The 144,179-nt window shown below is 42.0% G+C and overlaps 2 protein-coding genes across 3 annotated transcripts in view; one reads left to right on the top strand and one right to left on the bottom strand.

Annotated features, from left to right (window-relative positions):
• Positions 1-73,242: 73,242 nt before the first annotated feature.
• On the bottom strand, positions 73,243-123,777 carry dhrs3b (dehydrogenase/reductase (SDR family) member 3b). 2 transcript variants are annotated; one of them, XM_060910833.1, is made up of 6 exons: positions 122,676-123,777; positions 82,875-83,018; positions 82,043-82,162; positions 79,830-80,068; positions 78,292-78,417; positions 73,243-75,251 (listed from the first exon to the last, which is right to left on the bottom strand). In XM_060910833.1, the coding sequence occupies exons 1-6, from the start codon at positions 122,868-122,870 to the stop codon at positions 75,167-75,169; spliced, it is 909 nt and encodes a 302-aa protein (XP_060766816.1). In that variant the 5' UTR covers positions 122,871-123,777; the 3' UTR covers positions 73,243-75,166. The 2 variants fall into 2 exon arrangements, with proteins under 2 accessions (XP_060766816.1, XP_060766817.1); XM_060910834.1 differs by having other exon boundaries at positions 123,447-123,773.
• Positions 123,778-138,634: 14,857 nt separating this feature from the next.
• Positions 138,635-144,179, top strand: part of aadacl4 (arylacetamide deacetylase-like 4) — a 10,818-nt gene continuing 5,273 nt past the window's right edge. Inside the window, exon 1 of the mRNA XM_060910335.1 lies at positions 138,635-138,814. Coding sequence (XP_060766318.1) covers positions 138,638-138,814 — 177 coding nt within the window. The 5' untranslated portion in view covers positions 138,635-138,637. The remainder of the gene's footprint in view (positions 138,815-144,179) is intronic.

Below are 144,179 nucleotides of genomic sequence, written 5' to 3'. Positions count from 1 at the left end.
GATATCACTGTACCGTCTGCTGTGCTACTTCCAGGGTGGAAGAGAACGCAAGGGTAGCAAAAAAAGAGCATTGACTACATCCCAGCCAGCTAGTTAAGTTTTCCGGTGGTACCAGTTCTTGTTAAAACCTCTTGAGTAGGTCTTCTCCCCCTTCGTAGACACTTGCTTGATGTTTAAATTCGGTCTAGGAGGTCCTAGCTGTTTGATTGCCGTTTTCTCCTCATTGGTACGACGACTAAAGGGAACTTCTTTCAGAGACGCTATCATATTGTTGCACTCAACACTCGCCGCCATCTTCATAGAATGTTCACAGATTTCCCGCGCAACAGGCGTATGACGTAAGCACGCTGCTTGTGCGAGCACATAAAACCTAATAGAGAATGCATTGGGAGCATGATTTTCGAAAAAAAACGTACGTACCATTAGTGTCAATGGGAGATTTTGGGGCAAATCTGAACCTGACAGAAATCGCCCCAAAAGGGCGTGGCTACACCAGGCGCGACCTTAGCCTGATTGGACAATGACATTACTGTTTCCGTGGTAGTAGGAGTAGATAAAAAAAAAAAAATCTCCCTCCCTGTTTGGGAGTGCGTCACCCAAATCGCCCCTATTAACAAGCCGCCAGTGCTTTCTCTCTTAAGTCCATTCTAATACTTTCTAACCATCTTCATTTTGGTCTTCCTCTTTTTCTTTTTCCTTCCACCTCCATGTCCATCACTCTTCTACCAACATACTCCTCCTCTTTTCTCATCACATGACCACACCACTGCAAGCTCCTTTCCTGTACATTCTCGGATAGCTTCCCCACTTTCATTGTCTCTCTAATTCTTCCGTTTCTAATCCTGTCAAGTCAAGTCAAGTTTATTTTTATCGCGCTTTTAACAACAGACATTGTCGCAAAGCAGCTTTACAGAAAATTAAAGACTTTAAACGTGAGCTAATTTTATCCTTAATTTATCCCTGATGAGCAAGCCTGTGGCGTCGGTGGTGAGGAAAAACTCCCTCAGACGACATGAGGAAGAAACCTTGAGAGGACCCAGACTCAAAAGGGAACCCACCCTCATCTGGGTGATAACATATTATAAATAACTTGCTTCTATAACAGTGTCCTACTGTATAGAGTCACAAAGTATAACTATGAAAACCAGAAATCCATTATAGTTTTAACAGGAAGTCTGTTTTGTTGAAGTTATAAACTGTTCATTGATGGAGACTTGAGTGCAAAACTGTTCATAACAACTGTAGTCCTAAAGTTAGCAAGTCAACTGTAGTCCTCAGCCATAAAAGCATTACTGTAAGTGTCCAGAGCGTCTTCCAAGTGCGACTTTTGACTGTCCATATGGGGCCGTCCTCCACAGGAGCGATGCGATGAGACTCCAGCTAGAAGTAGGGCATCAGGATGGATCAGGCAGGTCTGAGGAGCAGAAGAGGTCAGGATCTCGATCTCAGGATTGACATGTAACTCAACAGAGGGACAGACAGAGTTGGGGGGAGAGAAAGCACAGGTTGTTAGGTATGCCCAATGTCACCTAATGAGTAAGAACAGTATACATTTTGCGTTGAGTGCAAGCAGGGACTTCTGTCCCTCCTCGTCAGTCTTCCCTTCTTCCTCATCATGAAAGTGAAAGTAGCTTCATGGATCTGCTCTGTGACTCAGATCCGCTCCGGAATTTAATGTTTTTTTTTTCCGTGGCCCATGTTACACCCTTCCACCAAGTTCCATGGAAATCGGGTTGATAGTTTTTGCACAAGTCTTATAGGCAGACAAACAAATGGACAAAAAAATTTAAATTCATGCAGAGCACGATACTTGCGAAAATCACAAAGAAACAAAGCAAAACCAAACAAAATCAAGAAAGAAAGCAAAAACAGAAGAAAACAGTGGTAGTAAAAAGAAGCGTAACTGACCCGAGAACTTCAAAGACAAAATACTCTACAAATAAAATCTGTATGAGGGGTGTAGGGGTGTCCCCTGATCACAATTTATGGCAAATAAAAAATAAAACAATTTCACAATTCACGAGAAATAAGCACACATTTCCTAATCGCATGAAATTTGACCTCACTTTTCGACCTCGGGATGATGTCACAGGTAAAACGTCTATGGTGTACTCGAAACGGATTCAAAAATGCTTTCCAACGCCACCAGTCCCATCTCAATACGAACACTGGTTCGGAAGTTATGGCCGATTAGGTGTTTTTACAAGATTTGGCCTGGGTGACCTTGACCCACCAAAAACTAATTATGCCTTTGTGTGACCCTAGTGAGTTGTCCTGTGCATTTTGGTGAAGATTGGTCAAGAAATGACGATGCTAGAGCACCAACAAACAAACAAACTGACAAATGGACAGATCAACATACTTGCGAAAATCTCCAACTTTCACAAGTAACAAAACAAACAAACAAACAAACAAACAAACAAACAAACAAAATCCGACCCACACCAAAACCGTAACCTCTTAGCAGAGGTAATAACTAGTCAGCTTTTATCTATTAAGTAGAAAAGGATATCATGAATCATATATATATATATATATATATATATATATATATATATATATATATATATATATATAAAACTGGATAATAATTTTGAGTAAAAAGCCTTTTATTAGGGGGGCGGCACGGTGGTGTAGTGGTTAGCGCTGTCGCCTCACAGCAAGAAGGTCCGGGTTCGAGCCCCGTGGCCGGCGAGGGCCTTTCTGTGCGGAGTTTGCATGTTCTCCCTGTGTCCGCGTGGGTTTCCTCCGGGTGCTCCGGTTTCCCCCACAGTCCAAAGACATGCAGGTTAGGTTAACTGGTGACTCTAAATTGACCGTAGGTGTGAATGTGAGTGTGAATGGTTGTCTGTGTCTATGTGTCAGCCCTGTGATGACCTGGCGACTTGTCCAGGGTGTACCCCGCCTTTCGCCCGTAGTCAGCTGGGATAGGCTCCAGCTTGCCTGCGACCCTGTAGAAGGATAAAGCGGCTAGAGATAATGAGATGAGATGAGATGATGTGCGTGGTATGTTTTTGACCACTTTCTGATTTCTTTTCAAATATTTTAACAGTATTTCAGTCAAGAATATCAGTTGTTTTGCTTTCCCTTGACTGAAATTTTTGGCTTTTAGGCATGTAGGCATGTCAAGCCTAATTCATAGAAAGCATACAATGATAACACACACACACACACACACACACACACACACACACACACACACACACACAGTTTACATATATTTATTCCCTTTTCATATACTACCTTAATGTTCACACTCAACTCTGCACTTTATGTTGTGTGTAGTTTGTCTGCAATGTTTGCACTCACTGCACTCTTACACTATATTGTTATATATAGATTTGTAGTCCTGCGATGTTTCATGGTCGCATCATGGCCCTAGAGAAATGTTGTTTTGTTTTTCACTGTGTACTGTACCAACTGTATATGGTTAAAATGACAAATAAAAAAGCCTTGGCCAAATGCATGATGATGTACACTGTGGGCGGCATGGTGGTGTAAGTGGTTACCATGGTTGCCTCACAGAAAGAAGGTTCTGGGTTCGAGCCCAGCAGCCAGCGAGGGCCTTTCTGTGTGGAGTTTGCATGTTCTCCCCGTGTCTGTGTGGGTTTCCTCTGGGTGCTCCGGTTTCCCCCACAGTCCAAAGACATGCGGTTAGGTTAATATGGGACGGCCTTGGGCTGAGGTGCCCTTGAGCGAGGCACCTAACTCCCAACTGCTCCCTGTGTGCTGTTAGCATGGCTGCCCACTGCTCTGGGTATGTGTGTGTGCTCATTGCTCACGTGTGTGTGTGTGTTCACTGCTTCAGATGGGTTAAATGCAGAGAGGAATTTCACAAGCGTGTGATGAATAAAGTTGTTGTTGTTGTTCTTCTTCTTCTTCAGAAATACAGTACGGTCCACTGTTGATTTACTTTAACCAGCTTAGATGGATTGCATCCGTAAAGAAATACGAAGACAGAAGATTTGCATGAGCCTGATTGTATTTTGAACATTATAATTCAATAACAGATTTGTTTTCTGAATGCCAGCTGTCTAGTTAAGCGACCCGTGATTATGGCTGTGCAGCAATGAAAGACTGTGATTCACCAAGAAAACAGAAGAGGGCAGGAGAGAAATAAGAAAGATTGAGTTCTTTATTGATTTGAAAGCTTGTCCACGCATACCACAAGTCACTTGAGAAGTGATTATTTTAATAATCTGTTCCTTTTAAAAGTCTTAGGCACATGTAAAGAAATGCCGGAGACCAAAAAATGGCTTAAAAATAATGAAATTAAATGTTTCAGCAGATATATTTTAAACAATAAGCAGTAAGCCATAATAAATGAAACAAAGTCGATATTTGGTGTGAGACGACTCTTTGCTTTAAAATGAGCTGTGGGTTTTACTGAGCATCTTACAGAACCAGCCACAGTTCTTCTGGACACTTTGACTGTCACACTTGCTTCTTAATTTTGCCCCAAAACCCAGCCGCCTTCATTATGTTTTCTTTTTTAATCTGAAAAGTGCTCTCTTGTGTAATATGCTGCTCAAATACAAACATTTTTTTTCTGCAACATTTAATTTTGTTCTGAACACCCCCCCCCCCAAACATCTGGAACTCATTGTGATGTTTTGACTTGATAACGTAGAAGTCATCAAATAGAAATCGATAACGAAGTTTGAATGAAAAAAAACCCCAAACACCTAGGGTGCCAAAACTTTTGCACAACACATATTTGTAATTAGCTGAAGATTTGTACTACTTATTTCATGCATTCATTGCTTTAAACAATTCAGCTTATCAATATTCATGAACTCTAAATGGTTCGGGCCTTCTTGAGTTAATGTGTGACGCGCTGATCCAGTTTTATCAACAGCCTCATTTGAAATATGGCTTTGAAAGATTAAATCTAGCAGTGCACCCCAAGACAGCACTTAATATGACTTATTTTATTATAAAGAACACTCATTCTAAATCCGTTGTATGTGCAGAAACTCACACATGGGTTGAATTAACCACAGCCGCAAGTAGAATTTTGTGAAAATGAACTAATTTGCAAACAGTACTAGCGCCAAGCTTCTAAAAGCTGAAGGGGGAAAAAAAAAAAGAGGAATTGTCTGCCAAGATGTTGTTAAAATTCCTTGTTGTGGTACTTAATGGAAATCGAATTTAAACAGAAAGTGCACTTGATGAATTAACGCACTTCATTCCTCAGGAGTGTGATTAAGAAGAGAGTTTGTGGTGCAGGTATTTAACACCTTCGTCACTCTCTTTCTCTCAGTCCTTAGCACTGGAGTGAGTTCTTAAGCTCTGTTCTTTGTTTACTACTTTCTGGACTGAACATTTCACTTCTTTATGTGGTGTTTGACCTATTCTGGTCTAATGCTCCAGGCTTTAAAATCCTAGTTCAAGCTGCTTAAGAAAATGAAAAAAAAAAAAAAAGCAAAACGTAAGAACAAAAAGCTCAGCCTTTTTTCTGAAGTGGATTCCCATTTTGGCATTTGGCAGCATGCGAGTAATAGAACTGAATTAAAAGCCCATGTGTTGTTATTAAGCCTGATGATAATGATGATGATGATGATGATGATGATGATGTTATATTGCATTTAAAACTGGAGATCCTCATGGGTCGGGTCTTGGTCCGCTTGAGCAAACAATAAATACTACAAATATTACATGAAAGATCCTGAATCACCTGAACATGTCTGATCCAGAGGCGGCACGGTGGTGTAGCGGTTAGCACTGTTGCCTCACAGCAAGAAGGTTCTAGGTTCAAGCCCAGTGGCCGACAGGGGCCTTTCTATGTGGAGTTTGCATGTTCTCCCCGTATCTGCATGGGTTTCTTCCGGGTGCTCCGGTTTCCCCCACAGTCCAAAGATATGCAGGTTAGGCTAATTGGTGGCTCTAAATTAACCGTAGATGTGAATGTGAAGGAGTGTGAATGGTTGTTTGTCTGTGTGTCAGCCCTGCGATGACCTGGCGACTTGTCCAAGGTGTACCCTACCTCTCGCCCATAGTCAGCTGGGATAGGCTCCAGCTTGCCCTGCACAGGATTAGTGGTTATGGATAATGGATGGATGGATGGATGGATGTCTGATCCAATGCTAATATGCTTCTGCAGCATAGCTGCCTCAAGGTTTGGCGTGTTGTGCACTGAGATGCTTTTCTTCTCACCATGGTTGTAAAGAGTGGTTATTTGAATTACTGTGGCCTTGCTGTGAGCTCGAAACCAGTCTGGTTTCTAATCTCTGACTTCTATTCACACTGCAAAACAATTGAAAACTGAATTTGAGGAGAAAATTATTTAATACTCGTGAAATTATCTTGCTGCATGGACAGATATTTTTACTTGATAAGACATCTTAGAATAAGTTGGTTGCAATCTAGAACTAGGTTTAATAATCTCAGAATTGGTGTCTTGTATTCTTCTCATAGGAAATGCTAGATCGTTTCAACTATTTTCAAGATAGTTTCACTTGCGAAGATATAATTTTTTGCAGTGCTAACATACGCTTTCCTGACGACAGAACTGCCCCTCGATATCTATCTATCTATCTATCTATCTATCTATCTATCTATCTATCTATCTATCTATCTATCTATCTATCTATCTATCACCATTCTGTTTGAACTCACGAGACTGTTATGCATGAAAATCCCAGGAGACCAGCAGTTTCTGAACGTCTTAAACTAACCAGCCTGGTACCAACGTCCATGCCACGTACTGTCAGAATCACTGAGATCACATTTTTCCTCGTTCCAATGGTTCATGTGAGCATTAACTCAAGCTTTTGACTGGTCACATTTAATTGGCTTTTAATTGGATAATTGCATGAATGCAAGTTTGCAGGTGTTCCTTTTAAAGTGGCCAGTAAGTGTATGTGTCTTGGAAACCAGTCTAAAAGGAGAAAAATCAGGTTTTAGGGAAAAAAAAATCATATTTTGTTTATGGTTTTGTGTAGAACATATGTATTTTTACATCTTAATTTAAAAAATCCATAAATAATAAAATTGTCTAGGCTGTCTGCGAAGATGACATTTGTATGGCATCCCGGAAGGGACAGGGAGGGAGGAAAAAAAGATGTACAGTGGTGCTTGAAAGTTTGTGAACCCTTTAGAATTTTCTATATTTCTGCATAAATATGACCTAAAACATCAGATTTTCACACAAGTCCTAAAAGTAGATGAAGAGAACCCAGTTAAACAAATGAGACAAAAATATTATACTTGGTCATTTATTTATTGAGGAAAATGATCCAATATTACATATCTGTGAGTGGCAAAAGTATGTGAACCTTTGCTTTCAGTATCTGGTGTGACCCCCTTGTGCAGCAATAACTGCAACTAAATGTTTCCGGTAACTGTTGATCAGTCCTGCACACCGGCTTGGAGGAATTTTAGCCCATTCCTCCGTACAGAACAGCTTTGACTCTGGGATGTTGGTGGGTTTCCTCACATGAACTGCTCGCTTCAGGTCCGTTCACAACATTTCGATTGGATTAAGGTCAGGAGTTACCCTGGGGTCCTCCGCCTACCCAGACACAGACACTCCAAAACAGCCATGACCTGGGTTCCTCCAGACGGCAGAAGAAAGAGAGGAAGGCCAAAAAACACCTGGCGAAGGACATTCCTGGAAGATCTAAAAAGGGCAAACATCGCCTGGGAGGAAGCGGAGAGACAGTAGCAGCCGATAAACAGACATGGAAGCTTGCTGCCCGATGTGCCTCTAAAGGCACAGGAGGAACTAAGGTCTAAGGTAAGGTAAGGTCAGGACTTGACTTGGCCATTCCAAAGCATTAACTTAATTCTTCTTTAACCATTCTTTGGTAGAAGGACTTGTGTGCTTAGGGTCGTTGTCTTGCTGCATGACCCACCTTCTCCTTAGATTCAGTTCATGGACAGATGTCCTGACATTTTCCTTTAGAATTTGCTGGTATAATTCAGAATTCATTGTTCCATCAATGATGGCAAGCTGTCCTGGCCCAGATGCAGCAAAACAGGCCCAAACCATGATACTACCACCACCATGTTTCACAGATGGGATAAGGTTCTTATGCTGGAATGCAGGGTTTTCCTTTCTCCAAACAGAACGCTTCTCATTTAAACCAAAAAGTTCTATTTTGGTTTCATCCATCCACAAAACATTTTTCCAATAGCATTCTGGCTTGTCCATGTGATCTTTAGCAAGCTGTAGACGAGCAGCAATGTTCTTTTTGGGGAGCAGCGGCTTTCTCCTTGCAACTCTGCCATGCACACCATTGTTGTTCAGTGTTCTCCTGATGGTGGACTCATGAACATTAACATTAGCCAATGTGAGAGAGGCCTTCAGTTGCTTAGAAGTTACCCTGAGTTCCTTTGTGACCTTGCCGACTATTACACGCCTTGCTCTTGGAGTGATCTTTGTAGGTCGACCACTCCTGGGGAGGGTAACAATGGTCTTGAATTTCCTCCATTTGTACACAATCTGTCTGACTGTGGATTGGTGGAGTCCAAACTCTTTAGAGATGGTTTTGTAACCTTTTCCAGCCTGATGAGCTTCAACAACGCTTTTTCTGAGGTCCTCAGAAATCTCCTTTGTTTGTACCATGATACACTTCCACAAACATGTGTTGTGAAGATCAGACTCTGATAGATCCCTGTTCTTTAAATAAAACAGGGTGCCCACTCACACCAGATTGTCATCCCATTGATTGAAAACACCTGACTCTAATTTCACCTTCAAATTAACTGCTAATCCTAGAAGTTCACGTACTTTTGCCACTCACAGATATGTAATGTTGGATCATTTTGTCTCATTTGTTTAACTGGGTTCTCTTTATCTACTTTTAGCACTTGTGTGAAAATCTGATGATGTTTTAGGTCATGTTTATGCAGAAATAGAGAAAATTCTAAAGGGTTCACAAACGTTCAAGCACCACTGTACTGTAGCAAGATCGCCTTAAAATAAATAAGTAAATAAAAAGTTGTTGTTTTTTTTTTTCCCCAACCATGCCTTTCTGGTGGGTCTGTACATTTGTTAGATGAAGCAGCTAGTTTAAGAAAGGTGGTGAAAAGTCCGTCTGGCTAAGGCCTGTTGAAAACCTCGAGAGCTAAATGTGATTTCATCGCACAGTAAATGAATGTCAGGCTTTGATCAAATTATGTGACAGCAAAACAGATATAAGCCTCATCAAATCAAGTTTTAACCAGATACGGCCTATATATACACTCACTGGCCACTTTAATTATTTGTTCTTGATTCTAAGATTCCTGTTCTTGGCTGCAGGTGTGGAACTTAATATGATCTTCTGCTGTTGCATGCTGAGATGCTTTTCTGTTCTTCACGGTTGTAAAGAGTTGCTATGGGTTACTATATCCTTCCTGGTATAAAAGCTCAAACCAAATCTGTCCATTTTCCTCTGACCCTCTCTTACCAACAAGGCGTTTGTTTCCACCCACAGCCATCAAGTGTCAGTCACTCACTTGAATGTTTTTTGTTTTTTGCACCATTCTGTATAAACTCTAGAGACTGTTGTGTGTGAAAACCCCAGGAGATCAGCAGTTTCTGAAATACTCAAACCAGTCCATCTGGCTCAAACCAACACCCATGCTACAGTGAAAGAAAGTCACACTTTGAGATCACAATTTTTTCCATTCTGATGCATACATGTCAACCTATACGGAATGTCCGTATTTTATACGGATTTGATTCAATAAACGTCGTATACGGGCGTATAAATAAAGTTATACGGATTCTTTAAAAAAAACTTCAATATTTATTTAGAGCTATAATCAATTCCCACGATGATAAAAGAACGCATAACATTTACAAACGTACTGTACACCACAGACAGCCAGTAAAGAGTCTTATGAAATCGCGCGTTATCTTGTGGTAGCGAGACTTCGTTCCACTTTTGATCATGCGCACACCGCACTGCGAGAATCCCGCCAACTGTGAAGTCAGAGACGCCGGCTTCTGCGTAGAATCATACGTCATCCTCGCCCGAGAATAAAGATGCCTCATTCATGTGCTGCGTTTAACTGTACCAACAGGTTTACCGTCCAAACGAGATCACATGGGATTACCTTTCACAGGTGAGACTGGAAAAATACTTTTCATTGTATTTGGTCATTATGACGTAATTTTACGAACAGATTTTCCTGACTTTGTGGCTAATATGAAGTCTCGCGCATAATAGCCGCTCGGTGAAACCTGACTCCAAACAACGAAGTATTTCCTTCGTAACTACGCTGATAATACTTTGTGTTTTTGTCAAACATTGGAGCTTTGTATTCATTCTGAAGGTTTATTGTTATTAATATTGAATAAAAAGTAACTGGGATATATCATTGTTGATTATCATTCAAATTTTAGGTAAATTATTTTAATTTGCATCTTATACGGATTTTATAAGGGAAATACGGATTTTGGAGGTTGGTTATACAGGTTTGATTGACCAAAGGTTGACATGTATGCTGATGTTTGAAGTGATGTGAACATGAACTGAAGCTCTTGATTTGAATCTGCTTGATTGTGCTGCTGTCAAGGGATCGGATGATTAACCTTCATCCTACCAAGTGGGGTCCATCTGGACCCCGCACCTATATGTTTGTTTGCCATTTTAAAATATGTGACATACTGCCTCACCGTTTTATGAATTTGTCGGAATTTATGTCTTAATTAAAACACTAAAGCACCGGAAGATCAGCTTTTTGCATTGTGAAGGTATAATTAATTTGTTACTGGGGTCCAACCGGACCCCAGAGTAAAGTTTATCTGTCTTTCATTTTATCATTGAATAGCACACTGAAAGTTAACTTCTTTTATTTCTTTTATGTTCCATAATGAAACTACCAAGGCATTCCTTCTTGGGGTCCGTGTGGACCCCACTGCTGCAATAAGCACAGGCTGCAAAACAAAAGCCCTAAATTATTTTACAATTACTTTTTTGTTTTAAATTCTGTAAGAAAAGACCTAAGTTGTAATCCAGAATGTTTTACAGCTGCATGAGCTGCAAAAATCATGTATATAATGCTAATTTTTTTTGTGGCGCTATAATTTGCTACATGTATGCTAGTTATTGCAATATTATTGCATTTATAATACATCATTGATATTCAGCCATAGTGGATTTTGTTCTTCAATAAAGTTATGTCTGTTTGCTGCATTGAATTGGTTCTTACTGCATTGATTTCAAGGTATTCCCTCCTGGGGTCCATACGGACCCCGCCTGGTAGTTTGTGTATGTAAAATTGGCTGGTAGGATGAAGGTTAAGTGTGTTCTTTATGCCTTGGGCCCTTTAGTGTATTGCTGTTATTAATACAAGATGTTCTGAACAAAACTTATCTGGTGATTTTGTCTTTATAAGCTTTAATTTTAAAGAAAAGTACTGGGGTCCAAACGGGCCCCACATGGTAAGATTAAGGTGTAAAATAGCATGGTAGGATGAGGGTTAAAGAACTGCATCAAACAGCAGGTGGATGGATGGGTGTTTCTAATAAAGTGGCCAGTGAGTGTATATCGATGTTTTGGGACAGTTTGAACTAGTTTGTTTCCCCCAAACACTTTATTATTTAGATATACTTAACATAAGCCTGCTAGCTTGCTAATCTTGGCCATACATGAAGCTGTATGCTCGGAGTCGCAAGCTAGCAGGCTAATGTTGGCTTGCTACCTAAAACACAAAATGGAGAGCCAAACTAACAAGTCTGGTCATATTTTACAAGTGATGTTCTTCCTGTTATAAAACATTTAACATCATATAAAACGGTCATGAAAAAAATAGAAATGTTGAATGTTTTATAACAGGAAGAACATCACTGTAAAATATGACCAGACTTGTTAGTTTGTGTTTTAGGTTGCGAATGCTAGCCTGCTAGTCTACTAAGCCACATGAAGCAATGTGCTAAGCAGCGGGCTCACTTTTGAGAACAGTGATTTGCCATTTCACACTTTTTTTTAATGATTATTATTCAACTAATCCCCACGAGGCTTCGCTTCAGCTCAGCTCAGGAAGCCAGTAATTCAAACCTTATGTTGAGTTAAAAGTGGAATAATTTCCTTTCACCACTTCACAGCTTCTGCTTTTCGCACTCTCTTTAATGAGTCTTAAGCCTCTTATCCTCAGTCACCCCCCCTCCTTCTTTTTAATACATTCACCACATCTCTTCTTCCTTTCATTTCATCCCTCTCTCCTCATACAGACCAGGAAACACATGCTGCTGCTAGACATCCTTCATAGCCGGGAACCCTGGGGGCTGGAAGGTGTGTGTTTGTGGGCCATAAACTTAAAAGACCTCTCATCTCCCTGTCAGACGTCGGAAGTGCTAATAGGATGATGAAGCTCGGATGAGAGGAAAGTCGACCCTGTAAGGAACATGGACCTGTTAAGGAAAACAGAAACCTGACCCAGGCTACCTCATACGTTTTAGTTTTAAAACGCATTGCTTTTGCCTTGTTTATGCCTGGCGTCCACACGACCCTGGAATTTTTGAGTCCTGAAAACTGAGACTTGTTTTAGTTTGAAAACTCTGCAGTAGAGTTTTAAGGTGATGATACATGGGGCAACTTTTTGGGCAGTGTTGCCGGCAACGGGCAACCAGGGAAGACACAGGGCAACTAATTACGGCAACAGACAATTGTCAACAACCAATCAGATAAGAGCAAATCTACTGCCAGGGAGACAGACACTGCAAAGATGGACACTGAAATATTTCCAGCGGTCATGTTTGTCTTGGCTTCAGCCTTTATTTCACTCAAGTAAGTAAAGCTGCTGAGAGAGCTCCTGAGAGGCTTTCTTTCTTTTTTAGATCCCGAAGTTTGGACTGTTTCGCTCTCGGATTCTATCGTACAAATAGTCATGCTCTGTATGTGAATTAGATCAGATGATAAGTTAGACAATTTCTAATACAACTCACAAAAAAAAAAAAAACCTCACGGGTTGCCCATCACTTTTAACTTGATGTACTGTAAAAGACCTAACGTTATCCCTACATAGCTAGCAATAACTTTCAGCTAATTATGTTAGCAAAAACCAGGGGCGGCACGGTGGTGTAGTGGTTAGCGCTGTCGCCTCACAGCAAGAAGGTCCAGGTTTGAGCCCCGTGGCTGATGAAGGCCTTTATGTGTGGAGTTTGCATGTTCTCCCCGTGTCCGCGTGGGTTTCCTCCGGGTGCTCCGGTTTCCCCCACAGTCCAAAGACATGCAGGTTAGGTTAACTGGTGACTCTAAATTGACCGTAGGTGTGAATGGTTGTCTGTGTCTGTGTGTCAGCCCTGTGATGACCTGGCGACTTGTCCAGGGTGTACCCCACCTTTCGCCCGTAGTCAGCTGGGATAGGCTCCAGCTTGCCTGCGACCCTGTAGAACAGGATAAAGCGGCTAGAGATAATGAGATGAGATGTTAGCAAAAACCACTGCTAGTTAGCTAAATCCCATTCAGTTTCTATGGAGCGGTTGTTAGCTAACGGCAGTTTACACTTAACCGAAAAAAATTAATGTCTTCATTACAACTTGAGCACATAAAAATAGATGTCTGTTGGTTAAGCATTCGATGAGGTAAATGCACCACTTTGGGTTTATACATGCCAACTTACAGGGGCTTCAAAGTTTGGGAGAATAGCAGGGTACACATACAGTGAGGCAAAAAAGTATTTAGTCAGTCACCAATTGTGCAAGTTCTCCCACTTAAAAACATGAGAGAAGCCTGTAATTTTCATCATAGGTACACTTCAACTATGAGAGACAAAATGAGAAAAAAAAATCCAGAAAATCACATTGTCTGATTTTTAAATAATTTATTTGCAAATTATGGTGGAAAATAAGTATTTGGTCAATAACAAAAGTTCATCTCAATACTTTGTTATATACCCTTTGTTGGCAATGACAGAGGTCAAACGTTTTCTGTAAGTCTTCACAAGGTTTTCACACACTGTTGCTGGTATTTTGGCCCATTCCTCCATGCAGATCTCCTCTAGAGCAGTGATGTTTTGGGGCTGTCGCTGGGCAACACGGACTTTCAACTCCCTCCAAAGATTTTCTATGGGGTTGAGATCTGGAGACTGGCTAGGCCATTCCAGGACCTTGAAATGCTTCTTACGAAGCCACTCCTTCGTTGCCCGGGCGGTGTGTTTGGGATCATTGTCATGCTGAAAGACCCAGCCACGTTTCATCTTCAATGCCCTTGCTGATGGAAGGAGGTTTTCACTCAAAATCTCACGATACATTGCCCCATTCATTCTTTCCTTTACACGGATCAGTCATCCTGGTCCCTTTGCAGAAAAACAGCCCCAAAGCATGATGTTTCCACCCCCATGCTTCACAGTAGGTATGGTGTTTTTTGGATGCAACTCAGCAGTCTTTCTCCTCCAAACATGACAAGTTGAGTTTTTACCCAAAAGTTCTATTTTGGTTTCATCTGACCATATAACATTCTCCCAATCCTCTTCTGGATCATCCAAATGCTCTCTAGCAAACTTCAGACGGGCCTGGACATGTACTGGCTTTAGCAGGGGGACACGTCTGGCACTGCAGGATTTGAGTCCCTGGTGGCGTAGTGTGTTACTGATGGTAGCCTTTGTTACTTTGGTCCCAGCTCTCTGCAGGTCATTCACTAGGTCCCCCCGTGTGGTTCTGGGATTTTTGCTCACCGTTCTTGTGATCATTTTGACCCCACGGGGTGAGATCTTGCGTGGAGCCCCAGATCGAGGGAGATTATCAGTGGTCTTGTATGTCTTCCATTTTCTAATAATTGCTCCCACAGTTGATTTCTTCACACCAAGCTGCTTATCTATTGCAGATTCAGTCTTCCCAGCCTGGTGCAGGTCTACAATTTTGTTTCTGGTATCCTTTGACAGCTCTTTGGTCTTGGCCATAGTGGAGTTTGGAGTGTGACTGTTTGAGGTTGTGGACAGGTGTCTTTTATACTGATAACGAGTTCAAACAGGTGCCATTAATACAGGTAACGAGTGGAGGACAGAGGAGCCTCTTAAAGAAGAAGTTACAGGTCTGTGAGAGCCAGAAATCTTGCTTGTTTGTAGGTGACCAAATACTTATTTTACCGAGGAATTTACCAATTAATTCATTAAAAATCCTACAATGTGATTTCCTGGATTCTTTCCCCCCATTCTGTCTCTCATAGTTGAAGTGTACCTATGACGAAAATTACAGGCCTCTCTCATCTTTTTAAGTGGGAGAACTTGCACAATTGGTGGCTGACTAAATACTTTTTTGCCCCACTGTAATTTACAGCAGGGTGGAAAAAAAAAAAAAAAAAAAATATATATATATATATATATATATAGAGAGAGAGAGAGAGAGAGAGAGAGAGAGAGAGATGCAAGTACGAATTTTTCATGGGGCAGGATGGTTTGGAACAGGTCATCTAAAATTGGGATAACATTTACCCGGGACGGGTATTTGAGGCGGGTCGTCTAGCTTAAGCTTGATTAGCGTTGTTACGCACGCAGTTTGTTTTTTCGAGCAGCTGTCAAACGCAGAGTCAACTTTACGATCTGCGATTATAATGTCTTAAGCAAGGCTGAGAAATGGTGGACTAAGACATATTTATTTTTCTATATCAACACAATGACAGAATAAATTTGCGTTCAAAATGTACTTACCTTTCCCTCTAGAGCAGGGGTCGGCAACCTTTGAGACATCGAGTGCCAATTTCAAATTTTCTAGTCAATGAGTGTGCCACTATCAACAATAATGGTAAACTGACACAAACTACAGGAACATTTCCAACAAATTTGGAATTTTATTATACATAGGCATGCATATGAGTATTCCTTACAGATAAATAGATTGTTGTGCTCAGACACAATTTCACATTTTGCTTGTAGGCCTATAATCTGCTCCAAAATCAAGGTAAAAAACAAAACAAAAAAACAGTTAACAGCAAAAAATACATCTACCAAAGACTATGATAACCAGATGATTGTATAACCCAAAATAGAACTGATAGTTGGATTTGTATTTTGTATTTTTTTTTCTCTGAATGTTTCAGCTTTGTCTCTGTTTTCTCCTCTGTGATGCTGAGGAGGACCCTCATGCACCCATGTGTGTGTGTCATTATACATAGAATCTTACTGTATTAATCTTCTTATAAAATTATTCTTCTTATAAACACATAAACATCGTATGAATCAACAATTAAAGAAACCTCTCATAAATCATGTGTGTGTGTCATTATACATAGAATCTTACTGTATTAATCTTCTTATAAAATTATTCTTCTTATAAACACATCTTATAAACATCGTATGAATCAACAATTAAAGAAACCTCTCATAAATCATTTTAACAAAGGCCAGTGACGCATAAAAATGCATCACGAACGAAACGGCCACAACATTTTATATAAGCAAACAGCAACGTATTTAACTAATCAGTGTGGGCTGAGGCTAAAATGAATCATAGGCTATGCCTCAATTAATATATCTTGCCTACCAGTCAGTGTGATCCCTGTCCTTGCTTTTCTTGGCTGAGCTTTTTTATCTGGGGTTTATCTGGCCCTAGTTTTAGTTTTTTTAGCCGGAGGCTCTGTCATCTCTGCACTTGTAACGCTATCAGATAACTTTGATTTTGATGCACGCTAGGCTAATTGTACACACTAGGGTTGCAAAGGGGCGGAAAATTCCCGGAAACTTTCCGGAAATTTTCCATGGAAACTTTGGTACAGGAATTTTGGGAATTTTCAAAAAAAAAAATGCACTGGAATTACGGTAATTTAGGGGAATTATTTAATTATTTTATTTTAAAAAAAAAAATATATATATATATATATATATATATATAAACATTTATTATTTATTTGTTAATTATTTATTTATTATTAAGTCATAAACAAACAAAAATATAAACATTTTATTTTGTCATCAGCAGACATTATTGCAAAATGGAGACAATTAAAACACGATTACAACATTTTAGCACATCTGATGTCCCATTAAACTAGCACTAACACATTTTGCTGTAGCTAGCTAGCATGAGAATTTATTCAATGAAATGTTCTAATTATCTTACATTTACATTTATTTTTACCAGTAAGCTAGCATTAAATTTAGTTTTCTTACATGAAATGTTCATAGGAATCTTTCATTTAGCTTATCTGGTTTCCCATTAAACTAGCACAATTTGCTGTAACTAGCATCACAAGCTAACTACTTCAATGAAATGGCACAATTCGAATTTACAAGTAAATTAGCACTAGATTTATTCTACTATACCTTTTCATTTTTACTTAAATACCATAATGGATAAAAAATCATCCTCAAACATCCTCAAAACTTACTTGATGGCATGTAGTCCTTTGTCTGTAATGTGTGATCTTGGCAGTTTGTATTTAAAACAGTTCTAGCTCTTCAGAATTCTAGAAGTTATTGCGCATGTGATAGAGGGATGCAAAATGCATGTAAGGGGTGTGGCTTCAATGGCTCCTGAGAAAATAACGTTTTGTCCATGTGAGTGAGTAACAGCGTGCTATGCACAACTTTATTCCCATAAACCTGCCTCTTTTAACCAAGATTATGCTACAATATTTTTTTCTACTTACTTAATTGATGTCCACTTTCAAAATTCCCAGTCTTTTCCCGAAAATTCCCGTTAATTCCCGAAAATTCCCATGGAAAGTTTCCACCTTTGAAAATTCCCGGAATTTTGCAACTCTAGTACACACTCTGGGAAAGTGGGCGGGAGCTGGGTGGAGCGCGCTGTGGAGCGAATGCGGTTGGAAGATCGTGCTGTCACTCAGAGATTTTTTTTTTTTTTTTGCTGATACTGGTCCAGTGTTGTGCGTGCCAGTGATTATGCCGCCGTGTGCCAGCAGTGGCACGTGTGCCATAGGTTGCCGACCCCTGCTCTAGACCTTTTTAGCCACGCATCCAGCATGGAGCTGCTTGCAACTCTCTTCGTTGCCATTTGTGAGTCACATGATGGTATGAACCATTCACAGTCCATGGAACACTCTAAGCCAATCAGAGTACAGCTTACATATGGCACAAGGGGCAGTAATGGCTGCACTCATGTCGAGGATGTAAACAAAGTTGATGCGGCAACGGACATACATGACATAGTGGATGTAATTTACGTTCACAACTTTTTTTGCCGTCAGAAATATTTAATATTAAATTTTGTGACTCGACTGACAATAGCCGGCGGCATAACAAGCCACAGACGGCGATTTGCCGCCGGTGACCGACTACTTTTGAGACCGCTGAACTTACCGGCATAAAAAGATACAAGTTGTCTCTCTTTTTCTTCGCTCCACTGCCGGAGACGCCGCCGTCTTTGTTGAAAATTTCAGAAGCTCTCAGGTGGTCATGTGATTCGCTGCTAGCATGCTGATTGGATGACCTTAAAAAGTTGCCCAAAATGATCAGAATTGTTCAGATAGAAATTACGTTGCCCAATCTCAATGGGAAAGTGTCGAAAGACAATTTCCCGGCAACATTGCCCAAAAAGTTGCCCCGTGTATCATCACCTTAAGTGTATACATGAAAAAATGGAGACATTTGAAAACAATGACGCAGAAACCCACATTTGCTTCCTGATTGGGTACGAGTCATGATGTTTCCTTCTCTGATCCATCACACCCCATCACATGACTCTTTTCTGGATGTAAACAAGCAGCATCAGCTGTTTATACAGTACTGGCACGCACATGCCCAATATCCACATCATGTGATGTGTTATATGTGTGTTAGTATGGACGGAGAGTATTTCTTTTACTGAGCTAAAATGTTCGTCTGGATGGAGATCGTTTTTGTTTTAAAACGCTCTTTTAAAACCAACACATATTAATGTGGATGTAGCCATAGTTGTACCATTTTTAAACAGTATTTTCCAGGTGCTACTTGCTGCAAAATGTGCATCATTGATTAATTTTAGAGACAAATGAATTTTAGCCCATTCCTCCGTACAGAACAGCTTCAACTCTGGGATGTTGGTGGGTTTCCTCACATGAACTGCTCGCTTCAGGTCCTTCCACAACATTTCGATTGGAATAAGGTCAGGACTTTGACTTGGCCATTCCAAAACATTCACTTTATTCTTCTTTAATCATTCTTTGGTAGAACGACTTGTGTGCTTAGGGTCGTTGTCTTGCTGCATGACCCACCTTCTCTTGACATGCAGTTCATGGACAGATGTCCTGACATTTTCCTTCAGAATTCGCTGGTATAATTCAGAATTCATTGTTCCATCAATGATGGCAAGCCGTCCTGGCCCAGATGGGATAAGGTTCTTATGCTGCAGTATTGCTTTAAGAAATTAAAGAATATACTACTAAAGGAATATACTGTAGTAAAAGTACCTTCAGTAAGAAAAACATTTTGAAAATATTTTAAAAACAACCTACTGTATTTTGTTCAAATGAAGTTGATGATTTCACTTTGCAACTGTGATTTTTAGCTCATCCATTTTTAGCAGGCCAAGCTGGATGAGTTTATGCGATCACATGTCGTCCATCGTCCGTTGGTGTCATCCATCCACAATTTACAAAAACAGGTGCTCTATGGGTTCATGTGGCTCCTGCTTATAAATAAAATAGTTTTCTGATCCCATGTCCATACAGTACATATAGCATATATACATGTTATCAGTGATACTCGCCTCATCTCTTGCAAGCATCACCGAGCTGTGAGCAGCATCAGGGCTTGTAGTATTTTGGTTAGCAATTTTGTTTACTGTGTTTTGTTCAAAATGCAGTGCTGTGAACTCTATTTTCAAAATAGTAACAAAGCACTTGTTCATGAATTGTCTTAGAAGCATTATTTCATACTAAAGAGCACATTTTGTTTCACAAGTGTAGTGTAAAGACTCTAAAATAAAAAAATAAAATTAAAAAATTAAAGCGAATAGCAGAAGTTTGATATCGGCTTCTCAATACAGTGGTGGTTGAAAGTTTGTGAACCCTTTAGAATTTTCTATATTTCTGCATAAATATGACCTAAAACATAATCAGATTTTCACACAAGTCCTAAAAGTAGATAAAGAGAACCCAGTTAAACAAATGAGACAAAAATATTATACTTGCTCATTTATTTATTGAGGAAAATTATCCAATATTACATATCTGTGAGTGGCAAAAGTATGTAAACCTCTAGGATTAGCAGTTAATTTGAAGGTGAAATTAGAGTCTTTAACCATTCTTTGGTAGAATGACTTGTATGCTTAGGGTTATTGTCTTGCTGCATGACCCACGTTCTCTTGAGATTCAGTTCATGGACAGATGTCCTGACATTTTCCTTTAGAATTCACTGGTATAATTCAGAATTCATTGTTCCATCAATGATGGCAAGCCGTCCTGGCCCAGATGCAGCAAAACAGGCCCAAACCATGATACTACCACCACCATGTTTCACAGATGGGATAAAGTTCTTATGCTGGAATGCAGTGTTTTCCTTTCTCCAAACATAACACTTCTCATTTAAAGCAAAAATTTCTATTTTGGTCTCATCCATCCACAAAACATTTTTCCAATAGCCTTCTGGCTTGTCCACGTGATCTCTAGCAAACTGCAGATGAGCAGCAATGTTCATTTTGGAGAGCAGTAGCTTTCTCCTTGCAACCCTGCCATGCACACCATTGTTGTTCAGTGTTCTCCTGATGGTGGACTCATGAACATTAACATTAGCCAATGTGAGAGAGGCCTTCAGTTGCTTAGAAGTTACCCTGAGGTCCTTTGTGACCTTGCCGACTATTACACGCCTTGCTCTTGGAGTGACCTTTGTTGGTCGACCACTCCTGGGGAGGGTAACAATGGTCTTGAATTTCCTCCATTTGTACACAATCTGTCTGACTGTGGATTGGTGGAGTCCAAACTCTTTAGAGATGGTTTTGTAACCTTTTCCAGCCTGATGAACATCAACAACGCTTTTTCTGAGGTCCTCAGAAATCTCCTTTGTTCATGCCATGATACACTTCCACAAACATGTGTTGTGAATATCAGACTTTGATAGATCCCTGTTCTTTAAATAAAACAGGGTGCCCACTCACATCTGATTGTCATCCCATTGATTGAAAACACCTGACTCTAATTTCACCTTCAAATAAACTGCTAATCCTAGAGGTTCACATACTTTTACCACTCACAGATAGGTAATAGGGGCGGCATGGTGGTGTAGTGGTTAGCGCTGTCGCCTCACAGCAAGAAGGTCCGAGTTCGAGCCCCGTGGCTGGCGAGGGCCTTTCTGTGTGGAGTTTGCATGTTCTCCCCATGTCCGCGTGGGTTTCCTCCGGGTGCTCCGGTTTTCCCCACAGTCCAAAGACATGCAGGTTAGGTTAACTGGCGACTCTCAATTGACCGTAGGTGTGAATGTGAGTGTGACTGGTTGTCTGTGTCTATGTGTCAGCCCTGTGATGACCTGGCAACTTGTCCAGGGTGTACCCCGCCTCTCACCCATAGTCAGCTGGGATAGGCTCCAGCTTGCCTGCGACCCTGTAGAACAGGATAAGTGGCTACAGATAATGGATGGATGGATATCTTCTGATACTACGACATTATAACGAGGTTTCTCTTATTTCATTTCTGGTTCTGATTGGTTCCAAAGTTTATCAAGAGGTAGAATGGGTAATCAAACTTGATCAGGATAAGTACTGATTAATTACAAAGTTTTGCTATTGTTACACTCATTCTTACAACAAGATGACATAGTGGCTACTGTGTCACTTCACTTCTGTGAGGCAGTAGCCACAAAAATTGCTACTCCTTCTACAGGATTGATTGGATTTCGATCAAACTCACATACAATGTTCTCCAGGTGGGTGTGCATAAAAGTTGTCCAAGGTGGTGGTGCCATCTGTTATATTTACGATTTTACTGTATAGGCATCTTGGCCGTATGAGCTCCAGTTTCATTGAGGCTATTTTATTTTTGAGGGGGGAGGGGACATGACTTCCCAAAAATCATCATTTTAAGCTTGACTTTTTTCTTACATTGAGATTTTCCACTGCACCCATTCAAATCAAACTGCAGAAGTAAAAGGACAGGAAATAGGAAGACATTTTCAAGGGCTTTCAGGGAGGTTTGAGGGGTTTGGAGTGGTGATGGTGGGGGTTTGGTGACCCCAGCATGAACCCATCAGGGACTTGGCTCATCGGGGTCATCCCAAGTTCAGGTCTTTCCCTTGCTGAGTGGGTGACTGTGGTGGAGTGGAGCGTGGCAAAGGGGGGACTTTACTTTTGAAGGCCTTTGGCCCCTAAACAAAGCCCCTGGAGCCCTGTAACACAAACCTATTCACCTACTGAGAGGGGTTTAGGGGATGGAAAAGGACCAGGTCATGGTGAGAAGATCTTTCTAACCTTTGGGCTGGTTTAGGGCATTCTTGCATGAATAAAGTTTTCATGACTTAAAACTTCAGTTTTGGTCAACATCACTGATTTGAAACACTCCTCTTTTCTGTGCTATTGATGCTTAAACACTTTCTAGTTACACATTAGTTACACATTGCATTTTTTATATCATGTTATAATGTGTTCGTATAGCATTATACACATTGCGAAAATAACTGAGGAAAATGCATTCACTAGATGGCGGCGCGCACACACGCAGCGGCTCCTCTCTGTCCCGACAGAACGGTGTTTTTGTGTTTTTTGTGTTTTAAAACAGTGTGTATCTGTTCGTCTTTGTCGCGTCCATCAGTCTTAAGGCGCACATACTCCTGTGAGTTTCTGCTCAACATCCGTAGAACTATATTCACGGATATAAATCCAGTGGATGCGGAAGTGCTATGCGACTACGGTTTTCTCTGGAGGTCTGCTCAATCACCGACCCCCACTCCTGCATCCAGCCCACAGTGGAAGCGCCACAGGCAGAACATGCGGAAGCAGAAGAGGGGCAAGCGCAGAGGTATCCGGGCTAGGCTAGCAGCTAGCCCTCACCGGCCGGCTATCCCTACCATCACTCTGGCCAACGTACGCTCGCTGGACAACAAGCTGGATTATGTCCACCTACTCCGCTCATCTTTTTAAGTGAGTGTTGTGTCCTCGTGTTTGTGGAAACATGGCTTAACGACAGCATCCCGGACTGTGCAATTCAGCTAGCCCGGCTAACATGCTACCGGTCAGACAGCGCGCTAGTCGAGGGGGGGGAAGACTCGCGGCGGAGGACTCTGTGTTTACATCAGTGATGCCTGGTGCCGCGATGCTGTTGTGGTCTGCAAACACTGCTCACCACTGGTGGAGTTTATAATTATTAAGTGCCAGCCATTCCACCTGCCGATGGAATTTACAGCCATATTGCTGGTAGCATTATACATCCCTCCCGGCTCCAATAACAACAGGAGTGAAGCACTGAATGAACTCTATCAGCACATCAGTGAGCAGCAGACAGCCCACCCAGATGCTTTCCTCATCCTGGCTGCGGATTTCAATCATGCAAGCCCCAAGAGCGTGTTTCCAAAACTCTATGGACATATCAACTTTCCCACACGTGGAAACAATACTCTGGACAATGTTTACACCATGCATAAAGATGCCTACAAAGCCCTCCCCCTCCCTCACCTTGGGGCCTCAGATCACTCCACTGTTATGCTAATGCCAGCATACAGCCTGCTGGTTAAAGTCACCAAACCAGCTACAAAGCAGATAGGTGTGTGGCCAGAGAGGTCCTCAGAGGCACTCCGGGACTGTTTTCCACCACTGACTGGAGAATGTTCAGACAGGCAGCCACCTACAACAACATCACAGATCTACAGGAGTACACGGAGACCATCACTGCCTACATGAGGAAGTGCATGGACGATGTTATGGTCACCAGAACCATCTCCATTTGGGCCAATCAGAAGCCATAGCTGACAGGGGAAGTCCACAGGCTCCTGTGGGCTTGGAACGCCACCTTCAGAGCTGGGGATGAGGTGGGCCTGAGGTCAGCTAGGGTCAACCTGTCACGAGGCATCAGGGTGGCCAAGAGACAGTATTCCAGGTACATTGCTGACTATTTCAACGACAGCAGAGACACCAGGAACCTGTGGCGGGGGATTCAGACCATCACAGACTACAAGCCCTCGCCGCAGACCTGTGACAACTCCACGTCTCTACTGAATCAGTTGAACGACTTCTTCACTCGCTTTGAGGCACACAACAGCACCACGGCACAGAAGACCCCACCACCTCCTGGTGACCAGGTGTTGACGCTGTCCCCAGACAGCGTGAGGAGAGCTCTCAGGACGACAAATGCACGAAAAGCCCTGGGTCCTAATAACATTCCTGGTTGTGTCCTGAGAGACTGTGCCGAGGAGCTCACAGATGTCTTTACAGACATCTTCAACATCTCGTTGAGCCAGGCTGTTGTCCCCACGTGCCTCAAAGCCACCACCATCATCCCAGTCCCGAAGAAGCCGTCTCCCTCCTGCTTCAATGACTACCGCCCTGTTGCACTCACTCCCATCCTCATGAAGTGCTTCGAGCGGCTAGTCATGCGGCATATCAAGTCTGCCCTCCCCCCCGCCCTGGACCCTTTTCAGTTTGCATATCAGTCCAACCGTTTGACCGATGACGCCATCTCCATTGCCCTCCACTCAGCCCTCACCCACCTGGAGACAAAAGACTCATATGTCAGAATGCTGTTCATAGACTTTAGCTCAGCATTCAACACAATCATTCCTCAGCAGCTCATTCACAAACTGGACCAACTGGGACTCAACACCTCCCTGTGCAACTGGCTGCTGGACTTCCTGATGGGGAGACCACAGGCTGTACGGGTCGGCAGCAACTCCTCCAGCACCATCACATTGAACACAGGGGCCTCCCAAGGATGTGTGCTAAGCCCCCTCCTCTTCACTCTGCTGACCCATGACTGCACACCAACATCCAGCTCCAATCTCTTCATTAAGTTTGCAGATGACACGACTGTGGTGGGTCTCGTCAACAATGGCAATGAGACAATCTACAGGAGTGAGGTGAGCCGCTTGGCCATGTGGTGCAAGGACAACAATCTCCGCCTGAACGTGGAGAAGACGAAGGAGATTGTTGTGGACTTCAGGAGAGCGCACACCCAGCATTAGAGCCCTGCACTCCCGCGGGAGTCCCGCGGGACTCGCGGGACCCGCCGCAAAGCAGTGCGGTGCGGGACAAATTTTGAAAGCTCATTGCGGGCGCGGGCGGGACCGGAAGTGCACATATGCGCGCGCAGGTGGGAGCGGGAGTGCACATATGCAGTGCGGGCAGGCGCGGTGATAAGCTGCAGTCCCGCTAACTAAAAATGTATTTGAAATAAAATTTATAAATTATTAATTTATGTCTATCATATATAATTTGTGCTGGATATTTTATTTGGCATTAATAAAAACATTTTAAGATGCCTAAATTTGCAGAGAGAGTCAGATTGCCAGATTGAGTGAGGAATGGCACCCTTTGATCACTCTAATGACTTGCAGTTCACACCCAGCTAGCAAGAAAACCATGAGTGAAGTGATTTATTGCTTGCGTTAGTCTACAACTTTAATCAGAGAGACAGATTACACAGTGACGGTAGGCTTGACTCAATGCTATCCCAGAAATACTTCCTGTAATATGCAAATTTGGCTGTCCAATCAGAGGCGGCCAAATTTGCATATTACAGGAAGGATTTCTGGGATAGCATTGAGTCAAGCCTACCGTCACTGTGTAACCTGTCTCTCTGATTAAAGTTGTAGACTAACTCAAGCAGTAAATCAATTTACTTCTCTTACTAGCTCTGCTTTGCAAAAGAAAAAAACACCATTGGTACAAAGCAAGCCCACTCACTTTTTTATGCTGATCAGAGAATTACAATGGTTTCCTCATGTGATAAAAATGTGCGATTCGCAATTAAATATTTTAATTGCATGACAGCACTAATTATTATTATTAGAGACACTACATGCTGAATTCAGAAACAAGGTAAACAATAACAAACGTGAGCTGTAGATATTTATGCTCAAATCCACTCAAAGTAGGGGGCGGGGCACCATCATGCTGTGTCAAGACAAGAACTTTCCTGAGAAATAACGCAAACGTCTGCATCATGCGGGATTTGCGGGCGGGAGCTGGACAAAATATGGCGGGAGCGGGACTGAAAATCATAATTTTTTTGTGGGCGCGGGCGGGAGCGGGACTGAAAATCATAATTCTTTGCGGGCGCGGGCGGGAGTGGGACTGCACAATGAGGGCGCGGGCAGGAGCAGGACTGAAAAATCCGACCCGCGCAGACCTCTACCCAGCATGCTCCACGATCTGTCGACGGTGCTGCAGTGGAGAGGGTGAGCAGCACCAAGTTTCTGGGTGTGCACATCTCTGAAGACCTGTCCTGGAGCAACAACACTGCATCACTGGCCAAAAAAGCCCAACAGCGTCTGTACTTCCTTCGCAAACTGAGGAGAGCAAGAGTCCCGGCCCCCATCATGCACACATTCTACAGAGGCACCATCGAGAACATCCTGACCAGCTGCATCACCGTGTGGTACGGCGCCTGCACTGTGTCCTGCTGCAAGACTCTGCAGCGCATCGTGAGAGCAGCTGAGAGGATCATTGGTGTCTCTCTCCCTTCTCTAATGGATATTTATAACTCCTGCCTCACCCGCAAAGCCATCAGGATTGCAGGTGACCCCACCCACCCATCTCACAGCCTCTTCAGTCTGCTGCCATTGGGGAGGAGACTGCGGAGTCTCCGGGCCAAAACCAGCAGGCTCAAGGACAGTTTCTTTCACCAGGCGGTCAGGAGGCTCAACTCCCTCCCTGTTCTGCCCCTCCTCCCCCCTCTGCCCCCTGCCACAGATTCTGCTCGCACACCCCCCTGCCCCCCCTTCAGCATCTGGCATGTCACCCTCACAGTTCCCCCCCCAACACACACACACATACTCTCAATGTTCATTAACACACTGAACTCAGGGACTGCACATTTCACTTTACCTCGCCCATTTGCACTATTCCGCACTACCTCACCTTAACAGCCATTAGTTTATTGTTTATACTGCTTATTTCATGTTTACCTGCTATACCTCAAGTGCCTTTGACTGTTTATTTGCACCAATTTGTGTGTGTGTGTGTGTGTGTGTGTGTGTTTAGTCTATGACTAGTTATTATCTAGAGTGTTTAGACTGTTTATATCGTTTGTTTATGAGTGTTTAGTCTATGTCTAGTTATCTAGAGTGTTTATACTGTTTATATTGTTTGTTTTTTCAATTATTCTATTTTTATTTATTGCTTTGCTTGTTTGCACCGTGGGTCAGAGAGGACTGAAATTTCATCTGTGCTGTATGTCGAGCATGTATAGCATATTTGACAATAAAGTTGACTTGACTTGATTACACTATCTATCTATCTATCTATCTATCTATCTATCTATCTATCTATCTATCTATCTAGTGTCTTGAAATTGGACTTGAAAAAATTATGAGAAATAAAATAAAATGGAAATTGGAAAATATGCTATTTTATAAATGCTTTATAAACCTGGCTATAAACTATAATGCCGTTTCATACATAATTATAATTATAGTGATAATCATTATCAAGATTTATAATGATGGCGTATAATTCCTTATGAATGCATCATAACGTGTTATGAATGTATTATGAAGGTCATTATACATACAAGCATCACTCAAAGTGTTACCGTGATTTCTTCTCATGAAATTTGTTATCAATATCTATCATAATTGTGGAAGAAATATTTTAGAAAATGTTCCCAAGATGATGTTCAGGGTCATTCTCATCTAAGAATAACAAGATAACATAATTCTTAAGCGTTTAGGCAAGGCAAGGCAAGTTTATTTATATAGCGCATTTCATACACAGTGGCAGTTCAATGTGCTTTACAGAGGTAAAAGCAAAACAGTAAACAATAGAAAATAATATTACATAAAATAAAGGGGGAAGAAGAGAGAAAAAAATAAGAAGAATTAAACAATAGTAGAAATAAAATAATAAAATGAAGTAAAAGTTCAGTAAAAAAACAGCAGAATAAAATAGAATAAAAGTTAAGTAAAGTTTAAAACATGCAGAGACTGTAAAAGTTAAGTAAAGTTTAAAACATGTAAAGATGATGATATTTATCAGTTAGCAGAAAGCATCTGAGAACAGCTTGGTCTTTAGTCTAGATTTGAAGCTGCCAACAGCAGGAGCATTTTTGATGTCTTCTGGCAGTTGGTTCCATAGCTGTACTGCATAGTAGCTAAAAGCTGCTTCACCACACTTTGTTTTAACAACAGGTTTTACCAGTAAATTTTGCTGCTGCGATCTGGTAGATCTGATTGGGTTAGGCCGCTGCAACATATCAGAGAGGTAATTGGGCCCTGTACCATTTAGAGATTTGTACACCAGCAGCAATGCTTTAAAGTCAATTCTGTAGCTTACTGGAAGCCAGTTTAAGGGTGAATTAATTTCGTTTCCATATTATTTTAGACCTCCTTCTTTATTATTTGTCTACGATGTCTCTCTACTATGTCTGCATGAATGTATTATGAAGGTATACAAGCATCACCGAAAGTGTTACCGCTATTTCTTCTAATGAAATTCTTCTCAATATCTATAATAATTGTGGAAGAAATATTTTAGAAATATGTTACCAAGATGATGTTCAGGGTCATTCGCTTATTAGTCCTGGATATGACTTTAAACTGCAACTGATGGTGAGTCTCAGGTCCAGGAGGACTTGAGTATTGGGGAAAGTGGAGTTACCCCTTAATCACCATTGCTCCCAGGTCCGCTCTGAAGCGGAGTGGTGGCACCTGCCTGGGTTCCAGCTATGGGTTAAATAGTACATCACCAATAAGGCGCTGGCAGCAGGGCACTTTTTGGTACAGTGTAGCAGATGAACCCAACAGGGTCAATGGTACACCACCAGATGGCATGCGGAAGAGCTACTCAAATGGCCAATGAATGGCATCACTTGGCAAGTCAGTTGTCACTGCAGGACAACTTCCATACCCATCAGGTCTGTGGCACTGCTGTGCACCACTTGGCACCAGGTTTGGAGGTCCAGAGAGACAACACGACGGGGGTACAATGTTGTTTGTCTTACCTTACTGTGCAAGGCGCTTCATTAGGAAAGGAGAATAGTGTGCAAGAGCTTACAAGGCCAGACATTCCATGGCAGCTCGGTTGGGCCGTTCGTGCCCAAAAAAGTCAATACATTTATAACCCTATCACTGGAATGAGGTTTGGAGACAAGTCAAGAAAGCTGCTGGAGGACAAGACAGACATCAACTCTGATTGAGACAAATGGGAGACAGTCAGTCAGTGGACACACTCGGAGTCAGAACAGGCCCTCACTAATCTGGCAGTTTCAACAGAGAGCCCCAGCAGGGGTCCTTTGATTGGATAAGTGGTCTCTCCCATTATGTCAGGAGCAGGACAGTAATAGTGGGTGCCGGCAGTGGAGTTAATGAGACAAATGCTGAGCTAATTAGTGATGCGAGATCACTGTTATGACATGACTGAAATAGGGAGATATGGTTCAGAAAAATGGCCACATAAAAAAGGGAAAGTGGAGCATTTTATTAGTCTGTATGTCTCTTTAGTAATACAGACCTCATTGCGTGACTTATGAATCTTTTAACATCCACTTCGGAAACGTTTTGCTGACTTGTCTTACAAGAAAAGATTTAAAAAAATTATATTTTCTTATAATGTATATATAATACACACAATATACACAGATACAGTAATACATATAGTATATAAAAATACAGCACTGTATTACAAACTGCTGAAAAAGTTAATGCTGGCTAAAACAGAAAGGTGTCAGCATTAACTTTTTCGGCAGTTTGTGCTACAGGAGCTCTTCTGTGGAATTGGACCATATGAGTTAGCCTTCATGCCCCATGTGAATCAGTGAGCCTTCGACACCCATGGCCCTGTCGCTGGTTCACTGGTTGTCTCTCCTTGGACCATTTTTGGTAGGAACTAACCCCTGCATACCAGGAACACCCCACAAGATGTGCCATTTTGGAGATGTTCAGACCCAGTCATCTCACCATCACAATTTGGCTCTTGTCAAAGCCACTCAGATCCTTACACTTGCCCATTTTTCCTGCTTCCAACACATCAACTTCAAGAACTGACTGTTTTCTTGGCTTGCTGCTTAATATATCCCACCCCTTGACACTTGCCACTGTAATGAGATAATCAATGTTATTCTATCCACGTTCACTGGATATGAGCAATCGCATGCTCTGATTGGCTACTCTACTACTAGGCTATCAGCTCATATACTGTGAGTAGAGAAAAACAAAATGGCAGAACACATCAAGTCAGATATATCACTAAAGAAACAGAAATAGCTAAAAGAATATGTGTCCCCCCCCCCCCCCCCCATATCGCCTGTTCCACTCTCCAGCCCAGTTGGTGGCAGTAATGCACCTTTAAGTTAGTTTGCCAACCACCAAAAAACCCTAAATAATAATAATAATAATAATAAAATGGCAGAGCATGTTGCTAAAATGTTTTATTTATTGAATTTGTAAAAATAAAAATGCTCTGTTTCTCAAAATCCAGTTAATGTGGATAGAATAAAACAGTTATTCCACTCAATCTTATTGTACATGGCTTATAGCCGACCCAGTGCTACGCAACTCGTTGGCTACCAGCTCATGTACGACTCGATTTCATGGAATAACTGTTAAATATTCACTTCACCTGTCAGTTATTATAATGTTTTCGCTGATTGGTGTGTACACTGCATATTTAAAAGCTAAACAATTTTCCATATTTTCACATGACTTTCAGTTAAATATGGCTGCTGATTGGCTGTGCAGTGCTTCAGCAAGTGATAATATTTTCAACAGAATAAACTGTGCCTAAAATGCCTCATGAGTATAAAAAAGTCCCTCTCGTGCCAAGACCTGGTCTTCCCAAGCAGTCTCCTGTCCCAGTACTAACCAGGCCCTTAAGGTGGCACTGTCTCTGTTTCTCTAGCTCTCAGCCTCTCGCCTATTCCATAGCTAGGGTTATAGTGGAGGGCTGGTCCTCTGGTAACCACAAGAGTTTGACTCCCGACTCACATCTGTATTGTGGTGTGCCTCACCAGATGGCAGTAGGTCCCATTTTTACATTAGGACCTGACCACGAGTCGAACTCGTGGTCTCCTGGCTGAGAGCTGGAAACACTAACCACCCGGCCAACTCGTGGTCATGAATATAAGATTAGCCTACTTTTTTAGGCATATTTACTAATGTCAACATTGAAATTGTTTTGTTCTACCAGAAAATAATTAACAACCAGGTTCTGTGATAGAAACCAATACAAAGCACATCCCAAAGTGTTTTATTCCTTTTACGCCACAGAAGTTTGACAATCGTACATCTTTCACTGTATTAATGAATGGCATGTCTTACTTTTAGCCATTTATAGCTATGTTTAATTTTATGGAACATCTGCGAAACACATTAGTTTCAGTTATCACTTACATTATAGCAGCTACAAATGCTCATTCTCTTGCTAGAGTTACTTTTTAACATTGATGTTTTGATGTCTGACAAAAGAAATAAACACAGTTAGTTTGTTACGGTATAATGAAAGCAGAAACAACAAATTCCTCCGACTTTCATCCTGGCTGTTGCAAAGAAGTGATGCTGCATCTGAAGAGTTTGGTTCCAAAACGTGATAAACGCCAAATTTGAAAAATTGAAACTCCCGCCACCAAACCATCAGCCATTATCATACCTTACTCATACCATATTCAGTTTTCCCCAAAACCCAATATCTGCTATTGATGTACACACTGCATTATGGTCTTTCATTCCAAAACGCAACAAGCGCCATCACCGATTTTTCTCAAAACCAGACATATCCATTTGGCCAATCAGAGGCCACCATTGGCATGACGTCTTCTAAGATGGCTGCGCCCATGAAGTAGGAAATCGCTTTGTCACTTCTTGCATTTATTGGACAATTTCATGCTGAATTATGAATAATTTTGATAAAATAAAATAATCTGTCATGAAAGAACACGGTTAAATGCACTTTAAATAGAAAGGGATATGTAGCATTTTGGGGGAAAATGCTGTGGCGTGGATACTGTATGTAGTCTCATCTCATCTCATTATCTCTAGCCGCTTTATCCTTCTACAGGGTTGCAGGCAAGCTGGAGCCTATCCCAGCTGACTATGGGCGAAAGGCGGGGTACACCCTGGACAAGTCGCCAGGTCATCACAGGGCTGACACATAGACACAGACAACCATTCACACTCACATTCACACCTACGCTCAATTTAGAGTCACCAGTTAACCTAACCTGCATGTCTTTGGACTGTGGGGGAAACCGGAGCACCCGGAGGAAACCCACGTGGACACGGGGAGAACATGCAAACTCCACACAGAAAGGCCCTCGCCGGCCCCGGGGCTCGAACCCAGGACCTTCTTGCTGTGAGGCGACAGCGCTAAACACTACACCACCGTGCCGCCCTCTGTATGTAGTGACTTGACAAAAAATAATTACTTGGTTCAGTTTAAAGCTGTTAATTAGTTCTGGATTTCATTTTTGAAGTTTATTGTCATCAAGGAGTTAGTCAATACATTATTTTAAAACAGGATACAGTGGATTTCCTTTTATCTCTTCCCATAATCAGAAAAAGTGATTTTTCTCGAAACAATGGGATTGGATATACAGCATTTTAGAACCAAACTCTTCATATTTCTTTTGGAAATGTCCATAAACAGCTTTTTATGGAAAGATTCAACATGTCTTTGTGAAAAAATAACATTTACACAAAGAAAAAAACCTGTTTATTAATTATTCAGTTTAGATTTGGCTGGACAGGATGTGCAGCATTTCCATAAAGTCCCTGTCCATGGAAGAAACTGCTTACTGTGTAACAAAGTGTCCAAAAACATGGCATCCTTGGCATCTTGGTACACTTTCGGGACACTTTCTTTCTGTCAAAACTAGATGCGGCTTGGAAACTACTTGACATTCCTGCAGCTCTGAAACGCAACTAAATCAGGACACAAATGCAAATGGTGCACTCGGGATGACATCGACTTTCTGTTGAACTTGCTGAGATGTTTCTCATCGCCTCAGCTTGAGTTTGTGTTAGCGCAGTGGGTCTGGTATGCGAAACGATTTGTTATGCATTCGTGCGCCTGAACTTAAACGGAATCGACAAAGACGGATTTCGACTTCCCTGACTACAGTCCAACAGGCCGAGGAAGGCGGAGGGGGAATGTTTGAAGGAGGGAGAGGAAGGGAAGGGAAGGGAAGGGGGGTCTGGAAGAGGTGTGTGTGTGTGTGGTTGAATGAGGGACCTCCTGGTGAACTGCTCAGTCGCGAGCCGGGTCATCAAGAGGGAGGCTCTCAGAGCGTGCCTGAAACAGGATTCAGTGAGTTCAGCCAGAGTTCATGCGCAAAACTCGCACGATCTGAGACATTTCTCGCTTTCGGATGGAAATGTTCACACATTACAGGAACTCCCATGTTAACAATGGATAACATTAGAAAATCCTGACTTAGTAAAAATAATTTTACAAAAGTTTGTCAGACAGAAAAAGTACTCTTATTGCCTTTAAAAAGCATGAAAAAAATACATCACCACCATGCAATATACTGTATTTATGAAAAAATTCATTTTAAAATATTGAAGCAACAAACCAGATATAATGCTTCAACTGTATTTTTCATACTTTTACACACAGTTTTGATGTGAAACTATTCAGTGGCAAGGAAGTAACGCTGTTAGGATTCTATACAAAAGTCTCAATAGCCCCGTTCCCATTAACCTGCTTGAAATTGCAAACTAAAAAAAAAAGAATTAATGGAAACACGTGAATTGTGGGCGGCACGGTGGTGTAATGGTTAGCACTGTCGCCTCACAGCAAGAAGGTCCGGGTTCAAGCCCTGTGGCCGGCGAGGGCCTTTCTGTGTGGAGTTTGCATGTTCTCCCCGTGTCCGCGTGGGTTTCCTCCGGGTGCTCCGGTTTCCCCCACAGTCCAAAGACATGCAGGTTAGGTTAACTGGTGACTCTAAATTGAGCGTAGGTGTGAATGTGAGTGTGAATGGTTGTCTGTGTCTATGTGTCAGCCCTGTGATGACCTGGCGACTTGTCCAGGGTGTACCCCGCCTTTCGCCCGTAGTCAGCCGGGATAGGCTCCAGCTTGCCTGCAACCTTGTACAGGATAAGCGGCTACAGATAATGGATGGATGGATGTGAATTGGGGAGAAAAAAGCTCCAAATATCACACACACACACACACACACAAGTTCTTACTCTCACATGAGGTGGTTTTTCGGACAATTCGATTCAGCAATATTTTGCAAAATTGAAACGGAAACGCATTTTTCGCATTTAAGTCACATGACATGACATGGAGAGCAAATGGAAATGCAAACTTTCTGAAAAAAGAGTGCTCTGTAAAAGCTATCGCAGGAGCAGAAAACCCAGCTTTAATCACATAACCTCACTCAGTGGAAACACAAACTATTCGCAACTGTGGTTTGTCGAAATTTTTAAAATATCGCTTCTATTTTGTGCAAAACCTCAATGGAAACCTGGCTTCGAGGAAATTATATTTACTACACTGAGAAGTTTAATGAGTCTCTCATCCTTCGATGGACAGAATATGAACATTTAAACACTTCGAGGTTAAAAGTTTTTGATAATAATAATAATAATAATTAACAGTTATTTCACGAAATTGAGTCATACATGAGCTGATAGCGGCTATAATCCATGTATGATGAGATTGAGTGGAATGACTGTTTTATTCCATCCACATTCACTGGATTTTGAGAAACAGATAATTTTATATTTGTTTTTAGCAAATTTAAGAAATAAAAACTTTATACAAAACGTCCGACAAAATAATTTCCGCTGAGGATGTCAACAAACTGGCAAAATGACTGGAGCAATTTGTGAAAAATGCAATAATAATAATAATAATAATAATAATAATAATCTCATCTCATTATCTCTAGCCGCTTTATCCTGTTCTACAGGGTCGCAGGCAAGCTGGAGCCTATCCCAGCTGACTACGGGCGAAAGGCGGGGTACACCCTGGACAAGTCGCCAGGTCATCACAGGGCTGACACATAGACACAGACAACCATTCACACTCACATTCACACCTACGCTCAATTTAGAGTCACCAGTTAACCTAACCTGCATGTCTTTGGACTGTGGGGGAAACCGGAGCACCCGGAGGAAACCCACGCGGACACGGGGAGAACATGCAAACTCCACACAGAAAGGCCCTCGCCGGCCACGGGGCTCGAACCCAGGACCTTCTTGCTGTGAGGCGACAGCGCTAACCACTACACCACCGTACCGCCCTTAATAATAATAATAATAATAATAATAAGACAATATTAAGAAAATATGTTGTTGGATCCTGTGATGACCTGGCAACTTGTCCAGGGTGTACCCCGCCTTTCGCCCGTAGTCAGCTGGGATAGGGTCCAGCTTGCCTGCGACCCTGTAGACCAGGATAAAGCGGCTAGAGATAATTAGATGAGATGAGATGAGATGAGATGAGATGTTGTTGGATTTAGTGAATTCAGTGCCTTTTCTTTCCAAATGAAAAACCTAAATGTTTCATGAAGAATTATAAAGTAATTTGCTGTAAATTTAAACACAAAGCTGCTGGATGGATTGAGCACACAGATTTCTATTCGCAAGCTTGAATCAAGGAAAGGCCACTAAGTGAAACTTCTCTCTCTCTCTCTCTCTCTCTCTCTCTCTGTGTGTGTGTGTCGGAAGGCTGTCTATCCCAATCCCACTGAAGGCTGGTTGGCCTATTGTCAAGCCAAACGCTTGACCTGAAGTTGAACCCGATAATCAGGCTCAAAAGTGCTGCTCAGGCCTTGTGTGTGTGTGTGTGTGTGTGTGTGTGTGTGTGTGTGTGTGTGTGTGTGTGTGTGTGTGTGTTCACTAATATTTTATTATGCAAAATTCTGGGTTGCCCCCAGACTTCCATGTCAAATTTGGTGAAGATCTGTCAAGAAATGGTGATGTTAACCCAAGACAAACAAAAATCCAAACATCCACCACCCAGGGGCCTACCGGGAATATGGAATTTCTGAGTTCTGCCAAATTTTGGCTATCACCTGTACCTACATGCCAACTTTAGTGAAGATCTGTCAAGAGTTTATGTTGATAAATGTAACATGAAAGGCATTGAGGGAGGGGTGGGTGGATGTTGTACCCCCCAGGGACCTCCCTAGGGCCCATACATGAATTTTGTTTATATCTGCAAAATTCCGGATCATCCCTGGACCTACTTGCCAAATTTGGTGAAAATCCATCGAGAAATGGCAACTTTAGCTCAAGACAAGCAAACAAACTTTGCCGTTTATTATATAGATGTATATATGTATTTATTTAATGATATTTTAACACGATGCTTCTTCACCAAAGCAATTTTCTAGAAGGTCCTGCAAAAACTAATTACATTTTATAAGACTGAGAACGTTTAAAAACAAAATATTTAAACTAATTGAAACAAACTGATAAAGATTAACATTATAATAATGTACGAATGTAAACATTGAATTGTATGCTTTGAAAGACTTGAAGATAATTTAGATTTAAACCGGGAAATCTTCGAGCACTGTCTAATATCGTCACTTAGCTTGCTCCGTTCTTCATTTTCCCCAGTTCGTTTTTGCAGTTGGTCGACGAAACTCTCTTCAGTGTCTTGTGTCATGTTCATTCAGCTTAGTCAACTTTAGTTGACTCGCTTTTATGAAAAAAGTATATGTAAGGTGTCAACCTTAAAGAAAAGTGAAAACTTTGAATTAATCATTACCCTGAATAAAAGTAAGAATGTGTCCATATTTAAAGGTATGTAAAAATTAATTATTTTAAAACTCTATTTTGTAAATTATAATAACTGAAATTGGAACTCAGGACTTTTTTTGTTTGTTTTTCAAAAGAGTCTCACATGAAAATTTGTACCAATTTCTCTGACTCAGTTGGTGTGAAAAGTTCAAAGGTTACATTTAGGGATGGAGTTTATGTATTTATTTAAATCTGTACATATTTTTATTTTTGATGATTAAAAAAACCCAGGAACTTCAATGTCTGTTGAGACAGTTATAGTCTTATTGTCTGAGCAAAAAAATCTGGCTCGAATTTCCCAAAAGCATCTCAGCACAAAGATCAGCGTTAAATGACAAACTGAATTAAATATGGCGCTGGATCTCTAAGACCTGATAAGTGTTGGGACGGTGAATTTGATTGCATCCAACGTAATAGGTGTGGTAGTTTTTAATCACACAGTGACGGAAAAGCAAATCCCGTCTATCTGGTCTGGTAGTGGCCACGTATAAATCATATCCATCTCAAGCTCCTTATACAGTAAATTACATCACAATTATTTTTATCCAGAGCAATGTACAACATACCCATGTTCACCCTTACGAAAATCTACCATGGTTTACTATGGTTTTACCATGGTTTTTATGTAGTAACCATGATTCTACCATGGTATCTCATGGTTATTCTAAGTACTATGAACCAACCATAGTATTACTATGGTTTATCCATGGTAGTAACCATGATCTACTATGGTATTTCATGGTGATTCTAAGTACTATGAACCAACCATAGCATTACTGTGGTTTATCCATAGTACTGCAGTAGCTGTGGTAGCATCATAGTTGTATGTGTAATAGGTCATAGTAACTACGAAATTAGTTTAAAAAGGGATAGTATGGTTTTTAAAAGGATGCACTAACTGTAGTATTACCATGCTTTCGTCCAACAGTCAATGCTGTAGAGAAGGATCTCGATTAACAGCCCAGATACATTAACATTTACTTAGAACCTAAAAATTTAAGTGAACATTGAGGTAAAATGCACCATGGTTTTCATGGTTAGCCAAAAAACCATGAAAACCATGAATAACTATAAACCATGGTAAAACCATGGTTAGTTTTCATAGTAAAACCATGGTTAATTTTCGTAAGGGCAGGGGAGCAGTTGGGGTTAGGTGCTTTGCTCAAGGTCATTTCAGACATTCCTGCTGGTCCAGGGAATCGAACTGGCAACCTTTTGGTCCTTAATAGGCCATGGCTTCCATAATAGTCCTGACAAATATTAGCATTTCTTTGTTGCTTGCTATGTAAAATGGTTGTGATGTCTTTACCTCGAGCCAACTTTAAAAAAGTTCAGTCTCTTCATCCGCCCATGGGAAATCCACCATGCTTTTGAATGTCATGTGACTTTTCGTGTCATATCCTGCAAATTAATTAAATGCGAAAAATTTATTCCTGTTACAATTTTGTGAAATATTGTTTTGTTGAATTGTCTGGAAAATCCACCTCACGTGAAAGAATAAATGTTTTTGCGATATTTGAGTTTTTTTTTGTTGTTGTTGAGAAATTTACATTTCAACATTTCCATGACTTGTTTTTTAGTTCGCAATTTCAAATTGTGCATTAAGCAGGTGAATAGAAAGATACTTTTGGGAAACTGAACGCCTGAATATGGTATCCAAACAAACTGGTATTCTTTGGAATTTGATAGCTTGGCTTGATTACTTTTCGAAACCCAAAGCTCCAATGATTTTTCTGGCTACAAGGTTGAATCTGTTTTGATGCATGCGAACATTCCAGCAGTCCTGTTATTCAGAGTGGCAAAAGTAACTTTACATTGGACTGAATCACATCACTGAACGTTGATTATTAGCTCATCTGGCCAACAGGTGATGAACTTGTGCCGTCATGTGTTGTCTATCGTCCGTCCGGCGTCGTCTACATTTCACGAAAATCACTTCTTCTCTCTCAATTCTTCACTGATTTTTATTCTTTTTGGCAGGAAGGTAGGTCTGCCTGGGGTGCATATAGCTTCTACCCACATTTGCATAATTTCAATTAATAATGTAGATATGGAGTAATTAATCAATCCCTAATGAGCAGTTTCCACACAAATTGCTTCTTTTCCTTCAATTCCCCACTGATTTTGATTCTTTCTGGCACGAAGGTAGGGGTACCTAGGGTGCATGTAACTTCTACCCAGATTTATTTAATTATAATTATTAATGAAATTATGGACCAATTAATCCTTAATGAGCAGTTCAACAAAAATCACTTCTTCTTGGTCAATTCCTTGCCATTTTGGATTCTTTCTGGCAAATAGGTCAGTATTCCTACAGCTTCTATATATAGCTTGTATATAGTGCATATAGCTTGCAACATTTATTGCACAAGGTGGCCCACTTTAGATCGTTAATTCTGGACTAGACGGGCCCAGAGTGAGCTACGTCATCATTGACGGTCTTATTTTCCTCTAACAGCATGACACAGTGTTTTATTCCTTACTAAATAACTGCATTAAAATGAAATCGTAGCCCTGGAAAAATATAACAAAATATCTTACAAACCTTAGAACGAACCTTACAAGTTCTCATCTCATCTCATTATCTCTAGCCGCTTTATCCTGTTCTACAGGGTCGCAGGCAAGCTGGAGCCTATCCCAGCTGACTACGGGCGAAAGGCGGGGTACACCCTGGACAAGTCGCCAGGTCATCACAGGGCTGACACATAGACACAGACAACCATTCACACTCACACCTACGGTCAATTTAGAGTCACCAGTTAACCTAACCTGCATGTCTTTGGACTGTGGGGGAAACCGGAGCAAACCCATGTGGACAACATGCAAACTCCGCACAGAAAGGCCCTCACCGGCCACGGGACTCGAACCTGGACCTTCTTGCTGTGAGGCGACAGCACTAACCACTACACCACCATGCCACCTGTTTCAACTTAAAAAAATAATAATAAATTAATTAATTAATTAAAAAAACAGTGATCAGTAAGCCATAAGAAATGAAACAAAGTCAAAGTCAATGTTTGGTGTGAGACGACCCTTTGCTTTAAAAAAAAAAAAATAGTTTCAGGTCCAGTGAGTGCAGTTTTATGTGGAAATGAGCTGTAGGTTTTATTGAGCATCTTACAGAACCAGCCACAGTTCATCCGGACACTTTGTCACACTCGCTTCTTAATTTTGCCCCAAAACCCCAAAACATTATGTTTTCTTTTTTAAAGATTTTTTTTGTTTGTTTGTTTGTTTGTTTGTTTGTTTTCACTCACCTTTATTGGATAGGACAGTGTAGAGACAGGAAATGAGTGGGACTGAAAAGTGCTCTCTTCTGTAATATGCTGCTCAGATACAAACATTTTTTCTGTAACATTTAATTTTGTGCTGGAAAACGATCGAACGTTTGGAACTCAAAAATGTTTTTGTACCGACTCGATAACGTAGAAGTCATAAAATAGAAATCTATAACAGAGTTTGTATGAAAAAAAATAAGGTGCCTAAGACTTTTGCACAGTACTGTAATTGAAAAAGAGCACAAGTATTTAGGTAAAGTAAGAAATCGAAAATCCTCTAAAATGACACCGAGGCATGGTGAAAGCACAATTACTGAATTACTTTCCACAATTGTCAGAAAAGAACTTCATAAAGCCTCTTCTTGGAAAGAGTGAAGAAAAAATGATCATACAAGCATAAGAGTAATAATATACAGCGTTTATTACCCAGCCTAAATGCTTGCATGTGGGTTTTTTTGTGTGTACATGACACAATTATAAAAAATAACGACTAAAGTTGCGCCTTGACTCATTTGCTCTGACTTGTAAATTGTTTTCCAGTCATTTTATGAAAAATTACAGAATCCACATCGTTCTTGCGCAGATCTAGAATGTCTGAAACAAACAAACAAACAAACAAACAAACAAACAAACAAACAAACAAACAAACAAGAGTAATCTATATCCCCCGCCCTATATACCAACTATATACCAAGTTTCAAGATATTATTTGTCAAATTTTTTCAAGTTCTGCTGCAGGAAACCAACCCGACCTCTTTACACTGACCTCAGCAGCCCATGGCATAAACCCACTGGACCTTTGGTCCAGGTGAGCTAAAAATTAAAATTTCTCACATTTATTAGTATTAAAAGGCACATATACATTACTTAATCAACACATATACCAACTTTCAAGACCGTACCACTCATAGTTTTTAAGTTCTGCTCCAGAAACAAAACCTACCGCTAAGACTAACCTGAGAGACGAAGTCTGAAATTGTTTCCATGGCAATATGAAAAATTAAAATTGCTCAAATTTCTTAATATAAAAAGGCACATCTACATCACCTTGTTAAAGTGTATACCAAGTTTCAAATCCATGTCATGAATAATTTTGGATATATGTTCCGAAAACGAACATTGTTCTTAGAAACTAAGTCAAAACCTATTTATGTAAAAATTTGAAAAATACTTTTTTTTTTCAAAAATCCAAATTAGCAAAAGGCACCAGTTCATATGTTGCGTGATATGTATACAAAGTTTCATGAAGATATCTTCAGTAGTTTTAAAGATATGGCCCGGAAATGAAAACGTGACCGGACAGATAGACAGCTAGACGGACGGATGGAACCCGTTTCTATATCCCCCGCCCAAACGAAGTTTGGCAAGATATAAAGAGTACAGAAATCCTGGTGTCAAAGTAATAGTGACCCAATAAACCAGCCTTCTCACTGACCGTTAAACACGGCACGAGCACTTGTATAGTCTCACTCACAAAGTTAGAACAAGTTACACTTTCCTTAACTTTATTACTAAAAAAGTGAACAAAACCAAACCAGACAATTCTTCTTTCATAGAGCTTGTGCACAAAATACCCTGAAGATCAAAACCATCTCATCTTTAAACGTTCCATTATTTCTGCATGAACATGTCTGTTGTAACACAAATTGCATTTTCTCGCTTAACAATCTAAAAAAATCCCCAAAAACCTGAACATGAAACCTGCTGGAAAATGTCTTGCAAAAGTCTGGCATTTTTTTCCCCCGAAATAAAACGACAAGAACTCGCTTCGTTTTTGGATTCACATTATTTGTTTAAATTTGTGCAAATTTCTCATGAGATCAGATTGAGCACACTGTACATAGAAGGTCTGGAAAGTTTAAAAAACCTGGAAAGGCTGGATGAAACCTGATCCAAAAACGTTTGTGATGATTACAGAGCTTCCATTACGTATCTGAATTGAACGTAAGTGGATTAAAAAGGTTTTGGTCTGAAAGACAAGATAATATCATATGAATAGCTCTGTATGAAAAGGCTAAAGTTTAGAACGTCTGTCTCCTGCAAGCCGAGGCTGTGAAAAGCAGCGCCAGCTGTGGCCACTGGCGCCAGTGCGGCCCGGAGACGAACAAGCCGACGACTTCTAAACAATCCAGCCTTTGTGAAACTACTGGAAGCCATCAGCCAAAAAATCGAATGACCGTAAGGCGAAGATATAAGCCAGATGTGGGGATTCCAGGGCTTCTCTCCAGAGCGGCCCAGCCCAACTAAGCTCATCTCGGTCCAAGCTCACGCTGGCGGCCAGGGTTAGGGTCATACAGCGGGTACTGAAACCCTTGAGCAAACGAGACACACTTCATGAAATTGAACTCATGTGAAATGACCTCAGAAGACAACTCGATAAAGATGGAAATACCAGCTGCCAAGAAAGCAAACCTCGTAAGCGCATGCACATCGTTCAACCACAGGAGTTCAATTTCTGCTTCTCGTCTGTGCTTAGACCTTGACAAACCTCTCTGAATATGCAGCACTAGCCTTTCCTGAAGTAATTTCCTGTCATTAAAAGGTGCTGTAAATTCAGGCATATTGCATCGGGTTAATGCATTAGGAATTCCCGATACCATTGGGTCTGGACTACGCCTTCCTGCACATTTTACCCTAAAACACTTTTTTTTTCGAATCTGGAATTAAAGAAGGGGCTGATAATGATGGATTATGAGCAGGGAAAATGAAAAACAAAACAAAAGCTACAAATCTCCAGCTTTCGTTTTCGCCCCCACAATAACGAAGTGACGCATCAGAGACAAATTCCAAATAACATCATAGTACGTTAGAGCTGTCATAATAATAATAATAATAATAATAATAATAATAATTGCAAGAATACTATCAGTGTTTTAACCTCCTAAGGCCCAAGCTGTTTTTTTACATGCATTTTTTTATTTCTCTTTGCTATTTGGGCTTATTAGAACCTGATTAGAATAAAAACTAAGCATCATCTTTTGATAAGATGTACTTTTAGAGAAAAAGTATGTCCACATATGTGGATTCTTGTTCTGAATTTCTAAAAAGTGCTGTCCATGCATGTGACCGCTAAGCCCTAGGAGGTTAAATTAGGGCGTCTCATCTCATTATCTCTAGCCGCTTTATCCTGTTCTACAGGGTCGCAGGCAAGCTGGAGCCTATCCCAGCTGACCACGGGTGAAAGGCGGGGTACACCCTGGACAAGTCGCCAGGTCATCACAGGGCTGACACATAGACACAGACAACCATTCACACTCACATTCACACCTACGGTCAATTTAGAGTCACCAGTTAACCTAACCTGCATGTCTTTGGACTGTGGGGGAAACCGGAGCACCCGGAAGAAACCCACGCGGACACGCGGAGAACATGCAAACTCCACACAGAAAGGCCCTCGCCGGCCACAGGGCTCGAACCCGGACCTTCTTGCTGTGAGGCGATAGCACTAACCACTACACCACCGTGCCGCTGAATTTGGGCGTTTCTAAAGCAATGTGTTTTTAGGACAGAACCGAACATTATTTATGCCAGACATTGATAGTCATCCATTCTATCACAGCACACTTGAATCCGATTGGTCAGAACGTATTTATTGAATTTTCTATAACAGCATAGCTTTGGCTGCAATGTTTATATTAAAGTGACACAGCTGTGTCGATGTGCTGGTTCAGGAATCATTGAATCCACTCCCCTTTCTGAATTGTTTGAGCTGATACCCATCCCTATAGCTGGTGCGCATCATCTTGTTTTAATACACTTCATCTCCTAATGCGGGGCGTCCTAACCACGTGTTAGTCTGTTTACAAACCGCTCACTCAGAAGCCAGTTCGGAAAAGTCACGTGAGGTCATGCGTGGGTCAGAGGTCATGACTGTGGAGCCACGGCAAACATGGCGGATCATCCAGATCGAATGAAGACTCCTAAATCGAGACAAAAAACAATGATTTTAAGGAAGTATCTGACATTGTCAGAGGCAAAACTTGCCAGAAAAGAGAGGGGAAAAAACACAGCAGACAAGCCGAGTAAATATTGCTGGCTCTCGAGTGCTCACTTCTGTGTCAGAGTCCGCCGATTCCGCCATGTTTGTAGTGACCTCACTCATTATAATATTATAATGAGTATAAACTTCGGCCGTTTCTGTACCCAAATGTAAACGTTAGTGCGTGGTGTTTTTCCAGCTCATTCACCTTCACAATCATGAAGCAGCGGGCAATACAATGTGTGATTCATGTCCTTAGTCGGGATGTTAACCGATGACCGTTTGACCGGTGGTTGACCGAATCAACGTCAACCGGTTAATTTTTTTTGGTTGTCGGTTAAAAAAAAAAAAATCAATCGTTTTGAAGCTGCCGATTTTGGAGCGGAGGACTTGGAATTCCATGTTGAAAACGCTTGGGGCATGCCATGCGGTGTAAGGACGACAGCTGACAAATCAGAAACACCCATTCAGTCATGTCCCGCCCTCCCGCTGCCACTCTGCGAAAGTGTAGACACAGGCTTTTTAGCTTACAAATTACTATTCTGTTTTTTTTAAATTATTATTAGAAGGCACATGGAGTTTAGTCCTGCCTTGGCCAGTGCATTCTGAAAGTATGTTTCGGTCTGTAGCCAACAATGCATGTTATTGCAGATCATATCTCTCCACACAAACTAAAGGCGCAGATGCCGACTTTTTTTTTTTTTTTGAATCGCGCAGATCCGTTTTTTGTTTTTTTTGGGGGGGGGGGGGGGCGTTGGAGTGTCTGAATGTAATTTCAAGGTGGATTCTGTATTAAAAGTACTAAATAGGCAGGTGCCGTTGCAGTCCATGAGGCGTGGGGGGTGTGGGAGGAAGGCAGTGGATCGGGGGGCTGCGCGCGTTTGCGTGGAAGCTGCGCACATTAAATTTTGCGCGGCTTCGGCGCGGGCGTGCGTGGCTTTCTGATTTGCTGTTTTCTTCTCGTGCTTGTACTTCCTGTGTTTCGTGGACTGTGGCGGCATTTGCTTATATGCAGAATTTGCTTTGATGAAGTTGTGGTCGGACGCTCCAACGCCCCCCCCTTAGGAAAGGAAGGTCGGATCTGCGCGATTCAGCCGTGGAGAGGGCGGCATCCGCCAAAGGGCGCGCCGTTTGCATCCCTGTAATAATTCCAATTCTAGAATTTTAAACTCATAGGTTAACCGACTTTAACCAGCTAATGAGGCTCGGTGGTCGGTCAAGATTTTTTTTAGTTTTCACCATCCCTAGTCCCTAGGGGTTACTCTAGCTCCACAGGGTACTATCCATCTTTTTAATACATCGACCTGTGTCACTTTAATGTGCTCATTCCAATACAGTACCATTTCTATATTTTGCGTTTTGAATTTTGCATAATTGTTGATATCACGCATCGCTGACAAACAGCTACAAGATCCTTGGAGCTCAGGTTACTGTCTGTATGGAGTTTCTGTGCATGGGTTCATTATCCCTTTTCCAGCAAGGCAGTTCAAGGGCTGGTTCGGAGCCAGTGCCTAATCCCGAACCAGTTCTTTGCATTTCGACAACCAAAGAACTGACTCTCGGCCTGGAAAACTGGTCCCAGAGCGGCACCAACACTATGCTGGTCTAGAACCAAGAACTGCTTATGTCAGGGGCTGGGGGTGGGATTATCATGACCAACAAGCCCGGCTAAAGCTTTGTGACCGTCATTTAAAAAATAACAGAGCTAGTGTAGAATCTAATCTGACTAATCCAGTAGTCCACCATTGTTGTTCAGTGTTTCTCACAAGTCTGAAATATACTTGTGGAGGTATTGGGTAGAAAGGGCCGGCACAATGGTCCACTACATGTGATTTCGGATCGCGTGGGAATCTGCTCTGCTCACATGGATTGGAATCTTCTCAGGGCTCGGCATTAACTTTTTAATTCACTTGTCCAGTCGGACAACAAAGTTTATCAAAAAGCAGGTATAGTTACGATAATCATTATGCTTTAATGATTTATAATTTTTCAATAAAACTCAGACTTTATCTGTAACAGTAAACAAAAACTATCCAATGCTCTCATTATGGTGCATGTGTTGTTATAACACATTATTGGATATACAATTTTAAGAACTGGCATTGTTGTCTTTTTCACATTCTTTTGACAAAATGAAACTGAAGGAAAACAAGTTGGACATGATAAGGGTGACAGAATCACGTTGTGAATGAAAACAAACCATGAGTGAGTTCAGCACGGTCATAAAATTCCCACGAAATATTTTACCACATTTGTGATGGTTAATGAGAACCATGCAAAAGAAAACCACAATGAATGTCCGAATGAAATGAAGATTCATCACAGATATTTATTTTATTGAGGCATTTGATCATTTCTCCAATTTCAATGAATTCAAAGTCTAATAATCTATAATTAGATATTACGACGTGGTTATTTTTACACACACACACACACACACACACACACACACACACACACACACACACACACACCTGCTGTACTCAGCTTCCCTGGAATTTCGGAACCAATAACACGGTTGGATCACTGAGGGGATTGAACTAATTTTGCTGGCATTTTATTGATGTAACTCTTGAATAGTTACTATAAAAATGGTAATATTTCAACAAATATTCAACTTGTCTCATCGGACAGGCAGATGAGGATTTGACTTGTCCGGACTGAACATTTGGTTGTCCCGGACAGTCGGACTACCGTTAATGTCGAGCCCTGCTGCTCCACTCGCACTGCTCATTGAATCACACATGTTACCAATCAGCGACAACCACAGGTTGACTTAGAAAGACTTATTTTTTGACTTATAGAGAAGGAAAAGAAGCACGATTTTCTTTTACATTTTGTATCCATGACTTCTCATAAAAAAGGCCTATTAATTTCTGTTACTGACATGAAAGTAGACTTATAATAATCAGTGAAATAGTCTAGAAAAAGTTATATTACAAAGCTGAATACACTGACTGGACTCAAGCTCCATGTTGTCATGGTAACGTTGACAGTAACATGTACACCAATTAAGACTACAGCATGAATGATCTATGGTCATGTGGTCAGCTATTTGGCCAATCATTCCAGCATAACACACTTCCTTTTAGCAATAGAGTACAATATGTTCATTATTATTTATCTACCGGTACTAATCACTGGAACGTTCTTGTTCTTCATACTTATTTACTAACACACTAAATATACTTTGGTGGCCATTAATATACCTGGGCGGCCTGGCCAAGTAAAGTCTATTATGGTGGAAAACAGTTGTACTTGGCGCTAGTGTTGGTGAAAAAGCGGAGACATTGTTGTTCGTCCGTCGATACGACGAAGACCATCACTCATCCAAGAAATCCCGGGGACAGAGTGCGCACAGTGCGCGGAGAGCGTCTGTGTGTGTGCAGATGGCTAGTGAGGCCAATCTGCACATGAAAGAATCTGCCGCAGCTGGGGCACGGAATGGACGTTGGGGCCGGATTCGCAGATCGAGCTTTTCTGGCAGCTCTGCGTGCCTCAGCCGAGGCTGTTCTTTTGGCTTCGCACACTGAGGCGCCATTTCGGACAGCAGCGCGCCATCCCGCAGGCCCAGGCCAATTTTTTTTCTTGAAACAAGATGAACCGCATTTAACAAATATCCAAAATGTACTTCTCATCTCATCATCTCATTATGCCTCGTTTTTTCCACACATTCTTACGAAGCCTGCCGAAAGCAGTGCTCACTTTAGCCAGTCTATTTGTTACTTCATCATCAAGGGTGACGTTCCTGGAGAGTGTGCTTCCAAGGTAGGTGAACTTTTCCACAACGTTCAGTCTGTGCCCATTGATGGTGATGTTGGGAGCACTGTATGGCTTTCCTGGCACTGGCTGATGCATGACCTCTGTCTTTTTGGTGCTGATGGTTAGGCCAAAGTTACTACAGGCATTCGAGAATATGTTGACCGTGCGTTGCATATCAGGTTCTGACGCAGCATTCAGGGCGCAATCATCGGCAAAGAGAAGGTCGTTGATGGTATCAGTTGAGACCTTAGTTTTAGCCTGCAGCCTTCTTAGATTGAACAGGGAGCCATCAGTACGGTAGTTGATACCAATGCCCACCTCAGCATCTCCAAAGGCATCGCTCAACATGGCCGAAAACATTAGACTGAACAAGGTGGGGGCGAGGACGCATCCTTACTTCACTCCATTGGAGACAAGGAATGGATCAGAGGTCTCGCCATTTTCCTGGACTCTTGCTAGCATGCCGTCGTGAAGTTGATGCACGATGTTTACGAACTTGCTGGGGCAACCGTACTTTGCCATAATTCTCCAAAGACCATCTCTACTCACGGTGTCAAATGCCTTTGTCAAATCAATGTAAGTGGAATAAAGGTCAACATTTTGTTCCTGACACTTCTCCTGGAGTTGTCTGGCAGCAAACACCATGTCCATAGTCCCGCGCTCTTTCCGAAAGCCACACTGACTCTCCGGTAGTAGACCTTGCTCAAGATGTGCAATGAGGTGGTTGAGTAAAACTCTGGCCAAGATCTTTCCTGCGACAGCCAGCAGGGAGATTCTGTGGTGATTGTCACAGATATGACGGTTACCTTTGCGCTTGTAGAGGTGCATGATGGATGCATCCTTAAAGTCCTGTGGCACAGCTTCATGAAGCCAGATGAGCTGAAAAAGCTGGTGGAGTTTCTCAGTCAGGGCTACTCCCCCCTCTTTATAGACTTCAGCTGGAATGGAGTCTAAACCTGGAGCTTTGCCACTTGAGAAGATGGATAGCTTTCTCAATTTCCTCAAATGTTGGTATGGTGTCCATGGTCTCGTCAATAGGAACCTGAAGTAGCCTGTTAATGGCTTCGTCATTTTTTGATGAGGGCCTATTCAGGATACTCTGAAAGTGTTCTGCCCATCTCTCAAGGACTTTATCCTTGTCAGAGATCAGTGTTGATCCATCAGCACTGAGAAGTGGAGACAGTGAGCCCGTGGTGGTAGGACCATAGATTTCTTTCAAGCTGTTGTAGAAGTTCTTCATGTCATTTCTGTCAGCAAAGCCCTGGATCTCATCTGCTTTCTTATTTAGCCAGGAGTCCTGCATCTGGCTCAGCTTCGTCTGTACGGTGCTCTGCACATTTCGTAGTATGTCATGCTTTGATGTTGACGTTGGATCATCGAGATGGGCTTTATATATGCACGGCGCTTTTCCTCTAGTAGCTGCTCAATCTCCATGCAGTTCTCATCAAACCAGTCTTTGTGCTTTCTGGTAGTTGGTCCAAGGCATTCCAAGGCCATGTTGTAAACCATCTCGCAGAGTGCAGTCCATGCTATCTCAATATCATGGCCATCCAGTACAGTGGAGTCTAAGCATTGTTCAAGGGTGTCGGTAAAGGACTGCTTGATATTTCTGACCTTTAACTTGCTGGTAGTCAGTCGTTTAGGCACTTTTGCACCCTGGGGCCATCTTTTGGGCTGGACACGGATATTTAGTTTGGAAACAACCAGGCGGTGATCTGTCCAGCACTCAGCGCCACACATGGTCTTTGTAACCCGAACATCTTGTCTGTCCCTCTTTCACACGATGGAATAGCCGATTAGATGCCAGTGCTTTGAGCAGGGATGCATCCAAGATGTTTTGTTACGCGTAAGGAGACTGAAGATGGTGTTAGTAATCAAAAGGCCGTGCGCCACACAGGTCTACAGAAGGAGGAGACCGTTGCTGTTACATTTTCCTACTCCATGCTTCCCAATCACTCCTTCCCAGGAGGCGCTGTCACAGCCAACTCTCGCATTGAAAATCGCTTAGGATAATACGTTTATCTGCTTCTGGGATCAAGTTGATAACAGTGTTTAGATCTTCATAGAACTTGTCTTTAGCTTCATCTGGGTTAGTCATGGTGGGGGCATAGACACTGATAATGGTAGCAAACTTTTGGCCATGGGAAAGGGGGAGTCGCAACGTCATTAGGCGATCGCTTACACCCTTCGGGCGACCAGCTAGCTTTCCAACAAGTGATGACTTAACAGCGAACCCAGCCCCGGCTTCTCTTCTCTCTTCAGGGCCGTGTCCACACCAGAAGAAGGTGTAGCCTGCACCTCTCTTGCACAGATCACCCTCTCCTGCCAGCCTGGTTTCACTAAGAGCAGCGATGTCAATGCCGTATCTGCCAAGTTCTTTAGCGACAAGTGCTGTGCATCTCTGGGGTCTTTTGGAGGAATCTCTATCAAGAAGCGTGTGAACATTCCAAGCTGCAAGGGTTACTGGTATTGTTCTATTTTTCAGTTTACTTCTTTTGTTTCAACCGCATTAGTAGGGCCCCCTCCAGTTGTGGTAAACTGGCTAGGGTAGGAGGAGTAGGCAATGTTTGGGACACCTTTTCTAGTCCCTTCCTCATGCCATGGAGGTGAGCAGTGCATTTCCTAAATAGGGCTGCTCAGTCGCTCAGACTACTGCCGAAATCCACTGCTACTCCAGTCAGTGAATAGCGACCCAATGGCCTGAGCTGCCTATGTGCAGGGTTGCGGCTACGACTACCAGTGTACCCACACCTGTCGCTTCATCGCGTGCCTGTCACCACAGGACTTTCGATTGAAGGGGATGGGATAGAGGATGATAGATGACTTGCGCTGTGAATTTTAATTAAAGTGAAGAAGAGTTGCGCATTGTCGACCTCACTCTCTCGTCTGGGACTGTCTAAAAATCCAGTGGCAGGACAAAGTCGAGATGACTGGAGACAAAACCAGATGCAGTGGATGGCCAAGGTGACTTAAAACTACCACGTCTTGCCCTATGCACTCCACAGGTGCATTTCTGTAACCGCCTTCTTCTCTATAGCTTCCGCAGAATCTGCCGGTTCCCAGACTTTGTGAGCCTTTCCCGGACTGGGTATAGCCGCAAGACAACGGAGGTTTAGAATCAGGGTTTTCCTTCCCCTAGGTGGACTGCCAACCAAGGCTAATGAGCTCCACCTACCCAAAGGGAATATACCATCCCTCACTCGGTCCCTGGTATAACATTTTGTTAAATACAGGTGCACCACGTGTAGGTAGTTATACAGGAGTTAGGTGACCAGAGCCGTGAAGATAATGCTACTTTTCCACTACAAACGCGGCTGAGCCGTGCTGAGCCGTGCCGTGCTGAGTCGAGCTGAGCAGGGCTGTTGGAGTTGCATTTCGACTACAACCGCGCTGAATCGTGCTGGCTGGAAGTGGGTGGACACATTGGGTGGAGTTAGCGAAAGTGGGTGGACGTCACGTGATGTCGTTAAGCAGCGCAAACAGTGACATCAGTGAGCTTTTAAGCGGTAGTCTCACGACCCGGATAGTAAACAATAAACATGGAGGACATGGAGTCGTTAGTGTTGCTGGTCTTGGTGCTGTGGCTTGTTGTCACCGACAACACCAACAGATACTGGCAAGAGCGTATAGATGAGGCGAGGCGCATAAGGCTTCAGAAATTCTCGTAATTCGTAATTATTCCGGGTTTACGGTGTTTACAGATCCCGGCGTGCTCACGGGGCGTGTGTGGGCATGTGAGGACACTCCTCCTCACCAATCAGTGCACAGGGAGTGTCTGCTCACGCCCCCAGCCTCACTCGGCACGGTTTGGCTCGCTTCAGCCCCACTCCAAAACGGTGCGAGTTTTAGGGGCTAAGCAGGGCTGAAGCGAGCTGAGTCGTGCTGTTTTTTGGTAGTCGAAACGCGAGCCGTGTCGGGCTGAAGTAAGCTGAAGTGAGCTGAAGTGAGCTGAAAAAGGGTAGTGGAAAAGGGCCATTAGTCACCCTATGCACCCAGGGTGACTAATCTTCACCCTGCGGAGACGTATGCAGTGATGTAATGACATGGCTCTAAGGTGGTGCTTTAGCCTGTGGAAAAGCTAACTGGTTCTTATAAGGTTCACAAGTTGAACTAACTCCATACTGGCACTAGCACCAGGCCAAAATGAGCATCTAGTTGGCATTTTGGGGTAAAAGTGTATCTGTAGGTTTCCTCCTGGTTCCCATGTTTCTTCCCACTTCTTGAAAACATGGAAGTGGGTTGATTAAATACAGTAAATTGTCTCTAGGTGTGAATATGTGTGTGTGGTGACCTGTGATAAACTGGCATCCCATTTGGAGTGTATTCCTGCTTCACTTCCAGTATTCCCGTGATAGGCCTCAGATCCATCACAACCCTGACCAGGATAAAGTGCTTACTTGAGGTGAGTGAGTCGGTTGATACGGTGAAGATTTCTGTGAGGGGGAGATGTTTGTTTAGCATTTTTTAGAGGGACCACAGCATTTTGTAACAGTCTGAAGTACTGTAATATGTTATTAGCTGTAGCATGACAAGCTAATGAAGAAATCTAGCTACTATAGCACAAGTGATAGCATAAAATAACTTGTTTTGTTGATGTACCACAAGATTACCTCTAACTATATAATAGATGGTCATTCTTTAATAAACAAGAACTTGCAAAATTTGCAAACTGACGTGGTATAAGAGGAATAAAACACTCAGGGACACGCTTTTATTAATTTGACTGATAATAATTAGGATTTTTAGATCATTTTCCCTACCTAAAAATGTATTTCAAACTGTATATCAACAGTTAAATGGAGCACATTACCTTCCTCTTAGGTGACATGGCTAACAGAAACTAATACTTGCTATTTAGCTAGCATGTACATAATTAGTTTATGCTTAAAAAAGAAAGAAAGAAAGAAAGAAAGAAAGAAAGAAATTTTCACTGAAAAAAAATTAAACAATTTTTTTTCCTTTGAACAAATCATGTTTATGTACTTTTTTCCCCCCGAAGTTAAACCTACGTGGAACCTCGAAACCTTTTGATGCAGAGTTTGTGTATTGAGTTAGCTAGCTAATTTAGGTAGTGTTAGCAATGAAGAACAAAATAGTGCGGTAAATAAATGAAAGAGACCTCAAGAAATAAAACAGTGAGAAAATGATAATATACAATAATCTGAGAATCTGAAAAATTGCAAATCAATTCATGCTAGTTTGCTAGCAGTTAGCGAGCTGTTAAGTTAGCTAATGTTAGGGATATAATACTGTTAAAGATGGAAAGGGGGATGGGGAAGAAATATTTCTGGTCTATTTTTAGTCATTTATTGACCATTTTAACAAGTAGTTTAATCATTTTATTTATTTATTTATTTTAACCTCAGGAAACAGTGTGTATGTGATTGAGTTTAAGACATCCCCAAATCTAGACACATTTCCGTGCTTAGTGAATTGTTGTTGTTGAAAGTACGTCTCCAGAATATAGTTCACTTCATTTTACTGAGGGGTTTTAATGTGTTCTCGGTATTTTGATACACTTGTGAATGTCACATTATGAAAATGCTTAAATTAGCTAGCTAATTTACACACAGGGCAGCACGGTGGTGTAGTGGTTAGCGCTGTCGCCTCACAGCAAGAAGGTCCTGGGTTCGAGCCCCGGGGCCGGCGAGGGCCTTTCTGTGTGGAGTTTGCATGTTCTCCCCGTGTCCGCGTGGGTTTCCTCCGGGTGCTCCGGTTTCCCCCACAGTCCAAAGACATGCAGGTTAGGTTAACTGGTGACTCTAAATTGAGCGTAGGTGTGAATGTGAGTGTGAATGGTTGTCTGTGTCTATGTGTCGGCCCTGTGATGACCTGGCGACTTGTCCAGGGTGTACCCCGCCTTTCGCCCGTAGTCAGCTGGGATAGGCTCCAGCTTGCCTGCGACCCTGTAGAAGGATAAAGCGGCTAGAGATAATGAATGAATGAATGATTTACACATAATCAGCACAGGTGCTCCAATACATTCCTGAATTTGAAGGTAAAGTGATTATAAGCAAGTCCCAGTCTCGATGATAAGATGATATGATGTAAGCAGCGGTGTGGCCTGGTGTTTGATGTTCCGGATGCAGCAGTGAGACACGATCATTTGTCGCCTCTCCGGCTAATTACTCCACTGAGTGTGAACTCCTGCCGTTACGCCTGACCTCTCACTCCCAGGTGCTGAACCACCAATTACTCTTTTCAGCTTCTGTGCAGCTCTTCAGTACTTTACAGCTCTGTGTGTGTGTGTGTGTGTGTGTGTGTGTGTGTGTGTGTGTGTGTGTGTGTGTGTGTGTGTGTTGAGCCACAAATGATTCAATCCCTCATACAAACACACAAACAATGTTTAACTACTTTAGGGAATATAAATTTATGATCACAGCACTCAAGTCCCATTTTACAGTTAAAACAAGCGTTCTCTAATGAAGGCTTGGCAGCTTTGAACAAATCATGTTCTTTTTTTAAGAATTTACTAGAAGTTCCATATGATCATGTACGTGGAACCTAGAAACCTTTAGGATGCAAAATTTCTGTACTAAGCAAGCTAGCTAATTTAGGTAGTTAGCAATGGGGGAAAATACGGTGTGGTAAATAAATCAGTGAGATATCAATGATAACATTGCCTTTTTTATTTCAAAGCTACATTGTTTTATCGTTTCAAAGCTACATTGTTTTATTGTTTCAAAGCTACATTGTTTTAGTTTATCATTTCAAAGCTACATTGTTTTGGTTTTTCATTTCAAATTTACATTGTTTTGGTTTATCATTTCAAAGCTACATTGTTTTATCATTTCAAAGCTACATTGTTTTATCGTTTCAAAGCTACATTGTTTTATTGTTTCAAAGCTACATTGTTTTGGTTTAGCGTTTCAAAGCTACATTGTTTTACCATTTCAAAGCTACATTGTTTTATTGTTTCAAAGCTACATTGTTTTATTGTTTCAAAGCTACATTGTTTTAGTTTATTATTTCCAAGCTACATTGTTTTGGTTTTTCATTTCAAATTTACATTGTTTTGGTTTATCATTTCAAAGCTACATTGGTTTATCATTTCAAAGCTACATTGTTTTGGTTTTTCATTTCAAAGCTACATTGTTTTATTGTTTCAAAGCTACATTGTTTTGGTTTATCATTTCAAAGCTACATTGTTTTATCATTTCAAAGTTACATTGTTTTGGTTTATCATTTCAAAGCTACATTGTTTTATCAGTTCAAAGCTACATTGTTTTATTATTTCAAAGCTACATTGTATTGGTTTATCATTTCAAAGTTACATTTTTTTATTGGTTCAACTAGTACATTGTATTAGTTTATTGTTTCAAAACTACATTGTTTTGGTTTATCATTTCAAAGCTACATTGTTTCAAAGCTACTAGTACATTTAATTAGTTTATGGTTTCAAAGCTACATTGTTTTGTCAAGAGATACTTTGTTTAAAAATATAACAAATACACTGTCAACTGAGTTAACAAACGAAATAATGTAACATTTCTAATCATCCTCTGCTATGAATAAATAGCTACATTTTTATGACCAATATGACTGAAAAAAGTTTTACAAGTAATTTGATTTAAAAAGGAACCATGTTATCACGTTGGTTTGAGAAATGTATCTAAAGTTTTATGACGTGTAGCAAATGATCTGAGATGCAGAGGTAAAGCTAACGTCAGTCTCTGCCCTTTTTTTACGCATCGCTTCTGGAGAATACTGTTGATACACAAGTGGGCAGCCTGTTTGCATGTTTCAGTGGGTAACTTGCTTTCCAAAGCTCCTTCCTTCTGAAGGAAGTCAAACAGAACCAAGATACTGGTCACATCTGCATGTGAAGTGTGTGTGTGTGTGTGTGTGGTTGTGAAAATGTGGGTGTTGTCAAATGTGCAATGTGTCACTTTGGCTCTAAAGTGTCATTTTTGCCCAACCGCTTTTGTAAGTTTTGGTCCACACTCAATTCCATGTCTGTTTGAGACACTCCCGGGCACTTGTGGGTTTATTTTGAGCCTGATTCAAGTGTAGGCAAGCAATGAGTAATATTTAGCCACAGAGTGAGACAGTAACACAGCACTACTCTGAGTACATGCACGTGGTCCTCAACATGTTATGAGAATCAAATGGTCCGTCATTTGTTCTACATTATGGTCTTTAATCCTCATTCTTCACTGTTGACGGCGTCTGTATTAGATCGTAATGTAATGACGTGCTCCATGTTGGGGTTTTCATGGTAAACAGAGTTCAGCCAAAGGCCTCAGAGCTTCTATAAAAGAGCCATATTCCTGTGGTTTGTCTCAGCATGAGCTGCGTGTTTAACGCGAGCTGACGCATTGACGGAGGCGTTTATATATCTGCTGTTTCCCACACAGATCGAAATGATGAAGTGACGTCGCCTCAATTTAACGACGAGAGAACAACACTGGTGAGGTGTTTATAGAGTGAATCATGTAAACATCCCTGCTTTTTACGACCTGCATTTGTTTAGTGTGAACAATGTACTTGGTTGATTTACAAATTTTGTTCAAATGCTTGAACGGGATTCATTGTTTGAACAAAGCTTTCAACATTGCTAACAAGAAAATCCTATCAGGGTGAGAGACAAAACACGTGCATCTAATATTGAACAGCAATCTGCAGAAACGCTTGAAGTGGATAAGCTTACGACATACAATTGTTACAAAATTATTATGAGTGCATATCCAATGTGCTTGTTCATACAATGCAAAGAATTAATATTGTCTTATTCTGTAGAGCTTACGACGATCATTCTAGAACAATACTGAAGACATCAAAACTATGAAATAATATGTGTCAGTCCACCAGATTTTCATACCAGATGCTCAGGTTATGGATTTTGAATTATACCTGCTATATTACACTACCGAACCTCCATATGCAGGAAATACAAACCAAAGTGAAATTAGACCAAAGGAAGTTACTGTAAATCTGACATGAAATCATGTCCAGGGACTGACTACAGATGATACGGAACATTATGAATCCACCAGGAGGCAATCCCGGCTGTAGATTATTGGCGAATTTCCCAGATTTGTTGTAGCCTGGGAAATCCCATGCTGCTTTGCACAATCATTCCGATCTGAAAAGACAGCATGGAAACTATGGTCTAAAGGCTCGCCTGAGTTAGGGAGCCAATCAGAGAGTGGGGAGGCGTGGAAAGACGGTGACGCGTACTACTCGACAAACGGAAGCTTGTAGTTTATTTGGGACTGTTTACGGATCACATTTAACATGGCGGCGAGCGATACGAACCAAACTTTCGATCAAGCTTTAGACACTGTTCTGAATAGTTTAGAGCGAAAGTTTGTTTAAAAAAAAAAGAACAGCGTTTGGCGTTACAGTCTTTCGTTGACACGAAGACAGATGCCTTTGCCTTGCTCCCGACAGGGTTTGGTAAAAGTCTCATTTACCAACAACTAGCCCCCTTAGTGGCTAAGCAGATGGGGTTTAGCCAAACCCCGGTCGTTGCGGTAGTCTCGCCACTGACTGCCTTGGTGGAAGACCAGGTAAAGGAGGCAGGCGATCTCGGGATTTCTGCGGCACAGCTTGGTCCAGAGCAGGAAAATGCTATCAAGAGTTGCCTCTTCGTCTTCTTCGTCGCTCTAACTACATCACCGGGTACAACTGCCATGATTGGCCATGGGCTACGTATACGCCAAATGATAGACATTCGCAACGTCCAATAAACGGCCGTTGACAATCGTAAACCACACCTCCCCTACGAGAAATTCAATAGGCGGATTCCAGACCATATTTCACTTGTGATATGGTCTGGTGTTAACCAGACTAGATTTGTTGAGCAATAGACCACAAAATGCTGCTGGGAAGGTAAAAAAAAATCATGTGGTAAACTATTAGCGCTACCAAACAAATGCTGTGTGAAAACTGTGCTCGCATGATCAACACATTTTCACTACAAATTAAAATGTCATTCGCTGATTTGTGGATGATGTTAAAAGTGGTAAATGTATCCCGCAGGGGCGCTGTTGAGGTGATTATTTGCTGATAGTTACTGGATCATCCAACAAAAACGGTGCAAAATATCACGCACTTTTCAACGCCGTTTCTACGTGTTCTGTAAACAGCGCACCTGGTACAAAAGTCCCATGGCGTGACACATATATATGGAATTATGTAGTAAACAAAAAAAGTGTTAAAAATCAAGACGTTTCATATTTTAGATTCTTCAAAAGTAGCCACGGTATACCTTGATGACGCTTTGTGCACTACTGAACTTAAATGTTGAAAACTACACTAACGTTTAACATTCTGATCATCTTCATGGTTTAAAAGTACTGGATATAACATTTGTGCCCTGAAGAAAAAAAAAAAAGCACTTTTTTGCTGTGAAGTGATGGATGATCTCGTGCAGAAATTTATTCACGCTTTCTGGCACACCGATCATCTCTGAAAGATCCACGATGACTGATCTGACGGATTTATTGATAAACTGACGCTGGTTGTCAGACAGAACCCTGTGATGTTCCAGATTTAGATCCCCGCGGGTCCTCATCAAACAACCTCATAAATCCGACGGGAACAAACACAGCGGCAACGGGTCAGCCAAAGGTGACTCACTTTGTTTCCTACGAAGGACCTCTGTCTCGACTAATTAATGACTGAACGCTTTGAAACACATCTGGTGGTTCGCTCAGTCATGACTGGACCTGTAGGTTTCGAGTGAGTGTGAACACTTTAAGCTGTCTACTCCAGCGAATTCAGTCTGGCTTATAGGCATACGGTACACACAGTTCATATCCTTTTCATGACCGACTAAATTATTTTACCTTGATTAACACTGGGGCTGCACTAACCAGGGACACTTCCTCTGGGAGAAAGTTGGAGACTTGGTTGTAAGGACATGACCAGATTGTTAAAAAATTTGGTTGTTGAAAAGAACTTTGCTTATGACTTGGTTGCTTAACCAGAATGCGACCAATGGATCTGTACGGATGCCTGGTGTCCGCATGGAGTCCGAGGTTCTGCACCGATTCTCCATGCCTGCATGAATTCCCAGTGCTTGTTTCCCTGTGTCTATACACACTCACTGGCCACTTTAATAAGAACTTGTTCTTGAGTCTAAGATTCCTGTTCTTGGCTGCAGGACTGGAACCCAATGTGATCTTCTGCTGTTGCGTGCTGAGATGCTTTTCTGTTCATCACGGTTGGAAAGAGTTGCTATGAGTTACTATGTCCTTCCTGCCAAAAAAGCTCGAACCAGTCTGGCAATTTTCCTCTGACCTCTCTTATCAACAAAGTGTTTGTTTCCATCCACAGAACTCTAGAGACTGTTGTGTGTGAAAACCCCAGGAGATCAGCCGTTTCTGAAATACTCAAACCAGTCCATCTGGCTCAAACCAACACCCATGCTACAGTGAAAGAAAGTCACACTTTGAGATCACAGTTTTCCCATTCTGTTTGAAGTGACCATTAACTGAAGCTCTTGATTTGTATCTGCATGATTTGATGCATTGTGCTGCGGTCAAGTGATTGACTACTTAGATAACTCCACAAAACAGCAGGTGGTGTGTGGGTGTACCTAGTAAAATGGCTGGTGGTAAGTGTATGCCTCAGTTCTAATCCCAAATCTCAAGTAAATCAAGACTAATCTGTTTAGGTGAGCTCTTTAACCAGTAGCAATAGCATGCAACAGCAGAAGACCACATTGGGTTCCACTCCTGCAAGCCAAGAACAGGAATCTTGGAATCGAGAACAAGTTCCTGTTAAAGTGGCCAGAACATATCTGTTAGTTGTGTAATGTCGAGCTTTTATTTCAAGGCTCTTTTTTGCTTCTAATTATTAGTTTCACGCCTGTGACCTGCCTTTTTTCCCCCTTGTGTAATAACATACGAAAGAAATTCTCCATGTTATTCAGGTTCTACAGATTCAGAGAAGTCAACATTTGTAAAGGACTTTATTTTCCCCCTCTTTTACCCCCCCAAAATCTTAATACAATCAAATCTATGTTCAGTATTCTTTGAGCACGATCAGAGCTAAAAGCTTCCTTGGCAGAAACTGCCCATGGTGTAAAGCAAGGCCATGCAGAGGAAGGTGATTTGACCTGACCTGGTTCCACCCCATTATGTAATTCCTCTCTGAATGTGTCTGAACCTGGCTGTGATCTCCACTGCTCTGTTGTAGTCCGTGGCTTTGATCTGTCGCTATGATAACAGCGTTCCAGAAACCAGCACTAATGAAAAACAAGATCGAGTGGGAAAGGAAGTTCACTCTGGCACTCTAAAAATGGCTCTCAACAGAGATGGCCATGGAGATAAGTTTCTCTCTGTATAGCCTGTGCAGAAAGGAAGTGTTTGTGTTAAAGCATACATGCCAAGTCAGCTGAGCTCAAACAGAATCCTGCTGGATAGTTTTCTATCAAAATGGGATGAGATTTTACTTCTCAAATGCTATCTGGACATGAAATGGTGTCACCTTTAGTTCTGGGTCGGTTTCACCCAGAATATTAATACAGTCTCAGAGGAGCTATAAATCATGATAAATGTTAAGTAAGGAACAAGCGTGACATGGAAAACCACAGTGACCCACCCTTTAACTTCAAGTTAAAGGATAACTGAAGGCAAATTTTTTATTATCAAAATTCTACTTCTCATTTGATTAAATATCGAAATGCATTTTTGATCGCTATTTTGTCGCTGCTATAGCAAGTTATGAGTGTTTGAAATACGCGATGTAATATATCAGTCCATATGTCAAAGCGATGACCGTAAACAAGATTCATTGAGACCTGTGCGAGACATTGTAGGACGGAAGTAAAACGTACAACGGAAATCAAAGCGACCGACATCTGCCAACGTTGTCAAAAGACGTGCGCGCCCTCTTTCGAATGCTGATGGAATCAAGCCGGAAGTTTTGTTTGTTTTGATAGCGATCAGGAAAGTTTGAAAAAAGTAGGCAGTAATCGTTATTTAAACTCATTTTTGTGCAATATTTCGTTTGGAAAACAGTTTTCAAAATGGCGGACGGACACCTGGCTGACACTTGATGTTTCGAAGTCTCGCACAAGTCTCGTGAAGATCGCACGGATAAGCGACGCCTGCCGTGGACCAAACGAACTAAATTCAACATGGCTAAAAACCGAACAGGCCGATAAGTATAATATTTAATTGCAATTAGTTGCCAATACGAGTCACGATATAAGGTTACTAAAACCCAAAATGTAATTGAATAACGTTAATTAAGAAATAAAGCAAGTTTAAAACTGACTTCAGTTCTCCTTTAAAGCTTTATGCAACTTTACAAAGCACTGACACTGGAGACTCCTTTCAAAAATATTAAATAAACATCTCCTTTGAGAAAACTTCACCCGATTGACGATTGCACAATTTTTAACCTGTTTATTCAGATTGTTCTCAATGTACGTTGTTACTCTAGAAATGATAATATATAAGGATGTGTTTAATATAAACATGTGATTTGCTTTACAGCTGGAACTTAGCACTTTCTGTTTAAGTTTCCACTTAGAACCGTTCAGAGAAACTTACAATATTGATTAAATGTAATCAATTATAATACTGGCATGGACCATTTGTGTAATTTTCTGAGAACCTGCACTGCTTGCTGGCAGACTTGGGGGGAAAAACAGAGTTGACCAGTGTGTGGTGTACGAAGATGAAGGCTAACGTTTCCTCTGAGACACATAAAACAGCTACATTTGTAATCTATTGTTTGGAAAATATTGAAGATTGTCCTAATGCCGTGATAAGACTAAAATATTGCAAAATATTAGACTATATTATTTCAAGTTTGAGTAAAACAGTATAAATACCGTGTATCTCTCAGTCTAGTTCAGTACACACAACTACAATCACGGGGAAGACTGGTGACACTTGACAGTTGTTCAGAAGATGATCATCGACACCCTCCACAAGGAGGGTAAGCCACAGAAGGTCATTGCTGAAAAGCCTGTCTGGAAAAGGTGCACAAGCAACAGGGATGATCGCAGCCTTGAGAGGATTGTCAAGAAAAGTCAATTCAAGAACTTGGAAGAGCTTCACAAGGAGTGGACTGAGGCTGGTGTCAGTGCATCAAGAGTCACCACGCACAGATGTCTTCAGGAAAGGGGCTACAACTGACGCATTCCTAATAACAAACCACTCCTGAATCAGAGACAACGTCAGAAGCGTCTTACCTGGTCTAAGGAGAGAAAGAACTGGACTGTTGCTCAGTGGTCCAAAGTCCTCTTTTCAGTTGAAAGTAAATTTTGCATTTCATTTGGAAATCAAGGTCCTAGAGTCTGGAGGAAGAGTGGAGAGGCACAGAATCCAAGGTGTTTGTAGACCAGTGTGAAGTTTCCGCAGTCTGTGATGATTTGGTGTGCCATGTCATCTGCTGGTGTTGGTCCACTGTGTTTTATCAAGTCCAAAGTCAACACAGCCATCTACCAGGAGATTTTAGAGCACTTGATGCTTCTATCTGCTGACAAGCTTTATGGAGACGCTGATTTCCTTTTCCAGCAGGACTTAGCACCTGCCCACAGTGCCAAAACTACTACCAAATGGTTTGCTGACCATGATATTACTGTGCTTGTTTGGCCAGCCATCTTGCCTGTCCTGAACCCCAGAGAGAATCTCTGGGGTATTGTCAAGAGGAAGATAAAAAACACCAGACCCAAAAATACAGACAAGCTGAAGGCCGCTATCAAAGCAACCCAGGCTTCAGTAACACCTCAGCAGTGCCACAGGCTGATCACCTCCATGCCCCGCCACACTGATGCAGGAATTCATGGTAAAGGAGCCCCAACCAAGTACTGAGTGTATAAATGAACATACTTTTCAGAAGTTGGACATTTCTGTATTGTAAATCCTTTTTAAAATTGATTTTAGGAAATATTCTAAAATTTTGAGATACCAGATTTCTGATTGTCATCAGCTATAAGCCATAATCATCAAAATTAAAACAAAAAAGGCTTGAAATATTTCACTTTATGTGCAATTAATATAGAATATATGAAAATTTACCTTTTTGAATCAACTTAAAAAAACCTTCTTCACAATATTCTAATTGGTTGAGATGGTTGATGATAACGGAGTTAACATTTTCCACCATTTTGTGTCTTAACTCCACATACTAACCTCAAACTAGCTACCCCACTGCATGTATAAAAACAGAATTTTATGGATTTTAATCATATTATTGTTTTTAAAAAATGAGTGAGAGATTCACTCCACTATCACAATAACAGATTTGATGAGTAACTAATATACTGTTGGTGTATCCTCAACATTTTGTTCAAATGAATGAGAGAAGAAACATAATATACGGTGGTGCTTGAAAGTTTGTGAACCCTTTAGAATTTTCTGTATTTCTGCATAAATATGACGTAAAACATCATCAGATTTTCACACAAGTCCTAAAAGTAGATAAAGAGAACCCAGTTAAACAAATGAGACAAAAATATTATACTTGATCATTTATTTATTGAGGAAAATGAGCCAATGTTACATATCTGTGAGTGGCAAAAGTATGTGAACCTTTGCTTTCAGTATCTGGTGTGACCCCCTTGTGCAGCAATAACTGCAACTAAACGTTTGCGGTAACGGTTGATCAGTCCTGCACACCGGCTTGGAGGAATTTTAGCCCATTCCTCCGTACAGAACAGCTTCAACTCTGGGATGTTGGTGGGTTTCCTCACACGAACTGCTCGCTTCAGGTCCTTCTACAACATTTCGATTGGATTAAGGTCAGGACTTTGACTTGACCATTCCAAAACATTAACTTTATTCTTCTTTAATCATTCCTTGGTAGAACGATTTGTGTGCTTAGGGTCGTTGTCTTGCTGCATGACCCACCTTCTCTTGAGATTCAGTTCATGGACAGATGTCCTGACATTTTCCTTTAGAATTCACTGGTATAATTCAGAATTCATTGTTCCATCACTGATGGCAATCCATCCTGGCCCAGATGCAGCGAAACAGGCCCAAACCATGATACTACCACCACCATGTTTCACAGATGGGATAAGGTTCTTATGCTGGAATGCAGTCTTTTCCTTTCTCCAAACATAACACTTCTCATTTAAACCAAAAAGTTCTATTTTGGTCTCATCCATTCACAAAACATTTTTCCAATAGCCTTCTGGCTTGTCCACGTGATCTTTAGCAAACTGCAGATGAGCAGCAATGTTCTTTTTGGAGAGCAGTGGCTTTCTCCTTGCAACCCTGCCATGCACACCATTGTTGTTCAGTGTTCTCCTGATGGTGGACTCATGAACATTAACATTAGCCAATGTGAGAGAGGCCTTCAGTTGCTTAGAAGTTACCCTGGGGTCCTTTGTGACCTTGCCAACTATTACACGCCTTGCTCTTGGAGTGACCTTTGTTGGTTGACCACTCCTGGGGAGGGTAACAATGGTCTTGAATTTCCTCCATTTGTACACAATCTGTCTGACTGTGGATTGGTGGAGTCCAAACTCTTTAGAGATGGTTTTGTAACCTTTTCCAGCCTGATGAGCATCAACAATGCTTTTTCTGGGGGTGCCCACTCACACCTGATTGTCATCCCATTGATTGAAAACACCTGACTCGAATTTCACCTTCAAATTAACTGCTAATCCTAGAGGTTCACATACTTTTCCCACTCTCAGATATGTAATATTGGATCATTTTCCTCAATAAATAAATGAGCAAGTATAATATTTTTGTCTCATTTGTTTAACTGGGTTCTCTTTATCTACTTTTAGGACTTGTGTGAAAATCTGATGATATTTTAGGTCATATTTATGCAGAAATAGAGAAAATTCTAAAGGGTTAACAAACTTTCAAGCACCACTGTACCTCACTGCCTTTCTGAAGTTTCCCGCCAGAGGAAGTGACGTCTCTCAGTGCAGATGTCATGCGTATTATTAAAAATCTTTGTGGATTTTATGTGTTTTATGACAGTGTTAACAGAGTTGACAAGAACATTGGGATGGATAAAAAAAAATTATCACTGAAATTTCACATAATACAGAAAATAGACTTTTTATGCAATTGAGTTTATAACAGTTAATAGAATAAGCTCCAAAAACCAGATTGTTAGACTGAATCACTTCATGTTTATTCAATTTGAGTGTATAAATCAGGAGTTAAAGATGGCCAATAACGTGGGGGGAGGGGTGGGAGTCATTGAGTTAATGTTTTATGGATAAATTGGGTCTAAAATGTATATCAAGCATTGCTATTGGTGAAAGTTTGTCATAATTTGAATTATTGTTCAAAACTGATTCAATAAAGATTTATTTTGTGGAAAATAACAAAAGGTTTATCTTGGAGACGTGAAATGTACCCTGAATTCTAGAATGACCCTTATAATATAAAGTTAGGACTATAAAAAATATTTTACATGTATCAGTCAATTAGCAGCTACTTTTTTCTTAATATTTTTATGTGAATGTGGCCCCAGATCATGGATATTTTCTAGTCCACAAAATCTTCTGATATCCAGGCTTGCTGTGAGCACACTCAACCCTTGACCTTGAGCCTCAGCTGCCCATAAGTCTTACCTGACATGGCAACGGAGGCAGGGAGCTCAGCTCCTCACTGAGGGTCAGCACCGTCCCATTTTGTCAGATTTCTACATGATGAACGAAGGTTGTGCCAAACTGGGACCAGTGACAAGAACTTTTTGACACCATAGGATACTCTAAATTCACGATTTTGAAGGTAACCCTGACTTTTCCATGTCACTAATTTCCATCCATCCATCATCTGTAACTGCTTATCCTGTGCAGGGTCGCGGGCAAGCTGGAGCCTATCCCAGCTGACTATGGATGAGAGGTGGGGTACACCCTGGACAAGTCGCCAGATCATCATAGGGCTGACACATAGAGACAAACAACAATTCACACTCACATTCACACCTCCAGTCAATTTAGAGCCATCAATTAACCTAACCTGCATGTCTTTGGACTGTGGGGGAAACCGGAGCACCCGGAGGAAACCCACGGAGACACGGGGAGAACATGCAAACTCCACACAGAAAGGCCCCCGTCAGCCACTGGGCTCAAACCCAGAACCTTCTTGCTGTGAGGCAGCAGTGCTAACCGCTACACCACTGTGCCGCTGTCAGTAACTTGAATGATTCATTATAAGTCCTGGATTGTTGACTTGAATGAAACAAACCATAAGGGATGTCCACAAATATTCATTATTAGCATTTTGGATGTGACTAACTCATAAGAAAGCCTCTTGATAGGGTAATGACCTTGGGTACTTTTAAACATTACGGTTAAACAAAAAAAATCCCCTAACATTTTCCCAGGTTAATCATTTCCCCATTGACTCCTCCAGCCATGATGTCATCTTTCTGAGAGTTTCAAAAGTAAAGGAATTCTTCAGTTGTCTCATCAGCCCTTGCAGTTCTCCATTTAATCCCACAGACCAGTATTTGATCTGTGGGATTAAATAAAGTGGTGTGGATTACAGTTTAGATGCATAACCACAAGGATTTCTGCATTAAGACTCTACAAAGCCCCTCTTCTAAGAAACCAGTCAGAGGAAATAAAAACCCTCAAGCCATCTCAGACTTTCATCATTCCAAATGTGGTTGAGGTATTGTGGGCTTTTTTAGCATCCCAGGAATCTGTACCTTTAAAATCGAAATGGGTTTCCACTCTAATGGATAATTTAGAGCATAACAGATTATCCAACGTTATTCAAGCTGAATTTTATGAGCAAACCAGTATGCGTTTTATGACTCACTCTTTCCTCAGCACCTGTGGTTGGCCTGTACGCCCCAGCATACAGACCCTACGTGAGTCGCCTAACTCGCTTTCTCCTCCTGTAAATGTCGTGATTTATCTTATATTTGGCTAACCCTTCAATGAACCTTCCTTTTGGGACTCCGACACTTCTCCTTGAACATATGCATGGTGCTCGGTAACTCTGTGACCCACGCACTTCTCTCAGCTTTGGAAAGAGCCGATCTGGGGCAATGAAAACCAGTCCCCGCAAGAGGCTCCTATTTCCCTGAGCTGAGCACATTCCACTCACAGCTTTTTTCCCCCCCATGTCTGCTGAGCAGGTCAAATACGGATCACAGTGCATGCATGGTGGTGTAATCTTTTCAGGAAGGTGTTTACAGCACTTGGTGATTCAAACGATCATTTATGAGGCTTGTTTGGCAGCCAGACGTTGGGCATTTCCCCATTTTTCTCTTTCGCGTTTGCATTGTTCAGACTTGCACTTCAGGCCATGCTTGAGGTGAGCTCATAGACTGTTGAGTGATCCTTAATCTGCGCACAAGACAAACTCCTATTGATTGAGTGTCAAGCATGTTCTCTTCAGACAATATACACTGAGGTAAGAGTTGATTAGCTATTACTTTTGAATAAAGTATCCATACAAGATCTGTGAAAAACTTTGTGTTGAAAATGTTGAAGAAGCAACGAACCCTTAACTCTACCCCAAGAACAACTTGGAACCATTGAGGAACCCTTTTTTAAAAGACTGTATACCTAACAAACTAGCAAATTTTTTGAACAACCTCAAGCTACTGCTATTTGCCATTTTTAAAAGCATTAACTATGCCAAGAACTTCTTATAAAACCATTAAAGAGCATTTTTGCTCAGAGTGTGCACCTACCACACTGGGAAATTGGTGTTACACTCCAGGCTGCTGCTATATGAGATCTTTAAAAGCACTTACTATGCCAAAGAACCCCTTTTCCGAGAGATTATACTCAACAAAATGGCAATGTGGTGTAAAACGCCAGACTATTGCTATATTACATCTTTAAATGCACTAACTACAACAAGATGACCTTAGAGAACCATTGAAGAACCCTTTTTCCTAACAGTATATCCCTAATAAACTGCCAAATTGGTGTATATCCCCAGGCTACTTCTATTTATTCTATGAACAATCACGCACACTGATTTGGCTACTCTACTACTAGGATATCAGCTCATATACCGTGAGTGGAGAAAAACAAAATGGCGGAGCGTGTTGCTGAACCAACCGAGGACAAAATAAAAACTCTACTCAAAAACAAAACCTCAAAAAATCCAAAAAAAAAGCAACAAAATATGGAATGAAAGTATTTGAGTCTAAGAACGCATTAAAAAAAATTCAAGAATTAATTTTTCATAAATTGCTACTGTCATTTCGCTGGTTTGTTTACACTCTAAGCGGAAATTATTTTATTGGACGTTTTGGATAAAGTTTTTATTAATCGAATTTGCAAAAAATAAAACAAAAATGCTTTGTTTCTCAAAATCCAGTGAATGTGGATAGAATAAAACAGCTATTCCACTCAATCTCGTCGTACATGAAAACGTGCTACGTGCCTCGTCGGCTATCAGCTCATGTACGACTCGATTTCGTGGAATAACTCATCCCCCCTCATTCTCATTATCTCTAGCCGCTTTATCCTGTTCTACAGGGTCGCAGGCAAGCTGGAGCCTATCCCAGCTGACTACGGGCGAAAGGCGGGGTACACCCTGGACAAGTCGCCAGGTCATCACAGGGCTGACACATAGACACAGACAACCATTCACACCTACGGTCAATTTAGAGTCACCAGTTAACCTAACCTGCATGTCTTTGGACTGTGGGGGAAACCGGAGCACCCGGAGGAAACCCACGCGGACACGGGGAGAACATGCAAACTCCACACAGAAAGGCCCTCGCCGGCCACGGGGCTCGAACGGACCTTCTTGCTGTGAGGCGACAGCGCTAACCACTACACCACCGTGCCGCCCTCGTGGAATAACTGTTAAATGGAATCATTAAAAGCATAAGCTATGCAAAGAACCCCTTTAAAAAAGCTTAAAAAGCCTTTTTTCTAAAAATGTACAGGTAAAATCTGGCAAATTGGAGAAGAACCTTAAACTACTGCTAAATTGGAGAGATTTTGAAAATTAGTATTTTATGTAAAAAAAAAAAAGTTTGTGAGTTATACCTTTGGTGGCTGAAAGAAGCAGAAGCACAACACGCCAACATTATCACCATTATCTAGTTTGCTAGTTATGTTAGCAAACATTTTCAAATTTGGCTGACGTTAGCATGCATTTCCTTCTTGGTCTTTGAATTGTAATAAAAACACACCTTGGTTTAACTGAAAGCATTAGTTAAAAAAATTATTTATATATATATATATATATATATATATATATATATATATATATATCAGTGAGCTTATTATCAGCAAACTATTGGCTAGCTAAATAGTAGGACTATACGATGAAAGCTAGACGGCCTTTCGATTTCATAAAATCAGTGAAATTTAGTTCTCTCTGAAATGTGGTCATTGTGATATATGTTTATTTCTGTAATATCTCACAAAATATCAGGCCATTCTGTGGCTGGGAAGTTGTTTAATTTGAGGGGATTAAAGCAAATAATGTGCATGAAATTGCTCGCTTCACGCAATCAAGCAGACAGAGGAAGTCCATGTGCGCACGCACAGGTTTACCTTCTTCTTTTGGGTTTTACGGCAGCTGGCATCCACAGTGTCACATTACTGCCATCTACAGGTTTACCTTTGAGCGTGCACTGACAGTTCCATCATTCTGTCGCTAAACGAACAGCTAATCACACCGAGGTGCTCGCTGACCGCCGATATTTATTAGTTTGGTCCTGCGTTTCCTTTCCTTCATATAACATAACATCTTTTCTTCTCACTTTCTGTTACTGGAATCGGTCTTTCACGTTTCATTCGCACACTCACGTCCTCCATTTATCTCTCCTGTTTCAAATTTGTATCCCACAATGCCTTGCACAAATAGGGAAAGCCCACCATGTGATGCATGACGTAGTATCTTGAATTGGGTCATGGTGAAGCAGGAAAAAATAGCGGAGAATTTAGGGTCACGTGGCCCTAAATTCATTAATTGTTCTATTTGAAAAAAACTAATAAAATTGGAAGTCTGTGATTCAAATTCAGTAGCTTTCGGACCATTAAACAAAAATAATTGGGTGTCGAGGAAAATTCTTTTATGACCTACACTTGAAAAATCTGAAAGGCAGTCTACATTGAATCATACTTTTATTGTTATTGTGACAAATACGTTGTTAAGAGCCATGATAAAAGAATGAAAGTTGGAGAAACCACAATGCTCAAGAACGTGGGATGGGATTACTATGGGATGAGATGGGGTCATAACTGGAAAGAATGAGTTGTACTTTATACTCATACTGTTTAGACTTGACATTAATGTAATTGTAACTCTGCTCCCATAATACACAATACCACAGTACCATCCCAACGGACTATACTCATTCCAAAAACACACCAATTTATGCCCAAATAATGAAGTATACAGCTGTGCAGTGCCCACAAGCCTTCATGGGATGGTTACGCTGCTCTTGCTGATGCTACATTATTATTAGCTACTAAAAAAAAATAAATAAAAAAAGTGCTGCAGGATCAAATTCTGGAAAATCAACAAGCAGCGAGAATGAAAGTAAGGAGGAATCGGTGCAGATCAATCGGAGGTACAAAAGTCGCTGGAATAGAGAGAATAGAGTGAGCAGGAAAATATTTCTATTTTTTTTTTCACTCACTCCTCAATATAATATGAATAACTGGAGTTTAGTCAGATTTGAAGTTTGGCATTACGCCACAGCCAGTGTACAACTGAAACCGTTCCATTTCTACACTGAGCATTTTAATTTTCATCATGTTCAGTTAAAAAATAATCTTTTCAATCCTGTTTTGTTGAAGGCAAGGTCTGATCTCTGTATAACTCTGTGAACTATGTGTCTGCACCTAATATGTAGATGACCTTAACGGTTCGATTGATTCGTGGTTAAATATTTGCAGGATGTCATAAAACAAACTCGGTCACCTGTTATGTTGTGCAACTTTGCTCTTCAGCCGGCGAGCACGAGTTCCTAAATGCAGCTGCCTGTCTTGTTTTTCACAACGTTGCTGCATTTCCTCCACTGGCTCCCTGTCGTTGGCCACATTGGATTTACACTTACAAAGCCACAAACAGACCACTATCTACACTATCTGAAGGTACTTACAGTATTGAACCCTGCTGTGCACCACATTCAAGTCTCAACCCACACTCCTTCAAGATAGAAGGAAGTCATGCATGAATACTCTTCTCTGTCCTGGTACCCAGATGGTGGAATGAACTTCACACGATATCCAAATATCTGACACATCAAATAAGACCTAAAAGCCCTTCAGTTAGTCTGTCAGTATGAAGGCGTCTACAGAACACTGTAGATATAAAAACATAGTGTGTGTACACAATCGTGTGCCAAATTAATACACCTGATGAGCATGTACGGTACTACATTTGCAAAAGTTAGTTTCAATCGGATCAAGACAAACATTCTGGCAGAAACTGGTTTTAATGAATCTCAAAATGATTCAAATACAACCCCAATTCCAAAAAGGTTGGGACGCTGCGTAAACTGTAAATAAAAACAGAATGCGGTAATTTAAAAAATCATGGAAACCCTATATTTAATTGAAAATAGGAGAAAGACAACATATCAACTGTTGAAACTGAGAAATTTTGTTGTTTTTTGAAAAATATATGCTCATTTTGAATTTGATATCAGCAACACATTTCAAAAAAGTTGGGACAGGGGCATGTTTACCACTGTGTGTTGCATCACCTCTACATTTAAACTTCAACTCTGTAAACGTTTCGGAACTGAGGAGACCAATTGCTGTTGTTATGAAAGAGGAACGTTCTTCCATTCTTGCCTGATATATAGTACACTTTCAGTTGCTCAACAGTTCAGGGTCTCCTTTGCTGTATTTTGCGCTTCATAATGTGCCAAATGTTAGCCAAACTTTGGCTCGGCGGGGGTATAAAGTTGGTTTAGCACCAATCATAGCAAGTCTCTCAGCATCCATGGTAATACAGTTTTACTGTAACTTTGAGCAAATTTGATATAGATGAGGTCTGAACTCAACGGCAGCTCGATTCCAAATGAGCTCCTGGTCCATTTCTCTCCGTATTTATAGCCAAATTCTGGTCCCGCTCCGACACCTCTATACCAACGCCAAACCAAAGTTCATCGCCGCCATGGATAGCTGCTTCAACGCCCGACACCGTTCCAGCAACCCCGTGTCCGCTCGTAAAACGCTTACAACCGCTTCACCGAAGTTTGTGCAACGTTTAATCGCCGCCCGGGCAACGCTGGCGAAGCAGCGGTGGTCCAGTGTTCAAGATTTCTGCGTTGGCCTAGCGGACCCAAGCGTCCACGAACTTGCGTCTAGCGGTGCCAAACTTTGACTGGGCGTTGGTGGAGCGGGGGTGAACTTTGCCGGGGCGGAAAATTGCCCCCTCCTCACTGCTCGCAATATTTTGTGCAGCTCAAAACTTTCGGAGCGGTAGGAGGGCCCCTCGAGAAACATCAGCGGTGGCCGAGCGTATACGGCGTTGCTTTAACGGGGGCCAACTTTTGTTAAACGGTGGTGAACGGTTACGAGCGGTGATGAATTTTTTTCACCGCTCCAGGAACGCTCCAGCAAAGTTCGGGCGGTGTGACCGGGGCCTTACATACTTCAATTTTAAAAAAAAGTTAGGCTACGATGCATGGCTGAATGTAACATGAGAAGAGAAAATGGAGAATGAATTACGTCATTCTTATTTACTAGTTTATGAGTTCAGTTTCTGCACTACATTACACACATTCATATTAGTCTTACAGTTACATCGACATTTTTTTAAAATAATACTTAATGAGATTAATGTTTATTGTTAATGATTAATTTAGGCCAATGCTCGATTTTGGTTGTTTAAAATACCTAAGGGGTGCTGGGTAAACTAGGTCTATGACTTGCCTCAGTTGACCAAAGAGAGCTGTTTTTCCTGATTTCCTTCGCATATTCAAGAACATCATTCGGCTTAGGTGTTTACATTCTCTCCCATCTCTGCTTTCTAGTGGTAGTGAAACAAAAACCCGCCGAACTAACGTCAAACCCGCCCAATTTTTGTCAACCAGCCCAAGACATTTTTTGCCCGCAAAGTAGAATTCAAAACTGCCCAATTGGGCGGGAAACCGCCCAATCTGGCAACACTGACCGAAACTAGAAAATCTTCCTGCAAGTTCCTTTCAGCACCTAGATGTCGCCCGGGATTGGTCGGCGAGTGCATGACGTTATTGCTTTTTTTACCCTTAGGCAGCCTCTCACACTACTGCCTGAGGGACAGGGAGAAAACCACCGGAAAATGTTTTAAACAAACGCAACAAACACGAAACAAATGCAAGTCGGCAGATGACCATAAAATACTCGATAGTTACGATATAATAATATTATGTATCTCACACAGAATTTTCAGAGATATATCGAGTATATTCGATATATCGCACAGCCCTAGTCTGAATCTTCGCTTCATATATATTTTTTTATTTTCAACTAGCCAGCTGGGCTGCCTAGTGACAGGAATTACCCGCCAAATGGCAAATTAAGTCGCCTCGGGCGACCGGACCACCGCGAATTTCGAGCCCTGGTTTTACACAGCGTCCCAACTTTTTTGAAATTGGGGTTCTATGCCAATTTGGGTTTTGTATTAGATATTCACCATATAGTCAAACCTCACAGTGAAAAGATAAAGAAGAAGAAGCCTTTATTTGTCACACATACACTCAAACACAGCAAAATTCCTCTGCCGGGAATCAAACCAGCGACCCTTTAGGCCCGATGCTGCTTCTGTAAGCTTCAGGCCATGGCTGCGCCCAAAAACTTTTCATTCATACACATGAACAGAGCATATTGTATTTTGTAGAGTTTTTGATGCATCTTTTGGCCTGTCATCAGTGATATGTAAAGAGTGGATGTGCAATTATGTCTTGCAATGACTAGTAAGAACAAATAGCACACGCCAAAACCTAATTAGGGCCCAAGCACCGGAGGTGCAAGGCCCTATTGTTTTCCTAAGGATTCTTCTTCTTCAAGACTTAGGCCATTTTTGAGGTGGTTCCCATGGGTGAAAACTCATGAAATTTGGTACACAAATCAGTCCTGCCCGCCGCTACTCAGCGATAGAGGCTTGGCCCTGGGTGTGTCTGGGGGACCCCATAACACCCCCACATGTAATTGAGATTTTTGCCTGGTATGTACCGTAGTTTCACCTATCCATGCCAAATCTGGTAGCTGTATGGAGTGCCCCAAGACGAACAAAACTGTAATGTACATTGTATTATCCATTCTCAACAGGAAGTGTGTTATTTTTGATTTTGTGCATTTCGACACATTACATTTTGACGTTCTCCTCCTAGGCGGCTTGTTGGATTCATGCCATATTTGGTATACGTAATGTCAAGATGTTTCTGATTTTGAATTGCGAAGGGATTTGCGATATCTTGGAAGACGTTGAAAAGACAAAACGATAAATGTATATGTTAAGCCATGCAAACAGGAAATGTGTCATAAATTCGCGATGCATTGCCTGATATGGCTCAAACTTCACAGGTTATAGGATATGACGGTTCTGATGATATCCACATACCCAAAGTGACCCTCTGGTATAGCGCCACCATTCGGCGACAGAAAGGGTGGCTTTTTCATCAATATCTGCTCTACTGCTCCTAGACAGTTCATCAGGTTTATTCCAGATTTGGATGACAACGTGTGATGGGTCACGGAACCGGAGGTGCTCAGGCCTTTCATCGCCACTTGCAGTTATATTTTAGATTTAGTTTTTGAGATGGACTTTGCATGTAATGTAGTTCATTCGAGTAATCTTTATAAATCACCGAGCATGTTATTTGGTTTCTTAAGAAATGACTGAATGAGGCCACATGTGGCTGATAAACATGGCATCGGGTTTGTGTGCGATAGTACGTTTCTCTCTGCTCACTGTATGTGGAGAGCTTTAACATTCACCTCTTGACAGGGTTACTCTCTCTCTCTTACACACACACACACACACACACACACACACACACACACACACACACACACACACACACACTCTGAGCTCATTTCCTGAACTGGAAAAAAAGCTGCCATGGTCTTCCATTCGTTAAGGAGATGTCCACCCAAAACTGGCAACGATGTAAAGCTCAAATCCCTTCAGGAATATCTGACATTTTTCCTAAAACACCCCCTAAAATATGTTTCATCTCCGAACTGTATTTTATTCAAAAGTTGTATTTTGTGTGACATTAGTTTGTTAAAAAATAGACCATTTTTAGAAGAGAAGGTTAACAAATCGGAAGGCTCTTTTCATGAGTCTGTTTGCTTTTCTTTGCTGGTTCCTTCAGCAGTTCACAGTCCAGCCTTTAAGCCAACAGAATATGACCACAGGTCAGTCGTGCAGTCTGAACAACACTGACCACAAGCAACGTGCCATCCTGTCTCTTTAGGTCTCCTCCGTTAAAAGTCTCTACAAAACTCTGCAAGCACAGCTGACTCCTCGATTCTCCATCCATGACTCTTTTCCATTGTTTCTGATCAGCTGCGTCCGGCGCTCAGACGTGCTACACACTCCATCTTTAATTAACAGCACAGACAAACTTTCTCTCCTGGTTCTTATGTCCGTCCTTTGAAAGTGTTCATGCACGTGTAGGTTCCAGAGAACCTGTGGATTTCCTCTAGAGCACTTTGGGGTAAGATGCTGTTTCAGGAGATGAAAACAGAAAGAACACATGTTAGAAAATAAAAAAAAAAAAACAAGACATTCTGGAGTTTCTCCTGCATGTATTATGGCAGAGAGAGAGAGAGAGCAGAGGTTAAAATGGGTGGGGAAAGCAGGGGCAGAGCTTTGTTATAATAATAAGCTTTATTTATACAGGGGACACACTTCAGCACAGCTGTGCTCTCAGGTGCCCCGATACAAAATAAAATACAAAATTATTAGGGCTGTAACAATATGCGTATCGAAATCGAAATCGCGATACGCAGAGCCACGATCCGTGTCGCGATACAAGAAGGCAGAATCGCGGTACGCCCTTTCAAACTTCTCCTCAGCCCAAAAACAGAGGCGCTTCCAAACTTCAATTTATGAATACTTTACTTTTTATTTAAATTACATTTTAAACTTACTTAAATTACTTTTATTTTTTATATCTATTAGTAAGGCGTTTTTTCACCAACCTGCGACAATCTTCTGCGAGTCACGCAACGTCCACACTCGCCACTGGCAACCATATGGCGTCCTTGGCCACCAGAGCATTCGTTTCTTTTAAGCGGTCGCCATTCTGGTTGCGACACGGGGAGCGAATCTGTAAACAAGCAGCTCATTGGCTGGCTAGGTGTGCCACAAGCCAATCACAATCACTTGACCGGAAAGGCATGCAGTGTTGCCAGATTGGGCGGTTTTAGGTGCTTTTTGGCTGGTTTTGAACATATTTTGGGGTGGAAAATGTTAGCAATATCTGGCAACACTGAAGGCATGTCTGCTTGGGCGGAAGCCTTCTGCGGCAGTTACACTTTGACACGCGAGCAATGTTTCACTATAAAAATTCCGTAATTTCCATCTGTTTTCTGCGATCACAGAAAATCATTGGCCCTATGAGAGTGAGACAGTGAGAGAGCCACCCCTATACCCCCCCCCCCCCCAAAAAAAATCTTAACGGATTTACACGATTTGGAAAAATGACTTTTTCAGAACCGAAAAAAACAGAGCTTCCGGCTCAACAGTATTATTTTGAGAAATAAAACAGTCTTTGGATATACATTTGTTCATTTTTGCATACATATTACTCATTCTCTGCAGTGGTCTGAATTATCTGTTATTAAATAGTTAATGTAAGTAAGTAAATGTTAATAAGTCAAATTTACTACTTTAAAAAAACATTTAAAAAAAATCGTGGGTGTATCGAATCGTGGGTCAAAAATCGCGATACGAATCGAATCGTGAGTTGGGTGTATCGTTACAGCCCTAAAAATTATAATGAACAGGATAATTACAATTATTCTATTCACATTCACTAGATATGAGCAATCGTGCTCTCTGATTGGCTACTCTACTACTAGGCTATCAGCTTATATACAGTGAGTGTAAAGCGGGTTGCTGAACCAACCGAGGACGAAATAAAAACTACTCGAAAACAAAACCCCCAAAAATACAAAAAAAAAAAAGCAACTAAGGCCCACTTTACACGGGGACGGTCTGAAACAAAAACGCAAAAGTCCGTTTTCGTTCTCACTTTTTTCCGCGTCTACACGACCGTTTTCAAGGAGGAAATCTGCGTCTATACGGTGACGCATAAATGTGTGGAATTCAATTGGATGTGCATGCCAGGCGGCTAGGTGGTGCTGTGAAAGACCTCCGCTATGTCTGCACGCATGCGCAACGTCTTCCGTCTTGTCTGATCTGCACATCTGCGCCGCGAAAACTTTGATTACTCTGGCTATGGTAAGTAAGAAAGTAAGTAAAAAAGTAAGAGCATACTGTACCCGCCTCTGTTCATTAACGGTAGATATATGTGCAGATTCGGTATAGATGTTCGAAGGACTCCTGGACGTTTATTAAAGCTGCCAGAGCAGCTTGAAGGTCCGTTGGATCGATGTAATCAGACATGCTCTTACTTTTTTACTTACTTTCTTACTTCCCGGGCTGGCATGTACAGTATATGACATATGTATGACGTAAACGCGTACCCGACGTGAGCAGATCCGAGCAGAGATTCGTGTATTGGGTAGTTTAGACGGATATGCAACGGGGGCTGTTTTTAACTTATCCACTCTGGAAGGCATTTTCAATTTTTTCCATTTTTCAGCCTCGGAAACGCCGTCCTCGTGTAGACGAAAGGCACTTCCGATAAAATATTTAGTCGTTTTTACCCGACAGCGTCCTCGTGTAAACGGGCGCTAAATACTGAATGAAAGTATTTGATGGTAAGAACGCATATTTTTATTTATTTTTCAAGAATTGTTATTAGTATTATTGCATTTTTCACAAATTGCTCCTGTCATTTCACTGGTTTGTTTACATTCTAAGCGGAAATGATTTTGTCGGACGTTTTGTATAAAGTTTTTATTTATCGAATTTGCAAAAAAATTATCATAAAAATGCTCTGTTTCTCAAACTCCAGTGATGTGGATAGAATAAAACAGTTATTCCACTCAATCTCGTCGTACATGGATTATAGCTAACTCGGAGCTATGTGCCTTGTCGGATATCAGCTCGATTTCGTGGAATAACGACTTGATTTTGTGGAATAACTGCTAATTATTTAAAATATGTAATATGATATTGAAATTTAGATGTCTCTTGAATGTTTTAATTGAGTCCGAGTTCTGTGTGTTATTATACTTTACTATAATTTGATGGAAACCGAATGACTATTCAACGTGAAATATGGACAGACAGTTAAACGGCATGCTAACACCCAGAACTGACCCCGCCCCTTCGTGATCTCTCTCATCAGGCTGATTTTTCATATTCAGTACGCAAGTGTATGGCGTAATGCTGATACTGAGGATCTAATAACCCTTCGAAAAACTTTTTTTTTTTTCACGTTTAACAGTTATAGCTTCAAACAAAACCCCGTTTGCGACATGGAACAATTAACATTTCCACCGCAAAGACTCTTCTTTCACTCCTATGCTGATGATCCATAATGTTCTCAATGTTGAAAAAGACAAACACACCAAACTGTACCGTTCTATCACCTCGTAAATCGCAGTTTATCCTCTCATCCAGAACATACCTTTTGAGGATAACCAGTACGTTCATGGTCCATGGAAGATAAACGAAGGCTGTGTTGGTTCTGACAGCATCCACTGTTCTCTGTGCAACTACCTCTGGTTTCAGCGGTGGGAAGAGTTTCGGGAACCTGTCGAAACCAAGCGAAATATGGGTTAAAACATCTCATCTCATTATCTGTAGCCACTTTATCCTGTTCTACAGGGTCGCAGGCAAGCTGGAGCCTATCCCAGCTGACTACGGGCGAAAGGCGGGGTACACCCTGGACAAGTCGCCAGGTCATCACAGGGCTGACACATAGACACAGACAACCATTCACACTCACATTCACACCTACGGTCAATTTAGAGTCACCAGTTAACCTAACCTGCATGTCTTTGGACTGTGGGCGAAACCGGAGCACCTGGAGGAAACCCACGTGGAGAACACGCAAACTCCACACATAAAGGCCCTCGCCGGCCACGGGGCTCGAACCCAGACCTTCTTGCTGTGAGGCGACAGTGCTAACCACTACACCACCGTGCCACCCGGGTTAAAACATATTTATAAAAATATACACACACACACATCGCTGGGGATCCTAATATATCACGTTATTAAGTGAAACTAAATAATACATCTTTCAAAAGTGAAAGATTTCAATTAGTTTCAATTATAATTTTATTTTTTTTTTTCTTCTAAAAATAAATTATTGGAGGCGTCGTGGCTCAGATGGATAAGGCGCCATACCATAAATCCGGGGACCCGGGTTCGTTTCCGGCCCGTCTCTCCCTCCCGCTCATTTCCTGTCTCTACATTGTCCTATCCAATAATAAAGGTGAAAAAAGCCCCCAAAAATATCTTAAAAAAATAAATTATTAAAAAAAAAAAGTAAGGGAAATCTACTTTAGCGTCACATTATCCCAATTAAGATGTGAGGACAGAAATGGAAAAACTAAAAGCAGCAGAGTTTTTTACATGAGAAACGTGGATACTGGGAAGATTGATTACAATATTGTTCAAATATTCAAATTTTGCCAGAGAGATTTCACCAAATGTGAGCTGAATTGAATATTGTAGTAATAATAATAATAATAATAATTTATATAGCGCCTTTCTCACACCCAAGGTCGCTTTACAATAAAAAAATGGGGGTATGATGGAGATTAAATATTTTTTAGATTTATCATACATGTAAAATAAATAAATAAATAAATAAATAAATAAAGCTTTTTCATCTTCACAGACCAAAATTACCTGAAATAATAAAAATTATTATTAAAATTAGAAAATGTTAAGATTGTATTTGGTAATAAAAAAAAAATCAAATATAATCTTAAAATTTTCTTTGTATTTTTTGCATTGTTTTTTTTAAAGCTGTTTTTAATATTCATTACAGAAAGTCTCACAAAAATGGTTAAATTTTTCATATTTTTTCATATTATTTGATTTTAAGAACAAATTACTACGGTTGAGTTTAACTCAAACATGACCAGGATTCAATGGATATTATATATTTTTTTAAAAATGTAAAATTCTGCAGAGCCAGATCTGACGTCTCACCTCACTCTCATGCCCTGGAACATCTCAGTGTTGGTGTGGAAAGGGAGCACGGTGGTACATCCAACGCCTGGGCAGTCCAAAAGGCCGAGGGTCAGGCTCTCCATGAAGGCCAGAGACGAGGCCTTGGATGTGCAGTAGTCTATCGTGCCAGGTATGGGTGAGAGAGACAGGATGGAGTTGATGCAGACGACGTGGCCCGTCTGCAGCTCCAGCATGCGAGGCAGGAACGCTTTTGTAGTCTGGGAGATGAAAAGAACAACAAACATCCCATGAGAAAGGTGATTGTATTGAATCTCCTGCAGGTGTTTGGAACTCAGACAGGGAGAGAATCATGTGAAGAATGTCGTAACCACAAGTGAGGTTTTCCATTTCTTAAGCATACACGTACGTGCAATTCGCTCCTCCGGAGATAAACCGGTTTGATCTCGTATCAAGCCAGGAAAAGTCCAGATGCGAGTTTGGAGAGGTCTCGACGCTCACTGGGATGTGCCAAGTGTTTTGACAGGAAGTCTGTAATTTGGAATTTCCCTCGTTCTTACACCAAATGATGCCACTGGGAGAACCGAGCGCTTCTATTAACATTCTCTCACCTTCTATCTTTCTGTGCAAGTACAGTGTCTTGCAAAAGTATTCATCCCCCTTGGTGTTTGTCCTGTTTTATCGCACTACATGCTGGAATTAAAATGGATTTTTTGGAGGGTTAGCACCATTTCATTTACACAACACTTTAAAGGTGCAATTTTTTTTTAATTGTAACAAACAATAATTAAGATGAAAAAACACATCTGGAGTGTGCATAGGTATTCACCCCTCCAAAGTCAATACTTTGTAGAGCCACCTTTTGCTGTGTCAAGTCTCTTGGGGTATGTCTCTATTAGCTTAGCACATCTAGCCACTGGGATTTTTACCCATTCCTCAAGTAAAAACTGTTCCAACTCCTTCAAGTTAGATGGGTTGCGTTGGTGTCCAGCAATCTTCAAGTTATGCCACAGATTCTCAATTGGATTGAGGTCTGGGCTTTGACTAGGCCATTCCAAGACATTTAAATGTTTCCTCTTAAACCACTCCAGTGTTAGTCTGGTTAACACCAGACCATATCACAAGTGAAATATGGTCTGGAATCCGCCTATTGAATTTCTCGTAGGGGAGGTGTGGTTTACGATTGTCAACGGCCGTTTATTGGACGTTGCGAATGTCTATCATTTGGCGTATACGTAGCCCATGGCCAATCATGGCAGTTGTACCCGGTGACGTAGTTAGAGCGACGAAGAAAGACTGAAACGCCAAACGCTGTTCTTTTTTTAAAACAAACTTTCGCTCTAAACTATTCAGAAGTGTCTAAAGCTTGATCGAAAGTTTGGTTCGTATCGCTCGCCGCCATGTTAAATGTGATCCGTAAACAGTCCCAAATAAACTACAAGCTTCCGTTTGTCGAGTAGTACGCGTCACCGTCTTTCCACCCCTCCCCACTCTCTGATTGGCTCCCTAACTCAGGCGAGCCTTTAGATCATAGTTTCCATGCTGTCTTTTCAGATCGGAACGATTGTGCAAAGCAGCATGGGATTTCCCAGGCTACTCCAGTGTAGCTTTAGCAGTATGTTTAGGGTCACTGTCCTGTTGGAACATGAACCTTTGTCCCAGTCTCAAACCTCTGGCCGACTCAAACAGGTTTTCCTCCAGAACTGCCCTGTATTTAGTGCCATCCATCTTTCCTTCAGTCCTGACCTGCTTTCCTGTCCCTGCAGATGAAAAACATCCCCACAGCATGATGCTGCCACCACCATGCTTCACTGTAGGGAAGGTGTTCTCAGGGTGTTGGGTTTGCACCACACAGGGTGGCCAAAAAGATCAATTTTAGTCTCATCTGACCAGAGAATCTTCTTCCATGTGTTTGGAGAGTCTGCCACAATATGACAAAACATCTCATTGTACGTGGCTTATAACCAATTCAGTGCTATGGCCTCATCGGTTAACAGCTCATGTATGACTTGATTTTATGGAATAACTGTTAATTAGATGGTGTGATTAGTTCATCTTTTTTTTTTCCTTTTATATTAAAACAAAACAAAAACGGCATCACAGCTGAAACTGTCGTCTGATTCGATTTGATTTGAACGCAATCAAATGTTCACCGATTACTACTTCCTGTTTACCTCCTTGTTTGGTGAACAGGCTACAAATAGCTCAGAACGTTCCAGATTGTTTGGACTTACCCAGAACTGCCCCATCGTGTTGATGTGCTGTGACTTCAGAAGGGTGTCATCATCGCTGTCCATCAGACTCTTCCCGTGCACCACTGCAGCATTGTTCACCAGGATGGTGACGTCTCCGACCTGTCGCGATGAAGAAAACAAGACACGGACCACCTGTAAGATCCCACATGAGGGTGATCCACTTACTCATCTGGCTGTGTTCCCACAGTGACATGAGCCGAAAGCCAGCCATACAGCGCATTCTTATCGTCTGGAGACGTTTTCAGTGAGGCGTTATCTATGTCCCTGTCCAGGCGTGGGGAGTCGAGTTAGCAGATGAGTTGAGTCTGTTCCGTTGTTGGAGGTCAAATGGAAATAAAACTTCCTCTTAAACTCATGAACTCATGTTCTGTGCTCTACTTAATCATGGATTTCCCGTTAATCTACACAGCACTGAACAATTTTCTTTAAAAAGTACCTAATATATTCTCTTTATCTTATTTATTAGCGATTTAAATAATATATCGGATAACACACTCAACACCTTTTTTTTCTCCTGCTTCTGGAAATACTGACAGCAGAGTCAGTGTGAAGAGTGATTATGAATGAAACCAACTTTTTATCTCACATTTAGTTTTTCACACTTTTCATTTTTGGAATGGAATCCATCACTAATAAATCTGTTTTAACACGATTTTGCGTATTATTTCCATTTAACGGATTAAACCAACAAACCAATATTTAGTTTTGGTATTTTTTAATAAACATCTAAAGTGGATAATTTGAAGATAAGGGTTAAGCACTTGGTTGTAAAAATGGCATGGGATTTTAAACAACAGCTATCCATAATTACCTTTTCTCGTACTACTTTGGCTTGCTTATACACCTCCTCCCTGTTGGCCACATCGCAGATAAAGTAATGGCACTCTGTCCCCATGAGCGTTATCTCCTCACACGTGTCCTTGAGGCACTTCTCTGTGCGACCCCACAGAATCAGCTGGGAGGAGACAGGGATTATAGGTCAAGGGTCAAAACATGCAGAATAGTGCAAATCCAAAACAAACAGCTGTTTCTGTTGAAAATAGGATATGTTTAGTTGAATTGTAGCATTTCCGCCATAGCCACACCCTTCCTCTCCTTTAGAATCTCTAACCACGCCCTTCCACTCCTATAGAACCTTTAACCCCGCCCACAGTCCTGCAAGATCCTTAACCATGCCTTTCTCCTCCTACTGACCCTCTGACCCCACCCACACTCCTGCACGACCTTTAACCCCACTCTTCATCTCCTGCAGAATCTCTAACCCCACCCACACTCCAGCATGATCTCGAACCATGCCCTTCATCTCCTGCAGAATCCCTGACCCCGCCCACACTCCTGCACGACCTCTAACCACGCCCTTCCACTCATGCACAATCTCAAACCCTGCCCACACTCCTGAACAACCTCAAACCCCACTCTTCATCTCCTGCATAATCTCTAACCCCACCCCACCCACACTCCTGCATGATCTCAAACCACGCCCTTACACTCCTGCACAACCTCTAACATCGCCCTTCATCTCCTGCTGAATCTCTAACCCTACCCACACTTCTGCATGACCTCTAACCACACCCTTCATCTCCTGCAGAATCTCTAATCACGCCCTTCCACTCCTGCACAACCTCTAACATCGCCCTTCATCTCCTGCTGAATCTCTAACCCTACCCACACTTCTGCATGACCTCTAACCACACCCTTCATCTCCTGCAGAATCTCTAATCACGCCCTTCCACTCCTGCACAACCTCTAACATCGCCCTTCATCTCCTGCTGAATCTCTAACCCTACCCACACTTCTGCATGACCTCTAACCACACCCTTCATCTCCTGCAGAATCTCTAATCACGCCCTTCCACTCCTGCAGAACCTCTAATCACGCCCTTCCACTCCTGCAGAATCTCTAATCACACCCTTCCACTCCTGCAGAATCTCTAACCACGCCCTTCCACTCCTGCAGAACCTCTAACCACGCCCTTCCACTCCTGCAGAACCTCTAACCACGCCCTTCCACTCCTGCAGAACCTCTAACCACGCCCTTCCACTCCTGCAGAACCTCTAACCACACCCTTTCACTCCTGCAGAATCTCTAACCACGCACTTCCACTCCTGCAGAACCTCTAACTACGCCCTTCCACTCCTGCAGAACCTCAAACCACGCCCTTCCACTCCTGCAGAATCTCTAACCACGCCCTTCCACTCCTGCAGAATCTCTAACCACGCCCTTCCACTCCTGCAGAATCTCTAACCACGCCCTTCCACTCCTGCAGAACCTCTAACCACGCCCTTCACTCCTGCAAAACCTCTAACCACGCCCTTCCACTCCTGCATAACCTCTAACCACGCCCTTCCACTCCTGCAGAACCTCTAACCACGCCCTTCCACTCCTGCAGAATCTCTAACCACACCCTTCCACTCCTGCAGAATCTCTAACCACACCCTTCCACTCCTGCAGAATCTCTAACCACGCCCTTCCACTCCTGCAGAACCTCTAACCACGCCCTTCCACTCCTGCAGAACCTCTAACCACGCCCTTCCACTCCTGCAGAACCTCTAACCACGCCCTTCCACTCCTGCAGAACCTCTAACTACGCCCTTCCACTCCTGCAGAACCTCTAACCACGCCCTTCCACTCCTGCAGAATCTCTAACCACGCCCTTCCACTCCTGCAGAATCTCTAACCACGCCCTTCCACATCTGCAGAATCTCTAACCACGCCCTTCCACTCATACAGAATCTCTAACCCTGCCCATGCTACTGCATTACCTCTAACCACACCCTTCCACTCCTGCTGAATCTCTAACCCCACCCACACTCCTCCATGATCTCTAACCCCACCCTTCATCTCCTGCAGAATCTCTAACCCCACCTACACTCCTGCACGACCTCTAACCACGCCCTTCATCTCTTGCAGAATCTCTAACCCCCCACACTCCTGCACAACCTCTAACCACGCCCTTCATCTCCTGCAGAATCTCTAATCCCCCACACTCCTGCACAACCTCTAACCACGCCCTTCATCTCCTGCAGAATCTCTAACCGCACCTACACTCCTGCACGACCTCTAACCACACCCTTCATCTCCTGCAGAATCTCTAACCCCCCACACTCCTGCACAACCTCTAACCACGCCCTTCATCTCCTGCAGAATCTCTAACCCCCCACACTCCTGCACAACCTCTAACCACGCCCTTCATCTCCTGCAGAATCTCTAACCCCACCTACACTCCTGCACAACCTCTAACCACGCCCTTCATCTCCTGCAGAATCTCTAACCCCCCACACTCCTGCACAGCCTCTAACCACGCCCTTCATCTCCTGCAGAATCTCTAACCCCCCACACTCCTGCACAACCTCTAGCCACGCCCTTCATCTCCTGCAGAATCTCTAACCCCCCACACTCCTGCACAACCTCTAGCCACGCCCTTCATCTCCTGCAGAATCTCTAACCCCCCACACTCCTGCACAACCTCTAACCACGCCCTTCATCTCCTGCAGAATCTCTAACCCCCCACACTCCTGCACAACCTCTAACCACGCCCTTCATCTCCTGCAGAATCTCTAACCCCCCACACTCCTGCACAACCTCTAGCCACGCCCTTCATCTCCTGCAGAATCTCTAACCCCCCACACTCCTGCACAACCTCTAGCCACGCCCTTCATCTCCTGCAGAATGTCTATCCATGCCCTTCCACTCCCGCAGAATCTCTAACCCCGCCTATTGAGTTTTTTCACCCACGTGACCAAGTCATGTGAGGCTGCCATTTTGGACGTCACGGCTCGAATCAGTTTGAATGCGAGGAAGGCGACAAACGAAAAATATAAAAGAAAAAGGAGCGAGATGCAGAAAACACCTTCACTATCCAGCGACGTAGGGCATTTACAGGGCGAGCAGAGGGAGAGGTATTTGCAAAAATTGAGGTTAGCAGGCTTAGAGAACGACGTTTACCTGCTTCCACCAGGATTGTTCATTGACAGCTAAGGTTTGTTCACATTTTCATTTACTTTCCGTCCTCAGGATAAACAAAATGTTATTAAATGTCATTGAAATAACTTCTTAGTCTGTTGAGACATGGCCCGTTATAAGTTTTTCCTTTACTGTATTTACTAGTTTACTGAGCTAGCGCGCTCCGGGGCAGGCTGGCTAGCGCGCTCCGGCGCTAGCCAGCCAGCGCTGGAGCGCGCTAGCCAGCCTGCCCCGGAGCGCGCTAGCCAGCCTGCCCCGGAGCGTGCTAGCTCAGTAAACTAGTAAATACAGTAAAGGAAAAACTTGAGACTGAAAGGTTTTAACAGTCATCCAAATGACTGAACGTAAACATTGCTACAGTAACATACTAGGTACTATGTTGACATTAGCTAGCTTGACGTTCAAAATGGCGGACACCGTGGCGTCACGTGACCCTGTGACGTCAGGTGAAAAACCTCAATACTCCTGCACAACCTCTAACCACGCCCTTCCACTCCTACAGAATGTCTAACCCCACCCAGGCTCTTGCACAACCTGTAACCACGCCTTTCATCTCCTGTACAATCTCTGACCCCGCCCAAACTCCTGCAAATCCTCTAACCACGCCCTTCATCTCCTGCAGAATCTCTATCCACATCATTCCACTCCTACAGAACCTTCAACCCCACCCACATTCCTGCACGACCTCCAACCATGCCCTTACCCTCCTGCACAACCTCTAATTGTGCTTACAGAATGACCGCAGGACGTATTTTGTAACGAACTGTGTAAATGCCTGATATGAGATTTATTCGAAATCAGGTTTGGAGAAACACACAAGAAATGAGCTTGTATCCAAAATCAAAATTTCACTCCCTAAATAAGGTTGCGGAGAATTTACAAGATGCTTTGTTTTTCTTCTACACCGAAAAAAAAAAAAAATATATATATATATATATATATATATATATATATATATATATTACACACACACACACACACACAACTGTCACGTAGGCTATAGCTTTCTTGTCTCTGTGATCTGCTGAAAAGTGGTGATTACTGAGAGAACTGCGAGGCCACACAGACATCAGCGGGATTAAGAGAGATGATTGTGTGAGGGAATTGGTCAGGACAGGGACACGGGGGGCCGTGATTGGGCAATTAGATCTGTCAGTCTGTGGGGTCAGGGAAAGGTAATGAAATAAGGGATGCTGCTGCCTATTCTTCATATCTCTCTCTCACACACACATCCCTGGTGTCATTACACGGCCTGGTGGGCAGATGGGTTGAGTCATTTTCTGCTCCAAGACGCTGGAAACACTGCTGAAAAGTGCGTGAGAGAAAACGAGGTGAGCAAACGATGAGGTGGCTAAAATTGTAGATTGTATTTGACAACAAGCAATGACGTGTGTAAAAAAATTAGACACAAATTTACAGCTTCGGTTTGCCACTGTCTGACTACTGAAGTGTCTGACTACTGAAGTGCGTGCGCAGGTGAAAAATCTTTTAATGTGCGTACAAATGCATACAACTCCCGCCTGATTGAACTCATTTCTTCAGTCGTGGTAAGGCGCCGTTGTCAGTAATTGCTCCACATTTATCTAAGTTCTTGTGGAACATTCCTCTCCAATGTGTAAGCGTGCAATTAAACTCCTTCTTGCTTTTAAAATGGCCAAACCCGGGCCTTTTATTATTATATCATAATTGAACAGGCGCTCACAAAAGAAGGCTTTGCTGAATCTTTGAAATTCCACTTCTCTTCTTCTATCTGCATATAAAATGCTATTTAGGTTCACAAAATGTTCTTTACAGTAGACTTGACATCGCGCCGCTGCACTGATGAACCTCCCGCACGTTTGTACGGGAGAGCAGCATGTTTTCGTTTGGCGTTTAAATCCATTTAAAAAAGTGTTTAACCTACGTAAAACTAGTGTCGATTCAAGATTAAATAACATATTTACGACATATATTGTTCATTTTTTTGTAGTGGTGTGATGAGATTTTACTTTAAGCGTTTTTTTAACGTTGCGTAATGCAACACACCAAACTCACAGGCGCTGCCATCCTGGGTTTTTTAGTGATATTCGTCACTGGTCCGTATGCTTTGTTGTTGCTTCCAGCTCGCTCGCTCACTGCTGGTTCAATCAGCTTGAAACTCATGATTCCCACCTAGTGGTTGAAGCTCTCATGTTGACTTGATTTTTCCAATAAAATCGGCGGAACACTTTGCTGTCTCGTGCCCGCGAAAGATCAGATCACTGAGGAAAATTTCGTATCCTTTCAAACAAGAGTGCTCTGAGAGCACAATATCCCCCGCTGGCAACTCAGCCATAACTCCGGTAAAATGCGACAGAATTGAACAATATGTGTATTACCGGCATAGAACAAAGAATCCTGTCAAGTTTCGTGAAATTCATCCAAAAATTGAGAGAGGAGTTGATTTCAGAAGGTGAGCACCCTTCAAGGGACGGACGGATGGACATCGCCACGACATAATCCCCCTTCGGGCCTTTCGGCCAGCGGGGGATAAAAATTGTGCGGGAAATTGATTTCAGAAAGCAAGCACACCTCGATGAAATTGCCAAAGTACAAGTTTGTTAATAATCAAGGGCATAACTCTGGTAAAATTTGCCCAAATTCAACAAAATTTCAATATGCGTTTAACTGTCATATAACAAAGCCTTTTGCCAAGTTTGGTGAAATTCCTCCACAAATTGTGAGAGGAGTTGATTTCAGAAGAACGTACACCCTTATTAGCCTGGCAAGCCAGACTAAATGTGAATATTTAGTCTGGTCTCGGTCGTAGACATTTCCGAAGGGTGTGGGTAGGAACAACCCGTTGTCTTTCAAACTGTCTCCGTGCGTATAGGCCAGCGCTCTGACCAATCAGCGCAACAGTGACTGTGACGTAGTCAGAGCGACAGAAAGCAGTGGGGGAGCCAGCTGGTCGATCAGACTTTTGCCAAAGCCGGTCGGCAAAACAGCGAAAACGTCCTTCGTGAAAAGGAATGAGCGGAGAGCCTCTTCCTGCTCATGTTTCAACGAAAACTCCAAGTCTAATTCTTCTAAAACTGATTCCAAAGCGGAGTCAAACTAGCGCTGTTCACTAGCCGTAGCCATCTTTCCTGTTGCGCTTTCTCCAGCATCGTGCAGCTTTGTCGTCACTCCTGCAAAAGCCCGCCCAAAGAATCCAAACAAAAACCTTGCGTTGTGATTGACGGGCACGATTTGATGCCCGGGGTGTGTTGTTGATATGGTCCGAGGCTAGACCCACTCGTAGGCAAAAATATTTTTGGCCGCTAGGCGGGTGGGTCTAGTTTACTAGGCGACACCCTCATGAAATTGTCAAAGTACAAGTTATTTAATCAAGGCTCAAAACTCTGGGAAAATTTTCACAAACGAAATTAAATCGCAATCTGCGTATTACCGTCATATAACAAGGCTTTTTGCCAACCTTCGAGAAATTCATCCAAAAATTGAGAGGGGGGTTGATTTCAGAAGGTGAGCACCCTTCCCGGGACGGATGGACGGACGGAAATCACCACGACATAAACCCCCTTTGGGCCTTTTGGCCAGCGGGGGATAAAAATCAATAATTTTCCTAATTTTTTTTTCATGTAGAAAAAATGAGAAGGTGTATACATATCAGTGATACTGTTTTGAAGAGAATGAACAAAAGATTGACCCTCTTGTACACAGCGCATTTGAGCACCACCGTCATTAATCATGCTTGGTGTCCATAATTTAAAGCGAACATACCCGATAAATTCTGGCTTTTATGTTTAAACACAAAGAATGTACTAATTTCATCAATGTATTACTTTTAATCCTTCTAGGTGCATAACTGTGATCTACAAGAAGAAGAAGAAGAAGAAGAAGAAGCCTTTATCTGTCATGCTTACCCTATTACTCAAAATTCTATTGATTAATTTCTGATTGAGTTTTATTTTTCTTATGAATGGAAAATTAAACCAAAGGAAAATGGTTGCTGGTTTGTGACCGGGGCAACGGACAGAAATGGAAGTTTTATAAAACGCTGGATTTTGAAAATGTTCATAACTTTGGTTTTTTTTTTTTTAGACATATTTACAAAATTAAACAAGTTTTCAATCCCAATCTTCATGCTCTTTAATTTGATACATTACACAACACTCTGACGACTACTTTAACAAATGGCCTGTCATTGCTATTTACAATAACAGCCAAATTACAATCCAGTAAAGCTCAGGGTTCTGAAACTCAGTCTTTGCTACTCTAATGTACTAAACTCAGTCAGTGGAGATAATTTATCAGCGCACAGCAGGACTAATACGAGCATGCCTCGCAGCGTTTACTTTACGGATGAGAGGCAGTTTAAAGGAACGCTTTTGCGTCAGCGCCTGGCCTTGCGTGATTGGATTCCGCAGGATAACCCTGACCAGGTATCTTCGCGTGTCTCTGCTCTGTTTGGACGGCTGATGAGGCAATTAGTGGAAAGATCGGAGATTGATCTTCTCACGTCATTTGACAACAAACTTGATATTTTCTTTGGAGGGCACACATCAGAATACAATCCCTGTGTGTCATTTATCTCAGAGTCTTATCATGAAAAGTAGTTAAAGTAAGCAACGGCTGATGATATTAGCATACAGGGTAAGGTTATAGGGTAATACAACATGCCAAAGGCTATCGCAAATCCTTTTATAGAGAGCGACACCTAGACTGATCTGCCACGAACAATACGTTTTTTTTTAAAATCTAATTTGCGGGAATACAACACCAGTTGTTACAATGCTACATGGTTGTGTTCAGTTCTCATTTCAGATTGGTCAGAAGCTTGAACAGCAGTCCAACTACAAATTAAATCACAGGTTAATATTTATATGATGCATCAATATGCATTGTCTGAAGATGTTATTGTTTCTTTCTATATATAGTAACATCTCATTCACAGGGACTTGAATCATCGTCATTTAAGCTCCAACATGTTACACAACAAAGTGTGTAATTGTTGTTATTCTATCCACATTCACTGGATAGGAGCAATCGCATGCTCTGATTGGCTACTCTACTCCCAGGCTATCAGCTCATATACCGTGAGTAGAGTAAAACAAAATGACGGCGTGTGTTGCTGAACCAACCGAGGATGAGATAAAAACTTTACTCGAAAACAAAACCCCCCAAAATACAGAAAAAGCAACAAAATATGAAACTAGATAGAGAGTAATTTGTGCTTGCTGTTACAAACTGGGACGTCTGGTCACCGTACCCTAGAGATCCGGAACGGTAAGAGATAGAGAATGACACTTAGTGAGGAAAAATTGCGCCCTGCTGCCCTGAACTAACTAACTAAATAACTAAATAAATAAAAATACCGATTAAAAAAATCATGACAATTGATAGAGTTATGTGATTGAAAAAAAATCCCATTTTTCATGGATCATTCCGGATCAGTGAACCAGATCAGCACCAAAAGTCATAGCAACGTAATTCAGCCCAGAGATATTCTTCATGTGAAACTTGGTGATGATTGGTTGAAAACTGAGGGAGAAACAGCGTCCTAAAAAATATTAGGAGAATAATAATAACAACAACAATGAAGTAGAAAAATCCTTGAGAGTAGCAATTTGCGCCAGCGCTGCGAGCACAAATTAATGAAAGTATTTGATGGTAAGAACGTATCTGTTTTATTTTTCAAGAATTATTATGATTGTATTTTTTCACAAACTGTTCCTGTCATTTCGCCAGTTTGTTTACGTTCTAAGCGGAAATGATTTTGTTGGACGTTTTGTATAAAGTTTTTATTTATCGAATTTGCAAAATCTCATCTCATTATCTCTAGCCGCTTTATCCTTCTACAGGGTCGCAGGCAAGCTGGAGCCTATCCCAGCTGACTACGGGCGAAAGGCGGGGTACACCCTGGACAAGTCGCCAGGTCATCACAGGGCTGACACATAGACACAGACAACCATTCACACTCACATTCACACCTACGGTCAATTTAGAGTCACCAGTTAACCTAACCTGCATGTCTTTGGACTGTGGGGGAAACCGGAGCACCCGGAGGAAACCCACGCGGAGAACATGCAAACTCTGCACAGAAAGGCCCTCGCCGGCCACGGGGCTCGAACCCGGACCTTCTTGCTGTGAGGCGACAGCGCTAACCACTACACCACCGTGCCGCCCCGAATTTGCAAAATATAAAAGTAAAAATGCTGTTTCTCAAGGTCCAGTGAAGGTGAATCGAATAAAACAGTTATTCCACTCAATCTCGTCGTATATGGATTATAGCACTATGAGCTCATATACGACTCAATTTCGTGGAATAACTGTTAAATACAGTTGTGGTCAGAAGTTTACATACAGTGACATGGATGTCATCTTGGATATGGATGTCATGGCCATATTTGGGCTTTCAGTAATTTCTTTGAACTGTTCTTTTTCTGTGGCAGAATGTACAGCATGCATCTTTAATAAAAAAAAAAAACACGCTAGAATTTGGTGCACAAGTTTTAATTTTCTTTGGGTTTTCTGAAATCAACACAGGGTCAAAATTATACATACAGGGTCAAAAATATACATACAGCACACCTAATATCTGGGTAAAATGTCTCTTCGCAAGATTCACCTTGACCAAACATTTTTGTTTACCATGAACAAGCTTCTGGCAGGGTGGCACGGTGGTGTAGTGGTTAGCGCTGTCGCCTCACAGCAAGAAGGTCCGGGTCCGAGCCCCGGGGCCGGTGAGGGCCTTTCTGTGCGGAGTTTGCATGTTCTCGCTGTGTTCGCGTGGGTTTCCTCCGGGTGCTCCGGTTTCCCCCACAGTCCAAAGACATGCAGGTTAGGTTAACTGGTGACTCTAAATTGACCGTAGGTGTGAATGTGAATGGTTGTGTCTATGTGTCAGCCCTGTGATGACCTGGTGACTTGTCCAGGGTGTACCCCGCCTTTCGCCCGTAGTCAGCTGGGATAGGCTCCAGCTTGCCTGCGACCCTGTAGAACAGGATAAAGCGGCTACAGATAATGAGATGAGAAGCTTCTGGTTGGATATTTCATGACTCTTCATCGTAGAGTTCAATTAAATCTGCTTTTTTTTTCTTGGCATGGACTTGACTTATAAGCACGGTCCATATATTTTCAATAGGGTTGAAGTCAGGACTTGTTTTAAGCTTAATGTTACATAGCCTGCTTTATCCTCCACAACCAGCTCTGATGCGTGTTTGGGTTCACTGCCCTGTTGTAACTCCCAAGTCCCAAGTTGTGTTCAAGTTTTTGATGGTTTATGCTGAAGAATTCTAAGGTAGTCCTCCTTCTTCATTATTCCATCCACTTTGTGCAATGAACCAGTTCCACTGGCAGCGAAACAGCCCCAGAGCATGATGATCCTACCACCACTACCAGCTGGTACAGTGTCCCTCTGTACATGGTGGTCATTGTGGCCAAACAACTCAATCTTTGTCTCATCTGACCATACAGCTTTCCTCCAGAAGGCTTTTTTCTTTGTCCATGTGATCAGCTTCAAACTTTAGTTAAGCTTGAAGGTGTCAGTTTTGGAGCAGGGGGTTTATTTCTTGGATAGCAGCTTCTTAGTCCATGGTGATCTAAACTGTAGACAGTGATCCATCAGCTTCCAGTTCATGGCAGGGCTGTGCCATGGTGGTTCCCAGGTTGTTCCTGACCATCCAAACCAATTTACTTTCAGCTGAGGGTGACAGTTTGGGTTTTCTTAAAGCAAAGTGGCTTGGCAAAGTGACTACACCTCACAATAACTTGGATACAATTGTTTGAACAGATCTTGGAATTTGCAGTTGTTTAGAAATGGCTCCAAGAGACATTCCGGAGTTGTGTATATCTGTGATCCTCTTTCTCAGATCTGCACTGAGCTCCTTGGACTTTCCCATTGTATTGTGTGTTGGTCAATCCAATGAGTGCTGTAAACAAACCATTTTTTATGAAGGCACAGAGAAGCTACCAGCTGTAGTCAATCATGATCACTAACAGGAAGTTAAGAGACCTCGGTCTTGGCAAGATAAGAGACATTTTGGAAGTTTCAGCACCTCTGAATTAATAATCTAAGTGAGCATATGTAAATTTTTGACCCTGCATGTATAATTTTGACCCTGTGTTGATTTCAGAAAACCCAAAGAAAATTAAAACTTGTGCACCAAATTCTAGTGTTTGTTTTTTTATTTAATTAAAGACGTATGCTATACAATCATTCTGCCACAGAAAAAGAACAGTTCAAAGAAATTACCGAAAGCCCAAATATTACTATGACATTTATATCCAAGATGACATTCATGTCACTATATGTAAACTTCCGACCACAACTGTAGAGGATACCATTACTGAATATTTATAGACGGAGTCTCTAGTGTCAGCACTTTTTCTAACAGTCCATGGTAAAGCTGCTTCTTTAACCCTTTGATGCAAAATATATGCACACCCCTTCTAATGCACAACATGGGTCAAAAATGACCCGCATTCATTTTCCAGGTTATTTCATGCTGACTGAGTTTTTCTTTGCTCTAGCTTTTGAAATCAATTTATTTTATGATTGAATATTCCAAGTATTCTTTAAATATCTTGTTTTTAATTACCACAAATCATTAATTTAATTTTTTCTTTTCTTCTTTATGAACAAAAATACTTTTTATATTACTACACATGGGTCATCCAAGTGTGATTTAAAATTAAATGTCTTAATACTATAATAATAATAATAATTTGTTTCAAGTAATTACTTTAGCAGTGAATGGGGCCAGTTATTTATTTATTAACTATGTAGTTAGCGAAGCCAACTACAATAAAATTAGCTAACTAAAGTAGAATATGTCAACAGCTCGGTAGCGAATAGTAATTACTTGTAACTTTCTGACAAGTAATCTACTCACTCTCAAGGGAACCTAAACATCATCAATTTTTTCCTAAGGTAATGTTAGAGCAATTGAAAAACATTACTTGCATGTATGAGATCGGCAAAGGGCGCTGTGCTGAGCTGTGAAATGTCCGACACAAGCACAATTCACAGTTCCCACCAAACGCTGTAGTAAATGCATGCGGGTCGGTTCTGACCCATGTGTGTAAACTTGATGTAGAATTACAAAAGCTGTGCTTGTTTATAACTTAAGAAAGGAAAAATAAAAATGATGATTTGTGCGAAACAAAAACAAGGTATTTACTGCATATTTGGAAAAGTAAATGACAAAATGAATTTATTTCAAAAGTAGATCATAGAAACACTCAGCCGTACATGAAATAACCTGGAAAATGAATGCAGGTCGTTTTTGACCCATGTTGTGCATTAGAAGGGTAGTGATACAAAAAGGGTTTTTATTCAAAAAGTAAGAAAGGAAAAAATAAAATAAGGATGTATGATGATCAAAAACAAGTTAATTGAGGAATACCTTGAATACTGAATCATGGAATTAATTTATTGCAAAGATATAGAAGATAAAAACTCAGCCGGGTCACTTCTGACTCGTGTTTTGCATCAAAGGGTTAAAGCTGTTTTCCGATTTTAAAGTCCATGATCCAGTAAGGACACTGATTGTTTTCCATAAAGGATAAATAACATTAAAAGTTCATCTTTAGTTTTTCGAGAGCTGTTTGACTAAATTCTTGAAGGCTAATTCTTTGAAGTAAATTATTCAGTAACTGGAGGCTGGTGGAGGCAGGATGTTTATTGGTAGCACTAAATTCCACATGTGCTGTACTTAGAATGTTTACCCTTTATCAGATTACTTAAATGCACATAAACATGGTAATCAGATTATGGCCCAAATCTAATTTCTGTAAACAGATTGTGTATTAACAGACGTGCGTGTGTGTAAGCAGGGGGGCGGGGAAGAAGGCCACCAGGAGTTCAGGAGGCAGTCGCCTGCCGCTGTCTAATTAGTGTGGAGACAGTGGGGTCAGCCACAGGGCACTGCCCAGCTGGGAGCTCTATACAGCCCTGCTGCCCTCCCCCACCACACACACACACACAAAGCAAGAGTGCAATTTACATAAGGCTCACTTCCTTAACACCTCACTACCAGTTCCAGCTTCGGCACCTTTACTCGCTGTCACTGTGCCTGGGGCGATGACCAGAGAACCGACGAGAACTTTATGATCTGTTAGGATTTGACCTGCACAAACGCTCAGTCCTGGAACCTGAAAGAGATCTCATATACGGAGAGGCGCTTAAGGCATAGAACTTCAACCTCATCCAACCTCAAGTTTAGAGGAAGCATCATAAAGTTAAGAACATCTTAACTACTAGAGAGAGAGACAGAGATAGGTAGGTAGAGAGAGAGACAGAGATAGGTAGGTAGAGAGAGAGAGAGAGAGAGAGAGACAGAGAAAGAGATGGAGAGAGAAATGGAAAGGGGGAGAGAGAGAAAGAGATAGAGAGAGAAATGGAAAGAGAGAGGGGGAGAGAGATGGAGAGACAGACAGACAGAGAAAGAGATGGAGAGAGAAATGGAAAGGGGGGAGAGAGAGAAAGAGATAGAGAGAGAAATTGAAAAGGGGGAGAGAGAGACAAAGAAAGAGATGGAGAGAGAAATGGAAAGAGAGAGGGGGAGAGAGAGATGGAGAGACAGACAGACAGAGAAAGAGATGGAGAGAGAAATGGAAAGGGGGAGAGAGAGATAGAGAGAGAAATTGAAAAGGGGGAGAGAAAGACAAAGAAAGAGATGGAGAGAGAAATGGAAAGAGAGAGGAGGAGAGAGAGATGGAGAGAGACAGACAAAGAGATGGAGAGAGAAATGGAAAGAGAGAGGAGGAGAGAGATGGAGAGAGAAATGGAAAGAGAGAGGGGAGAGATACAGACAGACAGACAGACAGACAGAGAAAGAGATGAAGAGAAATGGAGAGAGAGACAGAAACAAAGAAAAAGATGGAGAGAGAAATGGAAAGAGAGGGGAGAGAGAAAGAGATAGACAGACATACAGAGAAAGATAGAGAGAGAAATTGAAAAGGGGGAGAGAGAGAGACAAAGAAAGAGATGGAGAGGGAAATGGAAAGAGAGAGGGGGAGAGAGAGATGGACAAACAGACAGAGATGGAGAGAGAAATGGAAAGAGAGAGGGGAGAGATAGAGAGAGACAGACAGACAGACAGAGAAAGAGATGAAGAGAAATGGAGAGAGAAACAGACAAAGAAAAAGACGGAGAGAGAAATGGAGAAAGAGATAGAAAGGGGGAGAGATGGGGGAGCGAGAGAGAGAGATACAGACAGACAGACAGAGATGGAGAGAGAGAGAGAGTTCAATGTGATGCTCGTTCGACCATTTTTTAACACATTTTCATGTTCAATCTGTAATGCTTATAAACCACGATTACAATTTTTATCCATTCTGAGTGACCTTAACAAACAAATAAAATAAAAAATGAAAAAAAAAACCCACCATCCCCAACAACCCACAATGTTTTTAGGATATGGATTTTATTTTTGTTCATCTAAATTAGTATTAATGTTGTGTGTCTACGTTTTGAAACGGAAATACATTTTCTTTCATTTTTATTTGCTTTAATCTGAACTCACTCTGGACTGAAATTGGATTAAAAGAACGGATTTTGATTAGCCTGGCAAGTCAGACTAAATGTGAATATTTAGTCTGGTCTCGCTCGTAGACATTTCCGACGGGTGTGGGAGGAACAACCCGCTGTCTTTCAAACTGTCTCTGGCCAACGCTCTGACCAATCAGCGCAACAGTGACTGTGACGTAGTCAGAGCGACAGAAAGCAGTGGGGGAGGCCTTGAAATAAATCATTTTTCAAAATGCGTATTAATTAATTAACAGGTTCTAGATATTAAGAAGTTTGGAGATAATGACCACAAGTTTTGAGTCTGTACCACATACACATTTTTTTCCAAGTGTTTTTCAAGGGTTTGCTTAAACTGTTTTTGAGAGTTTTTATTTCGTGGTGTTTGGTGAAATAATTTCCCTTAAATTTAAAATAACGGGAAAATAAGAAACAATCAAAAAGTAATGTTTCAAAGCTGTTTATTAATTCTTCGTACTGCACAAACTAGCCCCATCCTTTTGGCTACGAGCGGAGCCAGCTGGTAGATCAGACTTTTGCCATAGCCGGTCGGCAAAACAGCGAAAACGTCCTTCTTGAAAAGGAATGAGCGGAGAGCCTCTTCCTGCTCATGTTTCAACGAAAACTCCAAGTCTAATTCTTCTAAAACTGATTCCAAAGCGGAGTCAAACGTGCGCTGTTCACTAGCCGTAGCCATCTTTCCTGTTGTGCTTTCTCCAGTGTCGCGCAGCTTTGTCGTCACTCCTGCAAAAGCCCGCCCAAAGAATCCAAACAAAAACCTTGCGTTGTGATTGGCGGGCACGATTTGATGCCCGGGGTGTGTTGTTGATATGGTGCGAGGCTAGACCCACTCGTAGGCAAAAATATTTTTGCCCGCTAGGCGGGTGGGTCTAGTTTACTAGGCTAGATTTTGATGTATTGTGCATCAAAAAACCTTTAAATGACATTTGATACTCAGCTTTATTATGAAGATTAATTGAACATCCTAGTGGCACAAAATATTCCGTGTCTTTTTAAGTAATGATTGGCTCCTTTGGGATAATTCTTTCACTGTGTGGGCTGTTTTGGGTTCGAAGACCCGAAACTTTTCTGCGGAGTAGAAATGATGCACTTTATTGTCGCTACTATTGCTTAATGCAAACGTTTTGCAAAAGCTACAGCTTCGCATCTTGATCGATAAATAAATCCGTAAATGAACCGATTCCACAGATACTGAAATATTTCACGGATAACACGGATTTCACAGATACTGAAATAAATGCAACTCCGTTTTATATCAGATGTGAAAAGGCTATAAAGCTAAACGTTGAAGTGGCCTCTTGGCTTTGCAGCGACTGAGCGTGTCAGGCTGCACCTGAACTCGTGGGTGGTGTGTCGGGGTCTTTTCTGCTTTCTGAAGGTGCGTTTATAGCGAGTTTCTGAAGAATGGGCCGATTGTGAAGCTGGCGAGTGCAGGTGCCGTTCCTAAAGCTTTCACACCTTGACAATGAGCGACGTGCTGAGAGCTTCCTTTGTTGCGCGGCTGTAAAGAAGAAAGTCTTTACGGGCGTGGAAAGGCGACTACAAGGAGTAATTCTCAGAGAGGTTTTATCTGCCTTTTCAGGAAATCACTATGCTTACTGAGTGCCTCCTGGGAAAAGAAAAAAAAAACAAACCCACAATGCTGCCCAGTATTTTTCAGTAGTGTTGGTTAGTCCGTGGTTCGACTGAGTAAAGAAAACCTTCGTCATTGTGGTCACTGAGGCATCACAGGCCTGCAGTCGTAAAGGAAAGAAGACTAAAAAGCCATTCGGTTCCTTTTCTTTCCTTTCTGACTCTAAGAAACGTCCTGATGCTAAGATAAGGTTGATTTATATTTACTTATCTGCTTAAAGTCACAGCAAGATTAGAATCTGCGTTTAAAAATAAAGTACCTTTAACCAGTTTAATCAATGAGAACTGATGAAAATTCCTCACTATTGCTGGGCTTCACGTGACGTCACATCCGCCTCATTAGTTATTCGAAACTTTAGCTGGTGGTCGACCAAAGCTCAGTTGACAAAGCGTTTGTACGGAGAAGGTGCATTGCTCGCATGAAAAATGCCGTACGCTTGCGTTGCTTTAGGTTGTTCGAATCGATCAAACCGTGAAACTGATAAAAGTTTCTTCAGGGTTCCCCGTGAACTAATAAAAAAGGGTGAACGAACACAGGATTTCACAAAAAGACGTGGAGAAAGGTGGCTTTTGAACCTCTCAGTGAAATTGAAGGGAGCCGAGTCGAAGCCTGCTCGAGTTTGCAGTGATCACTTGGTGAAAGGTTTGTATTTCCCTCTCAGCTCTGTCCTTAGCGTTTTCCAAGTACTTTTCTTGCTATGTGTCGTTATTTTACGGTACTTTTTTTAGTCACGAAGCGCTAAAGTCCCCAGCTGTTTCTTTGTTTACTCCTCACAAAGTCCATACGCATGAAGGTTGCGACAAAATCCTTCCCCAGCCGTACAGTTACAATGCGCCGTGATCACTTCTTCTCCGTCTTGTTTAACTAAGATCCAGGTCTTTAAAGGGGTTTCTGATGATCTTTGTGAATGATTTAGCTGAGAGATAAGAGCCAACGCAAGTGAGAATCAAGCCAACTGTTGTTTATTTACATTTCAACTTGCAGCGCTTCGTTGTAAAGACGTGAACGAAAAAAAACAAAAAAAACTTACATGGGCAAAAACAATACAAGGATTCATTGGGCAGCGACTTGATAGCGAGGTCCTTTACCCAGCCACATACAAAAAAGTTGTGAGCCTCCATACTCTTCCACGCTTTCATCTGTTTTGCGGTGTAGAAGGACGTCTGCAACACCAGATAGTTCGAGATGTCGGGGAACTCGACTGAAGGGTAGTTTTCGAGATCGTATGACAAATCCTTCTTTCCCAGACTGTAGGAGTCGATTCCATTGCACAGAGGAATCTTCTGAATATATCTAAAGCCAGCAGTGGCTTCTAGATTACGAGCGTACTCTGATAAGTTATCGCTAGTTGTTTGCACTACAGCAGCCGTTTAGACCACCAGCTATTTCACTTCCGGTAAAACTGCCAAGAAAAGTCACATGAGGCCATTATTACAAAACGTTCTGTTTCCGGTCCACCAGCCGGGTGAGTGCCGTTTGTGCGGTTGAAATTTTTATTTTTAATGCCGGTTTTTCGACATTTTTTTTTTTTAAAGATATTTTTTGAGCTTTTTTCACCTTTATTGGATAGGACAGTGTAGAGACAGAGAGGGATCAGGAAATGACCTCGGGTTGGAATCAAACCCGAATCCCTGGATTTATGGTGTGGCGCCTTATCCACCTGAGCCATGACACCCCCAGCTTTTTTGACATTTTTTTCGGGTTTGTAAATCTAAAATCGAACTTGACATTTCCGCATTCCCAGAGCTTTCCACTAAGGCTCATACTAGCCAGCCATGACAAATAAGTAGCCGCCGGGGGGAGTAAACACAAAATAAACTCCTGTGCATGCAGTTCCCAGGATTAAATGTATTTTCCACAGACCATTTATTTATTCACTTTACTCAAATACAAAGTAAAATGGCAGTAAATAATCTTTCTTTTCTTGCGTATTGCATCATGAGCCGTTCCTGGCTTGTAAATCTCTTATTTTCGGTGCATGACACATTCACGCAGCTGAGCATGCTATGAATTAACAACGACAACGGTCTGCAGTGGGGCTACACAATTACACACTCAGCCAACATTTCTCCATTTGTGTATGAAAATACACTCCAACCACTCAGTTTGGCTTCATTTACAACCAACGGTGTCTTTTGATGCCAGCACGTAATTGAACGAGAGAAGACTGGTTTACCGGAGACAAAATAAGCGTTATCTCTGCTTCTGTTCCCTCCGACACACTACTGCCTCCGCCGAGTGCGCACACACACACACACACACACCGCATGTCGGGGCCGCGGATGAGTTACTCTCCCTTGATCAACGAAGTCGGCGGGGAATTTGTGGTTATTATCGGTACAAACAGCGCGAATCACAACTTAAATGAGTGCGGTTCAGTTTGACATTATTGTCAGTCCGTTAGATAAACATTTAATTTTATTAAAATTGAAAATTAATATTCAGAGCCTGTGGGCTACAAAAATAATAGTCATTAAAGTAGCCGGCTGGACTTAATTGTGTAGTCGGCTGTATGGCCGGCGCTTGTGGAAAGCCCTGCATTCCGCGCAGAATACAGAATTGAATCAGCTCTGCGCATGCGCCGTGCGGCACAAAAAAAATGGCAGCCACCATGAAGGAAGGAGATCCGGAGTTTTCAAACATTTGCTTAAAGTGCTGATGACATGAACATGACTCTATGCAATTTCTTAAATAAACTATACAACATGGCAAACATGTTAGATTTCTGTTATAATTACGTGAAAAGAAGCTGTTGTTATGCAAATATCCAACTTTTAATTGCACAGCGCAAGAAAACCGGGTCCGTGGCTCGCGGCCATGTTGTGACGTCAGCAGGAGAACACGCTGCGGTTCACTGGCTGTTCTACTCTGGTTCTACTCAATGGAAATGGCGCATGAAAACGCCGGTGAATTCTCGAGTGCTAGCTCTTCCTCTTCTGGGAGTCTAGAATTGTGTTGATCTCTTCCGAATAGAATCTATGATAGCCTACCCTCTTTACCCTTTGCCTCTCGTTGCTAGGCGGCAGTTACATGAAAGCCGCAAGCTTTCACAAGCAAATACATGACTGATATCACGCTGACTTTATGATTACATTTATGATTATCATGTAGAATCTATAGCTCTACGTACCTTTATCTTATGTCGTTTCACAACACATGTTCTGACAGGAGGACTGTCTTTGGATCCGGCATAGCTACTAGTAGACCCCCTCCGGAATACTGGCAGTGTTGCCAGACTGGGAGGAATCCCGCCCAGTTGGGCGGTTTCAAGTGCATTTTTGAGGGTTTTGAACATATTTTGGGCTGGAAAACGTCAGCAGTATCTGTTGCTGACGTTTTCCAGCCCAAAATATGTTCAAAACCCACCAAAATGCACTTGAAACCGCTCAACTGGGCGGGAAACCTCCCAATCTGGCAACACTGTGTAGGCACTGCTGATGGTAGTAACACACGTTTGTGATGAACTGAACACCCAAGAGATTCTTTTAAGCTGGGAAGGGTGTCAAAACAATCCAAATCGAAGTGTTCAGAGCACAGGACGGATGTTGGTGAGGGCTCCCACTTGTCACGAGTGTGCCTGACTTGCCTCACCCACTTCACATGCAGCTCCGGATCTCTGGGAAACTTGAATAAACTTACCCCATCCTTGTGGGTTTTGGAGCAAAAGCCGGCAACACAACGCGAAGGCATAATATATATATATATATATATATATATATATATATATCTCATCTCATTATCTCGAGCCGCTTTATCCTTCTACAGGGTCACAGGCAAGCTGGAGCCTATCCCAGCTGACTACGGGCGAAAGGCGGGGTACACCCTGGACAAGTCGCCAGGTCATCACAGGGCTGACACATAGACACAGACAACCATTCACACTCACATTCACACCTACGCTCAATTTAGAGTCACCAGTTAACCTAACCTGCAGGTCTTTGGATTGTGGGGGAAACCGGAGCACCCGGAGGAAACCCACGCGGACACGGGGAGAACATGCAAACTCTGCACAGAAAGGCCCTCGCCGGCCACGGGGCTCGAACCCAGGACCTTCTTGCTGTGAGGTGACAGCGCTAACCACTACACCACCGTGCCGCCCATATATATATATATATATATATATATATATATATATATATATAATGTATAATAATAATGAGGGTGGCACGGTGGTGTAGTGGTTAGCGCTGTCGCCTCACAGCAAGAAGGTCCTGCGTTTGAGCCCCGTGGCCGGCGAGGGCCTTTCTGTGTGGAGTTTGCATGTTCTCCCCGTGTCCGCGTGGGTTTCCTCCAGGTGCTCCGGTTTCCCCCACAGTCCAAAGACATGCAGGTTAGGTTAACTGGTGACTCTAAATTGAGCGTAGGTGTGAATGTGAGTGTGAATGGTTGTCTGTGTCTATGTGTCAGCCCTGTGATGACCTGGCGATTTGTCCAGGGTGTACCCCGCCTTTCGCCCGTAGTCAGCTGGGATAGGTTCCAGCTTGCCTGCGACCCTGTAGAAGGATAAAGCGGCTAGAGATAATGAGATGAGATGAGATAATAATAATGACAAAGTGAACACCTGTCGCATCAACAACAAACTGGTAAGTTAGGAGGAAGGTTCTTTCGCTGACGTCATATAGCCCCTCCTCCTCTTTCGTCTCCTGGGTGCTGCAGCCCTGTCAAATTTGCCCAAATAGCCGCGTTTTTTATCATAACTTGTAAAATAGGCGCCTTCGTGAATTAATAGATGGATCATCGGGAATTACTTTTTATGTTATAAAACATCGCCAAAGATGTCAAAAATGTGTCATCAGCACTTTAAGTGTGAAATCGCAAAGTGGTATTCTAGCGAACAACAAAATAGTAAAGATTCAGAAAAACAAATCATTCAGTGATCATTTTAATAGTGTAATTTCATCCGAACTCGGCCTAACGCTCGATTTAGAACTACAAAAAGTCCGTGTGTCGGACATCTTAAGTACCTTTGTAAAAGTTTTGCAAATGTTGCAGTCAGCATTTAAAATGCTAACTTGAAGTTTTTGTACAAGTTTCAGTTGATTAAACTGTCATTTTATTAAATGTGTCTGCTTTTGTAATAAAAAAGTACTGAAAGAAAAAGCAAACACAGCACTGCGATTTCTTATCCATCCATACCGTATATATATAAAAAAAAATCCCTCCCTTCCGACTGAAAATTTTTTTGCTCACCCGGTGGACAGGAAACGGATTTTTTTAAGGATGGCCTGACTGAAACCCAGCAACTGACTACTTTCACGTTAGCCATAATGCTTTGCGCCTAACCAAAATATAAACAAACTAAAACAACATGGTGCTGCACTCTGACAGGAGTCTTATGAATTTAAACCTCCCTAAAACCTTCAAAGACGCATCAAAACTCACTAAACCAAAGCTTAGGCAGAAAAGCGCTTATAAATATCATATTGAACGCTTTGAACATCTCTCCTTCAGGTGACAGTGAGTCAGCAGCCTGCTTCGTCTGTTCCAACAATTACTGACCCGCAGAAGGTAAAAGACTGGCAGAAGAGCTGAGAAAGATCGATACTGATTATAGAAGAATCCACAGTGAAATGGTTTTTGCTGGGTGCTGGTCAGGCGACTCATTTTAGATTTTTCGGATCACGGATCCGCCGACGGCAGTTAAATACTACCGCTAGAAAAATAAAAAGTCTTGTACAAAACGTACAAAAAGAAATGTAAAAAAAAAATAGTCACATATTTTTTTTGTTACAGCACTGTATCCCTGGTACTAGGTCTCATCTCATCTCATTATCTCTAGCCGCTTTATCCTGTTCTACAGGGTCACAGGCAAGCTGGAGCCTATCCCAGCTGACTACGGGCGAAAGGCGGGGTACACCCTGGACAAGTTGCCAGGTCATCACAGGGCTGACACATAGACACAGACAACCATTCACACTCACATTCACACCTACGGTCAATTTAGAGTCACCAGTTAACCTAACCTGCATGTCTTTGGACTGTGGGGGAAACCGGAGCACCCGGAGGAAACCCACGCGGACACGGGGAGAACATGCAAACTCCGCACAGAAAGGCCCTCGCCAGCCCCGGGGCTCAAACCCAGGACCTTCTTGCTGTGAGGCGACAGCGCTAACCACTACACCACCGTGCCGCCCTGGTACTAGGTCATATTTCTTTAAGTAAAAAATATTAGAATCACAAATACAAACAACAACGTGTGCTGTATATACCCACTTCAGCCGAGTCCGAAAATGAAACTATTTACGACATTGAGTATTCACTTGAATGTTTTTATGGTATTTACGACCGCTTTACGACAGTGTCAACCTCGTGCTGACCATGGCTGATGCTGACAGCATGGATTCCAAGCTATCGCCTCAACTGTACGTAAGCATAAAGTGTGGTAAAGAAAAGTCTTTTCACTGTCTCACTAACCAAAACGTGGGCGATTTCGTCTCTCAAGCATTGAAAGTAAACAACAAAAAGATCAAAACGATCTTTGGTTCTCAGAAAGAAGGTGGTGATGTAACGAGCGCGATGCCGAATATCTCATCTCATCTCATTATCTCTAGCCGCTTTATCCTGTTCTACAGGGTCGCAGGCAAGCTGGAGCCTATCCCAGCTGACTACGGGCGAAAGGTGGGGTACACCCTGGACAAGTCGCCAGGGCGATGCCGAATATGCCTGCCATAATGTTAGTTCGCGATTTTGGCTGCAAGTATCTGACTGTGGAATCAGAAGAGGATGGTGCCGCAGAGAGTCCTATCGAATCAAGTAACACGAACGGATCAGCCTTCGATGTGCTCATGAGAGATGATCACCGTTCTTGTGATCATTTTGACCCCACGGGGTGAGATCTTGCGTGGAGCCCCAGATCGAGGGAGATTATCAGTGGTCTTATATGGCTTCCATTTTCTAATAATTGCTCCCACAGTTGATTTCTTCACACCAAGCTGCTTACCTATTGCAGATTCAGTCTTCCCAGCCTGGTGCAGGTCTACAGTTTTGTTTCTGGTGTCCTTTGACAGCTCTTTGGTCTTGGCCATAGTGGAGTTTGGAGTGTGACTGTTTGAGGTTGTGGACAGGTGTCTTTTATACTGATAACGAGTTCAAACAGGTGCCATTAATACAGGTAACGAGTGGAGGACAGAGGAGCCTCTTAAAGAAGAAGTTACAGGTCTGTGAGAGCCAGAAATCTTGCTTGTTTGTAGGTGACCAAATACTTATTTTGCCGAGGAATTTACCAATTAATTCATTAAAAATCCTACAATGTGATTTCCTGGATTCTTTCCCCCCATTCTGTCTCTCATAGTTGAAGTGTACCTATGATGAAAATTACAGGCCTCTCTCATCTTTTTAAGTGGGAGAACTTGCACAATTAGTGGCTGACTAAATACTTTTTTGCCCCACTGTGCCTTCAGAGAAGTAAGTACTGGAATGCTAGTCCGTGTTATAAACTTATACACAAGAACACACACACACACACTATATATGTGTGTATGTAAAGTGTGTCTCATCTCATCTCATTATCTCTAGCCGCTTTATCCTGTTCTACAGGGTCGCAGGCAAGCTGGAGCCTATCCCAGCTGACTACGGGCGAAAGGCGGGGTACACCCTGGACAAGTCGCCAGGTCATCACAGGGCTGACACATAGACACAGACAACCATTCACACTCACATTCACACCTACGCTCAATTTAGAGTCACCAGTTAACCTAACCTGCATGTCTTTGGACTGTGGGGGAAACCGGAGCACCCGGAGGAAACCCACGCGGACACGGGGAGAACATGCAAACTCCACACAGAAAGGCCCTCGCCGGCCACGGGGCTCGAACCTGGACCTTCTTGCTATGAGGCGACATCGCTAACCACTACACCACCGTGCCGCCCTAAAGTGTGTCTCTTGAATTTAAATTATTTTATCATCTTAATCCGACACTGAAATTTTGCCATGCAAAAAAAAAAAATAGACAAGGACACTTTTATTTTTATTTCGACTGACATCATCAAAAATATGTTGAAAAAATCCGTGAACCTAAAGATAAAAAATGGGCGGCCTTACAAGAAAGCCGTAAGAAAATACAAAACGCTTTGTGCGTGAGAACACAAGCAAGGAATTCACTCAGTCAAGTAAATACTGTAAACACAACAGAACTGTCAAGTTTATTTTTTATGTTGCAGTTGATTTTGATTTCCTTCACTATAGGGGTGTTCACACAGCACATATTTGCATCGATGCTGCACCGATGTATTTTGTTGCGATATATCTTACACCGGTGTAAATTTTGTGGAGCGTTCACACGTCACAAACCTCCTTACTAGAGAGAAGCGTGTTAGCACCGGTGCAGCCCCACTTGCGTTCACACGGCAGTTTTTGCGACCGTGCTATACGATAGTAATAATGCGGAAATGAAATATGCGCATGCGTGAAAATGTACTTCCTTTTCCCGGTTGTCATGGCATCACCAAGCGCCGGGAAAACAATGTGGATGAAGACACCAGTGTTGCCAGATACTGCTGACGTTTTCCAGCCCAAAATATGTTCAAATCCACCAAAATGTACTTAAAACCGCCCAATCTGGCAACACTGGAAGACACGCAGTTCTGTTGTTGTTGATATTCGCCATTTTGGAAGCGCAAAATACCAGGATGCAAATTATGCAATGCCCGTATGTAATCAACTCTCCTCACGCGTAGCGAGTCACCCCTGTAGCGTTCAGACGTCCCATTTTATATCGGTGCTGCCCCGCAAACTAGCATTTACTCCGGAGTAAATTTCTTAAACCACCTCCCGAGCAGGGTTAGATTTGCACCGGTTTAAGCAGCGTTCAGGGGCTACACCGGTATAACTTTGTACCGTGTGAACGCTCTACTGGGGCAGCCCCGCTGCTACACCGGAGTAAAAGTTGCCGTGTGAACACCCCTTCTGATTAACCTTAAGCTCATATGCTACCGGATTACGACAATCTTTGGGCTGCTAGAGGAAGCTGTTAGGACTTACAGGGTTAAATACTACATTCGATCTACATACAGAAACACTAAAAGGGGAAGGATATGTAAGCTTACTTCCACTGCATCGTTTGCGCTTTGTTTTGGGAGTTGATCCTTCAATAAAGTTGTCCGTTTCAGTTCTTTGACTCGTCCTCGTTTTTCGATTTTCGCACTTTTTATGACAGACAGACGGGTTTTCGGCTTCCTGACTTGGATCATCAGACTTTACTCCACCACTGAAGTGTGCAGAACACAGTTGCATGTGGTCTGTCGGTGTAAAATTTTGACGGCGAATTCTGTCCAACCACGCTTTCGACGCTTAGCTTCTTTAGGTATTCTGTAAAACTTTAAATCAGGAAAAGTCGTTTTTCACCGTGTGAATTTGAAGAAATGACTGAGGTTATCTGACTTAGTAAACAAATATAGCGCCTGGCATTATAGCCCAAGGCGCAAGGCATTATGGGTATGTGAAAGTCGTCAATAAATGCTGCCATGATGTGGAAGGAAAATTTGTCCCTGTTTACACTTTCACGAATTGCTGAGATTTACAACCCCAATTCCAAAAAAGTTGGGACAAAGTACAAATTGTAAATAAAAACGGAATGCAATAATTTTCAAATCTCAAAAACTGATATTGTATTCACAATAGAACATAGACAACATATCAAATGTCGAAAGTGAGACATTTTGAAATTTAATGCCAAATATTGGCTCATTTGAAATTTCATGACAGCAACACATCTCAAAAAAGTTGGGACAGGGGCAATAAGAGGCTGGAAAAGTTAAAGGTACAAAAAAGGAACAGCTGGAGGACCAAATTGCAACTCATTAGGTCAATTGGCAAGAGGTCATTAACATGACTGGGTATAAAAAGAGCATCTTGGAGTGGCAGCGGCTCTCAGAAGTAAAGATGGGAAGAGGATCACCAATCCCCCTAATTCTGCGCCGACAAATAGTGGAGCAATATCAGAAAGGAGTTCGACAGTGTAAAATTGCAAAGAGTTTGAACATATCATCATCTACAGTGCATAATATCATCAAAAGATTCAGAGAATCTGGAAGAATCTCTGTGTGTAAGGGTCAAGGCCGGAAAACCATACTGGGTGCCCGTGATCTTCGGGCCCTTAGACGGCACTGCATCACATACAGGCATGCTTCTGGATTGGAAATCACAAAATGGGCTCAGGAATATTTCCAGAGAACATTATCTGTCAACACAATTCACCGTGCCATCCGCCGTTGCCAGCTAAAACGCTATAGTTCAAAGAAGAAGCCGTATCTAAACATGATCCAGAAGCGCAGACGTCTTCTCTGGGCCAAGGCTCATTTAAAATGGACTGTGGCAAAGTGGAAAACTGTTCTGTGGTCAGACGAATCAAAATTTGAAGTTCTTTATGGAAATCAGGGACGCCGTGTCATTCGGACTAAAGAGGAGAAGGACGACCCGAGTTGTTATCAGTGCTCAGTTCAGAAGCCTGCATCTCTGATGGTATGGGGTTGCATTAGTGCGTGTGGCATGGGCAGCTTACACATCTGGGAAGACACCATCAATGCTGAAAGGTATATCCAGGTTCTAGAGCAACATATGCTCCCATCCAGACGACGTCTCTTTCAGGGAAGACCTTGCATTTTCCAACATGACAATGCCAAACCACATACTGCATCAATTACAGCATCATGGCTGCGTAGAAGAAGGGTCCGGGTACTGAACTGGCCAGCCTGCAGTCCAGATCTTTCACCCATAGAAAACATTTGGCGCATCATAAAACGGAAGATACGACAAAAAAGACCGAAGACAGTTGAGCAACTAGAATCCTACATTAGACAAGAATGGGTTAACATTCCTATCCCTAAACTTGAGCAACTTGTCTCCTCAGTCCCCAGACGTTTACAGACTGTTGTAAAGAGAAAAGGGGATGTCTCACAGTGGGAAACATGGCCTTGTCCCAACTTTTTTGAGATGTGTTGTTGTCATGAAATTTAAAATCACCTAATTTTTCTCTTTAAATGATACATTTTCTCAGTTTAAACATTTGATATGTCATCTATGTTCTATTCTGAATAAAATATGGAATTTTGAAACTTCCACATCATTGCATTCCGTTTTTATTTACAATTTGTACTTTGTCCCAACTTTTTTGGAATCGGGGTTGTAGGATTATATCCATGTGGATATCCGCACAGAAATCTCAATGTAAATTCACCCAAAAACAGACTTGAGATGCATTTTAGCCTCGAGTCCAACTCCAGTCTCGAGTCCCCAGTGTTCAAGTCCGAGTCAAGTCCAAGTCATGAAAAAAAAAATTGAGTCGAGTCCAAGTCAAGTCCAACACTCCAACCGCACCATTTGACGGTGGCCATTTTAGCTCCATTAACATTAGTTTCTTCCTGAACATGATGTATGAACAGGTGAATGTGCTTCTCTTTGCCAAGGAGTGTGAAGTATTCTGTCAGAGATGGTTGGGAGACGGATGTAAGTGCAGAAGGTGCGTTTATTAATACAAGTGAAGACGGTAAACAATCCAGAACGGCCGGCAAAATTGTAAAACGGTGAACCAGGCAATAGGTCGAGCGAGGCACAGACAGGCTATCGTAGACTCGGCAGACTCAAAGACGAGACACAGGAAATCAGGGATCAGGAAACCAAACAAGGAAATAAGGCTCAGTAATGTGTCAGGAACGCAACTCAATACTTTGCAAAGTAAGTGTGTTTTTATACAGGCGCGCTAATTGTGCCTTAATCCTGTGCAGGTGTGAGTTGTTTACGGCACGCACACGAGAGTCCGTTTGGCGCACGTGCTGTCCAGAGTGCGTCCGAGAGCCTCTCTGATGCAGGCGCCAAGGCGCACAGGTGTGACACTCTTGCACAAAATTAGTACAAAATTAACGTAGATATAAATCTCTTATCCCAAATTATTATGGCATGTTACAAAAAATAAAGAAAAAAATCAGAGTCCTCGTCTCCAATTTACGAGTCTGAATGTAGTTAATTAATGCACAAGTCCGAGTCGAGTCACGGGACCTTAAAATCAGGGCATGAGTCGGACTCGAGTACTCCAAGCCTAATCGACCAAACCTCTTCCCAATGCCCTTGTTTCATTCGCAAAACTGAAAATGGTGCAAAAGTTCACGAAAAGGCAGCTATCTTATTTAAACATCAGCTTAAAATAACACCGACGCTGGAATTTGGTGTTTGAACATAAAGAGATAATCTGCACATTAACATGGAAACCAGTAATCAGATCTCGGTCTCGCTCACTCAAAACTCCTTCCGTAAATGCAAAATAAACATCTCGTCGCCGAACACTTGTGGGAAGATGAATGAAATCTACTGCAGCTTGAAGTATTTACAGCGCTGCATCGTTATGTTTTTTTGATTGCGCATCATTACTTTAAAATGTCAACAGTCCCGCCCCTTTTTCAGAGTCCTAATGAAAGTGTGGAGTGGATATGAGAGAGATAGGGCGGGCTTGGTGTTATTCAATGTGTGTGTGTTTGTTTTTTTTCAATTTCCAGTTTCTATTTCAAGTATGAGAGCCTTGGTGAATGTGTGCATGCTCAGGATGGAGTGAAGCAGCTGCCACATTTTGGACGTGCTTTGCAGCTTTGCACAAGATGTCATCGAATCCTGCTTACTGTAGTTTCCAGGCCTGACCGTGACTAGAGCGCAAATACTGTCTGACTAAAGTCCGAAGCACATAAAGCTTATATATAAATATACATTATTGTTTTTTAAAATTCTATCCACATTCTAGTGGTGCGCGTACGGAAGCCACGAGAGGCCCTTCGTATAATCTTTTTTTATTCACCTTGTTATCCCGAGATAACGACATAATTAATTCAGGATCTCGAGAAAACAACACAACTAATTCGAGATCTCGAGAAAACAAAATCGTTATTTCGAGATCTCGAGAAAACAAAACAATTATTCCGTGATCTCGAGAAAAAAAACAATTATTCCGTGATCTCGAGAAAACAAAACAATTATTTCATGATCTCAGCTGGATCACTGTATCTCCGTCGGTAGAGACGAAGCCGGGCCAGTCTTCTGCGGAGGTGCTGCGGACGAATTTTGAAATTATCCCTTATTAAAAGACTTAATGCAATCTCTCCCTGTGTCAACCCCTGATCAAAATATTGCCTTATTAGTTGATCGATTATTCCAGACATTCTAATGACCAAAGTTGCGTCTATACAGAATGAGAAATAGCCCCAAAGTCAGCATATCACAAGTCTCTTGGCGCACCTGAATGAACCATTTCTCAGCTGTTTACTCGAGATCATGAAATAATTGTTTTGTTTTCTCGAGATCTTGAAATAATTGTTTTGTTTTCTCGAGATCTCGAATTAGTTGTGTTGTTTTCTCGAGATCCTGAATTAATTATGTCGTTATCTCGGGATAACAAGGTGAATAAAAAAAGGATTATATGAAGGGCCTCTCTCGGCTTCCGTATGCGCGGTATTATCGGTATACCGATGTATCGCGGTGCAGCTTGAAAAAGATACGTATTGCGGGACGATTTTGACATATCGGTTCAGTCGGGTTCACTCGGGAATCTTCGTAAGTTTCCGTAACTAGCTCATCTAATCATGAAAATATTTGATCAACTGCTTTCGTTTATTTTATTTCAATGTATAAATCTCGAATAATATAATAATTCACGAGCATATTTATTGTTTTTGAGACGAAAGTTCCAGAATCCCTTGCTCGAATGCGAAAAATCGTTGCTTGGTCACGCTTTCAAAATGGCAGCCTCCGTCGGCGCCGATGACTACAAGTTCAACATTGTGAAAAATCCTAAGGGAAAGGCTGCTGTTTGGCAGCACTTCGGCTTAATTAATTCGGAAGGCGGAAAGCAGGAGCGAAGAAAACGTTGCTGGGTGCAAAATTTGTAAAGCTGTAGTTAAGTGTACCGTAGTGGGGGAACGACTAATCTAACAACACATTTGAGATGCCATCATCCGAGTGTTTCGGCTGTTTCGTCGTGCGGCGCCGTTAATAGCAAAACCCCCCATGGAATTACAACAGACCGTGCAACAGACGAGCACTCGGCATATTTCACATTCCGCGCCAAAACAACAAACTATAAATAATGCATTTTCTAGTACCAAGAAATACCAGAGTACGTCTGAAAAAGCGCAACGAATCACTTCTAAAATAGCAAGCTTCATCGTGAAAGACATGAGGCCGTACAGCATGGTGGAATCCAAGGAAATGCTGGCTGAATGTGAGGCCCGGTATCAAGTGCCATCTAGAAAAACTTTCTCAGAGGTAGTCATTCCCAAAATGTATTCCCAAGTTTATGAAGAAGTTAAAAGCAGCTTACAACATGCTGAATAAGGAATTTGTTTTACTGCAAGCACAATCTGTTAATCACAGTAACACATGTATGCATAAATTACTTACAGTGGGGCAAAAAAAGTATTTAGTCAGCCACCAATTGTGTAAGTTCTCCCACTTAAAAAGATGAGAGCGGCCTGTAATTTTCATCATAGGTACACTTCAACTACGAGAGACAGAATGGGGGGAAAGAATCCAGGAAATCACATTGTAGGATTTTTAATGAATTAATTAGTAAATTCCTCGGTAAAATAAGTATTTGGTCACCTACAAACAAGCAAGATTTCTGGCTCTCACAGACCTGTAACTTCTTCTTTAAGAGGCTCCTCTGTCCTCCACTCGTTACCTGTATTAATGGCACCTGTTTGAACTCGTTATCAGTATAAAAGACACCTGTCCACAACCTCAAACAGTCACACTCCAAACTCCACTATGGCCAAGACCAAAGAGCTGTCAAAGGACACCAGAAACAAAACTGTAGATCTGCACCAGGCTGGGAAGACTGAATCTGCAATAGGTAAGCAGCTTGGTGTGAAGAAATCAACTGTGGGAGCAATTATTAGAAAATGGAAGCCATACAAGACCACTGATAATCTCCCTCGATCTGGGGCTCCACGCAAGATCTCACCCCGTGGGGTCAAAATGATCACAAGAACGGTGAGCAAAAATCCCAGAACCACACGGAGGGACCTAGTGAATGACCTGCAGAGAGCTGGGACCAAAGTAACAAAGGCTACCATCAGTAACACACTACGCCGCCAGGGACTCAAATCCTGCAGTGCCAGACGTGTCCCCCTGCTTAAGCCAGTACATGTCCAGGCCCGTCTGAAGTTTGCTAGAGAGCATTTGGATGATCCAGAAGAGGATTGGGAGAATGTCATATGGTCAGATGAAACCAAAACAGAATTTCTGGGTAAAAACTCAACTTGTTGTGTGTTTGGAGGAGAAAGAATGCTGAGTTGCATCCAAAGAACACCATACCTACTGTGAAGCATGGGGGTGGAAACATCATGCTTTGGGGCTGTTTTTCTGCAAAGGGACCAGGACGACTGATCCGTGTAAAGGAAAGAATGAATGGGGCCATGTATCGTGAGATTTTGAGTGAAAACCTCCTTCCATCAGCAAGGGCATTGAAGATGAAACATGGCTGGGTCTTTCAGCATGACAATGATCCCAAACACACTGCCCGGGCAACGAAGGAGTGGCCTCGTAAGAAGCATTTCAAGGTCCTGGAGTGGCCTAGCCAGTCTCCAGATCTCAACCCCACAGAAAATCTTTGGAGGGAGTTGAAAGTCCGTGTTGCCCAGCGACAGCCCCAAAACATCACTGCTCTAGAGGAGATCTGCATGGAGGAATGGGCCAAAATACCAGCAGCAGTGTGTGAAAACCTTGTGAAGACTTACAGAAAACGTTTGACCTCTGTCACTGCCAACAAAGGGTACATAAAGTATTGAGATGAACTTTTGTTATTGACCAAATACTTATTTTCCACCATAATTTGCAAATAAATTCTTTAAAAATCAGACAATGTGATTTTCTGGATTTTTTTTTCTCATTCTGTCTCTTATAGTTGAGGTATACCTATGATGAAAATTACAGGCCTCTCTCATCTTTTTAAGTGGGAGAACTTGCACAATTGGTGACTGACTAAATACTTTTTTGCCCCACTGTACAACATACCCAGAGCAGCCTGGGGATCAGTTGGGGGTTAGGTGTCTTGCTCAAGGGCACTTCAGCCATTCCTGCTGTGGTCCAGGGAATCAAACCGGCGACCTTTGGGCCCCAAAGCTGCTTCCCTAACCATTAAAGTTCATGTTATACGCATTATATTGCTTTTGTTTTGGTTCTGCTTTCTTCTTCTGGTTTCATATGGCATTTTGACAAATTTGTGGTTGGAATGTATTCGATTTCAAGATCCAAACACCTAACTTTAACCTCTCCCTACAGTTCGAGTTACCTTTTCGACAACCATTAAATTCAGCTTTTACCTGCACAAGTGAGCCCATACTGTCATCCTCATTGCTATAACTGTATCACTTACAGTATGTAAGGAATCAGACACAAAGGGGCATGAGGTTGTTTCTGGAAAATAATGAACGACAAGGTGGTGTGATGTGGAGTTACTAGGGGCTTTCGTAGCCGAGGAACTTCTTCATACCGTAGTTCTTGGAACTCTTGGAGGAAGTTCCCCCTTTTTAGTGTCCGCACTGCAGGAACTGAGGATGACTGTAGTTCTTAGAACGCCATTTTGAGGGACTCTGAAAGCTCCTGCTTCAGGGTAGGTACTCTCCCAGCACAAGAGGAACCGTGAGTGATGTAAATGTATGGTGAGTGGTCAACCACGAGGCAATGTTGCACCGCCAACCACCATTTAAAAAAAAAAATCTGCGTAAAACTTTTGCCGTGTCAACAAGAGTGTTAAAAAAATGGAGAAAAAAAATGGACAAACAGACCGACAGTGAAGCCCAGGCTTTATTCTATAGAGGAAATACAGCATGATTAGCAAGCTGTAGGCCACTTCAGCATTCCTAGTGGCGGTGAGAATGCAAATGGAAGAAAATCCCTTGAAGGTATTTAGTTCTTGGATGGGGGAGCTCCCCAGTGGGTCGTTCCTCTCATAGGTTTCTAGACCTGTTTGGTCTTAAAGCGCTTACTGTTACTAGGATCTTCTTTTTTCGGATGCTCCCATTAGGGATCACGACAGCATGTATTTTACACTGGATGCCCTTCCTGACGCAATCCTGACCCAATCTATGCAGGCTTGGGACTGGCACCAAGTATGCACTGGATTTTACAATCCCAGTGGCTGGGTCTAAAAGTCTAAAGTCCTTTCCCACACCATATGGCGGCACCGCTCTCCGTAGCTTTCGGCCTCTCACATAGCTAGGGTTACAGTGGGGGGGGCTCGTCCTCTGGTAATTACGAGAGTTTGACTCCCCACTTGCATCTGTATTGCAGCGTGCCTTGCCAGATGGCAGTAGGTACCATTTTTATGATGGTCTTTGGTATGACCCGACCACAAGTAGAACTCATGATCTCCTAATCGAGAGGTGGACACGCTAACCACCAGGCCAACTCGCTGGGCTGGGTAATTTACCTAATCTGCATGTCTTTGAACTGTAGGAGGAAACCCATACAGAAAGGACCCTGTCGGGTGTGAGGTTTGAACCCGGAACCTTCTTCCTGTGAGGCGACAGTGCTAACCACTGCACCACCGTGCCACCCAGCTTCCTGTTACTCGCATGAAGTTAATTATTTTCCAATAACAGCACATCTGGAAGGGTTTATTTCTTCTTATACTACAGCAAGACCGCGAGTTGGCCTAGTGGTTAGCGTGTCCGCCTCTCAACCGGGAGATTGCGAGTTCTACTCACGGTTGGGTCATATCAAAGACCATCTTAAAAACGGTGCCTGCTACCATCTGGCAAGGTACGCTGCGATACAAATACGAGTGGGGAGTCAAACTCTTGCGGTTACCAGAGAACTAGCCCCCTACTGTAACCCTAGCTGTATGGGCGAGAGGCTGAGGGCTGTGGAAATCGGCGGCGTCCAATTGCATGGTGCAGGAAGAAGGAGGAGTAATACTACAGCAATTTGCCACTGATTACAATTTTCAATTTGTAAAGAACAGCACATTGTACTTATTATCCATTTACAGTTACATTTAATGTTCAGGAAAATCCATCACACAAGTTATTTCAAGACATCGCTTATGTTAACGCAGTTATAAACAGTTACTCCATCACCACTTTTCGCATGCTTTATAGATCTCAAAGCTGCCTATGATTGAGTTCCTCGCGAAGCTTTGTTTAGAGTACTTGAAATTCGCCTAAGGTGTTGCAAACTTATATCAATCCTAAAAGCCTTATATACAGGTACTAAAGCCTGCATTAAGAACACAGGGAACTTCTTCGATACATTTGTCGGATGTAGACAAGGGGCACTTGGACTTTGTGATGCGTTGCGCCAAGCATGAGATCTCTAAAAAGTTTCCGGAGTCTGGAGCAAAAATAGATTATGTTATACCAAACGAGGTGTCTCCACGTGATCTACGTACTGGAAAGGCATACGGCACGATCAGAGTTACAGAACTTCTATATGCTGATGATGTTGTTGTTTTCTCCGAAAGCATAAGTGAGCTTCAAGAAATACTTGAGATCTACGATAATACTTTCAAGCAATACGGCCTATGTATTGCTGTGTTCACACTTATACCGGTACGAAAGTGGTATAACTGTATCGATACAAAGTATACCGGTACAGTTTAGTGCATCTGTCCACACTAGCGAGAAATGTTTGCGGTTTTCTTTCACGGTAGTTGAAATGCGCGTGCGCGAAATGTTTCCGTGGTTACCGAGTAACTTCCTTCCGAGAATATGGCGGATGAAACAACGTGTGTGTGCTTTTTGTTGTCAATGTACAGTCTGTATTTCTGGTGGTCATTTATTCAGTCGAATCGTATAAAACGCGTGAGGCAGTTGAGAAAGAAACAAAGAAAACGAATCTCCCTTTCTCCCCCCTCACTTTCTCCCTCTTCCCTTCTCTTCCCCTCACTTTCTCTCCCTTTTCCCCTCTTCCTCCTTTCTTCCTCCCTCCCTCTCTCCCTTTCTTTACTCCATGTAGCTCCACGGTCGTTTTGAGCCATTTTGACGTTTTATTTACAGCTGGAAAGCACGGGCGTATTGTATTGTATTGTATTGTATTGTATTGTATTGTATTGTATGAATAACCCGGAAGACGTAGGAATGGTTCATTGCGCTTGCACATTATATTTGTATCGATACAGAGCCGCTTCATCTGTCCACACTACAGCGAAGCGCTACAGTACCGATACTGTACTGGTACGAAACCCATACATTTGTGGGTTTCGTACCGATACAGTTATACCGCTACAGTACCGGTATAGTTGCTAGTGTGGACAGGTGTTGCGGTACAAAAGTAGTTTCGTATCGGTACAAAATCCCTAGTGTGGACAGGGTATATGTCATACAAAAAAACTGAGACCATGGCTTTTAATGTCAGTGAGAGTTTGAAAGACCAGAAGAGCCTTATAATGGTAGATGGGATTCTACTGAAAAACGTAAGGCAATTTCGCTATCTTGGACACATGATAAACACCAGCAATTCTTCGGCCTTTCTTCACCAACGCATATCCTCAGCCTTTTAAAAATGGAATGAACTGAAACAATTTCTGACGGACCGCGAGATATATCTTTCTACACGTATAAAGATATTAAACGCGTGTGTACAGAGCAGATTACTATTTAGTGTCCAAACATGGCAACTCTCATCAACAGAGGCCAATAGACTGGACGTTATTTGGAACAGTTTTCTTAGGAAAATGGTTGCTGGCGGGTTTGCCAGGAAGAACACAGATCCTACTATAGGAGAAGTGGACTGGACCTTTAAAATCTCTAACTCCCGTCTCCATGAGATGACCCAGAGCCAACGAATTGAAGAATTTTGCCATATTCAACATCTCCACTATATTGGTCATCTATGTAGAATGGACAATACTTCCCTCCTTAAACAGGTCCTATTCGATAAAAGGCGAAATTGGGGTAAAATGGAGAAAATATGGAACACTGAAAAAAGATAATTGATAAAAACATGCATGGACAAAAAGGACATCATGCAACTTATTTAAGTTGCAAGCCCCATGACCGTTCACGTGTCAAGTGGGAAAATTTGATGATGATGATGATGATGTAGCCTAGTAAACTAGACCCACCCGCCTAGCGGCCAAAAATATTTTTGCCTACGAGTGGGTCTAGCCTCGCACCATATCAACAAAACACCCCGGGCATCAAATCGTGCCCGTCAATCACAACGCAAGGTTTTTGTTTGGATTCTTTGGGCGGGCTTTTGCAGGAGTGACGACAAAGCTGCGCGACGCTGGAGAAAGCGCAACAGGAAAGATGGCTACGGCTAGTGAACAGCGCACGTTTGACTCCGCTTTGGAATCAGTTTTAGAAGAATTAGACTTGGAGTTTTCGTTGAAACATGAGCAGGAAGAGGCTCTCTGCTCATTCCTTTTCAAGAAGGACGTTTTCGCTGTTTTGCCGACCGGCTATGGTAAAAGTCTGATCTACCAGCTGGCTCCGCTCGTAGCCAAAAGGATGGGGCTAGTTTGTGCAGTACGAAGAATTAATAAACAGCTTTGAAACATTACTTTTTGATTGTTTCTTATTTTCCCGTTATTTTAAATTCAAGGGAAATTATTTCACCAAACACCACTAAATAAAAACTCTCAAAAACAGTTTAAGCAAACACTTGAAAAACACTTGAAAAAAAAATGAGTGTATGTTAAGGATGTGGTACAGACTCCAAACTTGTGGTCGTTATCTCCAAACTTCTTAATATCTAGAACCTGTTTATTAATTAATACGCATTTTGAAAAATTATTTATTTCAAGGCCTCCCCCACTGCTTTCTGTCGCTCTGACTACATCACAGTCACTGTTGCGCTGATTGGTCAGAGCGTTGGTCTATACGCACAGAGACAGTTTGAAAGACAGCGGGTTGTTCCTCCCACACCCTTCGGAAATGTCTACGACCGAGGTCAGACTAAATATTCACATTTAGTCTGACTTGCCAGGCTAATGATGATGATGAATCCATGTTTTTTTTTTTCCTGACGTCATGTCAAGAATAAACGTCTCCACAAGTCTGTACGAGTCATAATGTATTAGAACAAGCACATTAATATCAACCTGTGATTTAATTACAGACAGTACTGGACTGTCAGGGTTGCTGTTTGGGAAAATTCTGCCAATATTAGGATTTTTATGCTAGTAGCTACTCGTCTGATTCTTTCTTTGGGTTTCTTGTAATTCCTGTCCCTTTCACGACTGAAATAACAGTTTCCCAATCACACACACAAACACACGTGTGTTGTGCAAGAGCAGGTTGTGCAAAGTTTAACAAGGTGTCTGTGAGTTCGGGAATCATAATGATATTGATGAAGCGATGGAAATAAAGCACCGACAAAATCTATGCATTCGTCAGGAATAATGTAAAGTACCACGTGTAATGAAATTTCAACTACATGCACATCTCCGGTGTGAAGATATCGGCTCGGGTCTGTTTTGAGAACGGTCTATTAGTCGCTGTTACCTTGCATTCATTTCAGAGAGCTGCCTTTGTATCGTATCAAAATATCAGGGTGCTATAATCTTACACTCGTGATCGATTTCAAAAGAAAGCCCTACTGAACTGGAGTGAAGGAGTGTTCTGGTTGTCCAAACAAGTATGCAGGTCATTAAAAAAAAAGAACGCTGTATAGAACAATTGAACCTCGATTTTGTTGTACAACAGATACAAGGACATGGCAAAACCTAATGGAGCGATCCTATATTTGAAGGATCATGATATTTTCTTGTGATGAGCTTTTGCTTAAAAAAAAAAAAAGCACATAATAGCAAATAATTAATCATAGCAAACAAAAAAATTGAGCAGTTCAGTTTAAGTTTACAGCAAGAAGGTCCGGGTTCGAGCCCCGTGGCCGGCGAGGGCCTTTCTGTGTGGAGTTTGCATGTTCTCCCCGTGTCCGCATGGGTTTCCTCCGGGTGCTCCGGTTTCCCCCACAGTCCAAAGACATGCAGGTTAGGTTAACTGGTGACTCTAAATTGACCGTAGGTGTGAGTGTGAGTGTGAATGGTTGTCTGTGTCTATCACTACGTTCAGACTGCAACCTGAAACGACCCATATCCAATTTGTTGTGAAATCCGATTTTTTTGTTAGGCCGTTCACATTACCAATTATATGAGACTCGTATGCGATCTCCAATATGAACGGAAAACGACCCAAAAGTGTCCCGCATGCGCAAATTGACACGTAATAAGCACATCTACGTAATACGTAAACAAAAAAAAAGCGCACTCTTCAAGTTTGCAAGTAAAGCATGGAGATGAGGCGAGACCTGGTGATGTGGTTTTTGTGGCGGCGGCGGAACTCACACAATAATCTGATTAATGTGGGCAGCAGACTAATGAGACCGAAGGTGTCAAATTACTGGAAATTTCCAGAACAATCTTATAATCTTGTAATACAGGATGGTTTAAGTTATAAATCAGTTATAGAAACTGTTTTATTTAATCAGGCTAACAGATCAACATCCAGGTCCCTACCAAATCCACCATTAGCTTGATCAATTCTATAAAAGTCTATTTAAATTCTGAAAACTGTACAAATGTTGTTGCTTTCCACCAAAGAGGCGGGATTAGCCAACGCAGAATAGTGACGTTTGTCTCTTGTTGATGACGTGTAGGTCGCATGAATGCGACCTGTCCGGTCAGACTGCAGTCGCATGTGAAAATAACGGATATGCATCGGAATTAGGACCACATATCCAAGCGGCCTGGGTTGCATGTGAAAAAATCCGATCTGTGTCGTTCAGATTGTCAATAACAAATCGGATACAGGTCGCATATGGGTCGTTTCAGGGTGCAGTCTGAACGTAGTCTAAGTGTCAGCCCTGTGATGACCTGGCGACTTGTCCAGGGTGTACCCCCCCCCGCCTTTCGCCCGTAGTCAGCTGGGATAGGCTCCAGCTTGCCCGCGACCCTGTAGAACAGGATAAAGCGGCTAGAGATAATGAGATGAGATGGTATCAATGTAGCCGCTTGACAGACCTGAGCCGACTACGGGGCTTGAACCCAGAACCTTCTTGCTGTGAAGCCGCCCTGCATATCGTCTCATCTCATTATCTGTAGCCACTTTATCCTGTTCTACAGGGTCGCAGGCAAGCTGGAGCCTATCCCAGCTGACTACGGGCGAAAGGCGGGGTACACCCTGGACAAGTCGCCAGGTCATCACAGGGCTGACACATAGACACAGACAACCATTCACACTCACATTCACACCTACGGTCAATTTAGAGTCACCAGTTAACCTAACCTGCATGTCTTTGGACTGTGGGGGAAACCGGAGCACCCGGAGGAAACCCATGCGGACACGGGGAGAACATGCAAACTCCACACATAAAGGCCCTCGCCGGCCCCGGGGCTCGAACCCAGGACCTTCTTGCTGTGAGGCGACAGCGCTAACCACTACACCACCCTGCATATCGTGTATCGTGGAAATATATTGAAGTATCGTGACAGTATCGTCCAAGACGAAGAATTATTCTGTGCGTATTTGTCCTCTATATTATTACTACTAGTTGTTTGTTTTTCCTTTTTGAGCATGTTTACCTTCTTCGCCCCGCACTTGGCGAACTCCCGGGCCAGGTGGCGACCGATGCCGCGTCCTCCCCCGGTAATGAGCACCACAGCCCCGGACAGATCTCTGCGTTTGCCCGGGATCAAGACGCGCACGAGCGCTTTGACGGTGCAGCACAGGATCTGAAGAGGCAGCAGCAGCACGGAGCACAGCGTCCTCCGGTCCATGTCCGGTCCGGTCCGGTTCGGCTCGGCTCAGTTCAGTTTAGTGGTGCGCGTGCGGTGCGGTGCTGTGCGTGCAAGCCTTCCCAGTCAGCCCTTCTCGAAGAACCTCTTGGTTCTCTTTAGACCCAAAAGAAACTATCTTCTCTCTCTCTCTCTCTCTCTCTCTGTGTCTCTCTCTGTGTCTCTCTCTCTCCTCTTGCTCTTATTCCACTTTGACCTTTAGTGCTGACGCTTTGCACGCGCGTTCTCGCTTCTTTTATTTGTTTGTGAACCGTCCGCGCGCCTCATTCCGCGAGCACGCGCAAAAACAAACTTACAGAAATGACTGGGGAGCTTGTTGCGCGCGCGCCGCTGAGTGATTGACGGAGTCGCCTCGCGCTGCGCTGCGCGAGACTTCCAGCTCGAGCTCCAGCAGGGACTGTTGTTTTTTTTTTTTTTAAAGTGACCGTTAATCCTGATTGACAGCTCGCGGGCTGAGACAGAACTTCGTCGCCGTCCTCATCCTCATCCTCATCTTCATCCTCATCCTCAAAAAGCCGATATATATATATGTGTGTGTGTGTGTGTGTGTGTGTGTACCTGCTGCGCGAGCGCTCGCCGCGAGAGGACTGCAGGTGCTCACTCAGCAGCAGGAATGTTGTCACGCTCGAGCTTGTTTTCGCGTGCTCAGAGTCTCCGCCCCCCTCACGAGCCGCAGCGTTCGGTCAGCTCGCGGCAGCCTTTCCACACAGCGGGTCACGTGCCTGTGTCTCTCGTGCCCTTTTGCATGGAAAGCGTCAGTGATGTTGGGATAAATAAATAAATAAAAAGTGCAGCGTCTCTGAAGGTCTTGTGTTCTATCCCAACATGGCTGAACAGGTTTGTTGTCGTGTCAAGTGTGACTGAAGAGCAGCACAGAGTGACTCTTCTAACCGGTTGGACAAGAAGTTTCCTGTCGAAGCCCGTTTCTGGCACTTGGGGGAAAAAAAAAAAAAAAGTCACATCTTATAGTGGTTTAGCGCTGTCGCCTTACAGCAAGAAGGTCCTGGGTTCGAGCCCCGTGGCCGGCAAGGGCCTTTCTGTGCGGAGTTTGCGTGTTCTCCCCGTGTCCGCGTGGGTTTCATGTCAGCCCTGACTTGTCCAGGGTGTACCCCGCCTTTCTCCCGTAGTCAGCTGGGATAGGCTCCAGCTTGCCTGCGACCCTGTAGAACAGGATAAAGCGGCTAGAGATAATATGTCATAATAATGACTTACAGTGGTGTAGTGTTTAGCGCTGTCGCCTCCAAGGCCTCTGCATGCTCTTGCGACAAGGCTTTCGCAGACAGCTTTTCGCAGACAGTTGTAATTTATCGTTGAGCAGGGAGTAATAGGCGTGCGCGATGTTATTCACCGCCACAACGCAAGGGGGCGCAAAGTCGCTAGGAGTAGTTAGTGGAGTGTTTATCCTCCGGTTACTTATAATGACTAGAACTTTTTTTTTTTTATAATGACTAGAACTGGAGTCGTATAGATGTACGTACTTCCTCACTTCCTCAACCGCTCTTCGTGCTGCTCCATCTTCGCTCGTGTTTTTAAAAATGGCGGTCGTGAAAACAAAACAAACCGGGAAAGTAGGGAAGCGGAAGTGCGTGTAAAGCAGATGTAGAGTGGACCAATCAGAGCCCTCTTGTCTGCGAGGCTTCTGCGGTGGTCACAATTTTTGGGAGGTACGCACAGAGCGTCTGCGAAGGTGGGGGGCTGCGCAGATGCTATCTGCGACGCCGTCTGCGAGGACTGGGTTGTCAGCATAAATTGGCCTTCACAGTGAGAAGGTCCGGGTTCGAGCCCAGTGGCCGGCGAGGGCCTTTCTGTGCGGAGTTTGCATGTTCTCCCCATGTCTGCGTGGGTTTCCTCCGGGTCCACAGTCCAAAAACATGCAGATTAGGTTAATTGGTGGCTCTAAATTGACCGTAGGTGTGAATGGTTGTTTGTTTCTATGTGTCAGCCCTGTGATGACTTGGCGACTTGTCCAGGGTGTTCTCGCCCATAGTCAGCTGGGACAGGATAAGAAGAAACCTTTATTTGTCACAGGTACACTTCAAGTACAGTGAAATTCATCCTCTGTATTTAATCCATCTGAAGCAGTGAACACATGCACACACACCCAGAGCAGTGGGCAGCCACACCAGATCGCCTGGGGAACAGTCAGGGGTTCGGTACCTTGCTCAAGGGCACCTCAGCCCAAGGCCACCCCACGTCAACCTAACTGCATGTCTTTGGATTGTGGGGGAAACCGGAGCACCCGGAGGAAACCCACGCAGACATGGGGAGAACATGCAAACTCCCCATCAGCCACTGGGCTTGAACCCAGAACCTTCTTGCTGTGAGGTGACAGTGCTAACCACTATGCTGCCAATTAGCCTGATTGGATATCCATCCATTATCTGTAGCCACTTTATCCTGTACAGGGCCGCTGGGGTCGAACCCGGAACCTTCTTGCTGTGAGGCGACTGTGCTAACCACTACACCACCGTGCCGCCACAGCTACAGATAATGGATGGATGGAATAATGACTTACTATTTCATAATGAGAAGATTTCCTCATAATTATGACTCATGAGCAAGTCATAATTATAAGAAACTAAGTCCTGATGACATGCTATGTCATAATAATGAAATATGAGACATTCTGACTTCGCAAGTCATTATTATGAGACAAGTTCTAATTATGAGAAACTATCTCCTATTTCATTAAGAGATGTCATTATGAGATGAAACGCTTTCTCATATTTTATGATTGAGATAGTAAGTCATAATTGTGAGCCGTACGAGGCAGTAAGTCATTCTGAATTATTATCTCATAATAATGAAATATGAGAAAAGTATCTCATTATTATGACTTAGCAAGTCATACTTATGAGATACGAAGTCACTATTATGATCAGATCTCGTTATTATGTGACAGCAGGTCATAGTTATTGGAAACTTTCTCATATTTCATTATGAGAGTATGTAATAATTATGAGATAATAAGTCAGAATTTTGAGATAATAAGTCACCATGAGATACTAAGTTATAATTACGAGATACTTTTTTCATATTTCATTATTATGAGATAGCAAGTCATAATTATGAGCCATTACAGTAAGTCATTATTATGAGACAGTAAGTCATTCTGAGATGTTATCTCATAATAATGGAATATGAGAAAAGTATCTCATAATTATGACTGAGCAAGTTGTACTTATTAGATACTAATTCATTATTATGATCAGATCTCATTATTATGTGACAGCAAGTCATAATTCTGGGGAACTTTCTCATAATATGAGAGTAAGTCATAATTATGAGATAATGAGTCGGAATTTTGAGATAATAAGTCACGATGAGATACTAAGTTATAATTCTGAGATACTTTTTCATATTTCATTATGATGAGATAGCAAGTCATAATTATGAGAAAGTTTCTCATATCTCGTTATGAGAGTAAGTCATAATTATGAGATAATAAGTAATGAGATGCTAAGTCACAATTATGAGATACTTTCTCATAGTTCATTATGAGAATAAGTCATAATCATGAGATAATAAGTCATGATGAGATGCTAAGTCATAATTACGAGATACTTTCTTATAATTCATTATTATGAGATAGCAAGTCATAATTATGACAGTCATTATTATGATAGGATCTCATTAATATAAAAAAAGACAATGAAGTCATATAAGTCATAATTATGAGAAACCGTTTGATTATTATGGTGGCAGAAACAGGCTTCCGTAGTTTTCACTTGAGCAAAAAAAGTGTATGAAGTTACACAACACAACCTACAAGTCATAAAAAGACAGAATGCAAATATTCACATTATATGAGAAAAGGTATCATTGTATAATTTAAATAATTGACATTAATAGTGTTTATGTTTACAAAACCTAAAATGGCTGAACACCCCTGTGTCCAGGCGGGGCGTAGCCAGAACTTTTACAGCAGGGTGGCCAGGTTCGACCTCATGACTTTACTGGGGTGGAAACTTGGCTGAGGTAAACTACTCATCAGCATCCACAGAAAATGACATAACGTGGCTCCCCTGATCTGTGTACGACCTGACTAGGATCCCCATCAGATTTAAAAGGAGCATAGCTTAGCTACAAAAAACGTCATAGCTAACATCTTATGACGTATGCTAACATTAAGAATTCATTAGCTAACGGAACCTAATAATGAACCAACTAAAGCAAAATTAAATTACCGGGTACCATTAGCTATGAGATAATTAGTTGATTAATGATTTAATGTTATGCCTCCAAATACGGAACATGATTAATTCATGCAAAACAAAGTTTATGAGTACGCAAAGGTTTACTCACCTGTTTGTCTGTTGTGGTCTCTGAGGCCAAGGATCTTATATGTTAGCTAGCTAAACTTGCTTTTTCCTCTGTGATATTACACTCCTCATCATGATAATGATGAATCGTCCTGACAACGAACCTTCAAATTCTTTAAAGATGGGGTTTTATTATCCTACATGATCAACAATATGACTGTGCCCACTGTATTTATTTTTAAAAAAAAATTCCACATGAACGTCCAACTGTTGTTGTAGTTCTTACTTTGGAAGCCAATATTTTCCAAAATGGCTCAAATGAACAATGTGACACCTTCAGTGATGCTGAAGTTTCTTAATGTTGCTGAACATATAAAAGTCTGGTTAGCGGGAGATGCTAGATTGTAGAGACAGCACAAATTTAGTTGTATGAAGTCTTTTCTTAGTTTCCTAGCTTAAATTAATTAAAGTTGGTTGGCTAGCTAACATTAGTAACATTAGCCAAAGCATAAACTTGTAGTTTGACTACAAGTTTAGCAACTTGTAATTCCTGATCTCTAACCAGGAAAAAAAAACCCAAAATAAGTTCTCCTTAAAGTTGAAATTCCTACTTGTCAACTTGGGGTAGTCTTCTCAACAATGAGTTCCTTCCCAGTTTCTGGGATGACGTGAAATTAACATGGCTGTTGATGGCAGAGCGTCAGAAGTAAATAACGTAGCACTTCATACCAATACATAGTGTTGTTTTAACAGGAAAATATACATCAATCATCAGTTAGCTGAGTACCTTGCTGCGAACAAGACAAACATTTGTATGTTGAATATGCCGAGGTCCAAAAATGACATCATTCCAACCTGCGAATGACTACTTACATGGCACGCTAGCTAGCATGCTAACTTAGTTGGTGAGATAGCTAACATTAACGTTAGGTGAAAAATCGCTCGTGAAAACAAATTGTGTGATATTTGGTAAAAGGATTGTTGTTACTCCATTTCATGATTACATTTCGAAGTTTTCTTACGTAAAACGTGTAGGCCAGGTAGCATTAGCTTAATTATATTATACTCTATGTATATTGTAAAAGAACAGTTTAAGGACTTTAAAATGACTTTGTTTATCCAGTGTGGGGCTTTATATCAATGGTCCGCAACACTGGAGGCTGATATACTGTTTTACGATAAGTATGGAGGTGATTATAGAAAATTGTGCACACTGATTGGTCAAGAAATTCAAACTATTTCTTGATAATCACTTCGATTGACTCAGCAAAATGGCGGCCAATCGCGTCATCACTGTAAGTACGTGAGGAAGAATTACAAATGATGAAAGAAAATGCTGTTCCTAAAAGCACTAAAGATGCTACAAAGTTTGGTCTAAAAGTATTCAAAGGGAAGGTGGGATTGTGATTTATTTTATCGATTTCAAAACAAAGTATTTTATGTGAATCGGCGTAGCTAAGTGACACAAGTCTGCGGCACGCCGTTATGACATTTTTATGCTGCATTTGAAGCTTGAAATAATTTATTTTTGAATTAATCACCTGTGCATTTATACTAAAACAATTATCTGCCTCAGGCTCAGTGAATATCGGGAATTATTATACATACAGGACACTTTTTTGATGGAATAAAAACACGTGTTCTATTTCCGTCTGGTGGGTTTTATTCATTTGGCTTGATAGCATGCAATATTGTTAGCATATCGCTTATCCTATGTGTATTACATCACTCTAGCCAATGGAGAATGAGCGTTGAATATGGTTTACAATATTGCAAGACAACATGATGTCACATGTCAGAAACGTACTGTAAAACCTCCGCACTCGTGAGTGACTGTGACAATTTGTAAACAAACATGGCCGCCAGGTTTGCGTCATTAAATATGGAAGATTTTGAGAGAATTTTGAAAGAGAAAGATGCGTTTAACACCCAAAAGAAATGTGTATATAATAATAATAATAATAATAATAATAATAATATTGGCTGGCTTTTTTTGTGTGGTATAACTCGTCTTCAACTTGTTCGATATCATGCTAGCCGAATGGAATATATCGGATATACCACTCAACGCCAGCCAATATTATTTAAATCATAGCCTCGACTTCATTTCGGTTATTATTCACCGATATTCATGTTGCCTTCGATGAATAATTGCTAAATAGTCTTACGATAAATTATTAACCACTAGGAGTCAGTGTAGAGATTTAAGAACATTGTTGTATGAGCGAAGAAGACAATGTTCTTCCAAAGTAAGCCTTTAATGGTGTCGATCAGTTTATCGTAGTCAAAGAAAAAGATGCGAAATGAAGTAAGGAACTCTCATGACTTCAAAGATTAGCTGAAGTTTTGAAAGTGAATCTAAAAATGTGAACCGATTATACACGTATTTCAATTTCAAATGTTTAATCGGACATCCTCCAGTGAGAGAACTGGATTTAAGAGTGCTTATTTGCAAAGCATGAACTTCAATTGCAAATGTTATGATACACATAACGTACAAATTCAGATTTTTGCATTTCATAGCATGATTGTAACTCCATCAACCCCAATCCTGCTTTAACACTCCTGCTCCTGTGTATTCACCATGACACACTCATCAGTTTTCACTAAAGCCAGGCCAAAATAATCCTGTAAAAAGGTGTTGAAGGCTGTAATAACACGGCCCTGAGCGCTGGGATAACACTGACTGGCTGTGTGTCACTGACAGGCTTGTTATTGAATGTTGTCGAGTGTTCCTGGGTATGTTGCGTATGTCACTATTAGATACTTTTCTCCAAAATCCTCAGCCAGCATGAAGATAAGCCCCACCAAAGCCTGCGGGTCTGGGTGAAAAGCACGATTTCCTCTGGCTGCCGAAGCCCCAGAACACGGGGACCTTTGTAAATACCTCTTAAACCTCCCAGACTGTAAATCCAGGAGCCAGCGCAGAGATTCCAGTCTGTGATTTTTGGCCCTGGCTCTCAGCTTTTACTGGGGAAAGCTGAATGGAGGACTGCTCGAACTGGAACAACCGCACAATGGGCGCTTTGTACCGGCATGAGCTTCTTAGTAATGGCCCAGAGCCTCTCTGGAAAGGCTAAATGGTTGTCTAGTTCTGGAAAATGTGTCACGGTGAAATGTGCCTCACTGCAGATCTGCCTCTGGAGCGCCTTTTTCGGCAGCAAAGAAGCTCATGAATTTGATATTGCACGAATAAAAAATAAAAGGAGATAAATTTGGGATAAGTTTTAACATGTCAAAGACCTCGAGCAGTAAATGTTTCGGGTTGCCAGATCTGCGTTGCAAAACCTTTAATTGTTGATGAACCAAAACCAGAAGGTGTCAAAAATCATGTGATCATTTTGCTTTTATTTATTTTATTTATTGGCTCACCTTTAGTGTTGATTACAGTATGCATTCACCATGGCATTGTTTCAAGAACTTTATGTAATGTCACACCATTTATTTCCATCCAGATTTGGATTAATTTTTCACCGAGATCTTGTCTTGATGATGGGAGAGTCGAACCACTCCATAAATTCTTCTCCAGCGTCCCAAAGACTTCCAATGAGGTTAAGGTCGGGACTCTGTTGTGGCCAATTCATGTATGGAAATGATTCCTCATGCTCCCTGAGTCACTCTTTCACAATCTGAGCCCTAATCTTATCCCCGTTCCATCAGAAAAGAAAAAAAAATCCATTGATTTGATGATAACCTGGTCATTCAGTCCATTCAGGTTGTCAGTTGCCATCATTTTATTGCCCCACAATGTTGCTGAGCCTTGACCTGACCAACTGAAGCAACCCCAGATCTTAACACTGCCTCCAGAGGCTTGTACAGTGGACACTATGTATGATGGGTGCATCGCTTCATGTGCTTCCCTTCTTGCCCTGACACGCCCATCACTCAGGAATAGGGTCAATCTGAAGTTATCAAACCACATGACCTTGTTCCATTGCTCCAGAGTCCAATCTTTAGCACATTGAAGCCTTTTCTCCTGATTAGTCTCACTAACAAGTGGTTTTCTTTTGGACACACAGCTGTTTAGTCCCAATCCTCCGAGTTCTCCTTAAATTGTGCATGTGGAAATGCTCATACTTTTACTATTAAACATAGCTGTGAGTTTTTACTGTTGATTTTTTTATTATTTGAATTCACCAAGTGTTTTAGTGATCTCTGATCATGGTCAGTCAAGATTTTTTTTTTTTTCCTGACCACATTTCTTTCGCAAAGTTGACAGCTCTCCACTCTCATTCCAGGTTTTAATAATGCTTTGGACAGTAACATCTTTTCGACGATCACAGGATACGAGTCCTGACATACCTTCTTAAGTGTCTAGAAACCAAATAAAATGATAAATATGCCATTGGTGGTGACTGTCCATGACTAGCGATGATAGGATGGACAGAAACACAGATGGGCCGTGAGGCCTGCACCAGAGCAACAGAGTTGCCTGCACCAGTGGCACAAATGGCCCAGCCAAACCGCTACGGAATGTCTGGCCTCGTGAGCTCTTGTATACTATTCTCCTCTCCTAACGAAGCACCTTGCACAGTAAGGTAAGACAAACAACGTCGTGCCCCCATCGTATTGTCTCTCCGAACCTCCAGACCTGATGCCAAGTGGTGCACAAAAGTGCCACAGACCTGACGGGTATGGAAGTTGCCCCGCAGTGACAACTGACTTGCCGAGTGATGCCATCTGTTGGCCATCTGAGTGGCTCTTCCGCATGCCATCTGGTGGTGTACCATTGACCCTGTTGGGTTCATCTGCCACAGTGCACCAAAGAGTGCCCTACTGCCAGCACCTTATTGGTGATGTACTATTTAACCCATAGCTGGAACCCAGGCAGGTGCTACCACTCCAGGTCAGAGCGGACCTGGGAGCAATGGTGATTAAGGGGTAACTTCACTTTCCCCAATACTCAAGTCCTCCCGGACCTGAGACTCACCATCGGTTGCAGTTTAAAATCATACCCAGGACTACCCAGGATAAAAATATAAAACTCTACAGCAAGATTTGACATTCTGGAAATAAAATAACTTACTAAAATAAAGACCTAATTAGCATATCAAAAGAACTAAAATCAATATATATTTTTTTAATTAAAAAAATAAAACTGATGGAAGTTGTGAGTTTAAAAATATTAAAATAAACAGAAATTAAATGTACAACTATTGACTAATAACTATTTGGTACCAGACCATAAAGTTTCAAATTATTCTAACCCACTGATGAGGGTTAAAATAGAAAAAAAGCTAAACTTCCTATGTTTGTTCGAAATGAATCTGTACCAGGGCGGCACGGTGGTGTAGTGGTTAGTGCTGTCGCCTCACAGCAAGAAGGTCCGGGTTCGAGCCCCGTGGCCGGTGAGGGCCTTTCTGTGCGGAGTTTGCATGTTCTCCCCGTGTCCGCATGGGTTTCCTCCGGGTGCTCCGGTTTCCCCCACAGTCCAAAGACATGCAGGTTAGGTTAACTGGTGACTCTAAATTGACTGTAGGTGTGAATGTGAGTGTGAATGGTTGTCTGTGTCTATGTGTCAGCCCTGTGATGACCTGGCGACTTGTCCAGGGTGTACCCCGCCTTTCGCCCGTAGTCAGCTGGGATAGGCTCCAGCTTGCCTGCGACCCTGTAGAAGGATAAAGCAGCTACAGATAATGAGATGAGAGATGAGAATCTGTACCATCATCCAGTCCTTTGAGGTGGCTCCTGTACTCATACTGTCTATATTTCTATTATGAATACAAATAATAATAACAATTATCCCAATGTATGCGTTGGGAAAATCCACAGCAAGTCAAAAGTAATCCAGTTCTGCAGAAAAACACTGGACCTGGCAACGTTCCCCTTGAGTGTATCCGCTGAAGCGTTTGTCCTTCATCAGTTAGCGTGTCACTGCCATCTACAGATCAACAGTGAAAAGTTCAGCATGTTAAATCAAGCACAGTTTATTCTTTCTTCTTATATACTAAGCGGAAAACATTGCACAGCAGCACAGATCTAAAAGCTTCAGCATAAATGTTAACTTTTTTACGCTTACTGAGTTATATGACTATTATATATTGTGCATAATTACATATGTGTACATATAAAGCATCTCAGAAGGCACAGCTAAGAACATTGAAGCTACTGTACAGTGTTCCGATACATTGAGCATTGAAGTAGGTAGAAGACCACACCGTGCTCCATGGCTATCAGCTAAGGACAGGAATGTTTTCCTATCTTTAATCAAGAGCATGGTTTTTCAATTCGAAAGCAGTGTTTATTCATTTCTTGATCAGATTTTACAGATGTTACCGTTCCAGGTTCGAACCTCATGGCTGAGAAGGGCCTTTCTGTGTGGTGTCTGAATGTTCTCCCCATGTCTGCGTGGGTTTCCTCTGGGTTCTCTGGTTTCCTCCTACATTTCAAAGACATGCAGATTAAATAAAATTACTTCCAGTGAATGAAGTTGTGGTCAGGCAAACCAATTTGGCCACCAGCATGCAAAGAGTTCGTGAACCCGTCGTAGAGGCTGTTGCATGGTCAAGATACCTTCAGAAAGTTGCTCTTTGCGATAGGATAGAAACATACACGCTAACAAAGAAGGATTTTTCCTATGAATTGGAAAATTATCCATCTGTTGAGTTCCCCGACATCTCAAACTACCAGGTGCTGCTGGTAGACATCGTTCTACACAGGCAAACAGATGAAAACCTGGAAGAGCATGGAGGCGTACAACTTTTTATATGTGGCTGGGTTAAAGGTCTGGGGATCAGGGCATCCATCCATCCATTATCTCTAGCCGCTTATCCTGTCCTACAGGGTCGCAGGCAAGCTGGAGCCTATCCCAGCTGACTATGGGTGAGAGGTGGGGTACACCCTGGACAAGTCACCAGGTCATCACAGGGCTGACACAGAGACAAACAACCATTCACACTCACATTCACACCTACGGTCAATTTAGAGTCACCAGTTAACCTAACCTGCATGTCTTTGGACTGTGGGGGAAACCGGAGCACCCGGAGGAAACCCACGCGGACACGAGGAGAACATGCAAACTCCGCACAGAAAGGTCCTCGCTGGCTGCTGGGCTCGAACCCAGGACCTTCTTGCGGTGAGGCGACAGTGCTAACCACTACACCACTGTGCCGGGGATCAGGGCATTAAAAGATAAATCTTGTATTGTTTTTGCCTGGGTAAGTAGGACTTTTTGGGCTTTTTGTACACATCATTGCGGTGGTTGTTAGGAGGTTACAAGTTTTCATATCGGGTGTAAACAAACCAACGCCGCTCGATTCCCAATCCTCCCTGCTCTTCTCTTCCAGCAAACGATACCTTTTTTTAAAAATTAAAACAGAGAAAATGCAGTGAGAAGGTACATTCTAACATCTACCGTATGTAGGTAATGCTAGGCCACAAATCTACATCTCATCATCTCTAGCCGCTTTATCCTTCTACAGGGTCACAGGCAAGCTGGAGCCTATCCCAGCTGACTACGGGCGAAAGGCGGGGTACACCCTGGACAAGTCGCCAGGTCATCACAGGGCTGACACATAGACACAGACAACCATTCACACTCACATTCACACCTACGCTCAATTTAGAGTCACCAGTTAACCTAACCTGCATGTCTTTGGACTGTGGGGGAAACCGGAGCACCCAGAGGAAACCCACGCGGACAACATGCAAACTCCACACAGAAAGGCCCTCGCCGGCCACGGGGCTCGAACCCGGACCTTCTTGCTGTGAGGCGACAGCGCTAACCACTACACCACCGTGCCACCCAAATCTACATCGTCACTCCAATTGTTTTGAGGAATTTTGTACAGATCCTCACCACAAATAAACTCTAATTTCCACGTATATCGATCCTTTGCTTCTTTCTGACTAAGATTATCCAAGTAATCCAGTAGTAAAGCTTTTTTTTCTTCGCTTTAGTTTTCTTCGAACTACAGACGTCTGACCTCTTCAATATCGCTTGTCTTCAGTATGCAAACAAAGTTCGCTTGTCCCTCAGGACAAGGGTAGCAACGGTTGCTAACGTAAGTGTGATGTCAGTGCAAGGGGTCTGTTAGAAATTCTCTGGTAAAAGCAAACACACCCAATGGGGCATTGCCGATTTCAGTGGTCAGTATCATACCTTGCATTCTATTGGTTGGTGAATTTTGGTTGGGTCGTATTACCAAAATCCAAGCGAGAACATATGCCGCTTTTCCACTACAAACGCGGCTGAGTCGGGCTGAGCCGTGCCGTGCTGAGTCGGGCTGAGCGGGGCTGTTGGAGTTGCATTTCGACTACAACCGCGCTGAACCGTGCTGGCTGGAAGTGGGTGGACACATTGGGTGGAGTTAGCGAAAGTGGGTGGACGTCAGGTGATGTCGTTAGCAGTGATGGGAATAACGGCGTTAGAAATAAACGGCGTTACTAACGGCGTTACCTTTTTTAGTAACGAGTAATCTAACTAATTACTTTTTACATCGTTATAACGCCGTTCCCGTTACTTACAATAAAATGCTCTGCGTTACTTTATTAAAGCTGTTTTCATCTGGCACGCTGCTAATTCAGCCTTTCTTTACTCTGCTTTAGTGTGGGGCGGGGAGACACGAGACAACGGCATAGTCAGCCAATCAGAGTAGCTTTGGACAACATACGTAGGTAGGCTCCGCCTACTGCACACACTTTCAATCAGAAGACACAGCGATGGCGAGCGGTCAGCCCAGCACTGCGCTTTCACACTGGAAATACAGCCATTACTTTTCATTACTTGAAATAAAAGGCAAAAATGTCTACGTGTAATGCACATTATGTCAAGGAACAAAGCGTTTGTCCTCGTCAGTGGCCAGTAATTAGTAACAATTTTAATAACTACAAAAATATATTACATTTGATAGATGTCTTCTCTCACATTGTCCCACAAAAATATTAATATAGTGTAGATAACGTTACTAATTGGTTCTGTTAAGTGTCCATTTCAGTCATTAAACACATTTAACATTCACTTTTATTATGATTACACTAATTTAATTTAATTTGTTTTTTTTTTTTTTTTTGGGGGGGGGGGGGGACACAAAATGTAACGGAATAATTACTTTCCCTGGTAATTAGTTACTTTTATGACAAAGTAACTCCGTTACTAACTCAGTTACTTTTTGGGAAAAGTAACTAGTAACTATAACTAATTACTTTTTGAAAGTAACGTGCCCAACACTGGTCGTTAGACGGCGCAAACAGTGACATCAGTGACCTTTTAAGCGGTAGTCTCACGACCCGGATAGTAAACAATAAACATGAAGTCGTTAGTGTTGCTGGTCTTGGTGCTGTGGCTTGTTGTCACCGACAACGCGAACAGATACTGGCAAGAGCGTATAGATGAGGCGAGGCGCATAAGGCTTCAGAAATTCTTGTAATTCGTAATTCTTCTCCTTCCGGGTTTGCGGTGTTTACAGATCCCAGCATGCTTGCGGGGCGTGTGTGGACATGTGAGGACACTCCTCCTCACCAATCAGTGCACAGGGGAGTGTCTGCTCACGCCCCTAGCCCCACTCAGCTCGCTTTGGCTCGCTTCAGCCCCACTCCAAAATGGTGCGAGTTTTAGGGGCTAAGCAGGGCTGAAGCGAGCCAAGTCGTGCTGGTTTTTGGTAGTCGAAACGCGAGCCGTGTCGGGCTGAAGTGAGCTGAAGTGAGCTGAAAAAGGGTAGTGGAAAAGGGCCAATAGAGCAGAAATCTGTGAGCAGAAGATTCGGGATATAGTTGGAGATCATCTGCCTCAAGGTTTAACATGTTATGCACTTTTTCGGATGCTTTTCCGCTCATCATGTTTGTAAATTGTGTTTTTTCCGAGTGTTAATCAAGAAGCAAGCTGACACGTTGTCCGACTGTAATGCAGAAATCCCAGAACTATTGTTGAAGGTGCAATTAATGATATTTTATGTTTTTAAGAGCTGACTTCTATCACTGTTAAAGGAGAACTGAAGTCATTTTTAAACTTGCTTTATTTCTTAATTAACGTGTTATTCAATTACGTTTTCGGTTTTCGTAACCTTATATCGTGACTCGTATTGGCAACTAATCGCAATTAAATATTATATTTATCGGCCTATTCGGTTTTTAGCCGTGTTGAATTTAGTTCGTTTGGTCCACGGCAGGCGTCGCTTATCCGCGCGATCTTCACGAGACTTGTGCGAGACTTCAAAACGTGAAGTGTCAGCCAGGTGTCCGTGCCGCCATTTTGAAAACTGTTTTCCAAACTAAGGTGGGGTTTACATTAGACCGTATCAGCGGATCATCAGATTAACATTTTTAAAATGATTAGCGTGCACACAGCAACACCAATACACGATTCGCGTGCACACAGCAACACCAATACACGGATACGCTCGGCTCCGCAGGCATCCTGCGCTCCAAATCACTCCGCCCTGAACAGCGAGTGCCCTCTGGAGGGTGCGCACTCCGGCCCTGCGCAGCTCACAGAGCGCGCGAGTGAAGCGCACGAGCAGTGATTCGGGACTGAGCCGCTGTGTGTGTGATCTCAGTGCATATCACTTACCACTTGCAAGTGGAAGGATGGCAAGCCTAAAGACAATCATAACTACACAATGGGCAGTATTTGCATCAGTATTTGCAGTATTTTCATACTTTTATACTCTTTAATGAAAGGTGATACAAGGCGGAAGTCCGCGCCGTTTTTCAGCAGTCGCGTCACATGACCAACACCAGCGAATCAGGAAGGTGGATGCCACAGTGACGTTGTCCAATGACGACGCCAGCTAGAACTCAGCACAGCGTATCCGCGTATTCTCAATGTTTACACAGCACCGGACCAGACACGATCTGGATTGAATATGTGGACCCTGGCGGATTCCCGTTTCCCGGCGTTTCCAGGCGTTTTAATGTAAACGGACAGTGCATCCGCGAAGAAAACGAGACAGATACGGTCTAATGTAAACTTGGCCTAAATATTGCACAAAAACGAGTTTAAATGACGATTACTGCCTACTTTTTTTCAAACTTTCCTGATTGCTATCAAAACAAACACAACTTCCGGCTTGATTACATCAGCATTCGAAAGCGCGTCTTTTGACAACGTTGGCAGATGTCGGTCACTTTGATTTCCGCTGTACGTTTTACTTCCGTCCTACGATGTCTCGCACAGGTCTCAATGAATCTCGTTTACCGCCATCGCTTCGACATATGGACTGATATATTACAGAGCGTATTTCAAACACTCATAACTTGCTATAGCAGCGACAAAATAGCGATCAAAAATGCATTCCGATATTTATAAAATGAGATCAATAGAATTTTGATAATAAAAAAATTTGCCTTCAGTTCTCATTTAAGCCAAACATGCACGATTGTTCGTGTTTTAACAGTCCCAAACTTCTTTTTGCTTATTTCACCCTAGGCAGGTCATTTGGAGGAGATTTGGCACTGGTGTGATTGTGCAAGACTCGAGATAACATTGACACAGTGCTATAAAACGGAAAGACGTGGTTGAACTGCTGAATGTCTCACCTCGACGCAGTCATGGACATAGGAACTGCGATTCTGATTATTGGTTTTGCTGCTTTGGTTGCAGCTTTTTGTTTGTTGGTCATCGGATTGGTGTTTTCAGAGGTAATGAACTCTGAAATTCCTCCTGGAGTTAGTAATCATGGAAAACTTCACCTTTTGCACTGCTGGATGGTTGGGATAGCAGTCGGGGTGAGTGTGTGCATGCGACTTGTTGACTTGTTGAGAAATTCCCCAAACGTGGAATATATTATGCTGTATATCATGTATACTTTATACAATATACGCATTATTATATAAGCATTACATTTTGGATGCCTGTTGCAATTTGAATGCCCGAGTTTAACCCAGTTGTACATTAACCTCTGTCTGTCATCATGTTCGTCTTTCATTACCCGAGTTTGCATTCGTGCTACAGGACAAAGTTATTGGATAACTCACTGCTTGATTCAAAGTCCATCCAAGTGAATATGTTCTGCATAAAAATAAAAAAGTAGGATTTTCAAAAAGCTTCATGATTATTTACATTATTTCACTGTTCCATTTGTTTAATCATATAAACCATCCATTATTAAAGTCACAATCTGTAAGCTTTTAAATTATAAAGTTGACCACGCTTGCTGATAGGGATATAATCACAGAATCAAGGGCAACGAAGAGTCTGATTGATATTTAAACACACTGAAACAGTTCAAGGTCAAAAACATAACCAGTCATTATTCTTTGATAAGTTTGAGAGTTCGCTGCTAAAATCCAGAGGAACATGCCGAATAATAAACCCTTTAATGGTTTTAATGCCCCAGAAATGACTTCTACATCTTTCCCCTCATTAAATATGCCATTATCTATGAATATATTATATTATATATATATATATATATATATATATATATATATATATATATATATATATATATATATATATATATATATATATATGAATATGCAAATAAAAAAAGAACACCTGAGCTTCACACCAAAGAAAGGAAAAGGGAAGGAAATGATTCACTGATAAACATTCCTAATAATGTTATCATTTGTCACTGTGCTAGTTCTTGACACAAAACCCCCAAAATCTTTCATATAATATGTGGCAAGTTGTTCGATAATTCGTCTGATTACAAAACAATCCATTTAGCAGATTATACACTCGTTAGCTAGCTAATGTAGCCCTTGATATCTTAGTTGTTGATTTTTAAATAGTTAGATAATCTAACATTCTCACGAACTAAAATCAACTGCTGAACAACATAGCTATTATTGTCGCTATAGTTAACGAATATTAAGAAAAACATGAAACCTGTAGCGGTGAATGATAGCGAAGTCAGCTAGAATGCTAGTGTTTTGAGGTCACTGACACTGATCCTAGGTGAAAGTTAAGGGGTGAATGCTTCAGAAAATGTTTGAAACGTTCAAATTTTCAATCAATATTGCTAAGTTTCAGAACTTATATGGGTGTGATGGTCAGGTGCTGGGTGCGATTTGCTGGGGGGGATGGTGGGGATCATCCCCCCCTCTGGTTTTTATCTCTGCTGAAAAAAAAAATCCTCAAGGACAACCCCGTCAATAAAACAAACAAACCAAAAAAAAAGTTGACATGACAGGCATGTTGTGACACAGTTTTCTATGGTCTACATTGCACTCACTTTCAAAATGACCCGAAGTGGCAGCTTTGATGTTCACGAACGTCCCCAGCAAATAGATACATTGTAGATAATAACAATATCTTTGCATTCTATACGGAAATTAGCATTGCATTTTTTTTTTATTTGGGGCTTTTTCCAGCTTTATTGGATAGGACAGTGTAGAGACAGGAAATAAGCGGGAGAGAGACAGGGAGGGATCAGGAAATGACCTCAGGTCAGAATCAAACCCAGGTCCCCGGATTTATGGTATGGCACCTTATCCACCTGAGCCACAAATCGCATCCTTACTGATGAACGCAACAGAATGAATGTATCCACACTGAACAGCCTTCTTTTCCTCGCTGTCAATGGGCCAGACGTGCGTTCTTTCCCTGCTGAGAAATTCGCAGAAATGTGGATTAAAGAAGGGCGAAACGCGGCGGATAGTGCACCGACGGGAAAGCAGAAAAGGCCACATGAACTGCGCCATCAGAGCAAACTGTTCATTTAGTATTCATGTATTTTAGTGATTTTCGAGTCACTGTCCATTTAATCCGGAGGGAGAGAAACATCACAGCAACGCGACAAGCAGTGCAAACTTTGTTGTGTGTTAGTGTTCGTGTATTTAGTCAGAGAGATAGGAAGATGAATTTACTGTACTATCTCTGGTTTAGTGTTCGTTTTCATTTAGTGTTATTCATTTGATATCATCGGATGTTATTGAGCTGTTAGCCTATTGTTACCTTAATTTTGTGACATTTCATGATAAAAAAAAAAAAATCCCCCCTTCTGGTTTTTTGACAAATCGCACCCTGGTCAGGTGTGTACATACTTTTTGCTAATACAGTACATGTATCTATTAGTCAATAGCATTAGTTCGCTAACCATTTTAGCATGCAGGTCCTAAAAGTTTCGAAGTAATCCTCTAATTTAATGCATTTATTGACATCACAATGTGAGCTTATACGTGGCCCCTTTATATATATATATATATATATATATATATATATATATATATATATATATATATATATATATAAAAGTTAATCCACAAAATCGAGTCGTACATGAGCTGATAGCCGACATGGTGCTACGCGCTTCATCGGCTATAATCCATGTATGACGAGATTGAGTGGGAAAACTGTTTTATTCTCTCAACATTCACTGGATTTTGAGAAACAGAGCATTTTTATTTTTATTATTTGCAAATTCGATAAATGAAAACTTTATACAGAACGTCCAACAAAATCATTTCCGCTTTGAAAGTAAACAAACCGCCGAAATAACAGGAGCAATTTGTGGAAAATGCTATCATAATAATTCTTGGAAAATTAAAAAAAAGGTACGTCCTTACCATCAAATACTTTTATTCCATATTTTATTGCTTATTTTTGTATTTTTTTGGGTTTTGTTTTCATGTAGAGCTTTTATTTCATCCTCGGTTGGTTCACCAACACGCTCCGCCATTTTCTTCTTCTTTTTTAGTTTTTTTTTTGGCAGTTGGCAAACCAACTTAAAGGTGCATTACTGCCATCGACTGGGCTGGAGTGTGCAAGGAGATATTGGGGAGAAAAAAATATATATATTGTTTTTGCTATTTCGGTGTCTTTTAAATACTTGATAACAAAGCTGCCATTTTGTTTTTCTCAACTCACACTCACGGTATATGCGCTGATATCCTAGTAGTAGAGTAGCTAATCAGAGCGTGCGATTGCTCATATCCAGAGAATGTGGATCGAATTATTAAAAAAAAAAAAGATATATACGTATAGTATGAACCAATCTGTCCATTTTCCTCTGAGCTCTCTTATCAACAAGGTGTTTGTTTCCACCCACAGAACTGTCACTCACTCACTCAAGGCCAATTTATGCTGACAGCCCAGTCCTTGCAGACAGCGTCGCAGATAGCGTCTGCGTAGCCCCCCCACCTTCGCAGACGCTCTGCGCGCACCTCCCAAAAATTGTGACCACCGCAGAAGCCTCGCAGACAGCGTCGCAGACAAGAGGGCTCTGATTGGTCCACTCTACATCCGCTGTACACGCACTTCCGCTTCCCTACTTTCCCGGTTTGGTTTGTTTTCACGACCGCCATTTTTAAAAACACGAGCGAAGATGGAGCAGCACGAAGAGCGGTTGATTGAGGAAGTGAGGAAGTACGTACATCTATACGACTCCAGTTCTAGTCATTATAAGTAACCGGAGGATAAACACTCCACTAACCACACCCACCAACTACTTCTAGCGATTTCGCGACTTCGCGCCCCCTTGCGTTGTGGCGGTGAAGAACATCGCGCACGCCTATTACTCCCCGCTCAACGATAAATTACAACTGTCTGCGAAAAGCTATCTGCGAAAGCCTTGTTGCAAGAGCATGCAGAGGCCTTCAGTGTTTTATGTTTTTCTTTTCAACCTTTATATGCTCCCACTTGGGCAAATTATCAATAAAAATTCAATTTTGTATCACTGCTATGCAGATGACACCCAGATTTATTTTGCTCTATCACCTAATGATTATGCCCCCCTTGAATGTCTCTACCAGTGTATCGATCAAATCAATAGCTGGATGTCACAAAATTTTCTTCAGCTGAACACAGATAAAGCAGAAGTAATTCTATTTGGGAAAAAAAGATGAAAGACTCAGGATTACCACTATTCTTGACACAAAAGGGATTAAAACTAAAGAAATGGTTAAAAATCTTGGTGTTTTCATTGACAGCGAGCTAAACTTTGACAGTCACATGAAAGCAATCACTAAAACGGCATTTTATCACCTAAAAAACATTTCCAAACTAAGAGGACTTATGTCAAAAAATGATCTGGAAAAACTAATACATGCCTTCATCTCTAGTAGGGTTGATTACTGCAATGGCCTTTTCACAGGCCTGCCAAAAAAGACCATCAAACGACTTCAGCTGGTTCAAAATGCAGCAGCTAGGGTTCTCACACGAACAAAAAGAACAGAGCACATTACTCCAATTCTAAGGTCCCTTCACTGGCTTCCAGTAAGCTACAGAATTGACTTTAAAGCATTGCTGCTGGTGTACAAATCTCTAAATGGTACAGGGCCCAATTACCTCTCTGATATGTTGCAGCGGCCTAACCCAATCAGATCTACCAGATCAAAACAGAAAAATTTACTGTTAAAACCTGTTGTTAAAACAAAGTGTGGTGAAGCAGCTTTTAGCTACTATGCAGTACAGCTATGGAACCAACTCCCAGAGGACATCAAAAATGCTCCTGCTGTTGGCAGCTTCAAATCTAGATTAAAGACCAAGCTGTTTTCAGATGCTTTCTGTTAAATAATTAATATTGTCTTCTTTACATTTTTTATAATCTTTACTTTCTCTGCATGTTTTAAATTTACTTTAACTTTATTCTATTTTATTCTTTATTCTATTCTGCTGGTTACTTTTTTCTCCTCCTATTTGAACTACTTTATTATTTTATTTCTACTATTGTTTAATTCTTATTATTTTCTTTTAATTCTTTTAATTTCTTTTAATTAATTGTTTTAGAATAAAAATAAAATTATTTTATGTAATTTTATTTCTCTATTGTTTACTGTTTTTGTTTTTACTTCTGTAAAGCACATTGAACTGCCATTGTGTATGAAATGTGCTATATAAATAAACTTGCCTTGCCTTGCCTTGCCTTTCGCACCATTCTGTACGGTATAAACTCTAGAGACTGTTGTGTGTGAAAACCCCAGGAGATCAGCAGCTTCTGAAATACTCAAACCAGTCCATCTGGCTCAAACCAACACCCATGCCACAGTGAAAGAAAGTCACACTTTGATATCACAATTTTTCCAATTCTGATGTTTGAAGTGATGTGAACATGAACTGAAGCTCTTGATTTGTATCTGTATGACTTGATATATTGTGCTGCTGTCAAGGGATCGGCTGATTAGAGAACTGCATCAAACTGCAGGT

This window comes from Neoarius graeffei, chromosome 26, assembly GCF_027579695.1.
Source record: "Neoarius graeffei isolate fNeoGra1 chromosome 26, fNeoGra1.pri, whole genome shotgun sequence".
Classification (NCBI taxonomy): domain Eukaryota; kingdom Metazoa; phylum Chordata; class Actinopteri; order Siluriformes; family Ariidae; genus Neoarius; species Neoarius graeffei.
This window is presented reverse-complemented; position numbering and strand designations above follow the sequence as displayed.

Coding starts and splice junctions, on each gene's coding strand:
- dhrs3b (XM_060910833.1), bottom strand. CDS start 122,870: ATGGACCGGAGGACGCTGTGCTCCGTGCTGCTGCTGCCTCTTCAGATC. Junction 80,069..82,042: donor ACACGATGGGGCAGTTCTGG/GTAAGTCCAAAC, acceptor TTCATCTCCCAG/ACTACAAAAGCGTTCCTGCC. Junction 75,252..78,291: donor GTACTGGTTATCCTCAAAAG/GTATGTTCTGGA, acceptor CTCCTGAAACAG/CATCTTACCCCAAAGTGCTC.